The sequence below is a fragment of the Procambarus clarkii genome, chromosome 3, assembly GCF_040958095.1.
Source record: "Procambarus clarkii isolate CNS0578487 chromosome 3, FALCON_Pclarkii_2.0, whole genome shotgun sequence".
Taxonomy (NCBI): Eukaryota; Metazoa; Arthropoda; class Malacostraca; order Decapoda; family Cambaridae; genus Procambarus; species Procambarus clarkii.
Genome location: NC_091152.1, coordinates 36,346,063 through 36,489,858, shown reverse-complemented (window position 1 = coordinate 36,489,858; position 143,796 = coordinate 36,346,063). Strand labels below are relative to the sequence as shown.

General features: G+C 51.7%; 1 protein-coding gene across 1 annotated transcript; it reads right to left on the bottom strand.

Moving 5' to 3' along the window:
* Positions 1-63,832: 63,832 nt before the first annotated feature.
* LOC138368827 (uncharacterized) lies at positions 63,833-64,573 on the bottom strand. The gene has a single exon (XM_069331533.1). It carries the CDS (start codon positions 64,571-64,573, stop codon positions 63,833-63,835), a length of 741 nt encoding a protein of 246 aa, XP_069187634.1.
* Between the last annotated feature and the right edge of the window lie 79,223 nt (positions 64,574-143,796).

Below are 143,796 nucleotides of genomic sequence, written 5' to 3'. Positions count from 1 at the left end.
GAGTGTGTGTGTGTGGTGATGTGAGGGGTATGTGTGTGGTGATGCCAGGGTGTGTGTCGTGATGCGAGGGTGTGTGTGGTGATGCCAGGGTGTGTGTGGTGATGAGAGTGTGTGTGGGGTGATGCCAGGGTGTGTGTGGTGATGCGAGGGTGAGTGTGTGGTGATGCGAGGGTGAGTGTGTGGTGATGCGAGGGTGAGTGTGTGGTGATATCAGGGTGTATGGTGATGCGAGGGTGTGTGTGGTGATGCCAGGGTGTGTATGGTGATGCGAGGGTGTGTGTGTGGTGATGCGAGGGTTTGTGTGGTGATGCGAGGGTGTGTGTGGTGATGCGAGGGTGTGTGTGGTGATGCGAGGGTGAGTGTGTGGTGATGCGAGGGTGAGTGTGTGGTGATGCGAGGGTGTGTGTGTTGTGATGCGAGGGTGTGTGTGTGTGGTGATGCGAGGGTGTGTGTGTGGTGATGCCAGGGTGTGTGTGTGGTGATGCCAGGGTGCGTGTGGTGATGCTAAGTTGTGTGTGGTGATGCGAGGGTGTGTCTGTGGTGATGCCAGGTTGTGTGTGTAGTGATGCGAGTGTGTATGTGTGGTGATGCGAGGGTGTGTGTGGTGATGCGAGGGTGTGTGTGGTGATGCGAGGGTGTGTGTGTCGTGATGCGAATGTGTGTGTGGTGATGCGAGGGTGTGTGTGGTGATGCCAGGGTGTGTGTGGTAATGCAAGGTTGTTTGGTGTTGCCAGGGTGTGTGTGGTGATACCAGAGTGTGTTTGGTGATGCTAGGGTGTGTGTGGTGATGCGAGGATGTGTGTTGTGATGCCAGGATGTGTGTGGTGATGCCACGGTGTGTGTGGTGATGCGAGGGTGTGTGTGTGGTGATGTCATGGAGTGTGGCGATGCGAGGGTGTGTGTGTGGTGATGCGAGGGTGTGTGTGTGGTGATGCGAGGGTGTGTGTAGTGATGCTAGGGTGTGTTTGTGTGGTGACGCGAGGGTGTGTGTGGTGATGTGAGGGTGTGTGTGTGATGTGAGGGTGTGTGTGTGGTGATATGAGAAGGTGTGTGTGGTGATGCGAGGGAGTGTGTGTGGTGATGTGAGGGTGTGTTGGGTGATGCGAGGGTGTGTGGTGATGCGAGGGTGTGTGTGGTGAGCGAGGGTGTGTGTGGTGATGCCAGGGTGTGTGTGGTGATGCCAGGGTGCGTGTGGTGATGCGAGAGTGTGTGGGATGATGCCAGGGTGTGTGTGGTGATGCGAGGGTGTGTGTTTGGTGATGCGAGGGTGTGTGTGGTGATGCGAGGGTGTGTGTAGTGATGCTAGGGTGTGTGTGGTAATGCGTGGGTGTGTGGGGTGATGCGAGGGTGTGTGTTGTGAAGCCAGGGTGTGTGTGGTGATGCCAAGGTGTGTGTGGTGATGCCAGGGTGTGTGTGGTGATACGAGTATGTGTGTGTGGTGATGCGAGGGTGTGTGTGTGTTGATGTGCGAGGGTGTGTGTGTGGTGATGCAAGGGTGTGTGTGGTGATACCAGGGTGTGTGTGGTGATGCCAGGGTGTGTGGTGATGCAAGGGTGTGTGTGGTGATGCCAGGGTTAGTGTGGTGATGCTAGGGTGTGTATGGTGATGAGAGGGTGTGTGTGGTGATGCCAGGGTGTGTGTGGTGATGCCAGGGTGTGTGTGGTGATGCCAATGTGTGTGTGGAGAGGCGAGGGTGTATGTGTGGTGATATCAGGGTGAATGGTGATGCGAGGGTGTGTGTGGTGATGCCAAGGTGTGTGTGGTGATGCGAGGGTGTGTGTGTGGTGATGCGAGGGTGTGTGTGGTGATGCGAGGGTGTGTGCAGTGATGCGAGGGTGAGTGTGTGGTGATGTCATGGAGTGTGGTGATGCGAGGGTGTGTGTGTGGTGATGCCAGGGTGTGTGTGGTGATGCGAGGGTGTGTGTGTGGTGATGCCAAAGTGTGTGTGACGATGCGAGGGTGTGTGATGTGATGCGAGGGTGTGTGTGGTGATGCGAGGGTGAGTATGTGGTGATGCGAGGGTGAGTGTGTGGTGATGCGAGGGTGTGTGTGTGGTGATGCGAGTGTGTGTGTGTGTGGTGATGCGAAGGTGTGAGTGTGGTGATGCAAGGGTGTGTGTGCGGTGATGCCAGGGTGTGTGTGGTGATTTGAGGGTGTGTGTGTGGTGATGCCAAAGTGTGTGTGTCGATGCGAGGGTGTGTGATGTGATGCGAGGGTGTGTGTGGTGATGCGAGGGTGAGTATGTGGTGATGCGAGGGTGAGTGTGTGGTGATGTGAGGGTGTGTGTGTGGTGATGCGAGTGTGTGTGTGTGTGGTGATGCGAGGGTGTGTGTGTGATGATGCGAGGGTGTGTGTTGTGATGCGAGGGTGTCTGTGGGGTGATGCCAGGGTGTGTGAGGTGATGCGGGGGTGTCTGTGGGGTGATGCCAGGGTGTGTGTGGTGATGCGAGGGTGTGTGGTGATGCGAGGGTGTGTGTGTGGTGATGCGAGGGTGTGTGTGTGGTGATGCAAGGGTGTGTGTGGTGATGCGAGGGTGTGTGTGGTGATGCAAGGGTGTGTGGTGATGCGAGGGTGTGTGTGTGTGGTGATGTGAGGGGTGTGTGTGTGTTGATGCGAGGGAGTGTGTGTGGTGATGCAAAGGTGTGTGGCGATGCGAGGGTGTGTGTGGTGATGCCAGGGTGTGTGTCGTGATGCGAGGGTGTGTGTGGTGATGCCAGGGTGTGTGTGGTGATGAGAGGGTGTGTGTGGTGATGCAAGGGTGTGTGGTGATGTGAGTGTGTGTGTGTGGTGATGTGAGGGGTATGTGTGTGGTGATGCGAGGGAGTGTGTATGGTGATGTGAGGGTGTGTGGGGTGATGCAAGGGTGTGTGTGGTGATGCAAAGGTGTGTGGCGATGCGAGGGTGTGTGTGGTGATGCCAGGGTGTGTGTCGTGATGCGAGCGTGTGTGTGGTGATGCCAGGGTGTGTGTGGTGATGAGAGGGTGTGTGGGGTGATGCCAGGGTGTGTGTGGTGATGCGAGGGTGAGTGTGTGTGGTGATGCGAGGGTGAGTGTGTGGTGATATCAGGGTGTATGGTGATGCGAGGGTGTGTGTGGTGAGGCCAGGGTGTGTGTGGTGATGCGAGGGTGTGTGTGTGGTGATGCGAGGGTGTGTGTGGTGATGCGAGGGTGAGTGTGTGGTGATGCGAGGGTGAGTGTGTGGTGATGCGAGGGTGTGTGTGTGGTGATGCGAGGGTGTGTGTGTGTGGTGATGCGAGGGTGTGTGTGTGGTGATGCCAGGGTGTGTGTGTGGTGATGCCAGGGTGCGTGTGGTGATGCTAAGTTGTGTGTGGTGATGCGAGGGTGTGTGTGTGGTGATGCCAGGTTGTGTGTGTAGTGATGCGAGTGTGTATGTGTGGTGATGCGAGGGTGTGTGTGGTGATGCGAGGGTGTGTGTGGTGATGCGAGGGTGTGTGTGTGGTGATGCGAGGGTGTGTGTGGTGATGCGAGGGTGTGTGTGGTGATGCCAGGGTGTGTGTGGTAATGCAAGGTTGTTTGGTGTTGCCAGGGTGTGTGTGGTGATACCAGAGTGTGTTTGGTGATGCTAGGGTGTGTGTGGTGATGCGAGGATGTGTGTGGTGATGCCAGGATGTGTGTGGTGATGCCACGGTGTGTGTGGTGATGCGAGGGTGTGTGTGTGGTGATGTCATGGAGTGTGGCGATGCGAGGGTGTGTGTGTGGTGATGCGAGGGTGTGTGTGTGGTGATGCGAGGGTGTGTGTAGTGATGCTAGGGTGTGTGTGTGTTGTGACGCGAGGGTGTGTGTGGTGATGTGAGGGTGTGTGTGTGATGTGAGGGTGTGTGTGTGGTGATATGAGAAGGAGTGTGTGGTGATGCGAGGGAGTGTGTGTGGTGATGTGAGGGTGTGTTGGGTGATGCGAGGGTGTGTGGTGATGCGAGGGTGTGTGTGGTGAGCGAGGGTGTGTGTGGTGCTGCCAGGGTGTGTGTGGTGATGCCAGGGTGCGTGTGGTGATGCGAGGGTGTGTGGGATGATGCCAGGGTGTGTGTGGTGATGCGAGGGTGTGTGTGTGGTGATGCGAGGGTGTGTGTGGTGATGCGAGGGTGTGTGTAGTGATGCTAGGGTGTGTGTGGTAATGCGTGGGTGTGTGGGGTGATGCGAGGGTGTGTGTTGTGAAGCCAGGGTGTGTGTGGTGATGCCAGGGTGTGTGTGGTGATGCGAGGGTGTGTGTGTGGTGATGCGAGGGTGTGTGTGGTGATGCGAGGGTGTGTGTGGTGATGCCAGGGTGTGTGTGGTGATGCCAGGGTGTGTGTTGATGCCAGGGTGTGTGTGGTGATACCAGAGTCTGTTTGGTGATGCTAGGGTGTGTGTGGTGATGCGAGGATGTGTGTGGTGATGACAGGATGTGTGTGGTGATGCAACGGTGTGTGTGGTGATGCGAGGGTGTGTGTGTGGTGATGTCATGGATTGTGGTGATGCGAGGGTGTGTGTGTGGTGATGCCAGGGTGTGTGTGTGTGTGTGGTGATGCGAAGGTGTGAGTGTGGTGATGCGAGGGTGTGTGTGTGGTGATACCAGGGTGTGTGTGGTGATGCGAGGGTGTGTGTGTGGTGATGCCAAAGTGTGTGTGTCGATGCGAGGGTGTGATGTGATGCGAGGGTGTGTGTGGTGATGCGAGGGTGAGTATGTGGTGATGCGAGGGTGAGTGTGTGGTGATGCGAGGGTGTGTGTGTGGTGATGCGAGTGTGTGTGTGTGTGGTGATGCGAGGGTGTGTGTGTGTTGATGCGAGGGTGTGTGTTGTGATGCGAGGGTGTCTGTGGGGTGATGCCAGGGTGTGTGTGGTGATGCGTTGGTGTCTGTGGGGTGATGCCAGGGTGTGTGTGGTGATGCGAGGGTGTGTGTGTGTGGTGATACGGGGGTGTGTGTGGTGATGCCAGGGTGTGTGTGGTGACGCGAGGGTGTGTGGTGATGTGAGTGTGTGTGTGTGGTGATGTGAGGGTTGTGTGTGTGGTGATGCGAGGGAGTGTGTGTGGTGATGTGAGGGTGTGTGGGGTGATGCAAGGGTGTGTGTGGTGATGCAAAGGTGTGTGGCGATGCGAGGGTGTGTGTGGTGATGCCAGGGTGTGTGTCGTGATGCGAGGGTGTGTGTGGTGATGCCAGGGTGTGTGTGGTGATGAGAGGGTGTGTGGGGTGATGCCAGGGTGTGTGTGGTGATGCGAGGGTGAGTGTGTGGTGATGCGAGGGTGAGTGTGTGTTGATATCAGGGTGTGTGGTGATGCGAGGGTGTGTGTGGTGATGCCAGGGAGTGTGTGGTGATGTGAGGGTGTGTGTGTGGTGATGCGAGGGTGTGTGTGGTGATGCGAGGGTGTGTGTGGTGATGCGAGGGTGTGTGTGGTGATGCGAGGGTGAGTGTGTGGTGATGCGAGGGTGAGTGTGTGGTGATGCGAGGGTGTGTGTGTGGTGATGCGAGGGTGTGTGTGTGTGGTGATACGAGGGTGTGTGTGTGGTGATGCGAGGGTGTGTGTGTGGTGATGCCAGGGTTTGTGTGGTGATGCTAAGTTGTGTGTGGTGATGCGAGGGTGTGTGTATGGTGATGCCAGGTTGTGTGTGTAGTGATGCGAGTGTGTATGTGTGGTGATGCGAGGGTGTGTGTGGTGATGCGAGGGTGTGTGTGGTGATGCGAGGGTGTGTGTGTGGTGATGCGAGGGTGTGTGTGGTGATGCGAGGGTGTGTGTGGTGGTGCCAGGGTGTGTGTGGTGATGCCAGGGTGTTTGGTGATGCTAGGGTGTGTGTGGTGATACCAGAGTGTGTTTGGTGATGCTAGGGTGTGTGTGGTGATGCGAGGATGTGTGTGGTGATGCCAGGATGTGTGTGGTGATGCCACGGTGTATGTGGTGATGCGAGGGTGTGTGTGTGGTGATGTCATGGAGTGTGGCGATGCGAGGGTGTGTGTGTGGTGATGCGAGGGTGTGTGTGTGGTGATGCGAGGGTCTGTGTAGTGATGCTAGGGTGTGTGTGTGTGGTGACGCGAGGGTGTGTGTGGTGATGTGAGGGTGTGTGTGTGATGTGAGGGTGTGTGTGTGGTGATGTGAGAAGGTGTGTGTGGTGATGCGAGGGAGTGTGTGTGGTGATGTGAGGGTGTGTTGGGTGATGCGAGGGTGTGTGGTGATGCTAAGGTGTGTGATGATGCGAGGGTGTGTGTGGTGATGCCAGGGTGTGTGTGGTGATGCGAGGGTGTGTGTGGTGATGCGAGGGTGTGTGTGGTGATGCCAGGGTGTGTGTGGTGATGCCAGGGTGCGTGTGGTGATGCGAGGGTGTGTGGGGTGATGCCAGGGTGTGTGTGGTGATGCGAGGGTGTGTGTGTGGTGATGCGAGGGTGTGTGTGGTGATGCGAGGGTGTGTGTAGTGATGCTAGGGTGTGTGTGGTAATGCGTGGGTGTGTGGGGTGATGCGAGGGTGTGTGTAGTGAAGCCAGGGTGTGTGTGGTGATGCCAGGGTGTGTGTGGTGATGCCAGGGTGTGTGTGGTGATACGAGTATGTGTGTGTGGTGATGCGAGGGTGTGTGTGTGTTGATGTGCGAGGGTGTGTGTGTGGTGATGCGAGGGTGTGTGTGGTGATTCCAGGGTGTGTGTGGTGATGCCAGGGTGTGTGGTGATGCAAGGGTGTGTGTGGTGATACCAGGGTGTGTGTGGTGATGCCAGGGTGTGTGGTGATGCAAGGGTGTGTGTGGTGATGCCAGGGTTAGTGTGGTGATGCTAGGGTGTGTGTGGTGATGAGAGGGTGTGTGTGGTGATGCCTGGGTGTGTGTGGTGATGCCAGGGTGTGTGTGGTGATGCGAGGGTGTATGTGTGGTGATATCAGGGTGAGTGGTGATGCGAGGGTGTGTGTGGTGATGCCAAGGTGTGTGTGGTGATGCGAGGGTGTGTGTGGTGATGCGAGGGTGTGTGTGGTGATGCAAGGGTGTGTGGTGATGCGAGGGTGTGTGTGTGTGGTGATGTGAGGGGTGTGTGTGTGGTGATGCGAGGGAGTGTGTGTGGTGATGTTATGGTGTGTGGGGTGATGCAAGGGTGTGTGTGGTGATGCAAAGGTGTGTGGCGATGCGAGGGTGTGTGTGGTGATGCCAGGGTGTGTGTCGTGATGCGAGGGTGTGTGTGGTGATGCCAGGGTGTGTGTGGTGATGAGAGGGTGTGTGTGGTGATGCAAGGGTGTGTGGTGATGTGAGTGTGTGTGTGTGGTGATGTGAGGGGTATGTGTGTGGTGATGCGAGGGAGTGTGTATGGTGATGTGAGGGTGTGTGGGGTGATGCAAGGGTGTGTGTGGTGATGCAAAGGTGTGTGGCGATGCGAGGGTGTGTGTGGTGATGCCAGGGTGTGTGTCGTGATGCGAGCGTGTGTGTGGTGATGCCAGGGTGTGTGTGGTGATGAGAGGGTGTGTGGGGTGATGCCAGGGTGTGTGTGGTGATGCGAGGGTGAGTGTGTGGTGATGCGAGGGTGAGTGTGTGGTGATATCAGGGTGTATGGTGATGCGAGGGTGTGTGTGGTGAGGCCAGGGTGTGTGTGGTGATGCGAGGGTGTGTGTGTGGTGATGCGAGGGTGTGTGTGGTGATGCGAGGGTGAGTGTGTGGTGATGCGAGGGTGAGTGTGTGGTGATGCGAGGGTGTGTGTGTGGTGATGCGAGGGTGTGTGTGTGTGGTGATGCGAGGGTGTGTGTGTGGTGATGCCAGGGTGTGTGTGTGGTGATGCCAGGGTGCGTGTGGTGATGCTAAGTTGTGTGTGGTGATGCGAGGGTGTGTGTGTGGTGATGCCAGGTTGTGTGTGTAGTGATGCGAGTGTGTATGTGTGGTGATGCGAGGGTGTGTGTGGTGATGCGAGGGTGTGTGTGGTGATGCGAGGGTGTGTGTGTGGTGATGCGAGGGTGTGTGTGGTGATGCGAGGGTGTGTGTGGTGATGCCAGGGTGTGTGTGGTAATGCAAGGTTGTTTGGTGTTGCCAGGGTGTGTGTGGTGATACCAGAGTGTGTTTGGTGATGCTAGGGTGTGTGTGGTGATGCGAGGATGTGTGTGGTGATTCCAGGATGTGTGTGGTGATGCCACGGTGTGTGTGGTGATGCGAGGGTGTGTGTGTGGTGATGTCATGGAGTGTGGCGATGCGAGGGTGTGTGTGTGGTGATGCGAGGGTGTGTGTGTGGTGATGCGAGGGTGTGTGTAGTGATGCTAGGGTGTGTGTGTGTGGTGACGCGAGGGTGTGTGTGGTGATGTGAGGGTGTGTGTGTGATGTGAGGGTGTGTGTGTGGTGATATGAGAAGGAGTGTGTGGTGATGCGAGGGAGTGTGTGTGGTGATGTGAGGGTGTGTTGGGTGATGCGAGGGTGTGTGGTGATGCGAGGGTGTGTGTGGTGAGCGAGGGTGTGTGTGGTGATGCCAGGGTGTGTGTGGTGATGCCAGGGTGCGTGTGGTGATGCGAGGGTGTGTGGGATGATGCCAGGGTGTGTGTGGTGATGCGAGGGTGTGTGTGTGGTGATGCGAGGGTGTGTGTGGTGATGCGAGGGTGTGTGTAGTGATGCTAGGGTGTGTGTGGTAATGCGTGGGTGTGTGGGGTGATGCGAGGGTGTGTGTTGTGAAGCCAGGGTGTGTGTGGTGATGCCAGGGTGTGTGTGGTGATGCGAGGGTGTGTGTGTGGTGATGCGAGGGTGTGTGTGGTGATGCGAGGGTGTGTGTGGTGATGCCAGGGTGTGTGTGGTGATGCCAGGGTGTGTGTTGATGCCAGGGTGTGTGTGGTGATACCAGAGTCTGTTTGGTGATGCTAGGGTGTGTGTGGTGATGCGAGGATGTGTGTGGTGATGACAGGATGTGTGTGGTGATGCCACGGTGTGTGTGGTGATGCGAGGGTGTGTGTGTGGTGATGTCATGGATTGTGGTGATGCGAGGGTGTGTGTGTGGTGATGCCAGGGTGTGTGTGTGTGTGTGGTGATGCGAAGGTGTGAGTGTGGTGATGCGAGGGTGTGTGTGTGGTGATACCAGGGTGTGTGTGGTGATGCGAGGGTGTGTGTGTGGTGATGCCAAAGTGTGTGTGTCGATGCGAGGGTGTGATGTGATGCGAGGGTGTGTGTGGTGATGCGAGGGTGAGTATGTGGTGATGCGAGGGTGAGTGTGTGGTGATGCGAGGGTGTGTGTGTGGTGATGCGAGTGTGTGTGTGTGTGGTGATGCGAGGGTGTGTGTGTGATGATGCGAGGGTGTGTGTTGTGATGCGAGGGTGTCTGTGGGGTGATGCCAGGGTGTGTGTGGTGATGCGTTGGTGTCTGTGGGGTGATGCCAGGGTGTGTGTGGTGATGCGAGGGTGTGTGTGTGTGGTGATACGGGGGTGTGTGTGGTGATGCCAGGGTGTGTGTGGTGACGCGAGGGTGTGTGGTGATGTGAGTGTGTGTGTGTGGTGATGTGAGGGTTGTGTGTGTGGTGATGCGAGGGAGTGTGTGTGGTGATGTGAGGGTGTGTGGGGTGATGCAAGGGTGTGTGTGGTGATGCAAAGGTGTGTGGCGATGCGAGGGTGTGTGTGGTGATGCCAGGGTGTGTGTCGTGATGCGAGGGTGTGTGTGGTGATGCCAGGGTGTGTGTGGTGATGAGAGGGTGTGTGGGGTGATGCCAGGGTGTGTGTGGTGATGCGAGGGTGAGTGTGTGGTGATGCGAGGGTGAGTGTGTGTTGATATCAGGGTGTGTGGTGATGCGAGGGTGTGTGTGGTGATGCCAGGGAGTGTGTGGTGATGCGAGGGTGTGTGTGTGGTGATGCGAGGGTGTGTGTGGTGATGCGAGGGTGTGTGTGGTGATGCGAGGGTGTGTGTGGTGATGCGAGGGTGAGTGTGTGGTGATGCGAGGGTGAGTGTGTGGTGATGCGAGGGTGTGTGTGTGGTGATGCGAGGGTGTGTGTGTGTGGTGATACGAGGGTGTGTGTGTGGTGATGCGAGGGTGTGTGTGTGGTGATGCCAGGGTTTGTGTGGTGATGCTAAGTTGTGTGTGGTGATGCGAGGGTGTGTGTATGGTGATGCCAGGTTGTGTGTGTAGTGATGCGAGTGTGTATGTGTGGTGATGCGAGGGTGTGTGTGGTGATGCGAGGGTGTGTGTGGTGATGCGAGGGTGTGTGTGTGGTGATGCGAGGGTGTGTGTGGTGATGCGAGGGTGTGTGTGGTGGTGCCAGGGTGTGTGTGGTGATGCCAGGGTGTTTGGTGATGCTAGGGTGTGTGTGGTGATACCAGAGTGTGTTTGGTGATGCTAGGGTGTGTGTGGTGATGCGAGGATGTGTGTGGTGATGCCAGGATGTGTGTGGTGATGCCACGGTGTATGTGGTGATGCGAGGGTGTGTGTGTGGTGATGTCATGGAGTGTGGCGATGCGACGGTGTGTGTGTGGTGATGCGAGGGTGTGTGTGTGGTGATGCGAGGGTCTGTGTAGTGATGCTAGGGTGTGTGTGTGTGGTGACGCGAGGGTGTGTGTGGTGATGTGAGGGTGTGTGTGTGATGTGAGGGTGTGTGTGTGGTGATGTGAGAAGGTGTGTGTGGTGATGCGAGGGAGTGTGTGTGGTGATGTGAGGGTGTGTTGGGTGATGCGAGGGTGTGTGGTGATGCTAAGGTGTGTGATGATGCGAGGGTGTGTGTGGTGATGCCAGGGTGTGTGTGGTGATGCGAGGGTGTGTGTGGTGATGCGAGGGTGTGTGTGGTGATGCCAGGGTGTGTGTGGTGATGCCAGGGTGCGTGTGGTGATGCGAGGGTGTGTGGGGTGATGCCAGGGTGTGTGTGGTGATGCGAGGGTGTGTGTGTGGTGATGCGAGGGTGTGTGTGGTGATGCGAGGGTGTGTGTAGTGATGCTAGGGTGTGTGTGGTAATGCGTGGGTGTGTGGGGTGATGCGAGGGTGTGTGTAGTGAAGCCAGGGTGTGTGTGGTGATGCCAGGGTGTGTGTGGTGATGCCAGGGTGTGTGTGGTGATACGAGTATGTGTGTGTGGTGATGCGAGGGTGTGTGTGTGTTGATGTGCGAGGGTGTGTGTGTGGTGATGCGAGGGTGTGTGTGGTGATTCCAGGGTGTGTGTGGTGATGCCAGGGTGTGTGGTGATGCAAGGGTGTGTGTGGTGATACCAGGGTGTGTGTGGTGATGCCAGGGTGTGTGGTGATGCAAGGGTGTGTGTGGTGATGCCAGGGTTAGTGTGGTGATGCTAGGGTGTGTGTGGTGATGAGAGGGTGTGTGTGGTGATGCCAGGGTGTGTGTGGTGATGCCAGGGTGTATGTGTGGTGATATCAGGGTGAGTGGTGATGCGAGGGTGTGTGTGGTGATGCCAAGGTGTGTGTGGTGATGCGAGGGTGTGTGTGGTGATGCGAGGGTGTGTGTGGTGATGCAAGGGTGTGTGGTGATGCGAGGGTGTGTGTGTGTGGTGATGTGAGGGGTGTGTGTGTGGTGATGCGAGGGAGTGTGTGTGGTGATGTTATGGTGTGTGGGGTGATGCAAGGGTGTGTGTGGTGATGCAAAGGTGTGTGGCGATGCGAGGGTGTGTGTGGTGATGCCAGGGTGTGTGTCGTGATGCGAGGGTGTGTGTGGTGATGCCAGGGTGTGTGTGGTGATGAGAGGGTGTGTGTGGTGATGCAAGGGTGTGTGGTGATGTGAGTGTGTGTGTGTGGTGATGTGAGGGGTATGTGTGTGGTGATGCGAGGGAGTGTGTATGGTGATGTGAGGGTGTGTGGGGTGATGCAAGGGTGTGTGTGGTGATGCAAAGGTGTGTGGCGATGCGAGGGTGTGTGTGGTGATGCCAGGGTGTGTGTCGTGATGCGAGCGTGTGTGTGGTGATGCCAGGGTGTGTGTGGTGATGAGAGGGTGTGTGGGGTGATGCCAGGGTGTGTGTGGTGATGCGAGGGTGAGTGTGTGGTGATGCGAGGGTGAGTGTGTGGTGATATCAGGGTGTATGGTGATGCGAGGGTGTGTGTGGTGAGGCCAGGGTGTGTGTGGTGATGCGAGGGTGTGTGTGTGGTGATGCGAGGGTGTGTGTGGTGATGCGAGGGTGAGTGTGTGGTGATGCGAGGGTGAGTGTGTGGTGATGCGAGGGTGTGTGTGTGGTGATGCGAGGGTGTGTGTGTGTGGTGATGCGAGGGTGTGTGTGTGGTGATGCCAGGGTGTGTGTGTGGTGATGCCAGGGTGCGTGTGGTGATGCTAAGTTGTGTGTGGTGATGCGAGGGTGTGTGTGTGGTGATGCCAGGTTGTGTGTGTAGTGATGCGAGTGTGTATGTGTGGTGATGCGAGGGTGTGTGTGGTGATGCGAGGGTGTGTGTGGTGATGCGAGGGTGTGTGTGTGGTGATGCGAGGGTGTGTGTGGTGATGCGAGGGTGTGTGTGGTGATGCCAGGGTGTGTGTGGTAATGCAAGGTTGTTTGGTGTTGCCAGGGTGTGTGTGGTGATACCAGAGTGTGTTTGGTGATGCTAGGGTGTGTGTGGTGATGCGAGGATGTGTGTGGTGATTCCAGGATGTGTGTGGTGATGCCACGGTGTGTGTGGTGATGCGAGGGTGTGTGTGTGGTGATGTCATGGAGTGTGGCGATGCGAGGGTGTGTGTGTGGTGATGCGAGGGTGTGTGTGTGGTGATGCGAGGGTGTGTGTAGTGATGCTAGGGTGTGTGTGTGTGGTGACGCGAGGGTGTGTGTGGTGATGTGAGGGTGTGTGTGTGATGTGAGGGTGTGTGTGTGGTGATGCGAGGGAGTGTGTGTGGTGATGTGAGGGTGTGTTGGGTGATGCGAGGGTGTGTGGTGATGCGAGGGTGTGTGTGGTGAGCGAGGGTGTGTGTGGTGATGCCAGGGTGTGTGTGGTGATGCCAGGGTGCGTGTGGTGATGCGAGGGTGTGTGGGATGATGCCAGGGTGTGTGTGGTGATGCGAGGGTGTGTGTGTGGTGATGCGAGGGTGTGTGTGGTGATGCGAGGGTGTGTGTAGTGATGCTAGGGTGTGTGTGGTAATGCGTGGGTGTGTGGGGTGATGCGAGGGTGTGTGTTGTGAAGCCAGGGTGTGTGTGGTGATGCCAGGGTGTGTGTGGTGATGCGAGGGTGTGTGTGTGGTGATGCGAGGGTGTGTGTGGTGATGCGAGGGTGTGTGTGGTGATGCCAGGGTGTGTGTGGTGATGCCAGGGTGTGTGGTGATGCCAGGGTGTGTGTGGTGATACCAGAGTCTGTTTGGTGATGCTAGGGTGTGTGTGGTGATGCGAGGATGTGTGTGGTGATGACAGGATGTGTGTGGTGATGCCACGGTGTGTGTGGTGATGCCACGGTGTGTGTGGTGATGCCACGGTGTGTGTGGTGATGCGAGGGTGTGTGTGTGGTGATGTCATGGAGTGTGGTGATGCGAGGGTGTGTGTGTGGTGATGCCAGGGTGTGTGTGTGTGTGTGGTGATGCGAAGGTGTGAGTGTGGTGATGCGAGGGTGTGTGTGTGGTGATGCCAGGGTGTGTGTGGTGATGCGAGGGTGTGTGTGTGGTGATGCCAAAGTGTGTGTGTCGATGCGAGGGTGTGATGTGATGCGAGGGTGTGTGTGGTGATGCGAGGGTGAGTATGTGGTGATGCGAGGGTGAGTGTGTGGTGATGCGAGGGTGTGTGTGTGGTGATGCGAGTGTGTGTGTGTGTGGTGATGCGAGGGTGTGTGTGTGATGATGCGAGGGTGTGTGTTGTGATGCGAGGGTGTCTGTGGGGTGATGCCAGGGTGTGTGTGGTGATGCGTTGGTGTCTGTGGGGTGATGCCAGGGTGTGTGTGGTGATGCGAGGGTGTGTGTGTGTGGTGATACGGGGGTGTGTGTGGTGATGCCAGGGTGTGTGTGGTGACGCGAGGGTGTGTGGTGATGTGAGTGTGTGTGTGTGGTGATGTGAGGGTTGTGTGTGTGGTGATGCGAGGGAGTGTGTGTGGTGATGTGAGGGTGTGTGGGGTGATGCAAGGGTGTGTGTGGTGATGCAAAGGTGTGTGGCGATGCGAGGGTGTGTGTGGTGATGCCAGGGTGTGTGTCGTGATGCGAGGGTGTGTGTGGTGATGCCAGGGTGTGTGTGGTGATGAGAGGGTGTGTGGGGTGATGCCAGGGTGTGTGTGGTGATGCGAGGGTGAGTGTGTGGTGATGCGAGGGTGAGTGTGTGTTGATATCAGGGTGTGTGGTGATGCGAGGGTGTGTGTGGTGATGCCAGGGTGTGTGTGGTGATGCGAGGGTGTGTGTGTGGTGATGCGAGGGTGTGTGTGGTGATGCGAGGGTGTGTGTGGTGATGCGAGGGTGTGTGTGGTGATGCGAGGGTGAGTGTGTGGTGATGCGAGGGTGAGTGTGTGGTGATGCGAGGGTGTGTGTGTGGTGATGCGAGGGTGTGTGTGTGTGGTGATACGAGGGTGTGTGTGTGGTGATGCGAGGGTGTGTGTGTGGTGATGCCAGGGTTTGTGTGGTGATGCTAAGTTGTGTGTGGTGATGCGAGGGTGTGTGTATGGTGATGCCAGGTTGTGTGTGTAGTGATGCGAGTGTGTATGTGTGGTGATGCGAGGGTGTGTGTGGTGATGCGAGGGTGTGTGTGGTGATGCGAGGGTGTGTGTGTGGTGATGCGAGGGTGTGTGTGGTGATGCGAGGGTGTGTGTGGTGGTGCCAGGGTGTGTGTGGTGATGCCAGGGTGTTTGGTGATGCTAGGGTGTGTGTGGTGATACCAGAGTGTGTTTGGTGATGCTAGGGTGTGTGTGGTGATGCGAGGATGTGTGTGGTGATGCCAGGATGTGTGTGGTGATGCCACGGTGTATGTGGTGATGCGAGGGTGTGTGTGTGGTGATGTCATGGAGTGTGGCGATGCGAGGGTGTGTGTGTGGTGATGCGAGGGTGTGTGTGTGGTGATGCGAGGGTCTGTGTAGTGATGCTAGGGTGTGTGTGTGTGGTGACGTGAGGGTGTGTGTGGTGATGTGAGGGTGTGTGTGTGATGTGAGGGTGTGTGTGTGGTGATGTGAGAAGGTGTGTGTGGTGATGCGAGGGAGTGTGTGTGGTGATGTGAGGGTGTGTTGGGTGATGCGAGGGTGTGTGGTGATGCTAAGGTGTGTGATGATGCGAGGGTGTGTGTGGTGATGCCAGGGTGTGTGTGGTGATGCGAGGGTGTGTGTGGTGATGCGAGGGTGTGTGTGGTGATGCCAGGGTGTGTGTGGTGATGCCAGGGTGCGTGTGGTGATGCGAGGGTGTGTGGGGTGATGCCAGGGTGTGTGTGGTGATGCGAGGGTGTGTGTGTGGTGATGCGAGGGTGTGTGTGGTGATGCGAGGGTGTGTGTAGTGATGCTAGGGTGTGTGTGGTAATGCGTGGGTGTGTGGGGTGATGCGAGGGTGTGTGTAGTGAAGCCAGGGTGTGTGTGGTGATGCCAGGGTGTGTGTGGTGATGCCAGGGTGTGTGTGGTGATACGAGTATGTGTGTGTGGTGATGCGAGGGTGTGTGTGTGTTGATGTGCGAGGGTGTGTGTGTGGTGATGCGAGGGTGTGTGTGGTGATTCCAGGGTGTGTGTGGTGATGCCAGGGTGTGTGGTGATGCAAGGGTGTGTGTGGTGATACCAGGGTGTGTGTGGTGATGCCAGGGTGTGTGGTGATGCAAGGGTGTGTGTGGTGATGCCAGGGTTAGTGTGGTGATGCTAGGGTGTGTGTGGTGATGAGAGGGTGTGTGTGGTGATGCCAGGGTGTGTGTGGTGATGCCAGGGTGTGTGTGGTGATGCGAGGGTGTATGTGTGGTGATATCAGGGTGAGTGGTGATGCGAGGGTGTGTGTGGTGATGCCAAGGTGTGTGTGGTGATGCGAGGGTGTGTGTGGTGATGCGAGGGTGTGTGTGGTGATGCGAGGGTGTGTGCAGTGATGCGAGGGTGTGTGTGTGGTGATGCGAGGGTGAGTGTGTGGTGATGCGAGGGTGTGTGTGTGGTGATGCGAGGGTGTGTGTGTGTGGTGATGGGAGGGGGTGTGTGTGGTGATGCGAGGGTGTGTGTGTGGTGATGCCAGGGTGTGTGTGGTGATGCGAGGGTGTGTGTAGTGATGCTAGGGTGTGTGTGGTAATGCGTGGGTGTGTGGGGTGATGCGAGGGTGTGTGTACTCACCTAGTTGTGTTTGCGGGGGTTGAGCTCTGGCTCTTTGGTCCCGAAGTGTAGGTGTGTAGTGAAGCCAGGGTGTGTGTGGTGATGCCAGGGTGTGTGTGGTGATGCCAGGGTGTGTGTGGTGATACGAGTATGTGTGTGTGGTGATGCGAGGGTGTGTGTGTGGTGATGTGCGAGGGTGTGTGTGTGGTGATGCCAGGGTGTGTGTGGTGATACCAGGGTGTGTGTGGTGATGCCAGGGTGTGTGTGGTGATGCCAGGGTGTGTGGTGGTGATGCAAGGGTGTGTGTGGTGATACCAGGGTGTGTGTGGTGATGCCAGGGTGTGTGGTGATGCAAGGGTGTGTGTGGTGATGCCAGGGTTAGTGTGGTGATGCTAGGGTGTGTGTGGTGATGAGAGGGTGTGTGTGGTGATGCTAGGGTGTGTGTGGTGATGCGAGGGTGTGTGTGGTGATGCGAGGGTGTATGTGTGGTGATATCAGGGTGAGTGGTGATGCGAGGGAGTGTGTGGTGATGCCAGGGTGTGTGTGGTGATGCGAGGGTGTGTGTGGTGATGCGAGGGTGAGTGTGTGGTGATGCGAGGGTGAGTGTGTGGTTATGCGAGGGTGTGTGTGTGGTGATTCGAGGGTGTGTGTGTGTGGTGATGCGAGGGTGTGTGTGTGGTGATGCGAGGGTGTGTGTGTGGTGATGCCAGGGTGTGTGTGGTGATGCCAAGTTGTGTGTGGTGATGCGAGGGTGTGTGTGTGGTGATGCGAGGTTGTGTGTGTAGTGATGCGAGTGCGTATGTGTGGTGATGCGAGGGTGTGTGTTGTGATGCGAGGGTGTGTATGGTGATGCGAGGGTGTGTGTGTGGTGATGCGAGGGTGTGTGTGGTGATGCCAGGGTGTGTATGGTGATGCCAGGGTGTGTGGTGATGCCAGGGTGTGTGTGATGATACCAGAGTGTGTTTGGTGATGCTAGGGTGTGTGTGGTGATGCTAGGGTGTGTGTGTGGTGATGCACGGTGGTGTGTGGTGATGCCAGAATGTGTGTGGTGATGCGAGGGTGTGAGTGGTGATGCCAGGGTGTGTACTCACCTAGTTGTACTCACCTAGTTGTGCTTCCGGAGGTTGAGCTCTGGCTCTTTGGTCCCGCCTCTCAACTGACAATCAACACTTGTACAGGTTCCTGAGCCTATTGGGCTCTATCATATCTACACTTGAAACTGTGTATGGAGCCAGCCTCCACCACTGGAGTCAGCCTCCACCACTGCGGCTGTGTGGTGATGCCAGGGTGTGTGTGGTGATGCCAGGGTGTGTGGTGATGCCAGGGTGTGTGGTGATGCGAGGGTGTGTGTGTGGTGATGCGAGTGTGTGTGTGGTGATGCCAGGGTGTGTGTGGTGATGCGAGGGTGTGTGTGTGGTGATGCGAGGGTGTGTGTGGTGATGTGAGGGTGTGTGTGGTGATGCGAGGGTGTGTGTTTACTAGTTGTGTTTTTACGGGGGTTGAGCTTTGCTCTTTCGGCCCGCCTCTCAACTGTCAATCAACTGTTTACTAACTACAGTTTTTTTTTTTTTTTTTTTTTTTTTTTTTTTTTTTTTTTTTTTCTCCACACCACACACACACCCCCAGGAAGCAGCCCGTGACAGCTGACTAACTCCCAGGTGCCTATTTACTGCTAGGTAACAGGGGCATTTAGGGTGAAAGAAACTTTGCCCATTTGTTTCTGCCTCGTGCGGGAATCGAACCCGCGCAACAGAATTACGAGTCCTGCGCGCTATCGACCAGGCTACGAGGCCCCTCACCCCCTGTGTGGTGATGCGAAGGTGTGTGTGGTGACGCCAGGGTGTGTGTGGTGATGACAGGGTGTGTGTGGTGATGCGAGGGTGTGTGTGGTGATGCGAGGGTGTGTGTGGTGATGCCAGGGTGTGTGTGGTGATGCCAGGGTGTGTGTGGTGATGCGAGGGTGTGTGGGGTGATGCCAGGGTGTGTGTTGTGATGCTAGGGTGTGTGTGGTGATGCTAGGGTGTGTGGGGTGATGCGAGGGTGTGTGCGGTGATGCCAGGGTGTGTGGGGTGATGCCAGGGTGTGTGGTGATGCCAGGGTGTGTGTGGTGATGCTAGGGTGTGTGTGGTGATGCCAGGGTGTGTGTGGTTATGCCAGGGTGTGTGGTGATGCGAGGGTGTGTGTGTGGTGATGCGAGGGTGTGTGTAGTGATGCTAGGGTGTGTGTGTGGTGACGCGAGGGTGTGTGTGGTGATGTGAGGGTGTGTGTGTGTGATGTGAGGGTGTGTGTGTGGTGATGTGAGGGTGTGTGTGTGGTGATGCGAGGGAGTGTGTGTGGTGATGTGAGGGTGTGTTGGGTGATGCGAGGGTGTGTGTGGTGATGCTAAGGGGTGTGATGATGCGAGGGTGTGTGTGGTGATGCCAGGGTGTGTGTGGTGATGCCAGGGTGTGTGTGGTGATGCGAGGGTGTGTGTGGTGATGCGATGGTGTGTGTGGTGATGTCAGGGTGTGTGTGGTGATGCCAGGGTGTATGTGGTGATGCGAGGGTGTGTGGGGTGATGCCAGGGTGTGTGTGGTGATGCGAGGGTGCGTGTGGTGATGCGAGGGTGTGTGTAGTGATGCTAGGGTGTGTGTGGTAATGCGTGGGTGTGTGGGGTGATGCGAGGGTGTGTGTAGTGAAGCCAGGGTGTGTGTGATGATGCCAGGGTGTGTGTGGTGATGCCAGGGTGTGTGTGGTGATGCCAGGGTGTGTGTGGTGATACGAGTATGTGTGTGTGGTGATGCGAGGGTGTGTGTGTGGTGATGTGCGAGGGTGTGTGTGTGGTGATGCGAGGGTGTGTGTGGTGATACCAGGGTGTGTGTGGTGATGCCAGTGTGTGGTGTGATGCCAAGGTGTGTGTGGTGATACCAGGGTGAGTGTGGTGATGCTAGGCTGTGTGTGGTGATGCGAGGGTGTGTGTGGTGATGCCAGGGTGTGTGTGGTGATGCCAGGGTGTGTGTGGTGATGCGAGGGTGTGTGTGGTGATATCAGGGTGTGTGGTGATGCGAGGGTGTGTGTGGTGATGCCAGGGTGTGTGTGGTGATGCGAGGGTGTGTGTGTGGTGATCCGAGGGTGTGTGTGGTGATGCGAGGGTGTGTGTGGTGATGCGAGGGTGTGTGGTGATGCGAGGGTGAGTGTGTGGTGATGCGAGGGTGAGTGTGTGGTGATGCGAGGGTGTGTGTGTGGTGATGCGAGGGTGTGTGTGTGTGGTGATGCGAGGGTGTGTGTGTGGTGATGCGAGGGTGTGTGTGGTGATGCTAAGTTGTGTGTGGTGATGCGAGGGTGTGTGTGTGGTGATGCCAGGTTGTATGTGTAGTGATGCGAGTGTGTATGTGTGGTGATGCGAGGGTGTATGTGTGGTGATGCGAGGGTGTGTGTGGTGATGCGAGGGTGTGTGTGGTGATGCGAGGGTGTGTGTGGTGATGCGAGGGTGTGTGTGGTGATGCGAGGGTGTGTGTGGTGATGCCAGGGTGCGTGTGGTGATGCCAGGGTGTTTGGTGATGCCAGGGTGTGTGTGGTGATACCAGAGTATGTTTGGTGATGCTAGGGTGTGTGTGGTGATGCGAGGATGTGTGTGGTGATGCCAGGATGTGTGTGGTGATGCCACGGTGTGTGTGGTGAAGCGAGGGTGTGTGTGTGGTGATGTCATGGAGTGTGGCGATGCGAGGGTGTGTGTGTGGTGATGCGAGAATGTGTGTGTGGTGATGCGAGGGTGTGTGTAGTGATGCTAGGGTGTGTGTGTGTGGTGACGCGAGGGTGTGTGTGGTGATGTGAGGGTGTGTGTGTGATGTGAGGGTGTGTGTGTGGTGATGTGAGAAGGTGTGTGTGGTGATGCGAGGGAGTGTGTGTGGTGATGTGAGGGTGTGTTGGGTGATGCGAGGGTGTGTGGTGATGCTAAGGTGTGTGATGATGCGAGGGTGTGTGTGGTGATGCCAGGGTGTGTGTGGTGATGCGAGGGTGTGTGTGGTGATGCGAGGGTGTGTGTGGTGATGCGAGGGTGTGTGTGGTGATGCCAGGGTGTGTGTGGTGATGCCAGGGTGCGTGTGGTGATGCGAGGGCGTGTGGGGTGATGCCAGGGTGTGTGTGGTGATGCGAGGGTGTGTGTGGTGATGCGAGGGTGTGTGTGGTGATGCCAGGGTGTGTGTGGTGATACGAGTATGTGTGTGTGGTGATGCGAGGGTATGTGTGTGTTGATGTGCGAGGGTGTGTGTGTTGTGATGCGAGGGTGTGTGTGGTGATACCAGGGTGTGTGTAGTGATGCCAGGGTGTGTGGTGATGCAAGGGTGTGTGTGGTGATACCAGGGTGTGTGTGGTGATGCCAGGGTGTGTGGTGATGCAAGGGTGTGTGTGGTGATGTGTGGTGTGGTGATGTGGTGATGCCAGGGTGTGTGGTGATGCAAGGGTGTGTGTGGTGATGCCAGGGTTAGGGTGGTGATGCTTGGGTGTGTGTGGTAATGAGAGGGCGTGTGTTGTGATGCCAGGGTGTGTGTGGTGATGCCAGGGTGTGTGTGGTGATGCGAGGGTGTATGTGTGGTGATACCAGAGTGTGTGCAGTGATGCGAGGGTGTGTGTGTGGTGATGCGAGGGTAAGTGTGTGGTGATGCGAGGGTGTGTGTGTGGTGATGCGAGGGTGTGTCTGTGTGGTGATGGGAGGGTGTGTGTGTGGTGATGCGAGGGTGTGTGTGTGGTGATGCCAGGGTGTGTGTGGTGATGCCAAGTTGTGTGTGGTGATACGAGGGTGTGTGTGTGGTGATGTCAGGTTGTGTGTGTAGTGATGCGAGTGTGTATGTGTGGTGATGCGAGGGTGTGTGTGGTGATGCGAGGGTGTGTATGGTGATGCGAGGGTGTGTGTGTGGTGATGCGAGGGTGTGTGTGGTGATGCGAGGGTGTGTGTGGTGATGCCAGGGTGTGTGTGGTGATGCCAGGGTGTGTGGTGATGCCAGGGTGTGTGTGGTGATACCAGAGTGTGTTTGGTGATGCTAGGGTGTGTGTGGTGATGCGAGGATGTGTGTGGTGTTGCGAGGATGTGTGTGGTGATGACAGGATGTGTGTGGTGATGCCACGGTGTGTGTGGTGATGCGAGGGTGTGTGTGTGGTGATGTCATGGAGTGTGGTGATGCGAGGGTGTGTGTGTGGTGATGCCAGGGTGTGTGTGGTGATGCGAGGGTGTGTGTGTGGTGATGCCAAAGTGTGTGTGACGATGCGAGGGTGTGTGATGTGATGCGAGGGTGTGTGTGGTGATGCGAGGGTGAGTATGTGGTGATGCGAGGGTGAGTGTGTGGTGATGCGAGGGTGTGTGTGTGGTGATGCGAGTGTGTGTGTGTGTGGTGATGAGAAGGTGTGAGTGTGGTGATGCGAGGGTGTGTGTGCGGTGATGCCAGGGTGTGTGTGGTGATGCGAGGGTGTGTGTGTGGTGATGCCAAAGTGTGTGTGTCGATGCGAGGGTGTGTGATGTGATGCGAGGGTGTGTGTGGTGATGCGAGGGTGAGTATGTGGTGATGCGAGGGTGAGTGTGTGGTGATGCGAGGGTGTGTGTGGTGATGCGAGTGTGTGTGTGTGGTGATGCGAGGGTGTGTGTGTGATGATGCGAGGGTGTGTGTTGTGATGCGAGGGTGTCTGTGGGGTGATGCCAGGGTGTGTGTGGTGATGCGGGGGTGTCTGTGGGGTGATGCCAGGGTGTGTGTGGTGATGCGAGGGTGTGTGGTGATGCGAGGGTGTGTGTGTGGTGATGCGAGGGTGTGTGTGTGGTGATGCAAGGGTGTGTGTGGTGATGCGAGGGTGTGTGTGGTGATGCAAGGGTGTGTGGTGATGCGAGGGTGTGTGTGTGTGGTGATGTGAGGGGGGTGTGTGTGTGGTGATGCGAGGGAGTGTGTGTGGTGATGTGAGGGTGTGTGGGTTGATGCAAGGGTGTGTGTGGTGATACCAGGGTGTGTGGTGATGCGAGGGTGTGTGTGGTGATGCCAGGGTGTGTATGGTGATGCGAGGGTGTGTGTGTGGTAATGCGAGGGTTTGTGTGGTGATGCGAGGGTGTGTGCGGTGATGCGAGGGTGTGTGTGGTGATGCGAGGGTGTGTGTGGTGATGTGAAAGTGTGTGTGGTGATGCGAGGGTGTGTGTGTGGTGATGCGAGGGTGTGTGTGGTGATGCGAGGGTGTGTGTGGTGATGCCAGGGTGTGTGTGGTGATGCCAGGGTGTTTGGTGATGTCAGGGTGTGTGTGGTGATACCAGAGTGTGTTTGGTGATGCTAGGGTGTGTGTGGTGATTCGAGGATGTGTGTGGTGATGCCAGGATGTGTGTGGTGATGCCACGGTGTGTGTGGTGATGCGAGGGTGTGTGTGTGGTGATGTCATGGAGTGTGGCGATGCGAGGGTGTGTGTGTGGTGATTCGAGGGTGTGTGTGTGTGGTGATGCGAGGGTGTGTGTAGTGATGCTAGGGTGTGTGTGTGTGGTGACGCGAGGGTGTGTGTGGTGATGTGAGGGTGTGTGTGTGATGTGAGGGTGTGTGTGTGGTGATGTGAGAAGGTGTGTGGGGTGATGCGAGGGAGTGTGTGTGGTGATGTGAGGGTGTGTTGAGTGATGCGAGGGTGTGTGGTGATGCTAAGGTGTGTGATGATGCGAGGGTGTGTGTGGTGATGCCAGGGTGTGTGTGGTGATGCGAGGGTGTGTGTGGTGATGCGAGGGTGTGCGTGGTGATGCCAGGGTGTGTGTGGTGATGCCAGGGTGCGTGTGGTGATGCGAGGGCGTGTGGGGTGATGCCAGGGTGTGTGTGGTGATGCGAGGGTGTGTGTGGTAATGCGAGGGTGTGTGTAGTGATGCTAGGGTGTGTGTGGTAATGCGTGGGTGTGTGGGGTGATGCGAGGGTGTGTGTAGTGAAGCCAGGGTGTGTGTGGTGATGCTAGGATGTGTGTGGTGATGCCAGGGTGTGTGTGGTGATACGAGTATGTGTGTGTGGTGATGCGAGAGTGTGTGTTTGTTGATGTGCGAGGGTGTGTGTGTGGTGATGCGAGGGTGTGTGTGGTGATACCAGGGTGTGTGTAGTGATGCCAGGGTGTGTGGTGATGCAAGGGTGTGTGTGGTGATACCAGGGTGTGTGTGGTGATGCCAGGTGTGTGGTGATGCAAGGGTGTGTGTGGTGATGCCAGGGTTAGGGTGGTGATATTAGGGTGTGTGTGGTGATGAGAGGGTGTGTGTGGTGATGCCAGGGTGTGTGTGATGATGCCAGGGTGTGTGTGGTGATGCGAGGGTGTATGTGTGGTGATATCAGGGTGAGTGGTGATGCGAGGGTGTGTGTGGTGATGCCAAGGTGTGTGTGGTGATGCGAGGGTGTGTGTGTGTGGTGATGCGAGGGTGTGTGTGGTGATGCGAGGGTGTGTGCAGTGATGCGAGGGTGTGTGTGTGGTGATGCGAGGGTGAGTGTGTGGTGATGCGAGGGTGTGTGTGTGGTGATGCCAGGGTGTGTGTGGTAATGCCAAGTTGTGTGTGGTGATGCGAGGGTGTGTGTGTGGTGATGTCAGGTTGTGTGTGTAGTGATGCGAGTGTGTATGTGTGGTGATGCGAGGGTGTGTGTGGTGATGCGAGGGTGTGTATGGTGATGCGAGGGTGTGTGTGTGGTGTTGCGAGGGTGTGTGTGGTGATGCGAGGGTGTGTGTGGTGATGCCAGGGTGTGTGTGGTGATGCCAGGGTGTGTGGTGATGCCAGGGTGTGTGTGGTGATACCAGAGTGTGTTTGGTGATGCTAGGGTGTGTGTGGTGATGCGAGGATGTGTGTGGTGATGCGAGGATGTGTGTGGTGATGACAGGATGTGTGTGGTGATGCCACGGTGTGTGTGGTGATGCGAGGGTGTGTGTGTGGTGATGTCATGGAGTGTGGTGATGCGAGGGTGTGTGTGTGGTGATGCCAGGGTGTGTGTGGTGATGCGAGGGTGTGTGTGTGGTGATGCCAAAGTGTGTGTGACGATGCGAGGGTGTGTTATGTGATGCGAGGGTGTGTGTGGTGATGCGAGGGTGAGTATGTGGTGATGCGAGGGTGAGTGTGTGGTGATGCGACGGTGTGTGTGTGGTGATGCGAGTGTGTGTGTGTGTGGTGATGCGAAGGTGTGAGTGTGGTGATGCGAAGGTGTGTGTGCGGTGATGCCAGGGTATGTGTGGTGATGCGAGGGTGTGTGTGTGGTGATGCCAAAGTGTGTGTGTCGATGCGAGGGTGTGTGATGTGATGCGAGGGTGTGTGTGGTGATGCGAGGGTGAGTATGTGGTGATGCGAGGGTGAGTGTGTGGTGATGCGAGGGTGTGTGTGTGGTGATGCGAGTGTGTGTGTGTGTGGTGATGCGAGGGTGTGTGGGTGATGATTCGAGGGTGTGTGTTGTGATGCGAGGGTGTCTGTGGGGTGATGCCAGGGTGTGTGTGGTGATGCGAGGGTGTGTGGTGATGCGAGGGTGTGTGTGTGGTGATGCGAGGGTGTGTGTGGTGATGCAAGGGTGTGTGTGGTGATGCGAGGGTGTGTGTGGTGATGCAAGGGTGTGTGGTGATGCGAGGGTGTGTGTGTGTGGTGATGTGAGGGGTGTGTGTGTGGTGATGCGAGGGAGTGTGTGTGGTGATGTGAGGGTGTGTGGGGTGATGCAAGGGTGTGTGTGGTGATGCAAAGGTGTGTGGCGATGCGAGGGTGTGTGTGGTGAGGCCAGGGTGTGTGTCGTGATGCGAGGGTGTGTGTGGTGATGCCAGGGTGTGTGTGGTGATGAGAGGGTGTGTGTGGTGATGCAAGGGTGTGTGGTGATGTGAGTGTGTGTGTGTGGTGATGTGAGGGGTATGTGTGTGGTGATGCGAGGGAGTGTGTGTGGTGATGTGAGGGTGTGTGGGGTGATGCAAGGGTGTGTGTGGTGATGCAAAGGTGTGTGGCGATGCGAGGGTGTGTGTGGTGATGCCAGGGTGTGTGTCGTGATGCGAGGGTGTGTGTGGTGATGCCAGGGTGTGTGTGGTGATGAGAGGGTGTGTGTGTGGTGATGCGAGGGTGAGTGTGTGGTGATATCAGGGTGTGTGGTGATGCGAGGGTGTGTGTGGTGATGCCAGGGTGTGTGTGGTGATGCGAGGGTGTGTGTGTGGTGATGCGAGGGTTTGTGTGGTGATGCGAGGGTGTGTTTGGTGATGCGAGGGTGTGTGTGGTGATGCGAGGGTGAGTGTGTGGTGATGCGAGGGTGAGTGTGTGGTGATGCGAGGGTGTGTGTGTGTGGTGATGCGAGGGTGTGTGTGTGTGTGGTGATGCGAGGGTGTGTGTGTGGTGATGCCAGGGTGTGTGTGTGGTGATGCCAGGGTGTGTGTGGTGATGCTAAGTTGTGTGTGGTGATGCGAGGGTGTGTGTGTGGTGATGGCAGGTTGTGTGTGTAGTGATGCGAGTGTGTATGTGTGGTGATGCGAGGGTGTGTGTGGTGATGCGAAAGTGTGTGTGGTGATGCGAGGGTGTGGGTGTGTGGTGATGCGAGGGTGTGTGTGGTGATGCGAGGGTGTGTGTGGTGATGCCAGGGCGTGTGTGGTGATGCCAGGGTGTTTGGTGATGCCAGGGTGTGTGTGGTGATACCAGAGTGTGTTTGGTGATGCTAGGGTGTGTGTGGTCATGCGAGGATGTGTGTGTTGATGCCAGGATGTGTGGTGATGCCACGGTGTGTGTGGTGATGCGAGGGTGTGTGTGTGGTGATGTCATGGAGTGTGGCGATGCGAGGGTGTGTGTGTGGTGATGCGAGGGTGTGTGTGTGGTGATGCGAGGGTGTGTGTAGTGATGCTAGGGTGTGTGTGTGTGGTGACGCGAGGGTGTGTGTGGTGATGTGAGGGTGTGTGTGTGATATGAGGGTGTGTGTGTGGTGTTGTGAGAAGGTGTGTGTGGTGATGCGAGGGAGTGTGTGTGGTGATGTGAGGGTGTGTTGGGTGATGCGAGGGTGTGTGGTGATTCTAAGGTGTGTGATGATGCGAGGGTGTGTGTGGTGATGCCAGGGTGTGTGTGGTGATGCGAGGGTGTGTGTGGTGATGCGAGGGTGTGTGTGGTGATGCCAGGGTGTGTGTGGTGATGCCAGGGTGCGTGTTGTGATGCGAGGGTGTGTGGGGTGATGCCAGGGTGTGTGTGGTGATGCGAGGGTGTGTGTGTGGTGATGCGAGGGTGTGTGTGGTGATGCGAGGGTGTGTGTAGTGATGCTAGGGTGTGTGTGGTAATGCGTGGGTGTGTGGGGTGATGCGAGGGTGTGTGTTGTGAAGCCAGGGTGTGTGTGGTGATGCCAGGGTGTGTGTGGTGATGCCAGGGTGTGTGTGGTGATACGAGAATGTGTGTGTGGTGATACCAGGGTGTGTGTGGTGATGCCAGGGTGTGTAGTGATGCAAGGGTGTGTGTGGTGATGCCAGGGTTAGTGTGGTGATGCTAGGGTGTGTATGGTGATGAGAGGGTGTGTGTGGTGATGCCATTGTGTGTGTGGTGATGCCAGGGTGTGTGTGGTGAGGCGAGGGTGTATGTGTGGTGATATCAGGGTGAGTGGTGATGCGAGGGTGTGTGTGGTGATGCCAAGGTGTGTGTGGTGATGCGAGGGTGTGTGTGGTGATACCAGGGTGTGTGTTGTGAAGCCAGGGTGTGTGTGGTGATGCAAGGGTGTGTGTGGTGATACCAGGGTGTGTGTGGTGATGCCAGGGTGTGTGGTGATGCAAGGGTGTGTGTGGTGATGCCAGGGTTAGTGTGGTGATGCTAGGGTGTGTATGGTGATGAGAGGGTGTGTGTGGTGATGCCAGGGTGTGTGTGGTGATGCCAGGGTGTGTGTGGTGAGTCGAGGGTGTATGTGTGGTGATATCAGGGTGAGTGGTGATGCGAGGGTGAGTGTGGTGATGCCAAGGTGTGTGTGGTGATGCGAGGGTGTGTGTGTGGTGATGTCAGGTTGTGTGTGTAGTGATGCGAGTGTGTATGTGTGGTGATGCGAGGGTGTGTGTGGTGATGCGAGGGTGTGTATGGTGATGCGAGGGTGTGTGTGTGGTGATGCGAGGGTGTGTGTGGTGATGCGAGGGTGTGTGTGGTGATGCCAGGGTGTGTGTGGTGATGCCAGGGTGTGTGGTGATGCCAGGGTGTGTGTGGTGATACCAGAGTGTGTTTGGTGATGCTAGGGTGTGTGTGGTGATGCGAGGATGTGTGTGGTGATGCGAGGATGTGTGTGGTGATGACAGGATGTGTGTGGTGATGCCACGGTGTGTGTGGTGATGCGAGGGTGTGTGTGTGGTGATGTCATGGAGTGTGGTGATGCGAGGGTGTGTGTGTGGTGATGCCAGGGTGTGTGTGGTGATGCGAGGGTGTGTGTTTTGATGCCAAAGTGTGTGTGACGATGCGAGGGTGTGTTATGTGATGCGAGGGTGTGTGTGGTGATGCGAGGGTGAGTATGTGGTGATGCGAGGGTGAGTGTGTGGTGATGCGACGGTGTGTGTGTGGTGATGCGAGTGTGTGTGGTGATGCGAAGGTGTGAGTGTGGTGATGCGAAGGTGTGTGTGCGGTGATGCCAGGGTATGTGTGGTGATGCGAGGGTGTGTGTGTGGTGATGCCAAAGTGTGTGTGTCGATGCGAGGGTGTGTGATGTGATGCGAGGGTGTGTGTGGTGATCCGAGGGTGAGTATGTGGTGATGCGAGGGTGAGTGTGTGGTGATGCGAGGGTGTGTGTGTGGTGATGCGAGTGTGTGTGTGTGTGGTGATGCGAGGGTGTGTGTGTGATGATGCGAGGGTGTGTGTTGTGATGCGAGGGTGTCTGTGGGGTGATGCCAGGGTGTGTTTGGTGATGCGGGGGTGTCTGTGGGGTGATGCCAGGGTGTGTGTGGTGATGCGAGGGTGTGTGGTGATGCGAGGGTGTGTGTGTGGTGATGCGAGGGTGTGTGTGGTGATGCAAGGGTGTGTGTGGTGATGCGAGGGTGTGTGTGGTGATGCAAGGGTGTGTGGTGATGCGAGGGTGTGTGTGTGTGGTGATGTGAGGGGTGTGTGTGTGGTGATGCGAGGGAGTGTGTGTGGTGATGTGAGGGTGTGTGGGGTGATGCAAGGGTGTGTGTGGTGATGCAAAGGTGTGTGGCGATGCGAGGGTGTGTGTGGTGAGGCCAGGGTGTGTGTCGTGATGCGAGGGTGTGTGTGGTGATGCCAGGGTGTGTGTGGTGATGAGAGGGTGTGTGTGGTGATGTGAGTGTGTGTGTGTGGTGATGTGAGTGTGTGTGTGTGGTGATGTGAGGGGTATGTGTGTGGTGATGCGAGGGAGTGTGTGTGGTGATGTGAGGGTGTGTGGGGTGATGCAAGGGTGTGTGTGGTGATGCAAAGGTGTGTGGCGATGCGAGGGTGTGTGTGGTGATGCCAGGGTGTGTGTCGTGATGCGAGGGTGTGTGTGGTGATGCCAGGGTGTGTGTGGTGATGAGAGGGTGTGTGTGTGGTGATGCGAGGGTGAGTGTGTGGTGATATCAGGGTGTGTGGTGATGCGAGGGTGTGTGTGGTGATGCCAGGGTGTGTGTGGTGATGCGAGGGTGTGTGTGTGGTGATGCGAGGGTTTGTGTGGTGATGCGAGGGTGTGTGTGGTGATGCGAGGGTGTGTGTGGTGATGCGAGGGTGAGTGTGTGGTGATGCGAGGGTGAGTGAGTGGTGATGCGAGGGTGTGTGTGTGGTGATGCGAGGGTGTGTGTGTGTGTGTGTGGTGATGCGAGGGTGAGTGTGTGGTGATGCGAGGGTGTGTGTGTGGTGATGCGAGGGTGTGTGTGTGTGTGTGTGGTGATGCGAGGGTGTGTGTGTGGTGATGCCAGGTTGTGTGTGTAGTGATGCGAGTGTGTATGTGTGGTGATGCGAGGGTGTGTGTAGTGATGCGAAAGTGTGTGTGGTGATGCGAGGGTGTGGGTGTGTGGTGATGCGAGGGTGTGTGTGGTGATGCCAGGGTGTGTGTGGTGATGCCAGGGTGTGTGTGGTGATGCCAGGGTGTTTGGTGATGCCAGGGTGTGTGTGGTGATACCAGAGTGTGTTTGGTGATGCTAGGGTGTGTGTGGTCATGCGAGGATGTGTGTGTTGATGCCAGGATGTGTGGTGATGCCACGGTGTGTGTGGTGATGCGAGGGTGTGTGTGTGGTGATGTCATGGAGTGTGGCGATGCGAGGGTGTGTGTGTGGTGATGCGAGGGTGTGTGTGTGGTGATGCGAGGGTGTGTGTAGTGATGCTAGGGTGTGTGTGTGTGGTGACGCGAGGGTGTGTGTGGTGATGTGAGGGTGTGTGTGTGATATGAGGGTGTGTGTGTGGTGTTGTGAGAAGGTGTGTGTGGTGATGCGAGGGAGTGTGTGTGGTGATGTGAGGGTGTGTTGGGTGATGCGAGGGTGTGTGGTGATTCTAAGGTGTGTGATGATGCGAGGGTGTGTGTGGTGATGCCAGGGTGTGTGTGGTGATGCGAGGGTGTGTGTGGTGATGCGAGGGTGTGTGTGGTGATGCCAGGGTGTGTGTGGTGATGCCAGGGTGCGTGTTGTGATGCGAGGGTGTGTGGGGTGATGCCAGGGTGTGTGTGGTGATGCGAGGGTGTGTGTGTGGTGATGCGAGGGTGTGTGTGGTGATGCGAGGGTGTGTGTAGTGATGCTAGGGTGTGTGTGGTAATGCGTGGGTGTGTGGGGTGATGCGAGGGTGTGTGTTGTGAAGCCAGGGTGTGTGTGGTGATGCCAGGGTGTGTGTGGTGATACGAGTATGTGTGTGTGGTGATACCAGGGTGTGTGTGGTGATGCCAGGGTGTGTAGTGATGCAAGGGTGTGTGTGGTGATGACAGGGTTAGTGTGGTGATGCTAGGGTGTGTATGGTGATGAGAGGGTGTGTGTGGTGATGCCAGGGTGTGTGTGGTGATGCCAGGGTGTGTGTGGTGAGGCGAGGGTGTATGTGTGGTGATATCAGGGTGAGTGGTGATGCGAGGGTGTGTGTGGTGATGCCAAGGTGTGTGTGGTGATGCGAGGGTGTGTGTGGTGATACCAGGGTGTGTGTTGTGAAGCCAGTGTGTGTGTGGTGATGCAAAGGTGTGTGTGGTGATACCAGGGTGTGTGTGGTGATGCCAGGGTGTGTGGTGATGCAAGGGTGTGTGTGGTGATGCCAGGGTTAGTGTGGTGATGCTAGGGTGTGTATGGTGATGAGAGGGTGTGTGTGGTGATGCCAGGGTGTGTGTGGTGATGCCAGGGTGTGTGTGGTGAGTCGAGGGTGTATGTGTGGTGATATCAGGGTGAGTGGTGATGCGAGGGTGAGTGTGGTGATGCCAAGGTGTGTGTGGTGATGCGAGGGTGTGTGTGTGGTGATGTCAGGTTGTGTGTGTAGTGATGCGAGTGTGTATGTGTGGTGATGCGAGGGTGTGTGTGGTGATGCGAGGGTGTGTATGGTGATGCGAGGGTGTGTGTGTGGTGATGCGAGGGTGTGTGTGGTGATGCGAGGGTGTGTGTGGTGATGCCAGGGTGTGTGTGGTGATGCCAGGGTGTGTGGTGATGCCAGGGTGTGTGTGGTGATACCAGAGTGTGTTTGGTGATGCTAGGGTGTGTGTGGTGATGCGAGGATGTGTGTGGTGGTGCGAGGATGTGTGTGGTGATGACAGGATGTGTGTGGTGATGCCACGGTGTGTGTGGTGATGCGAGGGTGTGTGTGTGGTGATGTCATGGAGTGTGGTGATGCGAGGGTGTGTGTGTGGTGATGCCAGGGTGTGTGTGGTGATGCGAGGGTGTGTGTGGTGATGCCAAAGTGTGTGTGACGATGCGAGGGTGTGTTATGTGATGCGAGGTAATGTGTGTGGTGATGCGAGGGTGAGTATGTGGTGATGCGAGGGTGAGTGTGTGGTGATGCGACGGTGTGTGTGTGGTGATGCGAGTGTGTGTGTGTGTGGTGATGCGAAGGTGTGAGTGTGGTGATGCGAAGGTGTGTGTGCGGTGATGCCAGGGTATGTGTGGTGATGCGAGGGTGTGTGTGTGGTGATGCCAAAGTGTGTGTGTCGATGCGAGGGTGTGTGATGTGATGCGAGGGTGTGTGTGGTGATGCGAGGGTGAGTATGTGGTGATGCGAGGGTGAGTGTGTGGTGATGCGAGGGTGTGTGTGTGGTGATGCGAGTGTGTGTGTGTGTGGTGATGCGAGGGTGTGTGTGTGATGATGCGAGGGTGTGTGTTGTGATGCGAGGGTGTCTGTGGGGTGATGCCAGGGTGTGTGTGGTGATGCGGGGGTGTCTGTGGGGTGATGCCAGGGTGTGTGTGGTGATGCGAGGGTGTGTGGTGATGCGAGGGTGTGTGTGTGGTGATGCGAGGGTGTGTGTGGTGATGCAAGGGTGTGTGTGGTGATGCGAGGGTGTGTGTGGTGATGCAAGGGTGTGTGGTGATGCGAGGGTGTGTGTGTGTGGTGATGTGAGGGGTGTGTTTGTGGTGATGCGAGGGAGTGTGTGTGGTGATGTGAGGGTGTGTGGGGTGATGCAAGGGTGTGTGTGGTGATGCAAAGGTGTGTGGCGATGCGAGGGTGTTTGTGGTGATGCCAGGGTGTGTGTCGTGATGCGAGGGTGTGTGTGGTGATGCCAGGGTGTGTGTGGTGATGAGAGGGTGTGTGTGGTGATGCAAGGGTGTGTGGTGATGTGAGTGTGTGTGTGTGGTGATGTGAGGGGTATGTGTGTGGTGATGCGAGGGAGTGTGTGTGGTGATGTGAGGGTGTGTGGGGTGATGCAAGGGTGTGTGTGGTGATGCAAAGGTGTGTGGCGAAGCGAGGGTGTGTGTGGTGATGCCAGGGTGTGTGTCGTGATGCGAGGGTGTGTGTGGTGATGCCAGGGTGTGTGTGGTGATGAGAGGGTGTGTGTGTGGTGATGCGAGGGTGAGTGTGTGGTGATATCAAGGTGTGTGGTGATGCGAGAGTGTTTGTGTGGTGATGCCAGGGTGTGTGTGGTGATGCGAGGGTGTGTGTGTGGTGATGCGAGGGTTTGTGTGGTGATGCGAGGGTGTGTGTGGTGATGCGAGGGTGTGTGTGGTGATGCGAGGGTGAGTGTGTGGTGATGCGAGGGTGAGTGTGTGGTGATGCGAGGGTGTGTGTGTGGTGATGCGAGGGTGTGTGTGTGTGTGGTGATGCGAGGGTGTGTGTGTGGTGATGCCAGGGTGTGTGTGTGGTGATGCCAGGGTGTGTGTGGTGATGCTAAGTTGTGTGTGGTGATGCGAGGGTGTGTGTGTGGTGATGCCAGGTTGTGTGTGTAGTGATGCGAGTGTGTATGTGTGGTGATGCGAGGGTGTGTGTGGTGATGCGAAAGTGTGTGTGGTGATGCGAGGGTGTGTGTGTGTGGTGATGCGAGGGTGTGTGTGGTGATGCGAGGGTGTGTGTGGTGATGCCAGGGTGTGTGTGGTGATGCCAGGGTGTTTGGTGATGCCAGGGTGTGTGTGGTGATACCAGAGTGTGTTTGGTGATGCTAGGGTGTGTGTGGTCATGCGAGGATGTGTGTGGTGATGCCAGGATGTGTGTGGTGATGCCACGGTGTGTGTGGTGATGCGAGGGTGTGTGTGTGGTGATGCCAGGGTGTGTGTGTGGTGATGCCAGGGTGTGTGTGGTGATGCTAAGTTGTGTGTGGTGATGCGAGGGTGTGTGTGTGGTGATGCCAGGTTGTGTGTGTAGTGATGCGAGTTTGTATGTGTGGTGATGCGAGGGTGTGTGTGGTGATGCGAAAGTGTGTGTGGTGATGCGAGGGTGTGTGTGTGTGGTGATGCGAGGGTGTGTGTGGTGATGCGAGGGTGTGTGTGGTGATGCCAGGGTGTGTGTGGTGATGCCAGGGTGTTTGGTGATGCCAGGGTGTGTGTGGTGATACCAGAGTGTGTTTGGTGATGCTAGGGTGTGTGTGGTCATGCGAGGATGTGTGTGGTGATGCCAGGATGTGTGTGGTGATGCCACGGTGTGTGTGGTGATGCGAGGGTGTGTGTGTGGTGATGTCATGGAGTGTGGCGATGCGAGGGTGTGTGTGTGGTGATGCGAGGGTGTGTGTGTGGTGATGCGAGGGTGTGTGTAGTGATGCTAGGGTGTGTGTGTGCGGTGACGCGAGGGTGTGTGTGGTGATGTGAGGGTGTGTGTGTGATATGAGGGTGTGTGTGTGATGTTGTGAGAAGGTGTGTGTGGTGATGCGAGGGAGAGTGTGTGGTGATGTGAGGGTGTGTTGGGTGATGCGAGGGTGTGTGGTGATGCTAAGGTGTGTGATGATGCGAGGGTGTGTGTGGTGATGCCAGGGTGTGTGTGGTGATGCGAGGGTGTGTGTGGTGATGCTAGGGTGTGTGTGGTGATGCCAGGGTGTGTGTGGTGATGCCAGGGTGCGTGTTGTGATGCGAGGGTGTGTGGGGTGATGCCAGGGTGTGTGTGGTGATGCGAGGGTGTGTGTGTGGTGATGCGAGGGTGTGTGTGGTGATGCGAGGGTGTGTGTAGTGATGCTAGGGTGTGTGTGGTAATGCGTGGGTGTGTGGGGTGATGCGAGGGTGTGTGTTGTGAAGCCAGGGTGTGTGTGGTGATGCCAGGGTGTGTGTGGTGATGCCAGGGTGTGTGTGGTGATACGAGTATGTGTGTGTGGTGATACCAGGGTGTGTGTGGTGATGCCAGGGTGTGTAGTGATGCAAGGGTGTGTGTGGTGATGCCAGGGTTAGTGTGGTGATGCTAGGGTGTGTATGGTGATGAGAGGGTGTGTGTGGTGATGCCAGGGTGTGTGTGGTGATGCCAGGGTGTGTGTGGTGAGGCGAGGGTGTATGTGTGGTGATATCAGGGTGAGTGGTGATGCGAGGGTGTGTGTGGTGATGCCAAGGTGTGTGTGGTGATGCGAGGGTGTGTGTGGTGATACCAGGGTGTGTGTTGTTAAGCCAGGGTGTGTGTGGTGATGCAAGGGTGTGTGTGGTGATACCAGGGTGTGTGTGGTGATGCCAGGGTGTGTGGTGATGCAAGGGTGTGTGTGGTGATGCCAGGGTTAGTGTGGTGATGCTAGGGTGTGTATGGTGATGAGAGGGTGTGTGTGGTGATGCCAGGATGTGTGTGGTGATGCCAGGGTGTGTGTGGTGAGTCGAGGGTGTATGTGTGGTGATATCAGGGTGAGTGGTGATGCGAGGGTGAGTGTGGTGATGCCAAGGTGTGTGAGGTGATGCGAGGGTGTGTGTGTGGTGATGCGAGGGTGTGTGTGGTGATGCGAGGGTGTGTGCAGTGATGCGAGGGTGTGTGTGTGGTGATGCGAGGGTGAGTGTGTGGTGATGCGAGGGTGTGTGTGTGGTGATGCGAGGGTGTGTGTGTGTGGTGATGGGAGGGTGTTTGTGTGGTGATGCGAGGGTGTGTGTGTGGTGATGCCAGGGTGTGTGTGGTGATGCCAAGTTGTGTGTGGTGATGCGAGGGTGTGTGTGTGGTGATGCCAGGTTGTGTGTGTAGTGATGCGAGTGTGTATGTGTGGTGATGCGAGGGTGTGTGTGGTGATGCGAGGGTGTGTATGGTGATGCGAGGGTGTGTGTGTGGTGATGCGAGGGTGTGTGTAGTGATGCGAGGGTGTGTGTGGTGACGCGAGGGTGTGTGTGGTGATGTGAGGGTGTGTGTGTGATGTGAGGGTGTGTGTGTGGTGATGTGAGAAGGTGTGTGTGGTGATGCGAGGGAGTGTGTGTGGTGATGTGAGGGTGTGTTGGGTGATGCGAGGGTGTGTGGTGATGCTAAGGTGTGTGATGATGCGAGGGTGTGTGTGGTGATGCCAGGGTGTGTGTGGTGATGCCAGGGTGTTTGGTGATGCCAGGGTGTGTGTGGTGATACCAGAGTGTGTTTGGTGATGCTAGGGTGTGTGTGGTGATGCGAGGATGTGTGTGGTGATGCCAGGATGTGTGTGGTGATGCCACGGTGTGTGTGGTGATGCGAGGGTGTGTGTGTGGTGATGTCATGGAGTGTGGCGATGCGAGGGTGTGTGTGTGGTGATGCGAGGGTGTGTGTGTGGTGATGCGAGGGTGTGTGTAGTGATGCTAGGGTGTGTGTGTGTGGTGACGCGAGGGTGTGTGTGGTGATGTGAGGGTGTGTGTGTGATATGAGGGTGTGTGTGTGGTGTTGTGAGAAGGTGTGTGTGGTGATGCGAGGGAGTGTGTGTGGTGATGTGAGGGTGTGTTGGGTGATGCGAGGGTGTGTGGTGATGCTAAGGTGTGTGATGATGCGAGGGTGTGTGTGGTGATGCCAGGGTGTGTGTGGTGATGCGAGGGTGTGTGTGGTGATGCGAGGGTGTGTGTGGTGATGCCAGGGTGTGTGTGGTGATGCCAGGGTGCGTGTTGTGATGCGAGGGTGTGTGGGGTGATGCCAGGGTGTGTGTGGTGATGCGAGGGTGTGTGTGTGGTGATGCGAGGGTGTGTGTGGTGATGCGAGGGTGTGTGTAGTGATGCTAGGGTGTGTGTGGTAATGCGTGGGTGTGTGGGGTGATGCGAGGGTGTGTGTTGTGAAGCCAGGGTGTGTGTGGTGATGCCAGGGTGTGTGTGGTGATGCCAGGGTGTGTGTGGTGATACGAGTATGTGTGTGTGGTGATACCAGGGTGTGTGTGGTGATGCCAGGGTGTGTAGTGATGCAAGGGTGTGTGTGGTGATGCCAGGGTTAGTGTGGTGATGCTAGGGTGTGTATGGTGATGAGAGGGTGTGTGTGGTGATGCCAGGGTGTGTGTGGTGATGCCAGGGTGTGTGTGGTGAGGCGAGGGTGTATGTGTGGTGATATCAGGGTGAGTAGTGATGCGAGGGTGTGTGTGGTGATGCCAAGGTGTGTGTGGTGATGCGAGGGTGTGTGTGGTGATACCAGGGTGTGTTTTGTGAAGCCAGGGTGTGTGTGGTGATGCAAGGGTGTGTGTGGTGATACCAGGGTGTGTGTGGTGATGCCAGGGTGTGTGGTGATGCAAGGGTGTGTGTGGTGATGCCAGGGTTAGTGTGGTGATGCTAGGGTGTGTATGGTGATGAGAGGGTGTGTGTGGTGATGCCAGGGTGTGTGTGGTGATGCCAGGGTGTGTGTGGTGAGTCGAGGGTGTATGTGTGGTGATATCAGGGTGAGTGGTGATGCGAGGGTGAGTGTGGTGATGCCAAGGTGTGTGTGGTGATGCGAGGGTGTGTGTGTGGTGAGGCGAGGGTGTGTGTGGTGATGCGAGGGTGTGTGCAGTGATGCGAGGGTGTGTGTGTGGTGATGCGAGGGTGAGTGTGTGGTGATGCGAGGGTGTGTGTGTGGTGATGCGAGGGTGTGTGTGTGTGGTGATGGGAGGGTGTGTGTGTGGTGATGCGAGGGTGTGTGTGTGGTGATGCCAGGGTGTGTGTGGTGATGCCAAGTTGTGTGTGGTGATGCGAGGGTGTGTGTGTGGTGATGCCAGGTTGTGTGTGTAGTGATGCGAGTGTGTATGTGTGGTGATGCGAGGGTGTGTGTGGTGATGCGAGGGTGTGTATGGTGATGCGAGGGTGTGTGTGTGGTGATGCGAGGGTGTGTGTGGTGACGAGAGGGTGTGTGTGGTGATGTGAGGGTGTGTGTGTGATGTGAGGGTGTGTGTGTGGTGATGTGAGAAGGTGTGTGTGGTGATGCGAGGGAGTGTGTGTGGTGATGTGAGGGTGTGTTGGGTGATGCGAGGGTGTGTGGTGATGCTAAGGTGTGTGATGATGCGAGGGTGTGTGTGGTGATGCCAGGGTGTGTGTGGTGATGCGAGGGTGTGTGTGGTGATGCGAGGGTGTGTGTGGTGATGCCAGGGTGAGTGTGGTGATGCCAGGGTGCGTGTTGTGATGCGAGGGTGTGTGGGGTGATGCCAGGGTGTGTGTGGTGATGCGAGGGTGTGTGTGTGGTGATGCGAGGGTGTGTGTGGTGATGTGAGGGTGTGTGTAGTGATGCTAGGGTGTGTGTGGTAATGCGTGGGTGTGTGGGGTGATGCGAGGGTGTGTGTTGTGAAGCCAGGGTGTGTGTGGTGATGCCAGGGTGTGTGTGGTGATGCCAGGGTGTGTGTGGTGATACGAGTATGTGTGTTTGGTGATACCAGGGTGTGTGTGGTGATGCCAGGGTGTGTGGTGATGCAAGGGTGTGTGTGGTGATGCCAGGGTTAGTGTGGTGATGCTAGGGTGTGTATGGTGATGAGAGGGTGTGTGTGGTGATGCCAGGGTGTGTGTGGTGATGCCAGGGTGTGTGTGGTGAGGCGAGGGTGTATGTGTGGTGATATCAGGGTGAGTGGTGATGCGAGGGTGTGTGTGGTGATGCCAAGGTGTGTGTGGTGATGCAAGGGTGTGTGTGGTGATACCAGGGTGTGTGTGGTGATGCCAGGGTGTGTGGTGATGCAAAGGTGTGTGTGGTGATGCCAGGGTTAGCGTGGTGATGCTAGGGTGTGTATGGTGATGAGAGGGTGTGTGTGGTGATGCCAGGGTGTGTGTGGTGATGCCAGGGTGTGTGTGGTGAGGCGAGGGTGTATGTGTGGTGATATCAGGGTGAGTGGTGATGCGAGGGTGAGTGTGGTGATGCCAAGGTGTGTGTGGTGATGCGAGGGTGTGTGTGTGGTGATGCGAGGGTGTGTGTGGTGATGCGAGGGTGTGTGCAGTGATGCGAGGGTGTGTGTGTGGTGATGCAAGGGTGAGTGTGTGGTGATGCGAGGGTGTGTGTGTGGTGATGCGAGGGTGTGTGTGTGTGGTGATGGGAGGGTGTGTGTGTGGTGATGCGAGGGTGTGTGTGTGGTGATGCCAGGGTGTGTGTGGTGATGCCAAGTTGTGTGTGGTGATGCGAGGGTGTGTGTGTGGTGATGCCAGGTTGTGTGTGTAGTGATGCGAGTGTGTATGTGTGGTGATGCGAGGGTGTGTGTGGTGATGCGAGGGTGTGTATGGTGATGCGCGGGTGTGTGTGTGGTGATGCGAGGGTGTGTGTGGTGACGCGAGGGTGTGTGTGGTGATGTGAGGGTGTGTGTGTGATGTGAGGGTGTGTGTGTGGTGATGTGAGAAGGTGTGTGTGGTTATGCGAGGGAGTGTGTGTGGTGATTTGAGGGTGTGTTGGGTGATGCGAGGGTGTGTGGTGATGCTAAGGTGTGTGATGATGCGAGGGTGTGTGTGGTGATGCCAGGGTGTGTGTGGTGATGCGAGGGTGTGTGTGGTGATGCGAGGGTGTGTGTGGTGATGCCAGGGTGTGTGTGGTGATGCCAGGGTGCGTGTTGTGATGCGAGGGTGTGTGGGGTGATGCCAGGGTGTGTGTGGTGATGCGAGGGTGTGTGTGTGGTGATGCGAGGGTGTGTGTGGTGATGTGAGGGTGTGTGTAGTGATGCTAGGGTGTGTGTGGTAATGCGTGGGTGTGTGGGGTGATGCGAGGGTGTGTGTTGTGAAGCCAGGGTGTGTGTGGTGATGCCAGGGTGTGTGTGGTGATGCCAGGGTGTGTGTGGTGATACGAGTATGTGTGTGTGGTGATACCAGGGTGTGTGTGGTGATGCCAGGGTGTGTGGTGATGCAAGGGTGTGTGTGGTGATGCCAGGGTTAGTGTGGTGATGCTAGGGTGTGTATGGTGATGAGAGGGTGTGTGTGGTGATGCCAGGGTGTGTGTGGTGATGCCAGGGTTTGTGTGGTGAGGCGAGGGTGTATGTGTGGTGATATCAGGGTGAGTGGTGATGCGAGGGTGTGTGTGGTGATGCCAAGGTGTGTGTGGTGATGCGAGGGTGTGTGTGGTGATACCAGGGTGTGTGTTGTGAAGCCAGGGTGTGTGTGGTGATGCAAGGGTATGTGTGGTGATACCAGGGTGTGTGTGGTGATGCCAGGGTGTGTGGTGATGCAAGGGTGTGTGTGGTGATGCCAGGGTTAGTGTGGTGATGTTAGGGTGTGTATGGTGATGAGAGGGTGTGTGTGGTGATGCCAGGGTGTGTGTGGTGATGCCAGGGTGTGTGTGGTGAGGCGAGGGTGTATGTGTGGTGATATCAGGGTGAGTGGTGATGCGAGGGTGAGTGTGGTGATGCCAAGGTGTGTGTGGTGATGCGAGGGTGTGTGTGTGGTGATGCGAGGGTGTGTGTGGTGATGCGAGGGTGTGTGCAGTGATGCGAGGGTGTGTGTGTGGTGATGCAAGGGTGAGTGTGTGGTGATGCGAGGGTGTGTGTGTGGTGATGCGAGGGAGTGTGTGTGTGGTGATGGGAGGGTGTGTGTGTGGTGATGCGAGGGTGTGTGTGTGGTGATGCCAGGGTGTGTGTGGTGATGCCAAGTTGTGTGTGGTGATGCGAGGGTGTGTGTGTGGTGATGCCAGGTTGTGTGTGTAGTGATGCGAGTGTGTATGTGTGGTGATGCGAGGGTGTGTGTGGTGATGCGAGGGTGTGTATGGTGATGCGAGGGTGTGTGTGTGGTGATGCGAGGGTGTGTGTGGTGATGCCAGGGTGTGTGTGGTGATGCCAGGGTGTGTGTGGTGATGCCAGGGTGTGTGGTGATGCCAGGGTGTGTGTGGTGATACCAGAGTGTGTTTGGTGATGCTAGGGTGTGTGTGGTGATGCGAGGATGTGTGTGGTGATGACAGGATGTGTGTGGTGATGCCACGGTGTGTGTGGTGATGCGAGGGTGTGTGTGTGGTGATGTCATGGAGTGTGGTGATGCGAGTGTGTGTGTGTGGTGATGCCAGGGTGTGTGTGGTGATGCGAGGGTGTGTGTGTGACGATGCGAGGGTGTGTGATGTGATGCGAGGGTGTGTGTGGTGATGCGAGGGTGTGTGTGTGGTGATGCGAGTGTGTGTGTGTGTGGTGATGCGAAGGTGTGAGTGTGGTGATGCGAGTGTGTGTGTGTGTGGTGATGCGAAGGTGTGAGTGTGGTGATGCGAGGGTGTGTGTGTGGTGATGCCAGGGTGTGTGTGGTGATGCGAGGGTGTGTGTGTGGTGATGCCAAAGTGTGTGTGGTGATGCCAAAGTGTGTGTGTCGATGCGAGGGTGTGTGATGTGATGCGAGGGTGTGTGTGGTGATGCGAGGGTGAGTATGTGGTGATGCGAGGGTGAGTGTGTGGTGATGCGAGGGTGTGTGTGTGGTGATGCGAGTGTGTGTGTGTGTGTGGTGATGCGAGGGTGTGTGTGTGATGATGCGAGGGTGTGTGTTGTGATGCGAGGATGTCTGTGGGGTGATGCCAGGGTGTGTGTGGTGATGCGAGGGTGTCTGTGGGGTGATGCCAGGGTGTGTGTGGTGATGCGAGGGTGTGTGGTGTTGCGAGGGTGTGTGTGTGGTGATGCGAGGGTGTGTGTGTGGTGATGCAAGGGTGTGTGTGGTGATGCGAGGGTGTGTGTGGTGATGCAAGGGTGTGTGGTGATGCGAGGGTGTGTGTGTGTGGTGATACCGGGGTGTGTGTGGTGATGCCAGGGTGTGTGTGTGGTGACTCGAGGGTGTGTGGTGATGTGAGTGTGTGTGTGTGGTGATGTGAGGGGTGTGTGTGTGGTGATGCGAGGGAGTGTGTGTGGTGATGTGAGGGTGTGTGGGGTGATGCAAGGGTGTGTGTGGTGATGCAAAGGTGTGTGGCGATGCGAGGGTGTGTGTGTGGTGATGCCAGGGTGTGTGTCGTGATGCGAGGGTGTGTGTGGTGATGCCAGGGTGTGTGTGGTGATGAGAGGGTGTGTGGGGTGATGCCAGGGTGTGTGTGGTGATGCTAGGGTGTGTGTGGTGATGCGAGGGTGTGTGTGGTGATCCGAGGGTGTGTGTGGTGATGCTAGGGTGTGTGTGGTAATGCGAGGGTGTGTGGGTGATGCGAGGGTGTGTGTAGTGATGCCAGGGTGTGTGTGGTGTTGCTAGGGTGTGTGTGGTGATGCCAGGGTGTGTGTGGTGATGCCAGGTTGTGTGGTGAGGCGAGGGTGTGTGTGTGGTGATGCGAGTGTGTGTGTGTGGTGATGCCAGGGTGTGTGTGGTGATTCCTGGGTGTGTGTGGTGATGCTAGGGTGTGTGTGGTGAGGCGAGGGTGTGTGTGGTGATGAGAGGGTGTGTGTGGTGATGCGAGGGTGTGTGTGGTGATGCGAGGGTATGTGTGTGGTGATGCCAGGGTGTGTGTAGTTATGCCAATGTGTGTGTGGTGATGCCAGGGTGTTTGTGGTAATGCCAGGGTGTGTGTGGTGATGCCAGGGTGTGTGTGGTAATGCGAGGGTGTGTGTGGTGTTGCGAGGGTGTGTGTGGTGATGCCAGGGTGTGTGTGGTAATGCCAGGGTGTGTGTGGTGATGCCAGGGTGTGTGTGTTAATGCCAGGGTGTGTGTGATGATGCCAGGGTGTGTGTGGTGATGCGATGGTGTGTGGTAATGTGAGGGTGAGTGTGTGGTGATGCGAGGGTGTGTGTGTGGTGATGCTAGGATGTGTGTGTGAGTAGTAGGGATGACACGCCACAGACGATATTTTTTTTCAGGCCAAATATCGTCTGTGCGGGCCAGGGTTTTCAGGTAAATTTAGAAAATCACCTGTGCGGGCCAGGGTTTTCAGGTCCAAAATCCCGTGTGTGAGCCACGGTTTTCAGGTAAATTTTTTCAGTCATAGATTTTAGAAGTTGTTAAAGTTCTTATGGTGAAAATAATTTCCGAGACTTAGAAGTTTGTTAAAGGTCTTATGGGAGAAATTCAAATTCGAGTTTATGAGCCAGGGTTTTCAGGTAAATTTTGTCAGTCACATATTTTAGAAGTTGTTAAAGTTCTTATAATTAAAAATAATGTCATACGAGTTTGTTAAAGATCTTATGATGAAAAATAATTTCCGAGACTTAGAAGTTTTTTAAAGTTCTTATCATGAAATAATGTCATACGAGTTTTGTTAAAAGTTCTTATTTGTTTCTTACTTAGAAACTAGTATATTACTATATATCTAATTCATTTCCCTGCCATCCCCCCCCTCACACCCCCTCTGTTACGGCCCTCTCGGGACGCAACGGGGTCCTTACTCTGATGTTGTTAGAGGAAATTGTATCCGACCCCAAGCCAGTAGTGGCTTTCAAGGGATGTGATCCGTGACGCAAGTAACTTAAAGGGGGTAGGGAAAGAAAGTTAAGAACTTAAGATTATAATTGATACCATCACCAAATAAATAATATATAAAAGAGTGCACAGGGGAGGGGTATAAACACTTAATTACAGGGGAAATACACTGTAGTCTTCTGCTGAAGACTCGGGACACAGACTCTCGGTGCTAAATCTTCGGTGCATCTTCGTGGCCTCACAACGAATTCTCTGAGAAGTTGAGCCTACCCTGGCCACAGGTCAGCCAAAACACAGGTCCACTGGGGGCACCGCCGTAGAGGCCGTCAACCACACGTCCAGCAGGTCTGCTAGCAGGTTCCGGGTCAGCAAGGCTGGTCAGGCCACGCCATGAACGACATAAGGGTAACGCCCTAGACAGGAGCCTCGTGTGATAACCCCAATCACTCTCCTGTCCTCAGTACCCCAGTGGATAAACGTCTCCAGCAGTCGGACCCGGGTAATCCTTCTACTGCCTCTCCACTGGCAGGGTAACACCACAGTGTTCTTCCGGGGGACGACGTCACAGCTGCTGCAGCAAAGCACAAGATATGGAGACGGCTGCCTTGGGTAGACTGACTCAACTTCCATCACAGCAGTCCCAGGTCGACTCTGTAAGCAGACACGTCATCAATAACAGGGACACTAAAACACCTCACTTACAGGCTCAGACACAAACGCCCACCTATCCACTCCATAGATGGCGCTGGTGTCTGAGCACCACCTCACCAGAGGTCAGCAGCGGCTGTGTTGAGCGCTGAACCGGACTGGAAACTGGCCCTCGAGGCCAGTACACGTCGTCCTCACCAGGTGTCGTCGTCCGTTTGGAGGGGGTTTCGGGAGCTGACCCACAGATGGCGCGGTCGTCACTGCTCCGGGCTCGGACGCTGGATCCGGGTTCGTAACACCCTCCCTCCCCCCTTACCTCACATTCTCTCGTGTCACCTGTATTTACCTTACGCCGGTCAGCCAGACTCCTCGTGCAGGTCGCCTCTTATCTTATCTTCTCCATAATATCTGGACCGTCCCTCTCTCTCTCTCTCTCTCCTCCTATTTCCTTACAACTATTTTCAGAGTTTCAAATAATCATAGAAGTTTATTTATATGTTTATGACCGAATTTGTAAAAAGACCATTTTCAGAGAATATTGTCTTAGATGTTTTGTTAAGGAAAACAGACAACTTAACCATAACATTTAGTTTAATATCCATTTACGGCTATTTCACCAGTAAAGACCAAAATTGAACAGAGCCCAGTTATAGAGAGAATTTCGTCAGAGACCATTTATACCTAAAAATGAATAGAGTCCACTTTGCTAGCAAAATTAGTCAGAGACAGTTTTTAGCTCATATTTCATCAGAGTCCAATTATCAACAGAAATTCGCCAGAGTCTACTTTGAGAGCAAAATTAGTCAGAGACAGTTTTAAGCTCAAATTTCATCAGAGTCCTGTAATCTGTGAAAATTTGACAGTCCATTTTATACCCAATTTTCGTCAGAGTCCACTTTGCTAGCAAAATTAGTCAGAGACAGTTTTAAGCTCAAATTTCATCAATGTCCTGTAATCTGTGAAAATTCATCAGAGTCCAGTTCTTGATCGAAATTCATCAGAGTCCAGTTTTCTAGCAAAATTCGTCAGAGTCCAGTTTATACCGAAAATTCGCCAGAGTTCACTTTGTGCCAAAATATTCAGAGTCCAGTTCATGATCGAAATTAATCAGAGTCCAATTAAAGACCCAAATTTGACAGAGACCACATTTTCGCTACTAGCAGTCCAATCCCCCTGAAATTTTAAACAGTCATATTTCAGACTTAGTAAATAAGATCAAGTCAGTTACTGTGCTCCAGCTTTTGTCCCCCTGTATTTGCATATTTACTCTATATTCAGCTGTGTTCTTCACATTTTTTCCATGTTTTCTGTGTTCATTCCATGTTCTACAAATGTTCACAGCATGCTCAGTTCAATTCTTTTCACCTGTTTTTCTCATTTTTCTGTTTTCTACCATTTTCCCCGTATGTTCACTATGTTCTTTGTCATGTTTTCATGTACATCATATGTTCTCTGTATAACTTTTATACTCAATATTCATGTTCTCAATGTTCTTAGCTTGTTCTTCACATGTTCAGTGTTCATTCTTTGTATTCCCTATGTTCCTTATCATGTCTTCATATTCTCTATAAGTTCTTATTCCCTGCATGATCACTCTATTCATCAACTTTTTCTTACATGTTTTCTGTGTTCACCGTATGTTCACTGTGTTCATTCCCCTACATAACCTCATTTTTTTTATGTTCTTTGTTTCTTTAAACCAATTTGTTTCTTCCATTCACTAACTAGTTCTTTGTCAAATAATATTATACTGCAATACAGTTCCCTCAACAATTTTAGTCACCCAGTTTTTTATTTGCAAAACTATGTCAAAGTAATTCTCGTAGTCAACTTAATAGTTCTACCAACCCCGTTCTTAAACAAATCTACACTTTATTCAGTTCCAAATTTACAAAGACAAACCTTTCTTGTAACTTCTTAACTAAAAATCTTTCGCCAATCAACTAAAACATAGTCACTTTCGTCATTTTTCAACTAAACTTATTATCCAATCAACTAAAAATAATAACTTTCATCATTTCTTAACTAAAAGTGCTCATCAGTCAACTAAAAATAGTTACTTCATCATGTTTCCCTGTCGTTTCTTAACTGAAATATCACATCTCTCATCTGAAAAATAGTCATGTTTAGCCTCTTTCCAACACTGTTCTTAACTAAAGTAACCTTTCACTTCGCTAAAATAGTCATATTCATCATTGTTCCTAACTAAATTATATGTCGTTAAGTAAGAAAAATAGTCAAAGGTGCTCTCCATGACACCAAAGTTACTCTTCGAGATATCAAAAGACACTCTCAAACACTTAAAAATTTACTCGCATCCTCAAAGTTATTCTCAGAGTCATCAAAAAGTTAATCTCAGTCATCAAAATGCTATTCTCTAAGTAAGCTTTCGTTCATCAGAGAAACTTTCTAAGACATCTTCGTTCATTAAAGTTAATCACAGAGGCATAAAAGTTATTCTCGGAGCTATCAAAAATAATCTCTAAAACAACAAAAGTTAATCTCGGTCATCAAAGTTGATCTGCAGGATATCTTCGAGACATCAAAGTTACTCTTCATTACATCAAAGACGCATTCAAATACTACTCATGTTCTCAAAAGACATTCTCAAAGTCATCAAAGTTATTCAAACAGCTAACAAAAGTTATTCTCAGAGTCACCTTCGTTCTTCAGAGAAACTTTCCAAAACATCTTTGTTCATCAAAGTTATTCTCGGAGTCATCAAAAGGTATTCTCTAACTCACTTTTGGTCATTAAAGTTAATTTCTATGTTATAAAAGTTTGTCTCAGAGACATCTAAAGTTAATCTTAGAGTTATCAAATGTAATCTCTAACTCACTTTTGTTCATCAAAGTTGATCTCAGAGTTAACAAAGGTAATCTCTAACTCACTCTCGTTCATCAAAGTTGTTTCAAAGACATCAAAGTTAATCTCAGAGTTATCCAAAGATATTCTCATGTCCACAAAAGTTATTCCAAGAGACGTCAAAGTTAATCTCAGACATCTTCGTTCATAAAAGTTATTCTCAGAGACATCTAAAGTTATTCTCTAAGACATCAAAGTTATTCTAAGAGCTATCAAAAGTTATTCTCAGTCATGATATGTTATTCTCTAAGTAACCTTCCGTTCATCAAAGACATTCTCTAAGCCCTCAAAGTTATTCTCTAAGACAACAAAGTCATTCCCAGAGTCATCAAAAAGTTATTCTCAGAGTCACCTTCGTTATTCAAAGAAGCCTTCTGAGACATCCTCGTTCAACAAAACTATCCTCAGAGCCATCAAAAAAGTTAAATACAGTCATCAAAGTTATTCTCTAAGTATCTTTTCGTTCATCAGAGAAGCTTTCTAAGACATCTTTGTTCATCAAAGTTGTTCTCTAAGATATCAATGTTGTTTCTCTAAGGCATCAAAGATGTTCTCTAAATCATAAAAGTTAATCTCTAAGTCTCCTTCGTTCATTAGAGAAACTTTCCAATCCATCTTCGTTGATCAAAGTTATTCTCAGAGTCATCAAAGTGATCTCTAATTCACCTTCGTTTCTCCCAAAGTTGTTCTCTAAGACACCTTCGTTCATCAAAGAAACTCTCCTTCTTCCATCATGTTATTCTTTAAGACATCTTCAGTCATAAAATTTCTCTCCAAAATGTAACTAGTTCAGCTTTTCATACCAAACCTGCACTTCTGTTAAAATATATTTTCTTAGTCGCTTTACCCTAAAACTGTTTTCTGGACTACACTGTTCAAACCTACGTAACCTATCCTCTCCACCCAATGTTACTTAGTTAACGTAACGTTCCTAAACCTAACTTTACCTATCCTAACTTAACTTACCTTACCTTTACCTATCTTACCTAACTTAACCTGCATAACCTAACTTTACCTCTCCTAACATAACTTACCTTACCTTACCTATCTTACCTAACTTTACCTATCTTACCTAACTTAACCTGCATAACCTAACTCTACCTATCCTAACATAACTTACCTTACCTTACCTATCTTACCTAACTTTACCTATCCTAACATAACTTACCATACCTAACCTATCATACCTAACTTACCTAACCTTACCTAACTTATCTTGCTTAACCTAACTTACCTACATTTACCTAACTTATCCTGCTTAACCTAACTTACATAACTTAACCTAACCTAACCTGCATAACCTAACTTTACCTGTCCTAACTTAACTTACATTACCTTACCTAACTTACCTGCTAAACCTAACTTTACCTATCCTATCCTAACATGACTTACCTTACATTACCTATCTTACTTAACTTAACCTGCTCAGCCTAACTTTACCTATCCTACCTTACCTTACCAATTTTACCTAACTTTACCTATCTTACCTAACTTACATAACCTAACCTAACTTATCCTGCTTAACCTAACTTACCTAACGTACCTAACTTAACCTGTATAACCTAACCTGCTTAACCTAACTTACATAACTTAACCTAACTTACCTAACTTAACCTAACTTACCTACATTTACCTAACTTAACCTGCTTAACCTAACTTTACCTATCCTAACTTACATAACTTAACCTAACTTACCTAACTTAACCTAACTTACCTACATTTACCTAACTTAACCTGCTTAACCTAACTTTACCTTATCCTAACTTAACTTACCTAACTTACCTAACTTAACCTAACTTACCTACATTTACCTAACTTAACCTGGTTAACCTAACTTTACCTATCCTAACTTAACTTACCTAACTTATCCTGCTTAACCTAACTTACCTACATTACCTAACTTAACCTGCTTAACCTAACTTACATAATTTAACCTAACTTTACATATCTTACCTAACTTAACATTCATAACCTAACTTTACCTATCCTAACATAACTTACCTTACATTACCTATCTTACCTAACTTTACCTAACTTACATAACTTAACCTGCTTAACCTAACTTATTTAACTTATCTTACCTATCCTAACGTAACCTAACTTGCTTTACCTAACTTAATCTTACATTCACAAACTGATGTATCCTAACTTATCTAGTCCAACCAGACATGATCTATCTTACATAAGTATTCCTGCTTGTCTTTTGTGTTTCGTCAATCATTGTCTCATATTCATTTACTCATTTCAAGGGCTAATTTCTCAAATGGTCATTTTTGCATTTCAAGTGTTATTTGTTTAAGATTGGGTGTTTAACCATTTCAAAGGATTTTTGTTATATATGGGAATTTACTCGTTTCAAGGGCAAATTTCTCAAATGGTCATTTTTGCAGATCAAGGGATATTTGTTAAAGTTCATCAAGTTGCCCATAAGTTGTATTTATTATGTTTGTTATCATTTATTCTTATTCCCCATAACCTAACCTAACCTCTTGTAATCTTAGTGTATTTAGTGTATTTAGTAGGTTCTATCATATGTTCTTATTCCCCAACCCTTTAACCTAACCTTTCAGATGTAGTTTATTGTGTTTTTTGACGTATTTGTTGAATATATTATCCTTTTCCTAACCTTTCAGATGTAGTTTTGTTTCTCTTTTTTGTATATTTTTACCCAAACCCACCATCCCACTTAACCTTCTTTCCTTTTTTTACTTTGTTTCTCCTACTCCTTCTATCCCCTTTCTCTTTATCTCCCTCCTTCTATCCCCCCTTGTTCTCTCTATCGTCCTCATTCTCTCCCCCTTCGCTCACTCACTCTCATTCTCTTATTTTTCTTTTTTCTCAAATTCAAGTCTTAGTTCCCCCATGCCCACACTCTCTTTCTCTCATTCTCTCTTCTTTGGTCCCAGTTTCTTCCGTCCCCTCTCTTACTCCTTGCTCCTCTTTCATGCTCTCACTCCCTTGAGCTCTTGTTTCTCAATTTCAAGTCTTAGTAGATCTGATTCTTTACGATTGTAATTTTTATTATTACTATGATAAAGAATGAACTTTTATGTGAAAACAAAGTAAAAGAAGGAAAGAAGGTTAAGTGGGATGGTGGGTTTGGGTAAAAATATACAAAAAGGAGAAACAAAACTTTTGTTTTGTTGAACGAGGATGTCTCAGAAGGCTTCTTTGAATAACGAAGGTGACTCTGAGAATAACTTTTTGATGACTCTGGGAATGACTTTGTTGTCTTAGAGAATAACTTTGAGGGCTTAGAGAATGTCTTTGATGAACGGAAGGTTACTTAGAGAATAACATATCATGACTGAGAATAACTTTTGATAGCTCTTAGAATAACTTTGATGTCTTAGAGAATAACTTTAGATGTCTCTGAGAATAACTTTTATGAACGAAGATGTCTGAGATTAACTTTGACGTCTCTTGGAATAACTTTTGTGGACATGAGAATATCTTTGGATAACTCTGAGATTAACTTTGATGTCTTTGAAACAACTTTGATGAACGAGAGTGAGTTAGAGATTACCTTTGTTAACTCTGAGATCAACTTTGATGAACAAAAGTGAGTTAGAGATTACATTTGATAACTCTAAGATTAACTTTAGATGTCTCTGAGACAAACTTTTATAACATAGAAATTAACTTTAATGACCAAAAGTGAGTTAGAGAATACCTTTTGATGACTCCGAGAATAACTTTGATGAACAAAGATGTTTTGGAAAGTTTCTCTGAAGAACGAAGGTGACTCTGAGAATAACTTTTGTTAGCTGTTTGAATAACTTTGATGACTTTGAGAATGTCTTTTGAGAACATGAGTAGTATTTGAATGCGTCTTTGATGTAATGAAGAGTAAGTTTGATGTCTCGAAGATATCTTGCAGATCAACTTTGATGACCGAGATTAACTTTTGTTGTTTTAGAGATTATTTTTGATAGCTCTGAGAATAACTTTTATGCCTCTGTGATTAACTTTAATGAACGAAGATATCTTAGAAAGTTTCTCTGATAAACGAAAGCTTACTTAGAGAATAACATTTTGATGACTGAGATTAACTTTTTGATGACTCTGAGAATAACTTTGAGGATGCGAGTAAATTTTTAAGTGTTTGAGAGTGTCTTTTGATATCTCGAAGAGTAACTTTGGTGTCATGGAGAGCACCTTTGACTATTTTTCTTACTTAACGACATATAATTTAGTTAGGAACAATGATGAATATGACTATTTTAGCGAAGTGAAAGGTTACTTTAGTTAAGAACAGTGTTGGAAAGAGGCTAAACATTACTATTTTTCAGATGAGAGATGTGATATTTCAGTTAAGAAACGACAGGGAAACATGATGAAGTAACTATTTTTAGTTGACTGATGAGCACTTTTAGTTAAGAAATGATGAAAGTTATTATTTTTAGTTGATTGGATAATAAGTTTAGTTGAAAAATGACGAAAGTGACTATGTTTTAGTTGATTGGTGAAAGATTTTTAGTTAAGAAGTTACAAGAAAGGTTTGTCTTTGTAAATTTGGAACTGAATAAAGTGTAGATTTGTTTAAGAACGGGGTTGGTAGAACTATTAAGTTGACTACGAGAATTACTTTGACATAGTTTTGCAAATAAAAAACTGGGTGACTAAAATTGTTGAGGGAACTGTATTGCAGTATAATATTATTTGACAAAGAACTATTTAGTGAATGGAAGAAACAAATTGGTTTATAGAAACAAAGAACGTAAAAAAATTGAGGTTATGTAGGGGAATGAACACAGTGAACATACGGTGAACACAGAAAACATGTAAGAAAAAGTTGATGAATAGAGTGATCATGCAGGGAATAAGAACTTATAGAGAATATGATGACATGATAAGGAACATAGGGAATACAAAGAATGAACACTGAACATGTGAAGAACAAGCTAAGAACATTGAGAACATGAATATTGAGTATAAAAGTTATACAGAGAACATATGATGTACATGAAAACATGACAAAGAACATAGTGAACATACGGGGAAAATGGTAGAAAACAGAAAAATGAGAAAAACAAGTGAAAAGAATTGAACTGAGCATGCTGTGAACATTTGTAGAACATGGAATGAACACAGAAAACATGGAAAAAATGTGAAGAACACAGCTGAATATAGAGTAAATATGCAAATACAGGGGGACAAAAGCTGGAGCTCAGTAACTGACTTGATCTTATTTACTACGTCTGAAATATGACTGTTTAAAATTTCAGGGAGATTGGACTGCTAGTAGCGAAAATGTGGTCTCTGTCAAATTTGGGTCTTTAATTGGACTCTGATTAATTTCGATCATGAACTGGACTGTGAATATTTTGGCACAAAGTGAACTCTGGCGAATTTTCGGTATAAACTGGACTCTGACGAATTTTGCTAGAAAACTGGACTCTGATGAATTTCGATCAAGAACTGGACTCTGATGAATTTTCACAGATTACAGGACACTGATGAAATTTGAGCTTAAAACTGTCTCTGACTAATTTTGCTCTCAAAGTAGACTCTGAAAATTTCTGTTGATAATTGGACTCTGATGAAATTTGAGCTTAAAACTGTCTCTGACTAATTTTGCTCTCAAAGTAGACTCTGGCGAATTTCTGTTGATAATTGGTCTCTGATGAAATTTGAGCTTAAAACTGTCTCTGACTAATTTTGCTAGCAAAGTGGACTCTGACGAAAATTGGGTATAAAATGGACTCTGTCAAATTTTCGCAGATTACAGGACTCTGATGAAATTTGAGCTTAAAACTGTCTCTGACTAATTTTGCTCTCAAAGTAGACTCTGGCGAATTTCTGTTGATAATTGGACTCTGATGAAATATGAGCTAAAAACTGTCTCTGACTAATTTTGCTAGCAAAGTGGACTCTATTCATTTTTAGGTATAAATGGTCTCTGACGAAATTCTCTCTATAACTGGGCTCTGTTCAATTTTGGTCTTTACAGGTGAAATAGCCGTAAATGGATATAAAACTAAATGTTATGGCTAAGTTGTCTGTTTTCCTTAACAAAACATCTAAGACAATATTCTCTGAAAATGGTCCTTTTACAAATTCAGTCATAAACATATAAATAAACTTCTATGATTATTTGAAACTCTGAAAATAGCTGTAAGGAAATAGGAGGAGAGAGAGAGAGGGACGGTCCAGATATTATGGAGAAGATAACGGGATATTGGACCTCAAAACCTTGACTCACGCAGACGATATTGGAACCTGAAAACCATGGCTCACACAGACGAATTTTGTAAGTTGAAAACAGGCAAAATATGTCCGTAGAGTTCACCTGGAAATGCTGTGACACAAACACGATTTTTTCTAATTTTTTTTTTAAGATTTTCCTACTTATTTTCATCATAAGAACTTTTTAACAAACTTCTAAGATCTCAGAAATTACTTGCTCATAAGAAATCCTTAATCTCAAATCTGTGACTCCTCAAATTCGCCTGAAAACCCTGGCTCCACACAGAGGATTTTCTAAATTCACCTGAAAACCCTGGCCCTCACAGGGGAATTTCTAAATTTACCTGAAAACCCTGGCTCATAAACACGAATTTGAATTTCTCCTATAAGACCTTTAACAAACTTCTAAGTCTCGGAAATTATTTTCATTATAAGAACTTTAACAACTTCTAAAATCTGTGACACAAAATTTACCTGAAAACCCTGGCCCGCACAGAACATTTTGGACCTGAAAACCCTGGCCCGCACAGAACATTTTGGACCTGAAAACCCTGGCCCGCACAGGTGATTTTTCTAAATTTACCTGAAAACCCTGGCCCGCACAGGTGATTTTTTCCCACCCCCCAAAAAATGTTCTGTGTGGAGCCATCCCTACTACTTGTGTGTGGTGATGCGAGGGTGTGTGTGTGGTGATGCGAGGGTGTGTGTGTGGTGATGCCAGGGTGTGTGTGGTGATGCGAGGGTGTGTGTGTGGTGATGCGAGGGTGTGTGTGTGGTGATGCCAGGGTGTGTGTGGTGATGCCAAGTTGTGTGTGGTGATGCGAGGGTGTGTGTGGTGATGCGAGGGTGTGTGTGTGGTGATGCCAGGGTGTGTGTGGTGATGCCAAGTTGTGTGTGGTGATGCGAGGGTGTGTGTGTGGTGATGCCAGGTTGTGTGTGTAGTGATGCGAGTGTGTATGTGTGGTGATGCGAGGGTGTGTGTGGTGATGCGAGGGTGTGTGTGGTGATGCGAGGGTGTGTGTGTGGTGATGCGAGGGTGTGTGTGGTGATGCGAGGATGTGTGTGGTGATGCCAGGATGTGTGTGGTGATGCCACGGTGTGTGTGGTGATGCGAGGGTGTGTGTGTGGTGATGTCATGGAGTGTGGTGATGCGAGGGTGTGTGTGGTGATGCCAGGGTGTGTGTGGTGATGCGAGGGTGTGTGTGTGGTGATGCCAAAGTGTGTGTGACGATGCGAGGGTGTGTGATGTGATGCGAGGGTGTGTGTGGTGATGCGAGGGTGAGTATGTGGTGATGCGAGGGTGAGAGTGTGGTGATGCGAGGGTGTGTGTGTGGTGATGCTAGTGTGTGTGTGTGTGGTGATGCGAGGGTGTGAGTGTGGTGATGCCAGGGTGTGTGTGGTGATGCCAGGGTGTGTGTGGTGATGCGAGGGTGTGTGTGTGGTGATGCGAGGGTGTGTGTGGTGATGCCAGGGTGTGTGTGGTGATGCCAAGTTGTATGTGGTGATGAGAGGGTGTGTGTGTGGTGATGCCAGGTTGTGTGTGTAGTGATGCGAGTGTGTATGTGTGGTGATGCGAGGGTGTGTGTGGTGATGCGAGGGTGTGTGTGGTGATGCCAGGGTGTGTGTGGTGATGCGAGGGTGTGTGTGTGGTGATGCCAGGGTGTGTGTGTGGTGATGCGAGGGTGTATGTGTGGTGATGCCAGGGTGTGTGTGGTGATGCGAGGGTGTGTGTGTGGTGATGCGAGGGTGTGTGTGTGGTGATGCCAGGGTGTGTGTGGTGATGCCAAGGTGTGTGTGGTGATGCGAGGGTGTGTGTGGTGATGCGAGGGTGTGTGTGTGGTGATGCCAGGGTGTGTGTGGTGATGCCAAGTTGTGTGTGGTGATGCGAGGGTGTGTGTGTGGTGATGCCAGGTTGTGTGTGTAGTGATGCGAGTGTGTATGTGTGGTGATGCGAGGGTGTGTGTGGTGATGCGAGGGTGTGTGTGGTGATGCGAGGGTGTGTGTGTGGTGATGCGAGGGTGTGTGTGGTGATGCGAGGATGTGTGTGGTGATGCCAGGATGTGTGTGGTGATGCCACGGTGTGTGTGGTGATGCGAGGGTGTGTGTGTGGTGATGTCATGGAGTGTGGTGATGCGAGGGTGTGTGTGGTGATGCCAGGGTGTGTGTGGTGATGCGAGGGTGTGTGTGTGGTGATGCCAAAGTGTGTGTGACGATGCGAGGGTGTGTGATGTGATGCGAGGGTGTGTGTGGTGATGCGAGGGTGAGTATGTGGTGATGCGAGGGTGAGAGTGTGGTGATGCGAGGGTGTGTGTGTGGTGATGCTAGTGTGTGTGTGTGTGGTGATGCGAGGGTGTGAGTGTGGTGATGCCAGGGTGTGTGTGGTGATGCCAGGGTGTGTGTGGTGATGCGAGGGTGTGTGTTTGGTGATGCGAGGGTGTGTGTGGTGATGCCAGGGTGTGTGTGGTGATGCCAAGTTGTATGTGGTGATGAGAGGGTGTGTGTGTGGTGATGCCAGGTTGTGTGTGTAGTGATGCGAGTGTGTATGTGTGGTGATGCGAGGGTGTGTGTGGTGATGCGAGGGTGTGTGTGGTGATGCCAGGGTGTGTGTGGTGATGCGAGGGTGTGTGTGTGGTGATGCCAGGGTGTGTGTGTCGTGATGCCAGGGTGTATGTGTGGTGATGCCAGGGTGTGTGTGGTGATGCGAGGGTGTGTGTGGTGATGCGAGGGTACTCACCTAGTTGTGTTTGCGGGGGTTGAGCTCTGGCTCTTTGGTCCCGCCTCTCAACCGTCAATCAACAGGTGTACAGATTCATGAGCCTATCGGGCTCTGTCATATCTACACTTGAAACTGTGTATGGAGTCAGCCTCCACCACATCACTTCCTAATGCATTCCATTTGTCAACCACTCTGACACTAAAAAAGTTCTTTCTAATATCTCTGTGGCTCATTTGGGCACTCAGTTTCCACCTGTGTCCCCTTGTGCGTGTTCCCCTTGTGTTAAATAGACTGTCTTTATCTACCCTATCAATCCCCTTCAGAATCTTGAATGTGGTGATCATGTCCCCCCTAACTCTTCTGTCTTCCAGCAAAGTGAGGTTTAATTCCCGTAGTCTCTCCTCGTAGCTCATACCTCTCAGCTCGGGTACTAGTCTGGTGGCAAACCTTTGAACCTTTTCCAGTTTAGTCTTATCCTTGACTAGATATGGACTCCATGCTGGGGCTGCATACTCCAGGATTGGCCTGACATATGTGGTATACAAAGTTCTGAATGATTCTTTACACAAGTTTCTGAATGCCGTTCGTATGTTGGCCAGCCTGGCATATGCCGCTGATGTTATCCGCTTGATATGTGCTGCAGGAGACAGGTCTGGCGTGATATCAACCCCCAAGTCTTTTTCCTTCTCTGACTCCTGAAGAATTTCCTCTCCCAGATGATACCTTGTATCTGGCCTCCTGCTCCCTACACCTATCTTCATTACATTACATTTGGTTGGGTTAAACTCTAACAACCATTTGTTCGACCATTCCTTCAGCTTGTCTAGGTCTTCTTGAAGCCTCAAACAGTCCTCTTCTGTTTTAATCCTTCTCATAATTTTAGCATCGTCCGCAAACATTGAGAGAAATGAATCGATACCCTCCGGGAGATCATTTACATATATCAGAAACAAGATAGGACCGAGTACAGAGCCCTGTGGGACTCCCCTGGTGACTTCACGCCAATCGGAGGTCTCACCCCTCACCGTAACTCTCTGCTTCCTATTGCTTAGATACTCCCTTATCCACTGGAGCACCTTACCAGCTACACCTGCCTGTCTCTCCAGCTTATGTACCAGCCTCTTATGCGGTACTGTGTCAAAGGCTTTCCGACAATCCAAGAAAATGCAGTCCGCCCAGCCCTCTCTTTCTTGCTTAATCTGTGTCACCTGATCGTAGAATTCTATCAAGCCTGTAAGGCAAGATTTACCCTCCCTGAATCCATGTTGGCGATTTGTCACGAAGTCCCTTCTCTCCAGATGTGTTACTAGGTTTTTTCTCACGATCTTCTCCATCACCTTGCATGGTATACAAGTCAAGGACACTGGCCTGTAGTTCAGTGCCTCTTGTCTGTCGCCCTTTTTGTATATTGGGACCACATTCGCCGTCTTCCACATTTCTGGTAGGTCTCCCGTCTCTAGTGACTTACTATACACTATGGAGAGTGGCAGGCAAAGTGCCTCTGCACACTCTTTCAGTACCCATGGTGAGATCCCATCTGGACCAACAGCCTTTCTAACATCCAGATCCAGCAGGTGTCTCTTGACCTCCTCTCTCGTAATTTCGAACTCCTCCAAGGCCGCCTGGTTTACCTCCCTTTCTCCTAGCACAGTGACCTCACCCTGTTCTATTGTGAAGACCTCCTGGAACCTCTTGTTAAGTTCCTCACACACCTCTCTGTCATTCTCTGTATACCTGTCCTCGCCTGTTCTAAGTTTCAATACCTGTTCTTTCACTGTTGTTTTCCTTCTGATGTGACTGTGGAGTAGCTTTGGTTCGGTCTTGGCTTTGTTTGCTATATCATTTTCAAAATTTTTCTCTGCTTCTCTTCTCACCCTGACGTACTCATTCCTGGTTCTCTGGTATCTCTCTCTGCTTTCTGGTGTTCTGTTATTCCGGAAGTTCCTCCACGCCTTTTTGTTCAGTTTCTTCGCTTCCATACATGCCCTATTATACCATGGATTCTTCTGTTGCTTCTCGGATTTTTCCCTTTGGGCCGGGATGAACCTGTTTACTGCCTCCTGACACTTTTGGGTAACATTGTCCATCATACCCTGTACAGACTTATCTCTGAGGTCTGTGTCCCAAGGTATTTCACTTAGGAAACTTCTCATCTGTTCATAATTCCTCTTTCGGTATGCCAGCCTTTTGATTCCTAGTTCTTTTTGGGGGGAGATAAGTCCTAGCTCTACCTGGTACTCAAAGTTCAATACACTGTGATCACTCATTCCCAAGGGCGCTTCCATCTTAACTTCCCTTATATCCCATTCATTTAGGGTAAATATCAAATCAAGCATTGCTGGTTCATCTTCTCCTCTCATTCTTGTTGGTTCTTTGGTGTGCTGGCTTAGAAAGTTTCTTGTTGCCACGTCCAGCAGCTTAGCTCTCCATGTTTCTGGTCCTCCATGCGGGTCTCTGTTCTTCCAATCTATCTTCCCATGGTTGAAGTCTCCCATAATTAGTAGTTCAGATCCATTCCTGCTAGCAACAGAAGCTGCTCTTTCTATTATGTTAATGGTGGCCATGTTGTTTCTATCATATTCCTGTCTAGGTCTTCTGTCATTTGGTGGTGGATTATATATGACTGCGATTATAATTTTTTCCCCTCCATTTGTTACAGTACCTGCTATGTAGTCACTGAAACCTTCGCAGCCCTGAATATCCATCTCCTCAAAATCCCAGCCTTGTCTTACCAGCAGAGCTACACCACCCCCACCTCTTCCTTCCCTCTCTTTCCTCATAACATAATAGTCCTGTGGGAACACTGCATTTGTTATCGTTTTCATGATCTTTGTTTCTGTGAGGGCTATTATGTCTGGGTTTTCCTCTAGTACCAGTTCTCCAAGCTCATTTGCTTTATTTGTAATTCCATCTATGTTTGTGTACATCGCTTTGAGGCTCACTTTCTTCTGTCCCTTCTCAAATCGCCTCCTTGGTGAGTGTTCTGCTGGTGGGGGAGGCTGTTCCATGGGTGTGAGGACCTGTGAGGTGGATAACAGGGTCTCAGAGGATACTGGGATGAGGGGCGGGGGAGCCAGTGAAGGGGGAGGGACAGGGAGGGTATGGGGTGAAAGGGGAGGGAGGACGGGAAGGAAAGGGGGGGAGGGAGGACTCGGGAGGAGGGGGGAGGGGGGGGGGTGTGTGTGGTGATGCGAGGGTGTGTGTGGTGATGCGAGGGTGTCTGTGGGGTGATGCCAGGGTGTGTGTGGTGATGCGAGGGTGTGTGGTGATGCGAGGGTGTGTGTGTGGTGATGCGAGGGTGTGTGTGTGGTGATGCAAGGGTGTGTGTGGTGAAGCGAGGGTGTGTGTGGTGATGCCAGGGTGTGTGGTGATGCGAGGGTGTGTGTGTGTGGTGATATGGGGGTGTGTGTGGTGATGCCAGGGTGTGTGTGTGGTGACGCGAGGGTGTGTGTGGTGATGTGAGTGTGTGTGTGTGGTGATGTGAGGGGTGTGTGTGTGGTGATGCGAGGGTGTGTGTGTGGTGATGCGAGGGAGTGTGTGTGGTGATGTGAGGGTGTGTGGGGTGATGCAAGGGTGTGTGTGGTGATGCAAAGGTATGTGGTGATGCGAGGGTGTGTGTGGTGATGCCAGGGTGTGTGTCGTGATGCGAGGGTGTGTGTGGTGATGCCAGGGTGTGTGTACTCACTTAGTTGTACTCACCTAGTTGTGTTTGCGGGGGTTGAGCTCTGGCTCTTTGGTCCCGCCTCTCAACCGTCAATCAACAGGTGTACAGATTCCTGAGCCTATCGGGCTCTGTCATATCTACACTTGAAACTGTGTATGGAGTCAGCCTCCACCACATCACCCCCTAATGCATTACATTTGTCAACCACTCTGACACTAAAAAAGTTCTTTCTAATATCTATGTGGCTCATTTGGGCGCTCAGTTTCCACCTGTGTCCCCTTGTGCGTGTTCCCCTTGTGTTAAATAGACTGTCTTTATCTACCCTATCAATCCCCTTCAGAATCTTGAATGTGGTGATCATGTCCCCCCTAACTCTTCTGTCTTTCAGCGAAGTGAGGTTTAATTCCCGTAGTCTCTCCTCGTAGCTCATACCTCTCAGCTCGGGTACTAGTCTGGTGGCAAACCTTTGAACCTTTTCCAGTTTAGTCTTATCCTTGACTACATATGGACTCCATGCTGGGGCTGCATACACCAGGATTGGCCTGACATATGTGGTATACAAAGTTCTGAATGATTCTTTACACAAGTTTCTGAATGCCGTTCGTATGTTGGCCAGCCTGGCATATGCCGCTGATGTTATCCGCTTGATATGTGCTGCAGGAGACAGGTCTGGCGTGATATCAACCCCCAAGTCTTTTTCCTTCTCTGACTCCTGAAGAATTTCCTCTCCCAGATGATACCTTGTATCTGGCCTCCTGCTCCCTACACCTATCTTCATTACATTACATTTGGTTGGGTTAAACTCTAACAACCATTTGTTCGACCATTCCTTCAGCTTGTCTAGGTCTTCTTGAAGCCTCAAACAGTCCTCTTCTGTTTTAATCCTTCTCATAATTTTAGCATCGTCCGCAAACATTGAGAGAAATGAATCGATACCCTCCGGGAGATCATTTACATATATCAGAAACAAGATAGGACCGAGTACAGTGGGACTCCACTGGTGACTTCACGCCAATCGGAGGTCTCACCCCTCACCGTAAATCTCTGCTTCCTATTGCTTAGATACTCCCTTATCCACTGGAGCACCTTACCAGCTACACCTGCCTGTCTCTCCAGCTTATGTACCAGCCTCTTATGCGGTACTGTGTCAAAGGCTTTCCGACAATCCAAGAAAATGCAGTCCGCCCAGCCCTCTCTTTCTTGCTTAATCTGTGTCACCTGATCGTAGAATTCTATCAAGCCTGTAAGGCAAGATTTACCCTCCCTGAATCCATGTTGGCGATTTGTCACGAAGTCCCTTCTCTCCAGATGTGTTACCAGGTTTTTTCTCACGATCTTCTCCAACACCTTGCATGGTATACAAGTCAAGGACACTGGCCTGTAGTTCAGTGCCTCTTGTCTGTCGCCCTTTTTGTATATTGGGACCACATTCGCCGTCTTCCATATTTCTGGTAGGTCTCCCGTCTCTAGTGACTTAGTATACACTATGGAGAGTGGCAAGCAAAGTGCCTCTGCACACTCTTTCAGTACCCATGGTGAGATCCCATCTGGACCAACAGCCTTTCTAACATCCAGATCCAGCAGGTGTCTCTTGACCTCCTCTCTCGTAATTTCGAACTCCTCCAAGGCCGCCTGGTTTACCTCCCTTTCTCCTAGCACAGTGACCTCACCCTGTTCTATTGTGAAGACCTCTTGGAACCCCTTGTTGAGTTCCTCGCACACCTCTCTGTCATTCTCTGTATACCTGTCCTCGCCTGTTCTAAGTTTCAATACCTGTTCTTTCACTGTTGTTTTCCTTCTGATGTGACTGTGGAGTAGCTTTGGTTCGGTCTTGGCTTTGTTTGCTATATCATTTTCAAAATTTTTCTCTGCTTCTCTTCTCACCCTGACGTACTCATTCCTGGTTCTCTGGTATCTCTCTCTCTGCTTTCTGGTGTTCTGTTATTCCGGAAGTTCCTCCATGCCTTTTTGTTCAGTTTCTTCGCTTCCATACATGCCCTATTATTCCATGGATTCTTCTGTTGCTTCTCGGATTTTTCCCTTTGGGCCGGGATGAACCTGTTTACTGCCTCCTGACACTTTTGGGTAACATAGTCCATCATACCCTGTACAGACTTGTCTCTGAGGTCTGTGTCCCAAGATATTTCACTTAGGAAACTTCTCATCTGTTCATAATTCCCCTTTCGGTATGCCAGCCTTTTGATTCCTAGTTCTTTTTGGGGGGAGATAAGTTCTAGCTCTACCAGGTACTCAAAGTTCAATACACTGTGGTCACTCATTCCCAAGGGCGCTTCCATCTTAACTTCCCTTATATCCCATTCATTTAGGGTAAATATCAAATCAAGCATTGCTGGTTCATCTTCTCCTCTCCTTCTTGTTGGTTCTTTGATGTGCTGGCTTAGAAAGGTTCTTGTTGCCACGTCCAGCAGCTTAGCGCTCCATGTTTCTGGTCCTCCATGCGGGTCTCTGTTCTTCCAATCTATCTTCCCATGGTTGAAGTCTCCCATAATTAGTAGTCCAGATCCGTTCCTGCTAGCAACAGAAGGAATGGGTGGTGATGCGAGGGTGTGTGGGGTGATGCCAGGGTGTGTGTGGTGATGCCAGGGTGTGTGTGGTGATGCGAGGGTGAGTGTGGTGATGCGAGAGTGTGTGTGCTGATGCGATGGTGTGTGTAGTGATGCGAGGGTGTGTTTGGTTATGCCAGGGTTTGTGTAGTGATGCGAGGGTGTGTGTGGTGATGCGAGGGTGTGTGTGATGTTGCGAGGGTGAGTGTGGTGATGCGAGGGTGTGTGTGGTGATGCGAGGGTGTGTGTGGTGATGCGAGGGTGTGTGTGTGGTGATGCGAGGGTGTGTGTCGGAAAATCCGACACCATTTAATATATCATACAGATAATAGCTGTGTTGTATAAACAAGTTACCCATAGAAAACGTACCTTGTAGTGGAATTACCGTCTATAGAAAACGGGATATCATCACATACTATTATAATTCACTAGCTATTCTGCTGGGAATTATTCTTAAATACATTAGTCTTTGGACTTTACCATCATAAAACATCTCATATAAATTAACTTAATTATCAATATTAAAGTAGAGTAAATGTGACCCTTCTATCACTTTCTGACATGTGGACAATGTAAGCCAGGCGTCAGAGTGAGGAAGGAGGGCAGCCATTGTTTATACGAGACCAGAGGCTCACACGGGAGCAAATTCGGCTCCTGTTAATTTTACTTGGACGTAGTGTTATGGAACCCAAAGGTGTACCATTTTCAACATGCTGTCAACAAATTCAAGTTAAGTGTTCTTTCCGAAACCCATTATCTATCATTAGTGGCCATTAATGTCATTGGGTAGGGTTAGCCGGTTAGAACGCGAAATCGCCTCATACTAAAGGTAATTAAGCCAGGTCTTTATTGTTCCATGTACTGTATAGTGTTTTCTCTGATATAGCTTGTCATATATAGGATTCTGGCTTCACAGCTAGCGCACTTTTGACAGGTCAAGACGAGCAAAGACTTTGTGCACCAGTTACTGGGTGATGGAAGCTGCCTCAAAGAGGATAATTTGGTGTCTACACCCTAGTTATACCTGGTGGACTAACCTGCTGTACTATAAGATAAAGAACCTTTTCAATGTATGTAGTCTATTCCTGTAGTTTGATTGGCTGCATATATATAAATTTAATAAACCCCCCCTAATGTGTAGAGGATCGATTTGTGAGATTAAGAGATTATTGCAGAAATACAGTCCACTCATTATCATACAAATTGCTATCGAAGTATATAAATTAACGTAAATATAAATTCATATAAATTAAATAAATATAAATCTCACAGGTCGGTTCCCACAGTGTGTGTGATGTTGCGAGGGTGAGTGTGGTGATGCGAGGGTGTGTGTGGTGATGCGAGGGTGTGTGTGGTGATGCGAGGGAGTGTGTGGTGATGCGAGGGTGTGTGTGTGGTGATGCGAGGGTGTGTGTGGTGATGCGAGGGTGTGTGTGGTGATGCAAGGGTGTGTGTGGTGATGCCAGGGTGTGTGTGGTGATGCGAGGGTGTGTGGTGATGCGAGGGTGTGTGTGTGGTGACGCGAGGGTGTGTGTGGTGATGTGAGGGAGTGTGTGTGGTGATGCGAGGGTGTGTGTGTGGTAGTGCGAGGGTGTGTGTGGTGATGCGAGGATGTGTGTGGTGATGCCAGGGTGTGTGGTGATGCGAGGGTGTGTGTGTTTGTGGTGATGCCAGGGTGTGTGTGTGGTGACGCGAGGGTGTGTGTGGTGATGTGAGGGAGTGTGTGTGGTGATGCGAGGGAGTGTGTGTGGTGATGCGAGGGTGTGTGTGTGGTGATGTGAGGGTGTGTGTGGTGATGCCAGGGTGTGTGTGGTGATGCGAGGGTGTGTGTGTGGTGATGCGAGGGTGTGTGGGGTGATGCCAGGGTGTGTGGGGTGATGCGAGGGTGTGTGGAGTGATGCGAGGGTGTGTGTGGTGATGCGAGGGTGTGTGTGGTGATGTGAGGGTGTGTGTGGTGATGCCAGGGTGTGTGTGGTGATACGAGGGTGTGTGTGTGGTGATGCGAGGGTGTGTGGGGTGATGCCAGGGTGTGTGGGGTGATGCGAGGGTGTGTGGGGTGATGCGAGGGTGTGTGTGGTGATGCGAGGGTGTGTGTGGTGATGCCAGGGTGTGTTTGGTGATGCGAGGGTGTGTGTGGTGATGCCAGGGTGTGTGTGGTGATGCGAGGGTGTGTGTGTGGTGATGCGAGGGTGTATGTGGTGATGCGAGGGTGTGTGTGGTGATGCCAGGGTGTGTGGTGATGCGAGGGTGTGTGTGTGTGTGGTGATGCGAGGGTGTGTGTGGTGATGCCAGGGTGTGTGTGTGGTGACGCGAGGGTGTGTGTGGTGATGTGAGGGAGTGTGGGGTGATGCGAGGGTGTGTGGGGTGATGCGAGGGAGTGTGTGTGGTGATGCGAGGGTGTGTGTGTGGTGATGTGAGGGTGTGTGGGGTGATGCGAGGGTGTGTGGGGTGATGCGAGGGTGTGTTTGGTGATGCGAGGGTGTGTGTGGTGATGCGAGGGTGTGTGTGTGGTGATGCAAGGGTGTGTGTGTGGTGATGCCAGGGTGTGTGTGGTGATGCCAGGGTGTGTGTGTGGTGATGCGAGGGTGTGTGTGTGGTGATGCAAGGGTGTGTGTGTGTGTGGTGATGCCAGGGTGTGTGTGGTGATGCCAGGGTGTGTGTGTGGTGATGCCAGGGTGTGTGTGGTGATGCCAGGGTGTGTGTGTGGTGATGCCAGGGTGTGTGTGGTGATGCGAGGGTGTGTGTGGTGATGCGAGGGTGTGTGTGGTGATGCGAGGGTGTGTGTGTGGTGATGCGAGGGTGTGTGTGTGGTGATGCAAGGGTGTGTGTGGTGATGCGAGGGTGTGTGTGGTGATGCCAGGGTGTGTGGTGATGCGAGGGTATGTGTGTGGAAATGCAAGGGTGTGTGTGGTGATGCGATGTCTCTGGTGATGGTCTGGTTCTGTGAGAGATTATATATTCCTTGATGCAACCCCGTGGCTTGTGCATTGTTAATCCCCTAGAAAGAGACGTTGTTGTCTTGCCTTTGTACTGAAATCTTTGGGGCTGACAGTCCCCAAGTGGGCATAGACGGCGTTGGTCTCTTTTAAGGCGTTCTCTTTAGTGTCTGGAGAGTTTTCCATGAGTAGATTGGCGTTTTTTTTTTTTTGTAGTAAAATCCTAATTGTATCTTGTGATTGGCATCTGTGTGGGATAATGTTCATATTAATATTATCTTTCAGAACTCATTCCTCCGTTTTATAAGCTGCGGAAAAGAAGTTCCTGTAAAACAATATAATAGGCGGTACAAGTGTTGCATTAGTTGACTCTTCAGAGGGTGTATGGCGTGTCAACTTTCTTTTTATGACGTCTTCAACATAAACGTTAGAGAAGTCATTATTGACTAGGACCTGCCTTACTCTACAGAGTTCCTCGTTGATCTGCTTCCAACCATAGCTGTGAGTGAGAGCTCGGTCGACGTAAGCGTTGAAAAAACTCCGCTTGTACCTGTCCGAGCAGTCACTATTGGCATTAAGGCACATTCCTATGTTCGTTTCCTTAGTATAGACTGCGGTGTGGAAGCCACCATTCATTTCCACGACTGTCATATCTAGAAAGGGAAGCTTCCCATCACTCTCCATCTCGTAAGTGTAACTTAACACCGAATTTTGCTGTAATGCCTCCTTCAACTGCTGCAAACGTCTGACATCAGGTACCTGCATTAATATGTCGTCAACATATCTGCAGTATATGGCGGGTTTTAGGTCCATGTCAACTAAAACCCTCTGCTCTATAGTACCCATGTAAAAATTCGCGAACTGGACACGTAGGGGAGAACCCCTGGCGATCCCATCCACTTGTTTATACATGTGCCCATTGGGACTGAAGAAAGGTGTCTCTTTAGTGCAAGCTTCCAGTAACTTCCTCAGTTCCCTCTCTAGTATGTCTAGAGGGGTACAAGCTGGATCACGATACACTCTGTCCATCATCTGAGTGAACACTTGTGCACTCTCTCATATCAACTGCACATGACACTTGCAGTAAGAAGGGACATTGACCAGAGTTACAACTCTGCACTTGGTTAATAGTCAACACATGAATTACACATAACAATCGATGACTAATTCATTCCTACAACATTAAATCTCTGGAGTTACTAGCACAATAATTAATTACACATCACAAAGACATTAATAATCACTGAAAGAGAGTGCACATCATTTATTAATTTATTTATTTATTTACGCATGAAAGTACATTTGTGAGAGTACATAACATTGTTGTTGTTGTTTTACAGTCTAACAAAGCCACATACACGCATAGCGTTTCTGACAGACATATCACTAAGAAATATAACAACAATGAAATAATCATAAGTCACTGAGACAATATCGAATCCTCGCTTATGAGTCATTGAGATTCATTAACCATTGACTCACACCCAGGTCACAAAGACGAAGAATTATATCAATGTTTTATCACGCGTCACTGAAACTCTAATATTCACTGAAATTATCACACGTGACCCAAACAAATATTGACAATCAAATGTCACAGGTCACCGAGACTATACAAGGACTGTACCCTGAGGTACACAGCATTTAACTGTGCTCGGACTCGATTTTATTTGATTGACTGTTACCCTTTGTGTTCTGTTCTACAGGAAATTGAGTACCCAGCGTCCCACTTTACCAGTTATACCCATTGACCTCATCTTGTGTGCTATCACTCCATGGTCACATTTGTCGAAGGCCTTTGCAACGTCAGTGTAAACAACATGTGCATTCTGTTTTTCTTCTAATGCCTCAGTGATTTTGTAGTAGTGGTCAAGTAGCTGTGAATATCAAGTAGATATTGCACTCTTAAGACAATTCCTTTCTCTTTCACTCTCCAAAGTGTATTACATTGTTACGGACCCGAATCCAGCGTCCGAGCCTGGAGCAGTGACGACCACGCCATCTGTGGGTCAGCTACCGAAACCCCCTCCAAATGGCCACTGGAAACTGGCCACAAGGGCCAGTTTCCAGTCCAGTTCAGCTCACAACACAGCCGCTGCTGACCTCTGGTGAGGTGGTGCTCAGACAACAACGCCATCTATGGAGTGGATACGTCGGGCGTTTGTGTCTGAGCCTGTAAGTGAGGTGCTTTTGTGTGTCCCTGTTACTGATGACGTGTCTGATTACAGAGTCGACCTGGGACTGCTGTAATGGGAGTTGAGTCAGTCTACCCAAGGCAGCCGTCTCGACACCAAGTGTTTTGCTGCAGCAGCTGTGAGTCGCCTCCCAGATGAACACTGTGGTGTAACCCTGCCTGTGAAGCGGCAGTTGAAGGATTGTCATACCCGGGACTGACTGGTGGAGACGCTTAACCACTGGGGTATTGTGGAAAGGAGAGTGATCTGTGGTATCACACGAGGCTCCTGACTAGGGCGCTACCCTAGTATCACTCGTGGAGTGGCCTAACCAGCGTTGCTGATTCGGAACCTGCCAGCTATCTGCTGGACTTGTGGTTGATGGCCTCCACGGCGGTGCCCCCAGTGGAACTGTGTTTTGGCTGGCCTGTGGCCGGGGTAGACTCAGCTTCTCGAAGGATTCGTCGTGAGGCCACGAGAGCACCGAGAGCTTGGCACCGAGAAGATCCAGAGTCTTCAGAAGAAGACAACCGTGTATTATAGTGTTCATATTCCCCCCCCCCCCCCCCCCCCCCCGTGTAATCGTTTATGTCTTATTTATAGGTGACGGTAATTATATTATATTAAGTTTTGACTTTATTTCCCTTCCCCTTTAATTTACTTGCGTTACGGATCACACCCCTTGAAAGTCACTACTGGCTTGGGGCCGGATACCCTTCCTCTAACAACATCAGAGTAAGAACCCGGTTGCGTCCCGAGAGGGCTGTAACATACATCTTAAACAGAAGTTTTAAGATATAAGAGATTAAGTTCAATTTTAATATTAAAATCAATTATAAGATAATTCCTTATTACTTGTTGAATATTAAAAGTGGTAATAACGGATATATATATATATATATATATATATATATATATATATATATATATATATATATATATATATATATATATATATATATATATATATATATATAATATATATATATATATATATATATATATATATATATATATATATATATATATATATATATATTACATTCTCGATAAGAGAGAGCTTACCCACTGTGATATAAATAATATTTGAAGAGGGAATGAGGCCATCTCTCAAGGCCATAGTGGTGGTAGAGGCAGGAAGAAGGTGGTATGACATTAGGAACACATTAACCCTTGATCAAAGAAAGGTACGACGATCTTCCTCGCGGCCAAAATTCTCGAAAGATGATTGTGTTGCGGGTAGTGAGGAAGAGCAGAGTACCGTGGCCTCTACTCCAGTGGTGTAGAGCAGAGTACCGTGGCCACTACTCCAGTGGTGTAGAGCAGAGTACCGTGGCCACTACTCCAGTGGTGTAGAGCAGAGTACCGTGGCCACTACTCCAGTGGTGTAGAGCAGAGTACCGTGGCCACTACTCCAGTGGTGTAGAGCAGAGTACCGTGGCCACTACTCCAGTGGTGTAGAGCAGAGTACCGTGGCCACTACTCCAGTGGTGTAGAGCAGAGTACCGTGGCCACTACTCCAGTGGTGTAGAGCAGAGTACCGTGGCCACTACTCCAGTGGTGTAGAGCAGAGTACCGTGGCCACTACTCCAGTGGTGTAGAGCAGAGTACCGTGGCCACTACTCCAGTGGTGTAGAGCAGAGTACCGTGGCCACTACTCCAGTGGTGCAGAGCAGAGTACCGTGGCCACTACTCCAGTGGTGTAGAGCAGAGTACCGTGGCCACTACTCCAGTGGTGCAGAGCAGAGTACCGTGGCCACTACTCCAGTGCTGTAGAGCAGAGTACCGTGGCCACTACTCCAGTGGTGTAGAGCAGAGTACCGTGGCCACTACACCAGTGCTGTAGAGCAGAGTACCGTGGCCACTACTCCAGTGGTGTAGAGCAGAGTACCGTGGCCACTACTCCAGTGCTGTAGAGCAGAGTACCGTGGCCACTACTCCAGTGGTGTAGAGCAGAGTACCGTGGCCACTACTCCAGTGCTGTAGAGCAGAGTACCGTGGCCACTACACCAGTGCTGTAGAGCAGAGTACCGTGGCCACTACTCCAGTGGTGTAGAGCAGAGTACCGTGGCCACTACTCCAGTGGTGTAGAGCAGAGTACCGTGGCCACTACTCCAGTGGTGTAGAGCAGAGTACCGTGGCCACTACTCCAGTGCTGTAGAGCAGAGTACCGTGGCCACTACTCCAGTGGTGTAGAGCAGAGTACCGTGGCCACTACTCCAGTGGTGTAGAGCAGAGTACCGTGACCACTACTCCAGTGGTGTAGAGCAGAGTACCGTGGCCACTACTCCAGTGGTGTAGAGCAGAGTACCGTGGCCACTACTCCAGTGGTGTAGAGCAGAGTACCGTGGCCACTACTCCAGTGGTGTAGAGCAGAGTACCGTGGCCACTACTCCAGTGGTGTAGAGCAGAGTACCGTGGCCACTACTCCAGTGGTGTAGAGCAGAGTACCGTGGCCACTACTCCAGTGGTGTAGAGCAGAGTACCGTGGCCACTACTCCAGTGGTGTAGAGCAGAGTACCGTGGCCACTACTCCAGTGGTGTAGAGCAGAGTACCGTGCCCACTACTCCAGTGGTGTAGAGCAGAGTACCGTGGCCACTACTCCAGTGGTGTAGAGCAGAGTACCGTGGCCACTACTCCAGTGGTGTAGAGCAGAGTACCGTGGCCACTACTCCAGTGGTGTAGAGCAGAGTACCGTGGCCACTACTCCAGTGGTGTAGAGCAGAGTACTGTGGCCACTACACCAGTGCTGTAGAGCAGAGTACCGTGGCCACTACTCCAGTGGTGTAGAGCAGAGTACCGTGGCCACTACTCCAGTGCTGTAGAGCAGAGTACCGTGGCCACTACTCCAGTGGTGTAGAGCAGAGTACCGTGGCCACTACTCCAGTGCTGTAGAGCAGAGTACCGTGGCCACTACACCAGTGCTGTAGAGCAGAGTACCGTGGCCACTACTCCAGTGGTGTAGAGCAGAGTACCGTGGCCACTACTCCAGTGGTGTAGAGCAGAGTACCGTGGCCACTACTCCAGTGGTGTAGAGCAGAGTACCGTGGCCACTACTCCAGTGCTGTAGAGCAGAGTACCGTGGCCACTACTCCAGTGGTGTAGAGCAGAGTACCGTGGCCACTACTCCAGTGGTGTAGAGCAGAGTACCGTGGCCACTACTCCAGTGGTGTAGAGCAGAGTACCGTGGCCACTACTCCAGTGGTGTAGAGCAGAGTACCGTGGCCACTACTCCAGTGGTGTAGAGCAGAGTACCGTGACCACTACTCCAGTGGTGTAGAGCAGAGTACCGTGGCCACTACTCCAGTGGTGTAGAGCAGAGTACCGTGGCCACTACTCCAGTGGTGTAGAGCAGAGTACCGTGGCCACTACTCCAGTGGTGTAGAGCAGAGTACCGTGGCCACTACTCCAGTGGTGTAGAGCAGAGTACCGTGGCCACTACTCCAGTGGTGTAGAGCAGAGTACCGTGGCCACTACTCCAGTGGTGTAGAGCAGAGTACCGTGGCCACTACTCCAGTGGTGTAGAGCAGAGTACCGTGGCCACTACTCCAGTGGTGTAGAGCAGAGTACCGTGGCCACTACTCCAGTGGTGTAGAGCAGAGTACCGTGGCCACTACTCCAGTGGTGTAGAGCAGAGTACCGTGGCCACTACTCCAGTGGTGTAGAGCAGAGTACCGTGGCCACTACTCCAGTGGTGTAGAGCAGAGTACCGTGGCCACTACTCCAGTGGTGTAGAGCAGAGTACCGTGGCCACTACTCCAGTGGTGTAGAGCAGAGTACCGTGGCCACTACTCCAGTGGTGTAGAGCAGAGTACCGTGGCCACTACTCCAGTGGTGTAGAGCAGAGTACCGTGGCCACTACTCCAGTGGTGTAGAGCAGAGTACCGTGGCCACTACTCCAGTGGTGTAGAGCAGAGTACCGTGGCCACTACTCCAGTGGTGTAGAGCAGAGTACCGTGGCCACTACTCCAGTGGTGTAGAGCAGAGTACCGTGGCCACTACTCCAGTGGTGTAGAGCAGAGTACCGTGGCCACTACTCCAGTGGTGTAGAGCAGAGTACCGTGGCCACTACTCCAGTGGTGTAGAGCAGAGTACCGTGGCCACTACTCCAGTGGTGTAGAGCAGAGTACCGTGGCCACTACTCCAGTGGTGTAGAGCAGAGTACCGTGGCCACTACTCCAGTGGTGTAGAGCAGAGTACCGTGGCCACTACTCCAGTGGTGTAGAGCAGAGTACCGTGGCCACCACTCCAGTGGTGTAGAGCAGAGTACCGTGGCCACTACTCCAGTGGTGTAGAGCAGAGTACCGTGGCCACTACTCCAGTGGTGTAGAGCAGAGTACCGTGGCCACTACTCCAGTGGTGTAGAGCAGAGTACCGTGGCCACTACTCCAGTGGTGTAGAGCAGAGTACCGTGGCCACTACTCCAGTGGTGTAGAGCAGAGTACCGTGGCCACTACTCCAGTGGTGTAGAGCAGAGTACCGTGCCCACTACTCCAGTGGTGTAGAGCAGAGTACCGTGGCCACTACACCAGTGCTGTAGAGCAGAGTACCGTGGCCACTACTCCAGTGGTGTAGAGCAGAGTACCGTGGCCACTACTCCAGTGGGGTAGAAGGCTCAAGACTGAGCATTTACAGGTAATATGGGGGACACCTTTAGCCAGCTGTAGGTTTGTGTAGGATGGTGTTATGCACGTTCACGCGCACACGATCACGCGCACACACTTACACACGCACAGAACATCTTTGGTGATGCTGCTGTCAAGATACCTTTGGTGATGTTGCTGATGTCTAGAAACCTTTGGTGATGCTGCTGATGTCCGGATACCTTTGGTGATGCTGCTGATGTCTAGATACCTTTGGTGATGTTGCTGATGTCTAGACACCTTTGGTGATGCTGCTGGTGTCCGGATACCTTTGGTGATGCTGCTGATGTCTAGATACCTTTGGTGATGCTGCTTATGTCTTGACACCTTTGGTGATGCTGCTGATGTCTAGACACCTTTGGTGACGCTGCTGATGTCTAGATACCTTTGGTGATGCTGCTTATGTCTTGACACCTTTGGTGATGCTGCTGATGTCTAGACACCTTTGGTGATTTTGCTGATGTCAAAATAACTCTGCTGTTGTTCAGGACTTCTAGATAACTGTGGAGCTGCTCAAAAAGTCTTGATAACTGTGGAGCTGCTCAAAAAGTCTTGATAACTGTGGAGCTGCTCAAAAAGTCTTGATAACTGTGGAGCTGCTCAAAAAGTCTTGATAACTGTAGAGCTGCTCAAAAAGTCTTGATAACTGTGGAGCTGCTCAAGAAGTCTTGATAACTGTGGAGCTGCTCAAGAAGTCTTGATAACTGTGGTGCTGCTCAAGAAGTTTTGATAACTTACATATTGCTGTTCATGTCAAGATAACTTTAGTGCTGCAGAACACGTAAAGATAACTTTAGTGCTGCAGAACACGTAAAGATAACTTTGGTGTTGTTGAAGACAACATATACGCCAACGCACCAGCATAAAGTACAATAGACCGCCCTTACTAGTCAAACATTGTCGTTTTAATATTTTAACATTGCCTTCCCCCAGTAATCTGCTTCATGCCCCTGCGTCTTGGCAGCCCTCCTCAAGGACCTCCTCCAGGCGCCCTCCTCAAGGACCTCCTCCAGGCGCCCTCCTCCTCCATTGTTACATTTTTCGGCCGGTGAGACAATTTTGGTTAGTGTGTGAGTTCAATCTGCAGGTCCGCCCCAATTTAAGGCTTGAGCCCTCATCGCCACACAAGGGGACGTGAACACAAGCCCCACTGCAACAATGACAAGCATTCACAAGAACACAGCTTTTGTCTGCAGTGGAACAACGACAAGCGTTCACTGGCAGTTTGCTTGCCACTCTCCTTGGTGTGCCGTAATTCACTGGAAACAGGAGACTTGCCAGAAATATGGACGACGGCTAATGTAGTCCCATTATACACAACCGTTGACAGACAAGAGGCACTGAACTACAGGCCAGTGTCCACCACAACTTGAGGCTCACAAAGAGCTGGGAGAGAGTGTGGTCACGCCAGCCACTAAGCTTTCTCAGGCTGGTAGACTGTCTTGAGCAACTGACCCCAGGATCATGAACCTCTTCATCTTACTTATTACAATGAACAGGACGACTGACGTTAATGTTGAATGTCTTTATTGGCATAACAACCAGTCCCAGGCCCACCCAGTGCCAGTACCTTGACCACCCAGTGCCAGTACCTTGACCACCCAGTGCCAGTACCTTGACCACCCAGTGCCAGTACCTTGGCCACCCAGTACCAGTACCTTGGCCACTCAGTACCAGTACCTTGGCCACCCAGTACCAGTACCTTGACCACCCAGTACCAGTACCTTAGCCACCCAGTACCAGTACCTTGACCACCCAGTGCCAGTACCTTGGCCACCCAGTACCAGTACCTTGGCCACCCAGTACCAGTACCTTGGCCACCCAGTACCAGTACCTTGGCCACCCAGTACCAGTACCTTGGCCACCCAGTACCAATACCTTGACCACCCAGTGCCAGTACCTTGGCCACCCAGTGCCAGTACCTTGGCCATCCAGTACCAGTACCTTTGCCACCCAGTACCAGTACCTTGGCCACCCAGTACCAGTACCTTGACCACCCAGTGCCAGTACCTTGGCCACCCAGTACCAGTACCTAGGCCACCCAGTGCCAGTACCTTGGCCACCCAGTACCAGTACCTTGGCCACCCAGTACCAGTACCTTGACCACCCAGTGCCAGTACATTGGCCACCCAGTAACAGTACCTTGGCCACCCAGTGCCAGTGCCTTGGCCACCCAGTACCAGTACCTTGGCCACCCAGTACCAGTACCTTGACCACCCAATGCCAGTACCTTGGCCACCCAGTACCAGTACCTAGGCCACCCAGTGCCAGTACCTTGGCCACCCAGTACCAGTACCTTGGCCACCCAGTACCAGTACCTTGGCCACCCAGTACCAGTACCTTGGCCACCCAGTACCAGTACCTTGGCCACCCAGTGCCAGTCAACCAGGACCTTGGCCACCCAGTGTCAGTCAGCCAGGACCTTGGCCACCCAGTGCCAGTACCTTGGCCACCCAGTACCAGTACCTTGGCCACCCAGTGCCAGTACCTTGGCCACCCAGTGTCAGTACCTTGGCCACCCAGTACCAGTACCTTGACCACCCAGTGCCAGTACCTTGGCCACCCAGTGTCAGTACCTTGGCCACCCAGTACCAGGAACTTGGCCACCCAGTGCCAGTCAACCAGGACCTTGGCCACCCAGTGTCAGTCAGCCAGGACCTTGGCCACCCAGTGTCAGTCAACCAGGACCTTGGCCACCGAGTGCCGGTCAACCAGTACCTTGGCCACCCAGTGTCAGTCAACCAGGACCTTGGCCGCCCAGTGTCAGTCAACCAGGAGCTTGGCCACCCAGTGTCAGTCAACCAGGACCTTGGCCACCCAGTGTCAGTCAACCAAGAGCTTGGCCACCCAGTGTCAGTCAACCAGGACCTTGGCCACCCAGTGTCAGTCAACCAGAACCTTGGCCACCCAGTGCCAGTCAACCAGGACCTTGACCACTCAGTGTCAGTCAACCAGGACCTTGGCCACTAAGTGTCAGTCAACCAGGACCTTGGCCACCCAGTGTCAGTCAACCAGGACCTTGGCCACCCAGTGTCAGTCAACCAGGACCTTGGCCACCCAGTGTCAGTCAACCAGGACCTTGGCTACCCAATGTCAGTCAACCAGGACCTTGGCCACCCAGTGTCAGTCAACCAGGACCTTGGCCACCCAGTGTCAGTCAACCAGGAGCTTGGCCACCCAGTGTCAGTCAACCAGGACCTTGGCCACCCAGTGTCAGTCAACCAGGACCTTGGCCACCCAGTGTCAGTCAACCAGGACTTTGGCCACCCATTGTCAGTCAAACAGGACCTTGGTCACCCAGTGTCAGTCAACCAGGACCTTGGCCACCCAGTGTCAGTCAACCAGGACCTTGGCCACCCAGTGTCAGTCAACCAGGACCTTGGCCACCCAGTGCCAGTCAACCAGGACCTTGGCCACCCAGTACCAGTCCAAGACCGTGGTGCCTCCTTGCCGTGGTGAGGGGCTCACGTACACCTCCCTGGGACAGGTGTGGGTTGCCTGTGCCCCCACTCCTGCCCCCTCTTTGGGTGGTGTACGTGCTGAAGGGTACCATGTAGGGGCCTTGTGAGCCATCGGACCGCCCGCTGGAGGGGTCGCCTGTGAGAGGCCGCCATGAGTGGATGGTTGGGTGTCCAGGCTGGGGGAAATAGGGGGACTGGGGTCTTAGCACCAGTGTGGGAGAATGAACGAAGTAGTAGGACTCCCCTGTTGAAAAGGGGGAACACCGCTGGGGACGACACACCCTTCCTGCACTGGCCTGTGCTCTGCCTCCCTGGCTGCCCTGGTAGGTGGTATCCCTTGGTTCCAGGTCCCATCTCTTTTGTTTGGTTTGCTGTATGGATAACGACTTGCCTTCTATTACCCAGGCTCATGGGGTGGGCGACCAGGCCTCTGAGTCGGACCGTCCTGGAAGACCGGGATCTGTAGCCCCCGCTACGGGACCCGGTTTAGGCCCAGACCAGACTCTTCCTCCTTCCTCCCCTCCCTCCTCTGTGGTTGGGTCGAGCCCCAAGCCTGCTGTGGTGACTGTCTCGTCCCCTTGCACGGCTCCATCTCTTCTTGTGACTATTGCACCTTTCGACCCGTCTCTCTCTAAGGGTTCTCATCGCCGTCCCCGCCATGGCCGCTCTCGTATGCTCCCTTCCCATCCTACTTCGTTCCATGCTTTGTTTGGTCCTGATACGTGGACTAAGTACTTTGACCTCCTACCTTTGGATTCAACTCCTCTTGATGATTTTTCCCTTCATAGGCATCTTGTCGATTCCGTGGATGCCTCTGTCACCTTCAACCCCACTCATCTTGGTACCCGTGTCATTGCTGCTCTTTCTCAGGATGTGGCCACCCGCTTGGCCGCCTTATCCTGCCTTGGCGAGACCCCTGTTCGGGTCTCGAAGAACGCCCGATTGAATGCCAGTGTTGGCACTGTTCTCCTCCCGCACCATGTTGCGACCGTTGTTAGGGATCTCAAGGACTGCCACGAGGATATCAAGCATATCTTCGAGGCCCAGGGTCATTCTGTACTCCAGGTGGGTACATTTGCTCGTCCCCCTCGTGGTCATCGCCTTCTGCCCTTTAGGGTTGTGAAGGTTACCTTTGATGGTAGGTCCCTTCCGCCCTCTGTCATTCTTGCTGGTGTCAGATGCTCCGTTCAGGAATGTATTCCCTCTCCGAGGCTCTGCGGTAAGTGCTGGAGGTTTGGGCATGGTACCCTCAAATGCTCTAGTCCTGTCTCTCTCTGTCCCCTGTGTGGAAGCGAGGGTCACTCTAAGTTAGAGTGCACTTCTTCCCAGGCCCGCTGCCTCAATTGCGGTGAGGCCCACCCTACTTTCTCCCGTGCGTGTATTCGTTACAAACTTGAGGCGGCTGTCCTCAACTTGAAGCATCGAGACCGTTTGTCTTTTCCTGAGGCTCGGCGCCAAGTTCATCGTCTCCCCTTTATCGCTGGTGTCTCCTATTCTCGCGTGGTGCGCTCTTCCTCTCCTCGTCCTTCCTACCTTTCTCAGTCTCACAACCGTTTCCGAGCCTTAGACCTGGACACACCCACCACCACCTCCCCTGTTACCCTCCGTTCTGTTCCGAAGGGTCCCCCTCCTGGTTCTCTGTCTAGAGCTCCCCTTCTTTCTACCCAGACTGTCACGTCTCCTGTGTCTTCTTTTTCCTCTCCTTCTAGTCCTCCTTCCCGTCGTTCCCCTCCGTCTCTTGGCTCTCCACGCCGCCTGACTGTGCGGGCCGACGTCCATCGCTCTCCTGATGGTTGTGTTGTTCGCTCTCGCTCTTCTTCTCATATCGAGACGCTGGAGTCTGTTGCCCAGTACATTGCTGCTGGGACGCCCGTATCTTTGAGTCAGAAGTGGAAACCTGGCTCCTCTCCTTCCTCCTTCCCTGTCGGTAAGAAAGCTTCGCTTTCTTCTTCACCCACTATCTCTGATTCTATCATTCCTTCCCCTCCCGCTTCGGTGGTGGAGCCCCCTGTTCCTACTGTGGAGGTTTCTTTAGCCCCTGGTTCCGTCTTGGTTACTGCCCTTGCTGAGGTACGCTCCCCTCTTTCTGCCCCTCGTCCTCCCCTTCCTCCTCCTCTAGACCCTGCTCGTCCACCTCTGGTCTGTCCTCCCGCTTCTTTCCCTCCTTCTTTACTCAGTTTACCCATGCCCCCTAACCCTGACCTCGCTGACCCTGCTCCTGACTCTGCGCTTTTTTAGCGTGCTGTGTTCCTTCCTCACCTTTGTTTCTTCTTCGCTCTCTGTTACTCTCCTCTCTCTCTTTGCTGATGTCTTTTCTTCAATGGAACCTCCGTGGATTTTACGCCAATTTCCTTGACCTCCAACTGCTCATTTTACAGTTTTCGCCCCTTTGTGTCTCTCTCCAGGAGCCGATGCTTGGTGCTCGTCCTGGTCGCTTCAGTGGCTATTCTTTTCTCCCCCCCCCCCCCAGCAACAGCTGGAGTCCATAATTCTTCTGCTCTCTTGATTCGTTCCGATGTTCCCTTTGTCCCCTTACTTTTTTCCTCGCCTCTCCACTGTTCTGCCGCCCGTGTCTTTGTGCATAGGTGGTACACGGTTTGTTCCATTTATCTCCCCCCACTGTCCCACTTTCTCTTCCCGATCTTAAACATCTCCTAGACTCCTTGCCGGAGCCTGTGCTCCTGCTGGGTGATTTCAATTGTCGTCATGCCCTTTGGGGTGATGTGCTGACGAACACCCGGGGTTGCCTCCTTGAACCTTTCATCCTCTCTTCTTCCCTGTCCCTTCTTAATTCTGGTGAGCCCACTCATTTGGACTCTTGGACTCGCTCCCTTTCTTGTCTCGATCTTTCTCTGTGCTCGTCATCCCTTTCCTTAGATTTCGGGTGGCGGGTCCTTGATGACCTCCATGGCAGTGACCATTTTCCTATCCTTGTTTCTTTTTTCTCTTTTCGCCCTCCTCTCTCCTTCCCTAGTTAGCGGTTTGCTGAGGCTGACTGGTGCCTCTTTACTCTCCGTGCTACTATTTCCGACCTCTCCGATCTGCCTCTCCCTCGCGCCCTCCTTCTTTTTCATAACACTGTCTTTGACGCTGCCCTCCTCTCTATTCCTCGCTCTTCCTCTCGGGGAACGCGGAAGTGCGTTCCCTGGTGGAATATGGACTGTGCTGTTCGCTGTAAGCGTGCAGCCTGGAAGAGACATCGCCGCCGGCAGACGGTTGAGTCTTTTCTTTTGTTTCGGAAGGCGAGTGCGGTGGCCTGTAGGACCATCCGTGCAGCTAAAGTGCTTGCTGGGCGTCTTATGTCTCCACCGTTACGTCCGAAACTCCTCTCCCACTGGTCTGGAAGTGTATCCGCAAGATTGCGGGTAAGTTCGTTCCCGATGTCTCACCGGTCCTTCACCTCCACAGTGCTCTTGTGGCGGACCCGTTGCAGGTTGCGACCGAATTGGGTTCCCATTTCTCTTCTGTTAGTTCTGGTTCTCATCTCCCCCAATCCTTCCTTCTTCGTAAGCCTCTTCTTGAATCTCGTCCTTTAAATTTCTGTACTTATCTTCACCTTCCCTATAATGATCCCTTCTCTCTCTCTCTGAGCTTCAGTCTGCCCTAGCCCTTTGCGGTTCTACGGCAGCGGGCTCCGATGGCGTTCATTATGAAATGCTTTGCCATCTCCCTCTGTGTACGTCTCAGTATTTACTGAGTCTGTACAATCGGGTCTGGGAGTCGTCATCGGTCCCTGAAGACTGGCTCGATGCTGTTGTCCTCCCTGTTCGGAAACCGGGATCTCTCGGGTCATCCCCCAAGGACTTCTGCCCTATTGCCCTCACGAGTTGTGTCTGCAAGCTTTTTGAACGTATGGTTAACGTTCGTTTGATGTGGTTCTTAGAACACTATAACCACCTCTCTCCTTCTCAATTTGGTTTTCGCAAGTGCCGCAGCACAACGGATGTCCTGGTGAACTTGGAGGTCTATATTCGTACTGCTTTTGCTGCGAAGACCTCCGTTGTTGCCGTCCTTTTTGACCTGGAAAAGGCTTACGACACTGCCTGGCGGTATCGTATTCTGTCTCAACTTCATTCTTTTGGCCTTCGTGGAAACCTCCCTCTCTTCCTCCAGAGCTTCCTCTCTTGTTGTTCCTTTCGTGTGCGGCTTGGTACTGCTCTCTCTGCCCCGTTTCGGCAGTATGAGGGTGTACCCCAGGGTAGTGTTCTGGGCACTACTCTTTTTCTAGTTGCCCTCAACGGTCTTCTTTCTTCTCTTCCTTCTGGCGTCTTCTCTGCTCTCTATGTTGATGATCTTACCCTTTGCTGTCGGGGTGATGATTCACCTCTCCTTCAACGGCGGCTTCAACTTGCGATTGATGCCGTGTCGTCTACGGCCACCGATCATGGCTTCAAGTTCTCTGCGTCTAAGACTTGTGCTATGACTTTTACTCGGAAGCATGTCGTTCTTCGTCCCTGTTTGTCGCTTTATGGTCATCCCATTGTGTACAGGGATTCCGCAAAGCTCTTGGGCTTAGTCTTTGACAATCGTTTGTCTTGGTCAGCCCATATCTCTTACCTCCGAGTTGAGTGCTCTAAGGCCCTTAACCTTCTTAAGGTTTTGTCCCATACTTCTTGGGGAGCGGATAGACGCACGCTCCTATATTTGCACTCCTCTCTCGTCCTGTCTAAACTCGATTATGGTTGCCCTGCTTATTTTTCTGCTTCTCCTTCTACTCTTCGCCGTCTTGATGCTTTGCACCATACTGGGTTGCGTCTCAGCTCTGGTGCCTTTCGTTCGACTCCCGCCCTCAGTTTGTATGTTGACACTGGCTTTCTCTCTCTTCAGGACCGCCGTGATCGCTACTGTCTTCGCTATCTTGCGCGGTCCTTACAGCATCCTTCCTCTCGCCTCTGTCGTGCTTTGACTTTTCCTCCTCCTGTAGCGCCTGTTCCTCTTCATCGTCTCCCACTTTCTGTCCGGTTATCTCGCTTGCAGGATTCTCTTTCTGTTCATATTTCTAATGTTTCTCCTCATATTGTTCCTTCCTTGCCTCCGTGGAGAGTCCCCCTTCCCAAGTTTTGTACGTCCTTGACTTGTATTACTAAAGCCTGTATCCCTCCTACAATTCTGAAAAGCCTCTTCCTTGAGCACTTTTCTTCGCACTCCCACTCTTTTTTTTTTTTTTTTTTTTTTTTGAGATATATACAAGAGTTGTTACATTCTTGTACAGCCACTAGTACGCGTAGCGTTTCGGGCAAGTCCTTAATCCTATGGTCCCTGGAATACGATCCCCTGCCGCGAAGAATCGTTTTTTCATCCAAGTACACATTTTACTGTTGCGTTAAACAGAGGCTACAGTTAAGGAATTGCGCCCAGTAAATCCTCCCCGGCCAGGATACGAACCCATGACATAGCGCTCGCGGAACGCCAGGCGAGTGTCTTACCACTACACCACGGAGGCTGCACCACTCTATTTCCATCTTTACCGATGGGTCTAAGTCTGCGGACAGTGTGGGCTACTCTGTTGTTTTTCCTGACCATACTTATATGTGTCGCCTCCCTTCGGAGGCTAGTGTTTTTACGGAGGAACTTTATGCTATTCTTTATGCTCTCCGTCTCTTGCTTTCTCACTCTCATTCCTTCTTTGTGGTTGTAGTTGACTCTCGTAGTGCCCTCATGGCTCTTGGGTCCTTTAATCCTGTCCACCCAGTGGTCATCGAGATTCAGCAATGGCTGTTTCTTATTTCTAGTAAATTTAAATTGGTAGAGTTTTGCTGGGTTCCCAGCCATATTGATGTTTCTTTCAATGAGCATGCGGATGCTGCCGCTAAGGACGCTATCCGTACTTGTCCTGTCTCCCGTAAAGGTCTTCCTTATTCCGACTTTTATCCTGTTATTCATTCCTCCATCCTTGCCCGTTGGCAGTGATGTTGGTCCTCTGTGGTTAGTAACAAGCTGCGTACTCTCAAACGTAGTGTGTCCCCGTGGCCTTCCTCCTACCACCGTAACCGGCGGTGGGAAACTGCTTTGGCACGGCTGCGGGTTGGCCATACTCGCTTAACCCATGGTCACTTAATGGAGCGCCGCCCTGCTCCTTATTGTCCGAATTGCGTTGTCTCTCTTACAGTTGTGCATATCCTTGTTGAATGTCCTGACTTCCAGGACGAGCGTGTGTCTTGCTTTCCAACCGTCCCCTCGCGGTCACTTGTTCCTCGATAGAATTCTAGGTGAATCGGATACTTTTGATATCGTTCGCCTTATGCGTTTTTGTTCTCGTATTGGCTTTCTTGGTGTTATTTAGCGCCCTCTGATTATTTTGCACTCTAATGGTGCTACATAGCCTTCCCGGTTTGGTGCCTTCTTTTGATAATTACCTTACCTTACCAGTACCAGTCAACCAAGACCTTGGCCACCCAGTGCCAGTACCAGTCAACCGGGACCTTGGACACCCAGTAACCGGGCCAGATCTGAATTAACTTCTCTTCTCTTCTCTTGTTTAGCTAAAACAGGTCGTTATGTACTCTGATGTATGATGATCACCAGAGTTCCGGCTTGCTGTAACCTTCAGTCCAACTCCTCGGACCTGAAGTGTTTGATCTCCTACCTGTCACGACACGAGAACCTTGTACCTCAATACCTGCCAATTCACTAGAGACTTTAAAAAAGAACGCCGCCACCACCTGACTTAATTCCTTTACTGATAAATTCCCCTAACTGACGGTGAAGCAGGAAACTGTCAATTAGTCCTAGATTCCTAAATGTGGATCACCAATTATCCGAAAGGAGAGATGAGATTTAGATTAAATGTGTGGATTAACTCGACAAAAGGGCTTATAGTGAATAGAATAGGGATGCTTATACAGTTCACAGGAGTCTATTCGATAAACACAGGGGCGGGAATAAACCTTACCGAAATAAACGAATATAACATGTACACTGGGGAACATTCCAGTAAACACCATAAATTCTTAACAAGATTTAATACAACATAAATTATTATCATGGAACAAATGAACACTCCCAACTGAATTTATTCGTAATGAAATTCTTCCTAAAGTTAAGGCACTGATTAATGAATTTAAAAGGAACTGAACCCACTCGTAATCACTTTATGCCATACCAGATGTTCAGCCAGGCCCTCTGGAGGGTAGATGCTGACCTCAGACGCGCGCTCCTCACACTGATCTAACACTCTGACCTCTGTGAAGCTGACCTGGGCTTGTTGACAAACCTCATTAACAAGCCTAGTTATCAAGGGTAACTCATTGTACTAGTCACTTATGATAATAAGATTCCTATTTCAAAACTGATGACAAACTACATTGGTACTTGAGTCAGGTTGATTATTAGTTATAATATTGAATGATACTCTAAACTTATAATTTCCATGAAGTAACAGACAAGATGATCAGTACATATTTTCCACCTCGTAGATGTTCTCATCCTAAGATTCGTCTGTACTTGACGACAAGTGGATTCTTTACTTTGAATTGTCGTTAAATTAACAAAGTTAACAAGAGACGTTATTCGTCTCTTGTTAACTATTCTATTAGGTTATACCTTACCTAAAAATCACTACAATCAGTAGATTGCATTACAACAAACATTTTAAAAATACAGATCCCAGCATTTGAATCTTGACTGTCAGGTTGACAGTCCAGCAATAACCCAATACATCTAAAACAAAACTTCCTATGCCCTGACTTGGTGTAACTAAATGCAATACCCATAATCTCTCAGCATAATCTAACTAACAAAAATCATTGGCTCTCCTTCAACCAACCACGTGTTGCCCTCTGGCATATGAAACACAACAAATTCAAATACATATAATGAAATTTCAGTCTTTCAGGAGAAGAACACTGAACTCCTCAAAGTGTATCCATATGTTCCACTCAACACCTTTAGTCCTGTAAACAAGCACCTTGGCCACCCAGTACCAGTAAACAAGGACCTTGGCCACCCAGTACCAGTAAACAAGGACCTTGGCCACCCAGTACCAGTAAACAAGGACCTTGGCCACCCAGTACCAGTAAACAAGGACCTTGGCCACCCAGTACCAGTAAACAAGGACCTTGGCCACCCAGTACCAGTAAACAAGGACCTTGGCCACCCAGTACCAGTAAACAAGGACCTTGGCCACCCAGTACCAGTAAACAAGGACCTTGGCCACCCAGTGCCAGTAAACAAGGACCTTGGCCACCCAGTACCAGTAAACAAGGACCTTGGCCACCCAGTGCCAGTAAACAAGGACCTTGGCCACCCAGTGCCAGTAAACAAGGCCCTTGGCCACCCAGTACCAGTAAACAAGGACCTTGGCCACCCAGTGCCAGTAAACAAGAACCTTGGCCACCCAGTACCAGTAAACAATGACCTTGGCCACCCAGTACCAGTAAACAAGGACCTTGGCCACCCAGTGCCAGTAAACAAGGACCTTGGCCACCCAGTACCAGTAAACAAGGACCTTGGCCACCCAGTACCAGTAAACAAGGACCTTGGCCACCCAGTGCCAGTAAACAAGGACCTTGGCCACCCAGTGCCAGTAAACAAGGACCTTGGCCACCCAGTGCCAGTAAACAAGGACCTTGGCCACCCAGTGCCAGTAAACAAGGACCTTGGCCACCCAGTGCCAGTAAACAAGGACCTTGGCCACCCAGTACCAGCAAACAAGGACCTTGGCCACCCAGTACCAGTAAACAAGGACCTTGGCCACCCAGTGCCAGTGAACAAGGACCTTGGCCACCCAGTACCAGTAAACAAGGACCTTGGCCACCCAGTGCCAGTAAACAAGGACCTTGGCCACCCAGTACCAGTAAACCAAGGCTGTGGCCACCAGGGGCGAGTGCCTTGGGAGGGTGGACAAGGGGGGAGGGTGGACGAGGGGGGAGGGTGGACGAGGGGGAGGGGGGACGAGGGGGAGGGGGGACGAGGGGGAGGGGGGACGAGGGGGAGGGTGGACGAGGGGGAGGGTGGACGAGGGGGAGGGTGGACGAGGGGAGGGAGGACGAGGGGAGGGAGGACGAGGGGAGGGTGGACGAGGGGAGGGTGGACGAGGGGAGGGGTGGACGAGGGGGAGGGTGGACGAGGGGAGGGTGGACGAGGGGAGGGTGGACGAGGGGGAGGGTGGACGAGGGGAGGGTGGACGAGGGAAGGGTGGACGAGGGGAGGGTGGCCAGCGCACCAACAATACTCATATTAACGGTTCAGACAACATCACAATAATTCCGACAAAACCTGTCATCACCTTGAGGACCCAACTTGAGGCCGCCTGTCACAGATAACTGTACCTCAGATGTCCTGTCATGTGAGTTGTGGGAGCGTGTCTCCCGGGGTGGTGGCTCCCGCTTAACAACTCTGCCACAATACATGAAGGCCACTATTGTAGCACAATACATGAAGGGCACTATTGTAGCACAATACATGAAGGCCACTATTGTAGCACAATACATGAAGGCCACTATTGTAGCACAATACATGAAGGCCACTATTGTAGCACAATACATGAAGGGCACTATTGTAGCACAATACATGAAGGGCACTATTGTAGCACAATACATGAAGGGCACTATTGTAGCACAATACATGAAGGGCACTATTGTAGCACAATACATGAAGGGCACTATTGTAGCACAATACATGAAGGGCACTATTGTAGCACAATACAAGAAGGGCACTATTGTAGCACAATACATGAAGGGCACTATTGTAGCACAATACATGAAGGCCACTATTGTAGCACAATACATGAAGGCCACTATTGTAGCACAATACATGAAGGCCACTATTGTAGCACAATACATGAAGGGCACTATTGTAGCACAATACATGAAGGCCACTATTGTAGCACAATACATAAAGGGCACTATTGTAGCACAATACATGAAGGCCACTATTGTAGCACAATACATGAAGGGCACTATTGTAGCACAATACATGAAGGGCACTATTGTAGCACAATACATGAAGGGCACTATTGTAGCACAATACATGAAGGGCACTATTGTAGCACAATACATGAAGGGCACTATTGTAGCACAATACATGAAGGGCACTATTGTAGCACAATACATGAAGGGCACTATTGTAGCACAATACATGAAGGGCACTATTGTAGCACAATACATGAAGGGCACTATTGTAGCACAATACATGAAGGCCACTATTGTAGCACAATACATGAAGGCCACTATTGTAGCACAATACATGAAGGGCACTATTGTAGCACAATACATGAAGGGCACTATTGTAGCACAATACATGAAGGGCACTATTGTAGCACAATACATGAAGGGCACTATTGTAGCACAATACATGAAGGGCACTATTGTAGCACAATACATGAAGGGCACTATTGTAGCACAATACATGAAGGCCACTATTGTAGCACAATACATGAAGGGCACTATTGTAGCACAATACATGAAGGGCAGTATTGTAGCACAATACATGAAGGGCAGTATTGTAGCACAATACATGAAGGGCACTATTGTAGCACAATACATGAAGGGCAGTATTGTAGCACAATACATGAAGGCCACTATTGTAGCACAATACATGAAGGCCACTATTGTAGCACAATACATGAAGGGCAGTATTGTAGCACAATACATGAAGGCCACTATTGTAGCACAATACATGAAGGGCAGTATTGTAGCACAATACATGATGGCCACTATTGTAGCACAATACATGAAGGGCACTATTGTAGCACAATACATGAAGGGCACTATTGTAGCACAATACATGAAGGGCAGTATTGTAGCACAATACATGAAGGCCACTATTGTAGCACAATACATGAAGGGCAGTATTGTAGCACAATACATGAAGGCCACTATTGTAGCACAATACATGAAGGGCAGTATTGTAGCACAATACATGATGGCCACTATTGTAGCACAATACATGATGGCCACTATTGTAGCACAATACATGATGGCCACTATTGTAGCACAATACATGAAGGGCACTATTGTAGCACAATACATGAAGGGCACTATTGTAGCACAATACATGATGGCCACTATTGTAGCACAATACATGATGGCCACTATTGTAGCACAATACATGAAGGGCACTATTGTAGCACAATACATGAAGGGCACTATTGTAGCACAATACATGAAGGCCACTATTGTAGCACAATACATGAAGGGCAGTATTGTAGCACAATACATGAAGGCCACTATTGTAGCACAATACATGAAGGGCAGTATTGTAGCACAATACATGAAGGGCAGTATTGTAGCACAATACATGATGGCTGTATCACAACACAGGGGGGAGGTATCCTAGATGTATCCTGGATACATGCACTGTAACTCAGTGCCCGGATGGTTGGATGGTTATAAACTCACAGGTAGGGAAGATCCTCTAAACAAAAATGTTGACACTTGTTCTGCGTTGATATGAAGGTAGGACAACGTGGCTGTTGTGGTTGGGTCGGTGCACTGATGTTGACACTTGTTCTGCGTTGATATGAAGGTAAGGCAACGAGGCTGTTGTGGTTGGGTCGGTGCACTGATGTTGCAGACATGAACCGTGATGGTCTGGCAGCGTATGTAAATCCCTGGAGCAATTCTCTGGGGCCAAACATAATTTTCCATTAATATTTATCTCTGGTCAATTACCTTGGCTGGTGAGAGCTTGTCCTGAGAGAGAAACTGCCTTGTAACTTCTGCTTGAAGTTAGTAGTTGACTGTATTGCTGAACCTGTAGCCGACAGTATTGCTCCAGCTGTATTGTAGTGCTGTAATTGCCACATATTCAACAGACCTGAGAGTTCCCTTGCGCCCATCACTTGAAATTGTCGTTGGCTTTCGTCCAAGAAACAAATACAGATAGTAGGTATTTTTTTGAAATATTTTCTATGCCATAATCATGTTTTGTTTGTTGATCCTGGGACCTGCTGCTCACCTCAGAGATCACTGCACTAACTCACTAAGGAACACCTACACCTCTGGACCTGCTGCTCACCTCAGGGATCACTGCACTAACTCACTAAGGAACACCTACACCTCTGGACCTGCTGCTCACCTCAGAGATCACTGCACTAACTCACTAAGGAACACCTACACCTCTGGACCTGCTGCTCACCTCAGAGATCACTGCACTAACTCACTAAGGAACACCTACACCTCTGGACCTGCTGCTCACCTCAGAGATCACTGCACTAACTCACTAAGGAACACCTACACCTCTGGACCTGCTGCTCACCTCAGGGATCACTGCACTAACTCACTAAGGAACACCTACACCTCTTCTCTGTGTAAAGACTTGTATAATGTGTTAGGAATAATGTTTATGTTTCTGGCTCTGATAATATACACTGAGAATAGTACTATAGTTCTGACCCCCAATGTTCAGGACTATAGTGTGCTTGCTGGCTGGTCGGAAATAGGCCTCCCTCGATGATAGGCCTTGAACCCAGCACTATACCAGCCTTCTCACAGTAGTCGTGGGCAAGTACTTCACCGTAGACGGCTGCACCTGTTCACCGTTGTAGTATCTATATGCGGAATCACTAATATTACTGTAATATTGAAGTTTTCTTACGTTAGTTCATCAATAATGAAGACACTTGAGTTGTACGGTAGAACGACGGTCTCGCTTCATGCAGGTCGGCGTTCAATTCCCGACCCTCCAAGTGGTTGAGCACCATTCTATCCAGCCGTCCCATCCCAAATCCAAATCCTGACCCCTTCCAAGTGCTATATTATCGCAATAGCTTGGCGCTTTTCCCTGATAATTACAATACCTTACCTCATCAATGGTGACAAAACGGACTTGTAAAACCCTACACAAATGCACCTTATAATACATATATATCGAAGAGTTATAAGATACAATGATGCTTTGCTTTGATGTCCATAGGGAATGGAAAGGATGGGGGAGGTAGAGGGATGGGGAGATGAAATTCAGGAAGAAGATGTGGGTGTAGAGAGAGAGGAGGTTTGAAAGTTCGGTGGCCTGTCCACCATGGGTTGACATTTTTGTATGTGTTGTTTGTTTGCGTGTGTGTTATGTTGGGTTGTCAGTACATTGGCTGGGGGGGCTAGTGTTTGTGACCTTGTTGGTGTCCTAAAGCACTAGAGCCGATGGAGTTGGCTGAAGGAGGCTAATCTTAGAAACATCAGGGTAGTTACACTTCTGACGCCACCACAAATGGTTTTTTGGTTTTATATTTTTTTTGTAGGTGTTTTATTTATATATATATATATATTTTTTTTTTTTTTTTTTTTTTTTTTTTTTTTTTTTTATTTATTTATTTTTTTTTTTTTTTTATTATTTATTTATTTTTTTTCCTTTCTTTCTTTATTCTTTATTTGGTGTAGATTGGGTCCGGGATGGGCCACTCATCTGGATCGTCTGGCAGACCGCTTAGTATCTGAGGGCTTGGGAAGGCCTCATCATGGATATGTCTGATACAATGATGAGCATTGTTGACAAAAATATATTTATGAACAAAAATGTAATATAATAAAAAAAAGTGAATAAATGAATAAATAAATAAAAAATGGAAAATATATAATCAGAATAAATTATAATCAGGAATGGTTAACACCTGAAGGTCACTGAACCTCTGAACGTTGACTTTAAGCTGACTCACTATTTATTTGTCTGAGATAATAACCGTTCAGAGAGTCCCACTGGAGAGTCCCACTGGAGAGTCCCACTGGAGGGTCCCACTGGAGAGTCCCACTGGAGAGTCCCACTGGAGGGTCCCACTGGAGAGTCCCACTGGAGAGTCCCACTGGAGGGTCCCGCTGGAGGGTCAATTCTTTTCTCCTTTATACACAAAGTTTACCGTTCAGTACCTTTTCTTAATCCTTATAGACCACAGGTGCTCTATAAGGCCTGGAGCACCTGTGTTCTATAAGGCCTGGAGCACCTGTGTTCTATAAGGCCTGGAGCACCTGTGTTCTATAAGGCCTGGAGCACCTGTGTTCTATAAGGCCTGGAGCACCTGTGTTCTATAAGGCCTGGAGCACCTGTGTTCTATAAGGCCTGGAGCACCTGTGTTCTATAAGGCCTGGAGCACCAGTGTTCTATAAAGCCTGGAGCACCTGTGCTCTATAAGACCTGGAGCACCTGTGCTCTATAAGGCCTGGAGCACCTGTGGTCTATAAGGCCTGGAGCACCTGTGTTCTATAAGCCCTGGAGCACCTGTGCTCTATAAGGCCTGGAGCACCTGTGTTCTATAAGACCTGGAGCACCTGTGTTCTATAAAGCCTGGAGCACCTTTGTTCTATAAGACCTGGAGCACCTGTGCTCTATAAGGCCTGGAGCACCTGTGGTCTATAAGGCCTGGAGCACCTGTGTTCTATAAGGACTGGAGCACCTGTGCTCTATAAGGCCTGGAGCACCTGTGTTCTATAAGGCCTGGAGAACCTGTGCTCTATAAGGCCTGGAGCACCTGTGTTCTATAAGACCTGGAGCACCTGTGTTCTATAAAGCCTGGAGCACCTTTGTTCTATTAGGCCTGGAGCACCTGTGCTCTATAAGGCCTGGAGCACCTGTGGTCTATAAGGCCTGGAGCACCTGTGTTCTATAAGGACTGGAGCACCTGTGCTCTATAAGGCCTGGAGCACCTGTGTTCTATAAGGCCTGGAGAACCTGTGCTCTATAAGGCCTGGAGCACCTGTGTTCTATAAGACCTGGAGCACCTGTGTTCTATAAAGCCTGGAGCACCTTTGTTCTATTAGGCCTGGGGCACCTGTGTTCTATAAGGCCTGGAGCACCTGTGCTCTATAAGGCCTGGAGCACCTGTGTTCTATAAGACCTGGAGCACCTGTGTTCTATAAGACCTGGACCACCTTTGTTCTATAAGACCTGGAGCACCTGTGTTCTATAAGGCCTGGAGCACCTGTGTTCTATAAGACCTGGAGCACCTGTGTTCTATAAAGCCTGGAGCACCTTTGTTCTATAAGACCTGGAGCACCTGTGTTCTATAAGGCCTGGAGCACCCGTGTTCTGTAAGGCCTGGAGCACCCGTGTTCTATAAGGCCTGGAGCACCCGTGTTCTATGAGGCCTGGAGCACCCGTGCTCTGTAAGGCCTGGAGCACCCGTGCTCTATAAGGCCTGGAGCACCCGTGCTCTATAAGGCCTGGAGCACCCGTGCTCTATAAGGCCTGGAGCACCCGTGCTCTATAAGGCCTGGATCACCCGGGCTCTATAAGGCCTGGGGGCACCCGGGCTTTATAAAGCCTGGTGGCACCCGGGCTCTATAAGGCCTGAGGGCACCCGGGCTCTATAAGGCCTGGGGCACCCGGGCTCCATAAGGCCTGGGGCACCCGGGCTCCATAAGGCCTGGGGGGCACCCGGGCTCCATAAGGCCTGGGGGGCACCCGGGCTCCATAAGGCCTGGGGGGCACCCGGGCTCCATAAGGCCTGGGGGGCACCGAGGCTCCATAAGGCCTGGGGGGCACCCGGGCTCCATAAGGCCTGGGGGGCACCCGGGCTCCAAAAGGCCTGGGGGCACCCGGGCTCCATAAGGCCTGGGGCACCCGGGCTCCATAAGGCCTGGGGGGCACCCGGGCTCCATAAGGCCTTGGGGGCACCCGGGCTCCATAAGGCCTGGGGGGCACCCGGGCTCCATAAGGCCTGGGGGGCACCCGGGCTCCAAAAGGCCTGGGGGCACCCGGGCTCCATAAGGCCTGGGGCACCCGGGCTCCATAAGGCCTGGGGGGCACCCGGGCTCCATAAGGCCTGGGGGACACCCGGGCTCCATAAGGCGTGGGGTCACCCGGGCTCTTGGCCTCCAGAGTTGGTCGAGGCCTCGGGTGAGTGAGCTTCAACATCACAGAGGCAGAAGAATCATGGGCAGATAAGAAGCGGAGGTCAGGTGACGAATACGCTTTTGCTGGGGCTGGAGAAGTTTGCACGAGTCAGTTGAGACGTCATGTTGAGGAGGCATAGGAGCGTCTGGAGTGGCAGCGTGCAGAAGTGGTGCATGAGCTGTAGCAGGGGAGGTGGTGCATGAGCTGTAGCAGGGGAGGTGGTGCATGAGCTGTAGCAGGGGAGGTGGTGCAGGAGCTGTAGCAGGGGAGGTGGTGCAGGGGGTGTAGCAGGGGAGGTGGTGCAGGAGCTGTAGCAGGGGAGGTGGTGCAGGAGCTGTAGCAGGGGAGGTGGTGCAGGAGCTGTAGCAGGGGAGGTGGTGCAGGAGCTGTAGCAGGGGAGGTGGTGCAGGGGGTGTAGCAGGGGAGGTGGTGCAGGAGCTGTAGCAGGGGAGGTGGTGCAGGAGCTGTAGCAGGGGAGGTGGTGCAGGAGCTGTAGCAGGGGAGGTGGTGCAGGAGCTGTAGCAGGGGAGGTGGTGCAGGGGGTGTAGCAGGGGAGGTGGTGCAGGAGCTGTAGCAGGGGAGGTGGTGCAGGAGCTGTAGCAGGGGAGGTGGTGCAGGAGCTGTAGCAGGGGAGGTGGTGCAGGGGGTGTAGCAGGGGAGGTGGTGCATGAGCTGTAGCAGGGGGCTGAGGATGGGCGTCAGCAGGGAGGAGATCTGCCTGTGTATCTAGAGAGATGGTGATGTCAGCGGCTAAAGCAGTATTAGTGGCTGAAGTCGTAGCGGTGGCAGTGGTTGAGGCTGTAGTCGTGAGGAGTTCCTCAGGAACATTAAACGTCGGTAGACCATTAGCAGCGTAGAGTATATATAGAAGTCGTACGAATACCATTTAGTTCGTGCCTGCATAATTTCTGTAAGGCGTGTAAGTTCAAAGACGGTACTATGAACGGTGTTGGGGCCAGCTACTGGTGTGGTGAAGGCTGGCTCGATGATTGGCCAGAGGGAGGTTGTGGAGGTTGTGGCTGAGTCGATGATTGGTTGGCGGACTGGGAGGTAGGCCCCCATTGGCTGACTGGCTGCATGGTAGCTCCTGCACCACCCAGAAGCTCCGGGAAGTGGGCGGCTTGCACGTTGACAGTTGTTGGTGCACTGCGAGTGGTGTTGACCCGCCTGGCGTCGGACATGTTGATTTCTGCAAGTCTTCGGGAGCACTCAGCGGAGACGGCAGTGTGTTCACCTTGACAGTGATGGCTGTGGAGAAGTGGTTGGTGCAGTCTGCGAAGTGGTGGTTCCCGGCACACTTGCCGCACCGTTGGTCCATTCCAATGGACCAACGCTCTTTAAGTGCTGGTCCGTTGGAATGCACTTAAGGAGCAGGATGTGGTAGCAAACTTTATTCATAATTTAAAAACTAATCATGGTAGGGAAATGGGACCGGAGTCATTACTGTGAACAACCGATGGTTGGAAAGGCGGGATCCAGGAGTCAATGCTCGATCCTGCAGGCACAAATAGGCGAGTACAAATTGGTGAGTACACACACACACGCACACACACACACACACACACACACACACACACACACACACACACACACACACACACACACACACACACACACACACACACACACACACACACAGGAGGTTAATTAAGCCTCTTGAGCAACAAGACTTCCCCACTATTACCCCCCAACAGCCACCTGTGTGTCCTGGGGTAATTAGCCTCGCGCCTCTAAGTCATCGCTGACTTTCACCTGTAATTCACCGATTATATTTGTAAATATTTTGAACAATATCACTAAATACAAATCTGGAGGCACCTTAAGTGTATCGTATGTGCTTCAGTGTATCGTGTGTGCTTCAGTGTATCGTGTGTGCTTCAGTGTATCGTGTGTGCTTCAGTGTATCATATGTGCTTCAGTGTATCGTATGTGCTTCAGTGTATCGTGTGTGCTTCAGTGTATCGTGTGTGCTTCAGTGTATCGTATGTGCTTCAGTGTATCATATGTGCTTCAGTGTATCGTATGTGCTTCAGTGTATCGTGTGTGCTTCAGTGTATCGTGTGTGCTTCAGTGTATCGTGTGTGCTTCAGTGTATCGTGTGTGCTTCAGTGTATCGTGTGTGCTTCAGTGTATCGTGTGTGCTTCAGTGTATCGTGTGTGCTTCAGTGTATCGTGTGTGCTTCAGTGTATCGTATGTGCTTCAGTGTATCGTATGTGCTTCAGTGTATCGTGTGTGTTTAAAGAGCATAAACCTCACTTTGAAACCAATCTATTAATCGCATTATATTACATCATCAAAGTCAACCTTGAGAGGTTTCGCCAGAATAATACCCAGGCAGAGCTTAGAACAGTATGGCTGCTTACAAGCTGATTCTTCTTCTTCTTCTTCTTCTTCTTATTATTATTATTATTATTTTCTACCACAGATGTGGCCACATATTTACAATGCTAACCAGCATATATACATTTTCTTCTGTCCTCCATGGACAGGGTTAGAGATCTGTTAAATATATAGTTCAGTGATTTATTGAACAATCAACCACAGAAGGTGATTGTAGAGCTTTTAAAATGCTAATCTTGTCTACATACATAAATATATTGATTTACGTCTCTCCTGCATAAACAGCGTTTGAGGTATGTCTTTTTACAATATAATGTGATTAATGTATGTTTACACAGATGTAGTTCTGACCAGTTTACACAAACTGTATGTGCACATGCATACATATGTGCGTAACGCTTGCATGGTCCGCCTATCTAACATACATCCGAAATCTCTTGACCCCTGAAGGACTCGAACCCGGCCAGCCAGGGTCCCCATGTCCTCCAGCAGTCCAGTGCTGTAACCACTCAGCCACTGAGGACTGTAACCACTTCCCAAAAGTATTGAGAAGTGGTGAGACCTTCATGCACCGAACACCCGGCAACACTCGTGGCATTACTTCCTAATACTTTTAGTCAGTCGTTGGCTCAGTGGTTACAGCCCTGGACTGGCGGGGGCATGGAGACCCTGGCTAACCCGGGTTCGAGTCCTTAACTGATGAAGAGTTTTCGGATGTGTGTGTATACACACATATATATATATATATATATATATATATATATATATATATATATATATATATATATATATATATATATATATATATATATATATATATATCTTATTAAATATGACCGAAAAAGTAAGATTAATAATTCTAACACGAATTTTCTCAATCTTTCGTACATTACGCTTCACTGTTGGAGGTAAATCAAAAATCACTTCTCCAAAATTCATTTTTATTTCTAGTCTGACGCGACACGGGCGCGTTTCGTAAAACTTATTACATTTTCAAAGACTTCACAAATACACAACTGATTAGAACTTACGTCTCTCTGATATTATATCTACATTTGAGTGAGGTGGGAAGGGTGATGTGGCATTAACACAAGACAGAACAGGAGGGGATATTAATAGGGTATTAAAAGTATCAACACAAGACAGAACAGAAACAATGGGTATTGAATAGAAGTGTTTGTAGAAAGCCTATTGGTCCATATTTCTTGATGCTTCTATATTGGAGCGGAGTCTTGAGGTGGGTAGAATATAGTTGTGCAATAATTGGCTGTTGATTGCTGGTGTTGACTTCTTGATGTGAAGTGCCTCGCAAACGTCAAGCCGCCTGCTATCGCTGTATCTATCGATGATTTCTGTGTTGTTTACTAGGATTTCTCTGGCGATGGTTTGGTTATGGGAAGAGATTATATGTTCCTTAATGGAGCCCTGTTGCTTATGCATCGTTAAACGCCTAGAAAGAGATGTTGTTGTCTTGCCTATATACTGGGTTTTTTGGAGCTTACAGTCCCCAAGTGGGCATTTGAAGGCATAGACGACGTTAGTCTCTTTTAAAGCGTTCTGTTTTGTGTCTGGAGAGTTTCTCATGAGTAGGCTGGCCGTTTTTCTGGTTTTATAGTAAATCGTCAGTTGTATCCTCTGTTTTTTGTCTGTAGGGATAACGTTTCTATTAACAATATCTTTCAGGACCCTTTCCTCCGTTTTATGAGCTGTGGAAAAGAAGTTCCTGTAAAATAGTCTAATAGGGGGTATAGGTGTTGTGTTAGTTGTCTCTTCAGAGGTTGCATGGCTTTTCACTTTCCTTCTTATGATGTCTTCGATGAAACCATTGGAGAAGCCGTTATTGACTAGGACCTGCCTTACCCTACAGAGGAAGAACTCTGTAGGGTAAGGCAGGTCCTTGTCAATAACGGCTTCTCCAATGGTTTCATCGAAGACATCATAAGAAGGAAAGTGAAAAGCCATGCAGCCTCTGAAGAGACAACTAACACAACACCTATACCCCCTATTAGACTATTTTACAGGAACTTCTTTTCCACAGCTCATAAAACGGAGGAAAGGGTCCTGAAAGATATTGTTAATAGAAACGTTATCCCTACAGACAAAAATCAGGGGATACAACTGACGATTTACTATAAAACCAGAAAAACGGCCAGACTACTCATGAGAAACTCTCCAGACACAAAACAGAACGCTTTAAAAGAGACTAACGTCGTCTATGCCTTCAAATGCCCACTTGGGGACTGTAAGCTCCAAAAAACCCAGTATATAGGCAAGACAACAACATCTCTTTCTAGGCGTTTAACGATGCATAAGCAACAGGGCTCCATTAAGGAACATATAATCTCTTCCCATAACCAAACCATCGCCAGAGAAATCCTAGTAAACAACACAGAAATCATCGATAGATACAGCGATAGCAGGCGGCTTGACGTTTGCGAGGCACTACACATCAAGAAGTCAACACCAGCAATCAACAGCCAATTATTGCACAACTATATTCTACCCACCTCAAGACTCCGCTCCAATATAGAAGCATCAAGAAATATGGACCAATAGGCTTTCTACAAACACTTCTATTCAATACCCATTGTTTCTGTTCTGTCTTGTGTTGATACTTTTAATACCCTATTAATATCCCCTCCTGTTCTGTCTTGTGTTAATGCCACATCACCCTTCCCACCTCACTCAAATGTAGATATAATATCAGAGAGACGTAAGTTCTAATCAGTTGTGTATTTGTGAAGTCTTTGAAAATGTAATAAGTTTTACGAAACGCGCCCGTGTCGCGTCAGACTAGAAATAAAAATGAATTTTGGAGAAGTGATTTTTGATTTACCTCCAACAGTGAAGCGTAATGTACGAAAGATTGAGAAAATTCGTGTTAGAATTATTAATCTTACTTTTTCGGTCATATTTAATAAGATATGTCTACAGGAAAGACTGCTACCAAAATATACTAATATATATATATATATATATATATATATATATATATATATATATATATATATATATATATATATATATATATATATATATATATATATATATATATATATTATATTATATTATATATATAACATATAATATATATAATGAACACATTTGTCTCTCCTACTTTGACAGGGTAAGATAGCTGCTATAGAAACTAGGGTATTATTAAGCACTTTACCACAAAGGGTGATTAAGATACCTTTACAAGATCAGGTTATAGTTACATCACATATAATAAATAACTGATCCATTATATAGACAATTTTGGGTACAAAACCTTGCGAGACATGATGCAACGCATCTACCCTAGCCTAGCCTCACCTGTAGCCTAGCCTCACTACTAGCCTACTCTAGCATCACCACTAGCCTAGCCTCACCACTAGCCTAGCCTCACCACTAGCCTAGCCTCACCCCTAGCCTCACCACTAGCCTAGCCTCACCCCTAGCCTAGCCTCACCACTAGCCTAGCCTCACCACTAGCCTAGCCTCACCACTAGCCTAGCCTCACCACTAGCCCAGCCTCACCAATAGCCCAGCCTCACCACTACTCTAGCCTCACCACTACCCTAGCCTCACCACTAGCCTAGCCTCACCACTAGCCTAGCCTCACCACTAGCCTTGCCTCACCACTAGCCTAGCCTCACCACTAGCCCAGCCTCACCAATAGCCCAGCCTCACCACTACTCTAGCCTCACCACTACCCTAGCCTCACCACTAGCCTAGCCTCACCACTAGCCTAGCCTCACCACTAGCCTTGCCTCACCACTAGCCTAGCCTCACCACTAGCCTAGCCTCACCCCTAGCCTAGCCTCACCACTAGCCAAGCCTCACCACTAGCCTAGCCTCACCCCTAGCCTAGCCTCACCACTAGCCTAGCCTCACCACTAGCCCAGCCTCACCACTAGCCTACTCTCACCACTAGCCTAGCCTCACCACTAGCCCAGCCTCACCACTAGCCCAGCCTCACCACTACCCTAGCCTCACCACTACTCTAGCCTCACCACTAGCCTAGCCTCACCACTAGCCTAGCCTCACCACTAGCCTAGCCTCACCACTAGCCTAGCCTCACCACTAGCCCAGCCTCACCACTAGCCTAGCCTCACCACTACTCTAGCCTCACCACTAGCCTAGCCTCACCACTAGCCTAGCCTCACCACTAGCCTAGCCTCACCACTAGCCTAGCCTCACCACTAGCCTAGCCTCACCACTAGCCTAGCCTCACCACTAGCCTAGCCTCACCACTACTCTAGCCTCACCACTACCCTAGCCTCACCACTAGCCTAGCCTCACCACTAGCCTAGCCTCACCTCTAGCCTAGCCTCACCTCTAGCCTAGCATCACTACTAGCCTAGCCTCACCTCTAGCCCAGCCTCACCACTAACCCAGCCTCACCACTAGCCTACTCTAACCACTAGCCTAGCCTCACCACTAGCCCAGCCTCACCACTAGCCCAGCCTCACCACTAGCCTAGCCTCACCACTAGCCTAGCCTCACCACTAGCCTAGCCTCACCTCTAGCCTAGCCTCACCACTAGCCTAGCCTCACCTCTAGCCTAGCCTCACTACTAGCCTAGCCTCACCCCTAGCCTCACCCCTAGTCTCACCACTAGCCTAGCCTCACCACTAGCCTAGCCTCACCACTAGCCTAGCCTCACCACTAGCCTAGCCTAACCACTAGCCTAGTTTCACCACTAGCCTCGCCTCACCTCTAGCCTAGCCTCACCACTAGCCTAGCCTCACCTCTAGCCTAGCCTCACCTCTAGCCTAGCCTCACTACTAGCCTAGCCTCACCCCTAGCCTAGCCTCACCACTAGCCTAGCCTCACCTAGCTCTAGCCTAGCCTCACTACTAGCCTAGCCTCACCCCTAGCCTCACCACTAGCCTAGCCTCACCACTAGCGTCACCACTAGCCTAGCCTCACCACTAGCCTAGCCTCACCCCTACCCTCACCACTAGCCTAGCCTCACCACTAGCCTAGCCTCACCCATAGCCTCACCACTAGCCTAACCTCACCACTAGCCTAGCCTCACCACTAGCCTCACCACTAGCCCAGCCTCACCACTAGCCTCACCACTAGCCTAAACTCACCACTAGCCTAGCCTCACCTTTAGCCTAGCCTCACCACTAGCCTCACCACTAGCCTAACCTCACCACAAGCCCAGCCTCACCACTACCCTCACCACTATCCTTGCCTCACCACTAGCCTCACCACTAGCCTAGCCTCACCACTAGCCTAGCTTCACCACTAGCCTAGCCTCACCACTAGCCCAGCCTCGGCTCTAGCCTAGCCTCACCAATAGCCTAGCCTCACCACTAGCCCAGCCTCGGCTCTAGCCTAGCCTCACCAATAGCCTAGCCTCACCACTAGCCTAGCCTCACCCCTAGCCTCACCACTAGCCCAGCCTCACCACTACCCTAGCCTCACCACCAGCCAAGCCTCACCACTAGCCTAGCCTCACCACTAGCCTAGCCTCACCACTAGCCTAGCCTCACCTCTAGCCTAGCCTCACCACTAGCCTAGCCTCACCACTAGCCTAGCCTCACCACTAGCCTAGCCTCACCACTAGCCTAGCCTCGCCTCTAGCCTAGCCTCACCACTAGCCTAGCCTCACCACTAGCCTAGCCTCGCCTCTAGCCTAGCCTCACCTCTAGCCTAGCCTCACCACTAGCCCAGCCTCACCACTAGCCTAGCCTCACCACTAGCCTAGCCTCACCACTAGCCTAGCCTCACCACTAGCCTAGCCTCACCACTACCCTAGCCTCACCACTAGCCCAGCCTCACTGCTAGCCTAGCCTCACCACTAGCCTAGCCTCACCACTAGCCTAGCCTCACCACTAGCCCAGCCTCACCACTAGCCTAGCCTCACCACTAGCCTAGCCTCACCTCTAGCCTAGCCTCACCACTAACCTAGCCTCACCACTAACCTAGCCTCACCACTAGCCTAGCCTCACCACTAGCCTAGCCTCACCACTAGCCTAGCCTCACCTCTAGCCTAGCCTCACCACTAATCTAGCCTCACCACTAGCCTAGCCTCACCACTAGCCTAGCCTCACCACTAGCCTAGCCTCACCACTAGCCTAGCCTCACCACTAGCCTAGCCTCACCACTAGCCTAGCCTCACCACTAGCCTAGCCTCGCCTCTAGCCTAGCCTCACCACTAGCCTAGCCTCACCACTAGCCTAGCCTCGCCTCTAGCCTAGCCTCACCTCTAGCCTAGCCTCACCACTAGCCCAGCCTCACCACTAGCCTAGCCTCACCACTAGCCTAGCCTCACCACTAGCCTAGCCTCACCACTAGCCTAGCCTCACCACTAGCCTAGCCTCACCACTAGCCTAGCCTCACCACTAGCCTAGCCTCACCTCTAGCCTAGCCTCACCACTAACCTAGCCTCACCACTAGCCTAGCCTCACCACTAGCCTAGCCTCACCACTAGCCTAGCCTCACCACTAGCCCAGCCTCACTGCTAGCCCAGCCTCACTGCTAGCCTAGCCTCACCACTAGCCTAGCCTCACCACTAGCCTAGCCTCACCACTAGCCCAGCCTCACCACTAGCCTAGCCTCACCACTAGCCTAGCCTCACCTCTAGCCTAGCCTCACCACTAACCTAGCCTCACCACTAGCCTAGCCTCACCACTAGCCTAGCCTCACCACTAGCCTAGCCTCACCTCTAGCCTAGCCTCACCACTAACCTAGCCTCACCACTAGCCTAGCCTCACCTCTAGCCTAGCCTCACCACTAGCCCAGCCTCACCACTAGCCTAGCCTCACCACTAGCCTAGCCTCACCACTAGCCTAGCCTCACCACTAGCCTAGCCTCACCTCTAGCCTAGCCACACCACTAGCCTAGCCTCACCTCTAGCCCAGCCTCACTACTAGACTAGCCTTACCCCTAACCTCACCACTAGCCTAGCCTCACCACTAGACTAGCCTCACCACTAGCATCACCACTAGCCTAGCCTCACCCCTAGCCTCACCACTAGCCTAGCCTCACCACTAGCCTAGCCTCACCACTACCGTAGCCTCACCCCTAGCCTCACCACTAGCCTAGCCTCACCACTAGCCTAGCCTCACCACTAGCCTAGCCTCGCCACTAGCCTAGCCTCACCACTAGCCTAGCCTCACCACTAGCCCAGCCTCACCACTAGCCTAGCCTCACCACTAGCCTAGCCTCACCACTAGCCTAGCCTCACCACTAGCCTAGCCTCACCACTAGCCCAGCCTCATCACTAGCCAGCCTCACCACTAGCCTAGCCTCACCACTAGCCTAGCCTCACCACTAGCCCAGCCTCACCACTTGCCTAGCCTCACCACTAGCCTAGCCTCACCTCTAGCCTAGCCTCACCATTAGCCCAGCCTCACCACTAGTTCAGCCTCGCTACTAGCCCAGCCTCACCACTACACTAGCCCAGCCTCACCACTAGCCTAGCCTCACCACTACCCTAGCCTCACCACTAGCCTAGCCTCACCACTGTTACGTACTCCTAGCAGAATACGTATATAAATTTAAAATAACTTTTTTTTGTCTATTATATCATTGCCTGTATATGTACACACATTGTGTTTTGTAAATTGTCGTATGGTGTGGCAGCGTTAGTGGAGACAGGAGCGCGGTTGCGTTGCACACGTCTAGTACCTGTCAGATACGGGAAAGCTGGACCTGTTCAGTTTGGAAGTTCCAGATGTCACTTTTATTTAGTTTAGGTAATTGTTTATTTTCTGTAATTAAACAGGTGGCATTATACTTATATATTTTGTAAGTAACTATTATATGTAATTTGCAGTCTTATGTGTTTTGAGAACAAGTGGTTGTTCAATTAGTTTAAAATATTAAAAAGTCCTTAGTTTCCATCCCTCATCCTGGGATGAGGCAGACGGGAGGTGAGAATGTGGGTGGCGACAGAGCGAGAGTTCAGTAGCTGATATGGGACCAGGAGAGTAACACGTGGGAGATAAGTCTGTACATTCTTGTTGTGCCATATTTTATTTTGTTATATTAAGTGATATGACAATACTTTCATTTGTTGTATAGTTAACTTGACCATCTGTGTTTTTATATTATACTGTCTTGAATATATATCTATATAATATTTTGTATCTATTCTTCAGTCCTAAAGGATGATTGTTATTTATGTGTTCATTACTTATCAAGGGGTTATACTGGTGACCCGCTTTAGAGAGCAGCAGCGATATCCCTAGACGTAATTAAAGCTTGGCTGCTGTAGGGTCACGAGCCGTAACGAACGATAGGTAACAAAGAGTTATGGGGGCCTGTCCGGGATATATTGTTCCCACTTAACCTTAATTATGCTAATCTAACCTTGCCTTCCTAGGTACCATTGTGTAAAGTGTCTGTGTGTTTCTTAAGAATATTCCATGTGCCAAGCAAGCTTTCCTGTGTGTCAAGTAACAACGTTTCACGATTTTGAGGTAAGTCATCCTATATATTTTGTTTGTGCAGTGAGGCCAAGCGTATTTTCAGTGTGGTGACAATTTTACAGTGAAGTGTAGTGCAGTGCCATTGTTTTTAATTATTGTTGTGAATCAAGTGCCAAGTGTTAGTAACGATGGAGGAGAAAGTTGCAGCGTTGGTGGCTCACCCAGACTTTGAAGGGATTAAGAGCCTTAAAAAGACTGAGTTAATACAAATGGCAAATCATTTGGATTTGACCGCCAACAATAGAATGGTTAAAGCCCAAATATTGAAAGTCATTGTGACAAATTTTGTTGAGAATGGAGAGTTAGATGAAGAAGTTCTGGAGGAGTTAAGAGAGGAGTCGAGTGAGCAGATGACGTTAAAGCGTCTTGAGTTAGAAGCTCGCCAATTAGAGCTTGAAGCTCAAAAAGAACAGAGAATATTAGAGGCTGAAGCTCGTCAAAGAGAGCTTGAAGCTCAAAAAGAACAGACAATATTAGAGGCGGAAGCTCAGCAGAGGGAGCTTGAGACTAGACGTTTAGAAATTGAGGCACAGTTGCAAATAGAAGCCACAAAAAAGCAACAATTAGAGATTCAACAACAAATGGCTGACACTAACTTCAGGCTTGAATCACAGCGTATGGCAGCTGGGCATGGAAATACTAGTAATGTTTCAATAAATAGTGATAATAATCCCATAAGGATGCATAAGTATATAGAGTTGCCCAAGTTCAATGAGGAGGATCCTGAGGTTTTCTTTGCACATTTTTATAAAATTGCCATCAGTATGAACTGGCCAAGGGATCAGTGGGTAGCCATTATGCAGTCTCAATTTAAGGGGCGTAGTCAGGAGGTTTTTACATCCCTACCTGACGCTCATAGCTTTGATTACGAATTTGTAAAGAAAAGCATCTTAAATGCATACCAATTAAATCCAGAGGCACACAGGCAAAAGTTTAGGAATCTAAGGAGGATAAGTGATCAGACAATAGTAGATTTTACTCGTCAGAAGACGAATTTTTGCAACAGATGGTTAAAGTCACTTTCAGTCACTGACTTTGATGCTTTAAAGAATCTTCTTATAATGGAAGAAGTATTGTCATGTCTCCCAGACCAGTTGTCTACTTTTATGGCAGAACAAAAGAATGTAACAGACATTTATGAGCTGTCAAAGCTCGCGGATGAGCATGAGTTGTTGACTAAGGCCCAGTTTACGGCCACTTCACCTAAGTCTAGTCGTAGAGTAAATTATAATGCTCCCCGAACTCCTTATCAGAATCCATCCCGTCCTAGTGCTCCAGTTACTCCCATGAGCTCTTCTCTTACAAAACCTAGCCCTGCTACTTCCTTGTCAGGAATGTCAAATAATAATAAGGTTATTTCTAAACCTACAGTTGGTTCTACCAGTGTGTCCACTGTAAGGTTCTGTTCCCATTGTAAGAGAAAAGGCCATGGAATTAATTCATGTTTTATATTGCACCCTGAGTTACGACCAACTGGTCTCATTTATTGCAGAGGTGTGCAAAATAAACTTACTAATAAACATGTAACTGTAAACCCCAATTGGGTGAAACAGTATTCACCATATATGTCTTCAGGTGAAGTTTTGTGTATTAATGGGAAGTGGAAGCCAGTGGTTATTCTTCGTGATACAGGTGCTTCCCAAACCATAATTTCATCCAGTATTCTTTCTGATGTTGAAAAGAGAGATACTGGAAAGTTTGTTGTTCTTCAGAGTGTTGCAGGATGTAAAACTGTACCTCTAATAGACATTAATTTCAGATCCACCATTACACCACGTTTATGCACTGTGGGTGTTAGTACACAGTTGCCCATCCCAGGTGTGGATGTTATATTGGGTAATGATGTGGCCATAAATCATGTTGTGGGTGAGAATGATCCCCGTTTGTGTAAACAGCCAGTTGCAGACCATGTTTATTCTGCCTGTGCTGAAGTTAGTTCTATGAATGAACCTGTTGTAGAAGATGGTTTTGTCCATTCTACCTGTGCTGATGTCAGTACTAATATAAATCCAGTTGTCAGTTCTGATGTTGTTACTCAAGCATTTGTTCCAGTAACCAGTACCCCTTCAGTGGAGAAGTGGGATGTGGTTGTTCCAGATTCCTGTGTGGCCGATTTAGTTGTTGAGAGTAAGCCTGATACTATGACTCTGCTTTATTCCAATAAATTGGGAAAGGATGTCCATGTACCATTGTCTTGCCCGCTCACTACGAACGTTGTGCCAGGAGTTGAGAGAAACTTAAAAGCCACGACTCTGTATTCCAGCCAAGTGAATGGTTTAGGACAAGATGTCGGGTTAGCAGAAGTATTCCCGCTCACTCCAAGTTTAGAATCAGTTGTCGAGAGTAAGTCTGTTGTAGAGGCCCCGCCTCACCCTAGTCAAGGTGATATAATAGGGGAGGAGGTCAAACTACCTGTTACTTGCCCGCTCGTTTCAGATTCCCTTCATTTAAGTGCTTTGAGTAGAACTGACCCTAAGATTTCAGAGAGAAGCAAGGAGACAGTCTGTACTGTAGATCCAGTTTTGGAGAGTGTGGGAAAGCAGCCAGAGGATCAGCTTCTGTTGAGTAGATGGAGACCCATTGAGCCTCCCTCTTCAGTTGTCTGTGAGGATGTGACCCAGCTTGGTAGTGATATCATTGATTGTGAGCAGACAGTACTCCAAGCAGCTCCAGAAGTCATGGGAGGAAATTTTGGTAAAATCATTAAGAGTGGTAAAGTAGCGTTTGGATCTAAGTTGCGGAGTTGTGATTCTTATTCTATGTGGAGTAAGTATTTCTCATTGTGTACATTGAGTCAGAGTGTGTGTAGGATGTTGAAATCTACTTTTATTCTGCAGGAGCCATTTTCTTGTGAAGTAATGGACTGTGGGACATCTTTGTCAAGCCTTGTGGTTGAGCAGAGAGAGTTTACTCAAGTAGGTTGTGCATCCAGTTCTGAGGAAGTGGTGAGTCATGCTAGAGCAGTGTCTCTATATTCAGATCCAGGTAATTTTATTGCACGAGTGATAAAAGTGTATGTTCCACTCAAGTGTGGTGTTGACTTTCAGAGTCCTATTGTGGGTGAAGGATTAAATCATACTGGGGAGCAGATGTTTGAGGCTCCAGGTGTGCAATTCAAGTTGGGGGATAAGGTTATCCTACCTAGAGTTAATCATTGTGAAGGGTTACAGATTATCCTTGGGTGTTTCCCAGGTAATCTGCTGTTCATCTTCAAGATGTTAAGACCCTTAAACCTCTTGGTTGATTGGTTGTCATCAGATGTAAATCACTTGGGAAGTGATGGTGAGGGTTGTAAAGTTTTCGGCATGTTTTATTTAGTCTCTTGGAAGACTAGACGGCTGATGAACGTGTGTGTTGTGTTCAAGTTCACCATCAGGGGGTGTGAACTTGTCTTCGGAGTTATGATTGAGATATGGTGCCTAGGCATATGCCTGTTTTCTTTCACTGATCGTTATGACAGAGTTATGAGGCAATTGATTTCTGTGTTCCTTATGGATCATCTGAGTCAGTTCGATCAGGTAGTCTTTGCACTTATCTTGGGTTGTATTTCTTGGTTTGAAGGTCAAAGGTTTGCTAAGTCGGTGTCTTGTGTTTCGGAAGGTTCTATGAATGGGAAAGTCTTATGCATAATTGTGAGGTTTAATGCTAATTTCTCTAATTTTAGTATCCATTGGGCGAGAGTATGTGTTCCACAGAGGATCAAGAGTGATGAAGAGCAGATGTCTGTGTCAGAGCATACCCAGGAGAAGTCCCAAATCTACTCAACATCCAGTCAGCTTCAATTAAGCAGTTCAGCTCCAGAAAAAGGGAGTAATGGAAAATGGAGTCTGTTTTGGAAAAATTCACCATGTGGAAAAGGAATCACATGGAAATACGGGACTGATCTTAGAGAAGTAGTAGAAACAAATGAAAAGCTAAATTGCCATGATAACTGTGTGAAAGCAGCTACCTTTATTGACAATTCTATTCATGCTACTAATGATACTGTTGTAGATAGGAGTGTGAAATATGATCTGAAACAAAGTGAAATAAATGAGATAGTACCTTGGAGAGATAAATTTGCATACTCCAGTGACACATATGTAGAACATAGTCATAAGACCGAAATTTCTGAGTTTCCTGTAAGACTATATTTGGAGTGTTTTCATTTTTGTCCAGAAATGTGTTCTAATTACTTTTACATGTTTGGTGTAATTAATACCATAAATCTCAAGTGTCATACATTTTACTTTGAAAAAATGCCATTGATCTTCAATCTATTGCATTTTTTTTCTTGGAGGTGGAAGTGTTACGTACTCCTAGCAGAATACGTATATAAATTTAAAATAACTTTTTTTTGTCTATTATATCATTGCCTGTATATGTACACACATTGTGTTTTGTAAATTGTCGTATGGTGTGGCAGCGTTAGTGGAGACAGGAGCGCGGTTGCGTTGCACACGTCTAGTACCTGTCAGATACGGGAAAGCTGGACCTGTTCAGTTTGGAAGTTCCAGATGTCACTTTTATTTAGTTTAGGTAATTGTTTATTTTCTGTAATTAAACAGGTGGCATTATACTTATATATTTTGTAAGTAACTATTATATGTAATTTGCAGTCTTATGTGTTTTGAGAACAAGTGGTTGTTCAATTAGTTTAAAATATTAAAAAGTCCTTAGTTTCCATCCCTCATCCTGGGATGAGGCAGACGGGAGGTGAGAATGTGGGTGGCGACAGAGCGAGAGTTCAGTAGCTGATACGGGACCAGGAGAGTAACATGTGGGAGATAAGTCTGTACATTCTTGTTGTGCCATATTTTATTTTGTTATATTAAGTGATATGACAATACTTTCATTTGTTGTATAGTTAACTTGACCATCTGTGTTTTTATATTATACTGTCTTGAATATATATCTATATAATATTTTGTATCTATTCTTCAGTCCTAAAGGATGATTGTTATTTATGTGCTCATCACTTATCAAGGGGTTATACTGGTGACCCGCTTTAGAGAGCAGCAGTGATATCCCTAGACGTAATTAAAGCTTGGCTGCTGTAGGGTCACGAGCCGTAACGAACGATAGGTAACAACCACTAGCATAGCCTCACCACTAGCCCAGCCTCACCACTAGCCTAGCCTCACCATTAGCCTAGCCTCACCACTAGCCTAGTCTCACCACTAGCCTAGCCGCACCACTACCCTAGCCTCACCACTACCCTAGCCTCACCACTAGCCTCACTACTAGCCTAGCCTCACCCCTAGCCTCACCACTAGCCTAGCCGCACCACTAGCCTAGCCTCACCACTAGCCTAGCCTCACCTCTAGCCTAGCTTCACCACTAGCCCAGCCTCACCACTAGCCTAGCCTCACCACTAGCCTAGCCTCACCACTACCCTAGCCTCACCCCTAGCCTCACCACTAGCCTAGCCTCACCACTAGCCTAGCCTCACCACTAGCCTAGCCTCACCACTAGCCTAGCCTCACCCCTAGCCTCACCACTAGCCCAGCCTCACCACTAGCCTAGCCTAACCATTAGCCTAGCCTCACCTTTAGCCTCACCACTAGCCCAGCCTCACCACTAGCCTAGCCTCACTACTAGCCTAGCCTCACCCCTACCCTAGCCTCACCACTAGCCTAGCCTCACCCCTAGCCTCACCACTAGAATAGCCTCACCACTAGCCTAGCCTCACCACTAGCCTAGCCTCTACTTGCCCAGCCTCACCACTAGCCCAGCCTCACCACTAGCCTAGCCTCACCACTAGCCTAGCCTCACCACTAGCCTAGCCTCACCACTAGCCTAGCCTCACCACTAGCCTAGCCTCACCACTAGCCCAGCCTCACCACTAGCCCAGCCTCACCACTAGCCCAGCCTCACCACTAGCATAGCATCACCACTAGCCTAGCCTCACCTCTAGCCTAGCCTCACCACTAGCCCAGCCTCACCACTAACCTCACCACTAGCCTAGCCTCACTACTAGCCTTACCACTAGCCTAGCCTCACCACTAGCCCAGCCTCGCCTCTAGTCTAGCCTCACCACTAGCCTAGCCTCACCCCTAGCCTCACCACTAGCCCAGCCTCGCCTCTAGCCTAGCCTCACCACTAGCCTAGCCTCACCTCTAGCCTAGCGTCACTACTAGCCTAGCCTCACCACTAGCCTAGCCTCACCTCTAGCCTAGCCTCACCCCTAACCTCACCACTAGCCTAGCCTCACCACTAGCCTAGCCTCACCCCTATCTTCACCACTAGCCCAGCCTCGCCTCTAGCCTAGCCTCACCACTAGCCTAGCCTCATCTCTAGCCTAGCATCACCTCTAGCCTAGCCTTACCACTAGCCCAGCCTCGCCACTAGCCAAGCCTCACCACTAACCTAGCCTCACTACTACCCTAGCCTCACCCTCTAGCCTCACCACTAGCCTAGCCTCACTACTAGCCTAGCCTCACCACTAGCCTAGCCTCACCACTAGCCCAGCCTCACCACTAGCCTAGCCTCACCACTACCCTAGCCTCACCACTAGCCCAGCCTCACCACTAGCCAAGCCTCACCACTAGCCTAGCCTCACCACTACCCTAGCCTCACCACTAGCCTAGCCATACCACTAGCCCAGCCTCACCACTAGCCCAGCCTCACCACTAGCCTAGCCTCACCACTAGCCTAGCCTCACCACTAGCCCAGCCTCACCACTAGCCTAGCCTCACCACTAGCCCAGTCTCACCTCTAGCTCAGCCTCACCATTAGCCCAGCCTCACCACTAGTCCAGCCTCGCTACTAGCCCAGCCTCACCACTACACTAGCCCAGCCTCACCACTACACTAGCCCAGCCTTTACCACTAGCCTAGCCTCACCACTAGCATAGCCTCACCCCTTGCCTCACCACTAGCCCAGCCTCACCACTAGCCTAGCCTCACTATTATCCTAGCCTCACCACTACCCTAGCCTCACCACTACCCTAGCCTCACCACTAGCCTCACCACTAGCCAAGCCTCACCTCTAGCCTAGCCTCACCACTAGCCCAGCTTCACCACTAGCCTAGCCTCACCACTAGCCTAGCCTCACCACTAGCCTAGCCCCACTTCTAGCCTAGCCTCACCACTAGCCTAGCCTCACCTGTAACCTAGCCTAACCACTAGCCCAGCCTCACCACTAGCCTAGCCTCACTACTAGCCTAGCCTCACCTCTAGCCTAACCTCACCTCTAGCCTAGCCTCACCTCTAGCCTAGCCTCACCACTAGCCTAGCCTCACCACTAGCCTAGCCTCACCACTAGCCCAGCCTCACCACTAGCCAGCCTCACCACTAGCCTAGCCTCACCACTAGCCTAGCCTCACCACTAGCCCAGCCTCACCACTTGCCTAGCCTCACCACTAGCGTAGCCTCACCTCTAGCCTAGCCTCACCATTAGCCCAGCCTCACCACTAGTCCAGCCTCGCTACTAGCCCAGCCTCACCACTACACTAGCCCAGCCTCACCACTAGCCTAGCCTCACCACTAGCCTAGCCTCACCACTAGCCTAGCCTCACCACTAGCATAGCCTCACCCCTAGCCTCACCACTAGCCCAGCCTCACCACTAGCCTAGCCTCACAATTAGCCTAGCCTCACCACTAGTATAGTCTCACCACTAGCCTAGCCGCACCACTACCCTAGCCTCACCACTAGCCTACCCTCACCACTAGCCTAGCCTCACCTCTAGCCTAGCCTCACCACTAGCCTAGCCTCACCTCTAGCCTAGCCTCACTACTAGCCTAGCCTCACCCGTAACCTCACCACTAGCCAAGCCTCACTACTAGCCTAGCCTCACCCCTAACCTCACCACTAGCCTAGCCTCACCACTAGCCTCACCACTACCCTAGCCTCACCACTAGCCTCACCACTAGCCCAGCCTCACCACTAGCCTAGCCTCACCGCTAGCCTCACCATTAGCCTAGCCTCCCTACTAGCCTAGCCTCACCACTAGCCTAGTCTTACCCCTAGCCTCACCACTAGCCCAGCCTCACCACTAGCCTAGCCTCACCACTACCCTAGCCTCACGACTACTCTAGCCTAACCACTAGCCTCACCACTAGCCTAGCCTCACCCCTAGCCTCACCACTAGCCTAGCCTCACCACTAGCCTAGCCTCACCACTAGCCTAGATTCACCACTAGCCTAGCCTCACCACTAGCCTAGCCTCACCACTAGCCCAGCCTCACCACTAGCTTAGCCTCACCACTAGCTTAGCCTCACCACTATCCTAGCCTCACCACTATTCTAGCCTCACCACTAGCCTAACCTTACCACTAGAATAGCCTCAAAACTAGCCTAGCGTCACCACTAGCCCAGCCTCACCACTAGCTTAGCCTCCCCACTAGCCTAGCCTCACCACTAGCCTAGCCTCACCACTAGCCTAGCCTCACCACTTGCCTAGCCTCACCACTAGCCTAGCCTCTCCATTAGACTAGCCTCACCACTAGCCTAGCCTCACCACTAGCCCAGCCTCACCATTAGCCTAGCCTCACCTCTTGCCTAGCCTCACCACTAGCCCAACCTCACCACTAGCCTAGCCTCACCACTAGCCTAGACACACCACTAGCCTAGTCTCACCACTAGCCTAGCCGTAGCACTAGCCTAGCCTCACCACTACCCTAGCCTCACCACTAGCCCAGCCTCATCACTAGCCTAGCCTCACCACTAGCCTAGCCTCACCACTAGCCCAGCCTCACTACTAGCCTAGCCTCACCACTAGCCTAGCCTCACCTCTAGCCTAGCCTCACCACTAGCCTTGCCTCACCTCTAGCCTAGCCTCACCACTAGCCCAGCCTCGCCACTATCCTAGCCTCACCACTAGCCTAGCCTCACCACTAGCCTTGCCTCACCTCTAGCCTAGCCTCACCACTAGCCTAGCCTCACTACTAGCCTAGCCTCACCTCTAGCCTAGCCTCACCACTAGCCTAGCCTCACCCCTAACCTCACCACTAGCCTAACCTCACCACTAGCCTCACCACTAGCCTAGCCTCACCCCTAGCCTCATCCATAGCCTCACCACTAGCCTAGCCTCACCCCTAGCCTCACCACTAGCCTAGCCTCACCACAAGCCTAGCCTCCCCACTACCCTAGCCTCAATACTAGCCTAGCCTCACCACAAGCCTAGCCTCACCACTACCCTAGCCTCACCACTAGCCCAGCCTCACCACTAGCCTAGCCTCACCCCTAGCCTCACCACTAGCCTAGCCTCACCACTAGCCTATCCTCACCACAACCCTACCCTCACCACTAGCCTAGCCTCACCACTAGCCTAGCCTCACCACTAGCCTAGCCTCATCACTAGCCCAACCTCACCACTAGCTTAGCCCCACCACTAGCCTAGCCTCACCTGTAACCTAGCCTAACCACTAGCCCAGCCTCACCACTAGCCTAGCCTCACTAATAGCCTAGCCTCACCACAAGCCTAACCTCACCTCTAGCCTAGCCTCACCTCTAGCCTAGCCTCACCAGTAGCCTAGCCTCACCACTAGCCTAGCCTCACCATTAGCCTAGCCTCACCACTAGCCTAGCCTCACCACTAGCCCAGCCTCACCACTAGCCAGCCTCACCACTAGCCTAGCCTCACCACTAGCCTAGCCTCACCACTAGCCCAGCCTCACCACTTGCCTAGCCTCACCACTAGCCCAGCCTCACCACTTGCCTAGCCTCACCACTAGCGTAGCCTCACCTCTAGCCTAGCCTCACCATTAGCCCAGCCTCACCACTAGTCCAGCCTCGCTACTAGCCCAGCCTCACCACTACACTAGCCCAGCCTCACCACTAGCATAGCCTCACCACTAGCCTAGCCTCACCACTAGCCTAGCCTCACCACTAGCATAGCCTCACCCCTAGCCTCACCACTAGCCCAGCCTCACCACTAGCCTAGCCTCACAATTAGCCTAGCCTCACCACTAGTATAGTCTCACCACTAGCCTAGCCGCACCACTAGCCTAGCCTCACCTCTAGCCTAGCCTCACCACTAGCCTAGCCTCACCTCTAGCCTAGCCTCACTACTAGCCTAGCCTCACCCCTAACCTCACCACTAGCCAAGCCTCACTACTAGCCTAGCCTCACCCCTAACCTCACCACTAGCCTAGCCTCACCACTAGCCTCACCACTACCCTAGCCTCACCACTAGCCTCACCACTAGCCCAGCCTCATCACTAGCCTAGCCTCACCCCTAGCCTCACCATTAGCCTAGCCTCCCTACTAGCCTAGCCTCACCACTAGCCTAGTCTTACCCCTAGCCTCACCACGAGCCCAGCCTCACCACTAGCCTAGCCTCACCAGTACCCTAGCCTCACGACTACTCTAGCCTCACCATTAGCCTAGCCTCACCCCTAGCCTCACCACTAGCCTACCCTCACCACTAGCCTAGCCTCACCACTAGCCTAGCCTCACCACTAGCCTAGCCTCACCACTAGCCCAGCCTCACCACTAGCTTAGCCTCACCACTAGCTTAGCCTCATCACTATCCTAGCCTCACCACTATTCTAGCCTCACCACTAGCCTAGCCTTACCACTAGAATAACCTCAAAACTAGCCTAGCGTCACCACTAGCCCAGCCTCACCACTAGCTTAGCCTCCCCACTAGCCTAGCCTCACCACTAGCCTAGCCTCACCACTAGCCTAGCCTCACCACTTGCCTAGCCTCACCACTAGCCTAGCCTCACCATTAGACTAGCCTCACCACTAGCCTAGCCTCACCACTAGCCCAGCCTCACCATTAGCCTAGCCTCACCTCTTGCCTAGCCTCACCACTAGCCCAACCTCACCACTAGCCTAGCCTCACCACTAGCCTAGCCACACCACTAGCCTAGTCTCACCACTAGCCTAGCCGTAGCACTAGCCTAGCCTCACCACTACCCTAGCCTCACCACTAGCCCAGCCTCATCACTAGCCTAGCCTCACCACTAGCCTAGCCTCACCACTAGCCCAGCCTCACCACTAGCCTAGCCTCACCACTAGCCTAGCCTCACCTCTAGCCTAGCCTCACCACTAGCCTTGCCTCACCTCTAGCCTAGCCTCACCACTAGCCCAGCCTCGCCACTATCCTAGCCTCACCACTAGCCTAGCCTCACCACTAGCCTTGCCTCACCTCTAGCCTAGCCTCACCACTAGACTAGCCTCACTACTAGCCTAGCCTCACCTCTAGCCTAGCCTCACCACTAGCCTAGCCTCACCCCTAACCTCACCACTAGCCTAACCTCACCACTAGCCTCACCACTAGCCTAGCCTCACCCCTAGCCTCATCCATAGCCTCACCACTAGCCTAGCCTCACCCCTAGCCTCACCACTAGCCTAGCCTCACCACACGCCTAGCCTCCCCACTACCCTAGCCTCACCACTAGCCTAGCCTCACCACAAGCCTAGCCTCACCACTACCCTAGCCTCACCACTAGCCCAGCCTCACCACTAGCCTAGCCTCACCCCCAGCCTCACCACTAGCCTAGCCTCACCACTAGCCTATCCTCACCACAACCCTACCCTCACCACTAGCCTAGCCTCACCACTAGCCTAGCCTCACCACTAGCCTAGCCTCACCACTAGCCCAACCTCACCACTAGCTTAGCCTCACCACTAGCCTAGCCTCACCACTAGCCTAGCCTCACCACTAGCCCAACCTCACCACTAGCCTAGCCTCACCTGTAACCTAGCCTAACCACTAGCCCAGCCTCACCACTAGCCTAGCCTCACTAATAGCCTAGCCTCACCTCTAGCCTAAACTCACCTCTAGCCTAGCCTCACCTCTAGCCTAGCCTCACCACTAGCCTAGCCTCACCACTAGCCTAGCCTCACCACTAGCCCAGCCTCACCACTAGCCAGCCTCACCACTAGCCTAGCCTCACGACTAGCCTAGCCTCACCACTAGCCCAGCCTCACCACTTGCCTAGCCTCACCACTAGCGTAGCCTCACCTCTAGCCTAGCCTCACCATTAGCCCAGCCTCACCACTAGTCCAGCCTCGCTACTAGCCCAGCCTCACCACTACACTAGCCCAGCCTCACCACTAGCCTAGCCTCACCACTAGCCTAGCCTCACCACAAGCCTAGCCTCACCACTAGCATAGCCTCACCCCTAGCCTCACCACTAGCCCAGCCTCACCACTAGCCTAGCCTCACAATTAGCCTAGCCTCACCACTAGTATAGTCTCACCACTAGCCTAGCCGCACCACTACCCTAGCCTCACCACTAGCCTAGCCTCACCACTAGCCTAGCCTCACCTCTAGCCTAGCCTCACCAATAGCCTAGCCTCACCTCTAGCCTAGCGTCACTACTAGCCTAGCCTCACCCCTAACCTCACCACTAGCCAAGCCTCACTACTAGCCTAGCCTCACCCCTAACCTCACCACTAGCCTAGCCTCACCACTAGCCTCACCACTACCCTAGCCTCACCACTAGCCTCACCACTAGCCCAGCCTCACCACTAGCCTAGCCTCACCCCTAGCCTCACCATTAGCCTAGCCTCCCTACTAGCCTAGCCTCACCACTAGCCTAGTCTTACCCCTAGCCTCACCACTAGCCCAGCCTCACCACTAGCCTAGCCTCACCACTACCCTAGCCTCACGACTACTCTAGCCTCACCACTAGCCTAGCCTCACCACTACCCTAGCCTCACGACTACTCTAGCCTCACCACTAGCCTCACCACTAGCCTAGCCTCACCCCTAGCCTCACCACTAGCCTAGCCTCACCACTAGCCTAGCCTCACCACTAGCCTAGCCTCACCACTAGCCTAGCCTCACCACTAGCCTAGCCTCACCACTAGCCCAGCCTCACCACTAGCTTAGCCTCACCACTAGCTTAGCCTCACCACTATCCTAGCCTCACCACTATTCTAGCCTCACCACTAGCCTAGCCTTACCACTAGAATAGCCTCAAAACTAGCCTAGCGTCACCACTAGCCCAGCCTCACCACTAGCTTAGCCTCCCCACTAGCCTAGCCTCACCACTAGCCTAGCCTCGCCACTAGCCTAGCCTCACCACTTGCCTAGCCTCACTACTAGCCTAGCCTCACCATTAGACTAGCCTCACCACTAGCCTAGCCTCACCACTAGCCCAGCCTCACCATTAGCCTAGCCTCACCTCTTGCCTAGCCTCACCACTAGCCCAACCTCACCACTAGCCTAGCCTCACCACTAGCCTAGCCACACCACTAGCCTAGTCTCACCACTAGCCTAGCCGTAGCACTAGCCTAGCCTCACCACTACCCTAGCCTCACCACTAGCCCAGCCTCATCACTAGCCTAGCCTCACCACTAGCCTAGCCTCACCACTAGCCCAGCCTTACCACTAGCCTAGCCTCACCACTAGCCTAGCCTCACATCTAGCCTAGCCTCACCACTAGCCTTGCCTCACCTCCAGCCTAGCCTCACCACTAGCCCAGCCTCGCCACTATCCTAGCCTCACCACTAGCCTAGCCTCACCACTAGCCTTGCCTCACCTCTAGCCTAGCCTCACCACTAGCCTAGCCTCACTACTAGCCTAGCCTCACCTCTAGCCTAGCCTCACCACTAGCCTAGCCTCACCCCTAACCTCACCACTAGCCTAACCTCACCACTAGCCTCACCACTAGCCTAGCCTCACCCCTAGCCTCATCCATAGCCTCACCACTAGCCTAGCCTCACCCCTAGCCTCACCACTAGCCTAGCCTCACCACAAGCCTAGCCTCCCCACTACCCTAGCCTCACCACTAGCCTAGCCTCACCACAAGCCTAGCCTCACCACTACCCTAGCCTCACCACTAGCCCAGCCTCACCACTAGCCTAGCCTCACCCCTAGCCTCACCACTAGCCTAGCCTCACCACTAGCCTATCCTCACCACAACCCTACCCTCACCACTAGCCTAGCCTCACCACTAGCCTAGCCTCACCACTAGCCTAGCCTCACCACTAGCCCAACCTCACCACTAGCTTAGCCTCACCACTAGCCTAGCCTCACCACTAGCCTAGCCTCACCACTAGCCCAACCTCACCACTAGCTTAGCCTCACCACTAGCCTAGCCTCACCACTAGCTTAGCCTCACCACTAGCCTAGCCTCACCACTAGTCTAGCCTCACCACTAGCCTAGCCTTACCACTAGCCTAGCCTCACCCCTAGCCTCACCACTAGCCTAGTCTCACCACTAGCCTAGCCTCACCACTAGCCTAGCCTCACCACTAGCCCAACCTCACCACTAGCTTAGCCTCACCACTAGCCTAGCCTCACCACTAGCCTAGCCTCACTACTAGTCTAGCCTCACCACTAGCCTAGCCTTACCACTAGCCTAGCCTCAAAACTATCCTAGCCTCACCACTAGCTCAGCCTCACCACTAGCACAGCCTCACCACTAGCCTAGCCTCACCACTAACCTAGCCTCACCACTAGCCTAGCCTCACCACTAGCCCAGCCTCACCACTAGCCTAGCCTCACCACTAGCCTAGCCTCACCTCTAGCCTAGCCTCACCGCTAGCCCAGCTTCACCACTAGCCTAGCCTCACCACTAGCCTAGCCTCACCACTAGCCTAGCCCCACTTCTAGCCTAGCCTCACCACTAGCCTAGCCTCACCTGTAACCTAGCCTAACCACTTGCCCAGCCTCACCACTAGCCTAGCCTCACTACTAGCCTAGCCTCACCTCTAGCCTAACCTCACCTCTAGCCTAGCCTCACCTCTAGCCTAGCCTCACCACTAGCCTAGCCTCACCACTAGCCTAGCCTCACCACTAGCCCAGCCTCACCACTAGCCAGCCTCACCACTAGCCTAGCCTCACCACTAGCCTAGCCTCACCACTAGCCCAGCCTCACCACTTGCCTAGCCTCACCACTAGCGTAGCCTCACCTCTAGCCTAGCCTCACCATTAGCCCAGCCTCACCACTAGTCCAGCCTCGCTACTAGCCCAGCCTCACCACTACACTAGCCCAGCCTCACCACTAGCCTAGCCTCACCACTAGCCTAGCCTCACCACTAGCCTAGCCTCACCACTAGCATAGCCTCACCCCTAGCCTCACCACTAGCCCAGCCTCACCACTAGCCTAGCCTCACAATTAGCCTAGCCTCACCACTAGTATAGTCTCACCACTAGCCTAGCCGCACCACTACCCTAGCCTCACCACTACCCTCGCCTCACCACTAGCCTCACTACTAGCCTAGCCTCACCCCTAGCCTCACCACTAGCCTAGCCTCACCACTAGCCTAGCCTCACCACTAGCCTAACCTCACCACTAGCCTAGCCTCACCACTAGCCTAGCCTCACCTCTAGCCTAGCTTCACCACTAGCCCAGCCTCACCACTAGCCTAGCCTCACCACTAGTCTAGCCTCACCACTACCATAGCCTCACCCCTAGCCTCACCACTAGCCTAGCCTCACCACTAGCCTAGCCTAACCATTAGCCTAGCCTCACCTTTAGCCTCACCACTAGCCCAGCCTCACCACTAGCCTAGCCTCACCACTAGCCTCACCACTAGCCTCACCACTAGCCTAGCCTCACCCCTTGCCTCACCACTAGCCTAGCCTCACCACTAGCCTACCCTCACCACTAGCCTAGCCTCTACTTGCCCAGCCTCACCACTAGCCCAGCCTCACCACTAGCGTAGCCTCACTACTAGCCTAGCCTCACCACTAGCCTAGCCTCACCACTAGCCTAGCCTCACTACTAGCCTAGCCTCACCACAAGCCCAGCCTCACCACTAGCCCAGCCTCACCACTAGCCCAGCCTCACCACTAGCATAGCCTCACCACTAGCCTAGCCTCACCACTAGCCCAGCCTCACCACTAGCCAGCCTCACCACTAGCCTAGCCTCACCACTAGCCTAGCCTCACCACTAGCCCAGCCTCACCACTTGCCTAGCCTCACCACTAGCGTAGCCTCACCTCTAGCCTAGCCTCACCATTAGCCCAGCCTCACCACTAGTCCAGCCTCGCTACTAGCCCAGGCTCACCACTACACTAGCCCAGCCTCACCACTAGCCTAGCCTCACCACTAGCCTAGCCTCACCACTAGCCTAGCCTCACCACTAGCATAGCCTCACCCCTAGCCTCACCACTAGCCCAGCCTCACCACTAGCCTAGCCTCACAATTAGCCTAGCCTCACCACTAGTATAGTCTCACCACTAGCCTAGCCGCACCACTACCCTAGCCTCACCACTACCCTAGCCTCACCACTAGCCTCACTACTAGCCTAGCCTCACCCCTAGCCTCACCACTAGCCTAGCCTCACCACTAGCCTAGCCTCACCACTAGCCTAACCTCACCACTAGCCTAGCCTCACCACTAGCCTAGCCTCACCTCTAGCCTAGCTTCACCACTTGCCCAGCCTCACCACTAGCCTAGCCTCACCACTAGCCTAGCCTCACCACTACCATAGCCTTACCCCTAGCCTCACCACTAGCCTAGCCTCACCACTAGCCTAGCGTAACCATTAGCCTAGCCTCACCTTTAGCCTCACCACTAGCCCAGCCTCACCACTAGCCTAGCCTCACTACTAGCCTTGCCTCACCACTAGCCTCACCACTAGCTTCACCACTAGCCTCACCACTAGCCTAGCCTCACCCCTTGCCTCACCACTAGCCTAGCCTCACCACTAGCCTAGCCTCACCACTAGCCTAGCCTCACCACTAGCCTACCCTCACCACTAGCCTAGCCTCTACTTGCCCAGCCTCACCACTAGCCCAGCCTCACCACTAGCGTAGCCTCACCACTAGCCTAGCCTCACCACTAGCCTAGCCTCACCACTAGCCTAGCCTCACCACTAGCCTAGCCTCACTACTAGCCTAGCCTCACCACAAGCCCAGCCTCACCACTAGCCCAGCCTCACCACTAGCCCAGCCTCACCACTAGCATAGCCTCACCACTAGCCTAGCCTCACAACTAGCCTTACCACTAGCCAAGCCTCACTACTAGCCTAGCCTCACCACTAGCCCAGCCTCGCCTCTAGTCTAGCCTCACAACTAGCCTAGCCTCACCACTAGCCTAGCCTTACCCCTAGCCTCACCACTAGCCCAGCCTCGCCTCTAGCCTAGCCTCACCACTAGCCTAGCCTCACCACTAGCCTAGCCTCACTACTAGCCTAGCCTCACCACTAGCCTAGCCTCACCTCTAGCCTAGCGTCACCCCTAACCTCACCACTAGCCTATCCTCACCACTAGCCTAGCCTCACCCCTAGCTTCACCACTAGCCCAGCCTCGCCTCTAGCCTAGCCTCACCACTAGCCTAGCCTCATCTCTAGCCTAGCATCACTTCTAGCCCTGCCTTACCACTAGCCCAGCCTCTCCACTAGCCAAGCCTCACCACTAGCCTAGCCTCACCCCTAGCCTCACCAATACCCTAGCATCACCACTAGCCTCACCACTAGCCTAGCCTCACCACTTGCCTAGCCTAACCATTAGCCTAGCCTCACCTTTAGCCTCACCACTAGCCCAGCCTCACCACTAGCCTAGCCTCACTACTAGCCTAGCCTCACCCCTACCCTAGCCTCACCACTAGCCTCACCACTAGCCTCACCACTTGCCTAGCCTCACCCCTAGCCTCACCACTAGCCTAGCCTCACCACTAGCCTAGCCTCACCACTAGCCTACCCTCACCACTAGCCTAGCCTCTACTTGCCCAGCCTCACCACTAGCCCAGCCTCACCACTAGCGTAGCCTCACCACTAGGCTAGCCTCACCACTAGCCTAGCCTGACCACTAGCCTAGCCTCACCACTAGCCTAGCCTCACCACTAGCCTAGCCTCACCACTAGCCCAGCCTCACCACTAGCCCAGCCTCACCACTAGCCCAGCCTCACCACTAGCATAGCCTCACCACTAGCCTAGCCTCACCTCTAGCCTAGCCTCACCACTTGCCCAGCCTCACCACTAATCTCACCACTAGCCTAGACTCACTACTAGCCTTACCACTAGCCAAGCCTCACTACTAGCCTAGCCTCAACACTAGCCCAGCCTCGCCTCTAGTCTAGCCTCACCACTAGCCTAGCCTCACCACTAGCCTAGCCTCACCCCTAGCCTCACCACTAGCCCAGCCTCGCCTCTAGCCTAGCCTCACCACTAGCCTAGCCTCACCACTAGCCTAGCCTCACTACTAGCCTAGCCTCACCACTAGCCTAGCCTCACCTCTAGCCTAGCCTCACCCCTAACCTCACCACTAGCCTAGCCTCACCACTAGCCTAGCCTCACCCCTAGCTTCACCACTAGCCCAGCCTCGCCTCTAGCCTAGCCTCACCACTAGCCTAGCCTCATCTCTAGCCTAGCATCACCTCTAGCCTAGCCTTACCACTAGCACAGCCTCGCCACTAGCCAAGCCTCACCACTAACCTAGCCTCACCACTACCCTAGCCTCACCCCTAGCCTCACCACTAGCCTAGCCTCACTACTAGCCTAGCCTCACCACTAGCCTAGCCTCACCCCTAGCCTCACCACTAGCCCAGCCTCACCACTAGCCTAGCCTCACCACTACCCTAGCCACACCACTAGTTCAGCATGAACACTAGCCAAGCCTCACCACTAGCCTAGCCTCACCACTACCCTAGCCTCACCACTAGCCTAGCCTCACCACTAGCCCAGCCTCACCACTAGCCCAGCCTCACCACTAGCTTAGCCTCACCACTATCCTAGCCTCACCACTAGCCTAGCCTCACCACTAGCCCAGCCTCACCTCTAGCTCAGCCTCACCATTAGCCCAGCCTCACCACTAGTCCAGCCTCGCTACTAGCCCAGCCTCACCACTACACTAGCCCAGCCTCACCACTAGCCTACCCTCACCACTAGCCTTACCACTACCCTAGCATCACCACTAGCCTAGCCTCACCACTAGCATAGCCTCACCCCTTGCCTCACCACTAGCCCAGCCTCACCACTAGCCTTGCCTCACTATTATCCTAGCCTCACCACTACCCTAGCCTCACCACTAGCCTCACCACTACCCTAGCCTCACCACTAGCCTCACCACTAGCCTAGCCTCACCCCTAGCCTCACCACTAGCCTAGCCTCACCCCTAGCCTAGCCTCACCACTAGCCTAGGCTCACCACTAGCCTAGCCTCACCTCTAGCCTAGCTTCACCACTAGCCCAGCCTCACTACTAGCCTAGCCTCACCACTAGCCTAGCCTCACCACTACCCTAGCCTTACCACTAGCCTCACCACTAGCCCAGCCTCACCACTAGCCTAGCCTCACCCCTAGCCTCACTACTAGCCTAGCCTCACCACTAGCCTACCCTCACCCTTAGTCTCACCACTAGCCTAGCCTCACCACTAGCCTAGCCTCACCACTAGCCTACCCTCACCACTAGCCTAGCCTCACCACTTGCCCAGCCTCACCACTAGCCCAGGCTCTCCACTAGTCTAGCCTCACCCCTAGCCTAGCCTCACCCCTAGCCTAGCCTCACCACTAGCCTAGCCTCACCACTTGCCCAGCCTCAGCACTAGCCCAGCCTCACCACTAGCCTAGCTTCACCACTAGCCTAACCTCACCACTAGCCCAGCCTCACCACTAGCCCAGCCTCACCACTAGCCCAGCCTCACCACTAGCATAGCCTCACCACTAGCCTAGCCTCACCTCTAGCCTAGCCTCACCACTATCCCAGCCTCACCACTAACCTCACCACTAGCCAAGCCACACCACTAGCTTAGCCTCACCACTAGCCTAGCCTCACCACTAGCCTAGCCTCACCACTAGCCTAGCCTCACCACTAGCCTAGACTCACCACTAGCCCAGCCTCGCCTATAGCCTAGCCTCACCACTAGCCTTACCTCACCACTAGCCTAGCCTCACCCCTAGGCTCACCACTAGCCCAGCCTCGCCTCTAGCCTAGCCTCACCACTAGCCTAGCCTCACCACTAGCCTAGCCTCACTACTAGCCTAGCCTCACCACTAGCCTAGCCTCACCTCTAGCCTAGCCTCACCACTAGCCTAGCCTCACCACTAGCCTAGCCTCACCTCTAGCCTAGCCTCACCACTACCCCAGCCTCATCACTAATTTCACCACTAGCCCAGCCTCACCACTAGCCTCAACACTAGCCTAGCCTCACCACTAGCCTAGCCTCACCACTAGCCTAGCCTCACCACTAGCCTAGCCTCACCTCTAGCCTAGCCTCACCACTAGCCTAGCCTCACCACTAGCCTAGCCTCACCTCTAGCCTAGCCTCACCACTACCCCAGCCTCATCACTAATTTCACCACTAGACAAGCCTCACCACTAGCCCAGCCTCGCCTCTAGCCTAGCCTCACCACTAGCCTAGCCTCATCTCTAGCCTAGCATCACCTCTAGCCTAGCCTCACCACTAGCCTAGCCTCACCACTAGCCTAGCCTCACCACTAGCCTAGCCTCACCACTAGCCTAGCCTCTCCACTAGCCTAGCCTCACCCCTTGCCCAGCCTCACCACTAGCCCAGCCTCACCACTACCCTAGCCTCACCACTAGCCTAGCCTCACCACTAGCCTAGCCTCACCTCTAGCCTAGCCTCACCTCTAGCCTAGCCTCACCACTAACCTAGCCTCACCACTAGCCTAGCCTCACCACTAGCCTAGCCTCACCACTAGCCTAGCCTCAACTCTAGCCTAGCCTCACCACTAGCCCAGCCTCACCACTAGCCTAGCCTCACCACTAGCCTAGCCTCACCACTAGCCTAGTCACCACTACCCTAGCCGCACTACTACCCAAGCCTCACCACTAACCCAGCCTTACCACTAGCCTATCCTCACCACTAGCCTAGCCTCACCACTAGCCCAGCCTCACCACTAGCCCAGCCTCACCTCTAGCCTAGCCTCACCACTAGCCTAGCCTCACGTCTAGCCTAGCCTCACCTCTAGCCTAGCCTCACCACTAGCCTAGCCTCACCACTAGCCCAGCCTCACCTCTAGCCTAGCCTCACCACTAGCCTAGCCTCACCTCTAGCCTAGCCTCACTACTAGCGTAGCCTCACCCCTAACCTCACCACTAGCCTAGCCTCACTACTAGCCTAGCCTCACCCCTAACCTCACCACTAGCCTAGCCTCACCACTAGCCTCACCACTAGCCTCACCACTAGCCCAGCCTCACCACTAGCCTAGCCTCACCCCTAGCCTCACCATTAGCCTAGCCTCCCTACTAGCCTAGCCTCACCACTAGCCTAGCCTCACCCCTAGCCTCACCACTAGCCCAGCCTCACCACTAGCCTAGCCTCACCACTACCCTAGCCTCACCACTACCCTAGCCTCACCACTAGCCTCACCCCTAGCCTCACCACTAGCCTAGCCTCACCACTAGCCTAGCCTCACCACTAGCCTAGCCTCACCACTAGCCTAGCCTCACCACTAGCCCAGCCTCACCACTAGCTTAGCCTCACCACTATCCTAGCCTCACCACTAGTCTAGCCTCAGAACTAGCCTAGCCTTACCACTAGCCTAGCCTCAAAACTAGCCTAAACGTCACCACTAGCCCATCCTCACCACTAGCTTAGCCTCCCCACTAGCCTAGCCTCACCATTAGCCTGGCCTCACCACTAGCCTAGCCTCACCACTAGCCTAGCCTCACCACTAGCCCAGCTTCACCATTAGCCAAGCCTCACCACTTGCCTAGCCTCACCACTAGCCCAACCTCACCACTAGCCTAGCCTCACCACTAGCCTAGCCACACCACTAGCCTAGTCTCACCACTAGCCTAGCCGCAGCACTAGCCTAGCCTCACCACTACCCTAGCCTCACCACTAGCCCAGCCTCATCACTAGCCCAGCCTCACCACTAGCTTAGCCTCACAACTAGCCTAGCCTCACCTCTAGCCTAGCCTCACCACTAGCCTTGCCTCACCTCTAGCCTAGCCTCACCACTAGCCCAGCCTCACCACTATCCTAGCCTCACCACTAGCCTAGCCTCACCACTAGCCTAGCCTAACCTCTAGCCTAGCCTCACCACTAGCCTAGCCTCACCACTAGCCTAGCCTCACCTCTAGCCTAGCCTCACCCTAGCCTAGCCTCACCCCTAACCTCACCACTAGCCTAACCTCACCACTAGCCTCACCACTAGCCTAGCCTCACCCCTAGCCTCATCCATAGCCTCACCACTAGCCTAGCCTCATCCTTACCCTCACCACTAGCCTAGCCTCACCACAAGCCTAGCCTCACCACTACCCTTGCCTCACCACTAGCCTAGCCTCACCACAAGCCTAGCCTCACCACTACCCTAGCCTCACCACTAGCCCAGCCTCACCACTAGCCTAGCCTCACCCCTAGCCTCACCACTAGCCTAGCCTCACCCCTAGCCTCACCACTAGCCTAGCCTCACCACTAGCCTAGCCTCACCACTAGCCTATCCTCACCACAACCCTAGCCTCACCACTAGCCTAGCCTCACCACTAGCCTAGCCTCACCACTAGCCTAGCCTCACCACTAGCCTAGCCTCACTACTAGCCCAACCTCACCACTAGCTTAGCCTCACCACTAGCCGAGCCTCACCACTAGCCTAGCCTCACCACTAGCCCAACCTCGCCACTAGCTTAGCCTCACCACTAGCCTAGCCTCACCACTAGCCTAGCCTCACCACTAGCCTAGCCTCACCACTAGCCTAGTCTCACCACTAGCCTAGCCGCACCACTACCCAAGCCTCACCACTAACCCAGCCTTACCACTAGCCTATCCTCACCACTAGCCTAGCCTCACCACTAGCCCAGCCTCACCACTTGCCCAGCCTCACCTCTTGCCTAGCCTCACCACTAGCCTAGCCTCACCTCTAGCCTAGCCTCACCACTAGCCTAGCCTCACTACTAGCCCAGCCTCACCACTAGCCTAGCCTCACCACTAGCCTAGCCGCACCACTAGCCTAGCCTCACCACTAGCCTAGCCTCACCTCTAGCCTAGCCTCACCACTAGCCTAGCCTCACCTCTAGCCTAGCCTCACTACTAGCGTAGCCTCACCCCTAACCTCACCACTAGCCTAGCCTCACTACTAGCCTAGCCTCACCCCTAACCTCACCACTAGCCTAGCCTCACCACTAGCCTCACCACTAGCCTCACCACTAGCCTTACCTCACCACTAGCCTAGCCTCACCCCTAGCCTCACCACTAGCCCAGCCTCGCCTCTAGCCTAGCCTCACCACTAGCCTAGCCTCACCACTAGCCTAGCCTCACTTCTAGCCTAGCCTCACCACTAGCCTAGCCTCACCTCTAGCCTAGCCTCACCACTAGCCTAGCCTCATCACTAGCCTAGCCTCACCTCTAGCCTAGCCTCACCACTACCCCAGCCTCATCACTAATTTCACCACTAGCCCAGCCTCACCACTAGCCTCAACACTAGCCTAGCCTCACCACTAGCCTAGCCTCACCACTAGCCTAGCCTCACCACTAGCCTAGCCTCACCTCTAGCCTAGCCTCACCACTAGCCTAGCCTCACCACTAGCCTAGCCTCACCTCTAGCCTAGCCTCACCACTACCCCAGCCTCATCACTAATTTCACCACTAGCCAAACCTCACCACTAGCCCAGCCTCGCCTCTAGCCTAGCCTCACCACTAGCCTAGCCTCATCTCTAGCCTAGCATCACCTCTAGCCTAGCCTCACCACTAGCCTAGCCTCACCACTAGCCTAGCCTCACCACTAGCCTAGCCTCACCACTAGCCTAGCCTCACCACTAGCCTAGCCTCACCACTTGCCCAGCCTCACCACTAGCCCAGCCTCACCACTAGCCTAGCCTCACCACTAGCTTAGCCTCACCACTAGCCTAGCCTCACCTCTAGTCTAGCCTCACCTCTAGCCTAGCCTCACCACTAACCTAGCCTCACCACTAGCCTAGCCTCACCACTAGCCTAGCCTCACCACTAGCCTAGCCTAAACTCTAGCCTAGCCTCACCACTAGCCCAGCCTCACCACTAGCCTAGCCTCACCACTAGCCTAGCCTCACCACTAGCCTAGTCACCACTACCCTAGCAGCACCACTACCCAAGCCTCACCACTAACCCAGCCTTACCACTAGCCTATCCTCACCACTAGCCTAGCCTCACCACTAGCCCAGCCTCACCACTTGCCCAGCCTCACCTCTAGCCTAGCCTCACCACTAGCCTAGCCTCACCTCTAGCCTAGCCTCACCACTAGCCTAGCCTCACTACTAGCCCAGCCTCACCACTAGCCTAGCCTCACCACTAGCCTAGCCTCACCATTAGCCTAGCCTCACCACTAGCCTAGCCTCACCTCTAGCTTAGCCTCACCACTAGTCTAACCTCACCTCTAGCCTAGCCTCACTACTAGCGTAGCCTCACCCCTAACCTCACCACTAGCCTAGCCTCACTACTAGCCTAGCCTCACCCCTAACCTCACCACTAGCCTAGCCTCACCACTAGCCTCACCACTAGCCTCACCACTAGCCCAGCCTCACCACTAGCCTAGCCTCACCATTAGCCTAGCCTCCCTACTAGCCTAGCCTCACCACTAGCCTAGCCTCACCCCTAGCCTCACCACTAGCCCAGCCTCACCACTAGCCTAGCCTCACCACTACCCTAGCCTCACCACTACCCTAGCCTCACCACTAGCCTCACCCCTAGCCTCACCACTAGCCTAGCCTCACCACTAGCCTAGCCTCACCACTAGCCTAGCCTCACCACTAGCCTACCCTCACCACTAGCCTAGCCTCACCACTAGCCCAGCCTCACCACTAGCTTAGCCTCACCACTATCCTAGCCTCACCACTAGTCTAGCCTCAGAACTAGCCTAGCCTCACCACTAGCCTAGCCTCACCACTAGCCTAGCCTCACCACTAGCCCAGCCTCACCACTAGCTTAGCCTCACCACTATCCTAGCCTCACCACTAGTCTAGCCTCAGAACTAGCCTAGCCTCACCACTAGCCTAGCCTCACCACTAGCCTAGCCTCACCCCTAGCCTCACCACTAGCCCAGCCTCACCACTAGCCTAGCCTCACCACTACCCTAGCCTCACCACTACCCTAGCCTCACCACTAGCCTCACCCCTAGCCTCACCACTAGCCTAGCCTCACCACTAGCCTAGCCTCACCACTATCCTAGCCTTACCACTAGCCTAGCCTCACCATTAGCCTGGCCTCACCACTAGCCTAAACGTCACCACTAGCCCATCCTCACCACTAGCTTAGCCTCCCCACTAGCCTAGCCTCACCATTAGCCTGGCCTCACCACTAGCCAAGCCTCACCACTAGCCTAGCCTCACCACTAGCCCCGCCTCACCATTAGCCAAGCCTCACCACTTGCCTAGCCTCACTACTAGCCCAACCTCACCACTACCCTAGCCTCACCACTAGCCTAGCCACACCACTAGCCTAGTCTCACCACTAGCCTAGCCGCAGCACTAGCCTAGCCTCACCACTACCCTAGCCTCACCACTAGCCTAGCCACACCACTAGCCTAGTCTCACCACTAGCCTAGCCGCAGCACTAGCCTAGCCTCACCACTACCCTAGCCTCACCACTAGCCCAGCCTCATCACTAGCCCAGCCTCACCACTAGCTTAGCCTCACAACTAGCCTAGCCTCACCTCTAGCCTAGCCTCACCACTAGCCTTGCCTCACCTCTAGCCTAGCCTCACCACTAGCCCAGCCTCACCACTATCCTAGCCTCACCACTAGCCTAGCCTCACCACTAGCCTAGCCTAACCTCTAGCCTAGCCTCACCACTAGCCTAGCCTCACCACTAGCCTAGCCTCACCTCTAGCCTAGCCTCACCCTAGCCTAGCCTCACCCCTAACCTCACCACTAGCCTAACCTCACCACTAGCCTCACCACTAGCCTAGCCTCACCCCTAGCCTCATCCATAGCCTCACCACTAGCCTAGCCTCATCCTTACCCTCACCACTAGCCTAGCCTCACCACAAGCCTAGCCTCACCACTACCCTTGCCTCACCACTAGCCTAGCCTCACCACAAGCCTAGCCTCACCACTACCCTAGCCTCACCACTAGCCCAGCCTCACCACTAGCCTAGCCTCACCCCTAGCCTCACCACTAGCCTAGCCTCACCCCTAGCCTCACCACTAGCCTAGCCTCACCACTAGCCTAGCCTCACCACTAGCCTATCCTCACCACAACCCTAGCCTCACCACTAGCCTAGCCTCACCACTAGCCTAGCCTCACCACTAGCCTAGCCTCACCACTAGCCTAGCCTCACTACTAGCCCAACCTCACCACTAGCTTAGCCTCACCACTAGCCGAGCCTCACCACTAGCCTAGCCTCACCACTAGCCCAACCTCGCCACTAGCTTAGCCTCACCACTAGCCTAGCCTCACCACTAGCCTAGCCTCACCACTAGCCTAGCCTCACCACTAGCCTAGTCTCACCACTAGCCTAGCCGCACCACTACCCAAGCCTCACCACTAACCCAGCCTTACCACTAGCCTATCCTCACCACTAGCCTAGCCTCACCACTAGCCCAGCCTCACCACTTGCCCAGCCTCACCTCTTGCCTAGCCTCACCACTAGCCTAGCCTCACCTCTAGCCTAGCCTCACCACTAGCCTAGCCTCACTACTAGCCCAGCCTCACCACTAGCCTAGCCTCACCACTAGCCTAGCCGCACCACTAGCCTAGCCTCACCACTAGCCTAGCCTCACCTCTAGCCTAGCCTCACCACTAGCCTAGCCTCACCTCTAGCCTAGCCTCACTACTAGCGTAGCCTCACCCCTAACCTCACCACTAGCCTAGCCTCACTACTAGCCTAGCCTCACCCCTAACCTCACCACTAGCCTAGCCTCACCACTAGCCTCACCACTAGCCTCACCACTAGCCTTACCTCACCACTAGCCTAGCCTCACCCCTAGCCTCACCACTAGCCCAGCCTCGCCTCTAGCCTAGCCTCACCACTAGCCTAGCCTCACCACTAGCCTAGCCTCACTTCTAGCCTAGCCTCACCACTAGCCTAGCCTCACCTCTAGCCTAGCCTCACCACTAGCCTAGCCTCATCACTAGCCTAGCCTCACCTCTAGCCTAGCCTCACCACTACCCCAGCCTCATCACTAATTTCACCACTAGCCCAGCCTCACCACTAGCCTCAACACTAGCCTAGCCTCACCACTAGCCTAGCCTCACCACTAGCCTAGCCTCACCACTAGCCTAGCCTCACCTCTAGCCTAGCCTCACCACTAGCCTAGCCTCACCACTAGCCTAGCCTCACCTCTAGCCTAGCCTCACCACTACCCCAGCCTCATCACTAATTTCACCACTAGCAAAACCTCACCACTAGCCCAGCCTCGCCTCTAGCCTAGCCTCACCACTAGCCTAGCCTCATCTCTAGCCTAGCATCACCTCTAGCCTAGCCTCACCACTAGCCTAGCCTCACCACTAGCCTAGCCTCACCACTAGCCTAGCCTCACCACTAGCCTAGCCTCACCACTAGCCTAGCCTCACCACTTGCCCAGCCTCACCACTAGCCCAGCCTCACCACTAGCCTAGCCTCACCACTAGCTTAGCCTCACCACTAGCCTAGCCTCACCTCTAGTCTAGCCTCACCTCTAGCCTAGCCTCACCACTAACCTAGCCTCACCACTAGCCTAGCCTCACCACTAGCCTAGCCTCACCACTAGCCTAGCCTCAACTCTAGCCTAGCCTCACCACTAGCCCAGCCTCACCACTAGCCTAGCCTCACCACTAGCCTAGCCTCACCACTAGCCTAGTCACCACTACCCTAGCAGCACCACTACCCAAGCCTCACCACTAACCCAGCCTTACCACTAGCCTATCCTCACCACTAGCCTAGCCTCACCACTAGCCCAGCCTCACCACTTGCCCAGCCTCACCTCTAGCCTAGCCTCACCACTAGCCTAGCCTCACCTCTAGCCTAGCCTCACCACTAGCCTAGCCTCACTACTAGCCCAGCCTCACCACTAGCCTAGCCTCACCACTAGCCTAGCCTCACCATTAGCCTAGCCTCACCACTAGCCTAGCCTCACCTCTAGCTTAGCCTCACCACTAGCCTAGCCTCACCTCTAGCCTAGCCTCACCACTAACCTAGCCTCCCTACTAGCCTAGCCTCACCACTAGCCTAGCCTCACCCCTAGCCTCACCACTAGCCCAGCCTCACCACTAGCCTAGCCTCACCACTACCCTAGCCTCACCACTACCCTAGCCTCACCACTAGCCTCACCCCTAGCCTCACCACTAGCCTAGCCTCACCACTAGCCTAGCCTCACCACTAGCCTAGCCTCACCACTAGCCTACCCTCACCACTAGCCTAGCCTCACCACTAGCCCAGCCTCACCACTAGCTTAGCCTCACCACTATCCTAGCCTCACCACTAGTCTAGCCTCAGAACTAGCCTAGCCTCACCACTAGCCTAGCCTCACCACTAGCCTAGCCTCACCACTAGCCCAGCCTCACCACTAGCTTAGCCTCACCACTATCCTAGCCTCACCACTAGTCTAGCCTCAGAACTAGCCTAGCCTCACCACTAGCCTAGCCTCACCACTAGCCTAGCCTCACCCCTAGCCTCACCACTAGCCCAGCCTCACCACTAGCCTAGCCTCACCACTACCCTAGCCTCACCACTACCCTAGCCTCACCACTAGCCTCACCCCTAGCCTCACCACTAGCCTAGCCTCACCACTAGCCTAGCCTCACCACTATCCTAGCCTTACCACTAGCCTAGCCTCACCATTAGCCTGGCCTCACCACTAGCCTAAACGTCACCACTAGCCCATCCTCACCACTAGCTTAGCCTCCCCACTAGCCTAGCCTCACCATTAGCCTGGCCTCACCACTAGCCAAGCCTCACCACTAGCCTAGCCTCACCACTAGCCCCGCCTCACCATTAGCCAAGCCTCACCACTTGCCTAGCCTCACTACTAGCCCAACCTCACCACTAGCCTAGCCTCACCACTAGCCTAGCCACACCACTAGCCTAGTCTCACCACTAGCCTAGCCGCAGCACTAGCCTAGCCTCACCACTACCCTAGCCTCACCACTAGCCTAGCCACACCACTAGCCTAGTCTCACCACTAGCCTAGCCGCAGCACTAGCCTAGCCTCACCACTACCCTAGCCTCACCACTAGCCCAGCCTCATCACTAGCCCAGCCTCACCACTAGCTTAGCCTCACAACTAGCCTAGCCTCACCTCTAGCCTAGCCTCACCACTAGCCTTGCCTCACCTCTAGCCTAGCCTCACCACTAGCCCAGCCTCACCACTATCCTAGCCTCACCACTAGCCTAGCCTCACCACTAGCCTAGCCTAACCTCTAGCCTAGCCTCACCACTAGCCTAGCCTCACCACTAGCCTAGCCTCACCTCTAGCCTAGCCTCACCCTAGCCTAGCCTCACCCCTAACCTCACCACTAGCCTAACCTCACCACTAGCCTCACCACTAGCCTAGCCTCACCCCTAGCCTCATCCATAGCCTCACCACTAGCCTAGCCTCATCCTTACCCTCACCACTAGCCTAGCCTCACCACAAGCCTAGCCTCACCACTACCCTTGCCTCACCACTAGCCTAGCCTCACCACAAGCCTAGCCTCACCACTACCCTAGCCTCACCACTAGCCCAGCCTCACCACTAGCCTAGCCTCACCCCTAGCCTCACCACTAGCCTAGCCTCACCCCTAGCCTCACCACTAGCCTAGCCTCACCACTAGCCTAGCCTCACCACTAGCCTATCCTCACCACAACCCTAGCCTCACCACTAGCCTAGCCTCACCACTAGCCTAGCCTCACCACTAGCCTAGCCTCACCACTAGCCTAGCCTCACTACTAGCCCAACCTCACCACTAGCTTAGCCTCACCACTAGCCGAGCCTCACCACTAGCCTAGCCTCACCACTAGCCCAACCTCGCCACTAGCTTAGCCTCACCACTAGCCTAGCCTCACCACTAGCCTAGCCTCACCACTAGCCTAGCCTCACCACTAGCCTAGTCTCACCACTAGCCTAGCCGCACCACTACCCAAGCCTCACCACTAACCCAGCCTTACCACTAGCCTATCCTCACCACTAGCCTAGCCTCACCACTAGCCCAGCCTCACCACTTGCCCAGCCTCACCTCTTGCCTAGCCTCACCACTAGCCTAGCCTCACCTCTAGCCTAGCCTCACCACTAGCCTAGCCTCACTACTAGCCCAGCCTCACCACTAGCCTAGCCTCACCACTAGCCTAGCCTCACCATTAGCCTAGCCTCACCACTAGCCTAGCCTCACCTCTAGCTTAGCCTCACCACTAGCCTAGCCTCACCTCTAGCCTAGCCTCACTACTAGCGTAGCCTCACCCCTAACCTCACCACTAGCCTAGCCTCACTACTAGCCTAGCCTCACCCCTAACCTCACCACTAGCCTAGCCTCACCACTAGCCTCACCACTAGCCTCACCACTAGCCCAGCCTCACCACTAGCCTAGCCTCACCATTAGCCTAGCCTCCCTACTAGCCTAGCCTCACCACTAGCCTAGCCTCACCCCTAGCCTCACCACTAGCCCAGCCTCACCACTAGCCTAGCCTCACCACTACCCTAGCCTCACCACTACCCTAGCCTCACCACTAGCCTCACCCCTAGCCTCACCACTAGCCTAGCCTCACCACTAGCCTAGCCTCACTACTAGCCTAGCCTCACCACTAGCCTACCCTCACCACTAGCCTAGCCTCACCACTAGCCCAGCCTCACCACTAGCTTAGCCTCACCACTATCCTAGCCTCACCACTAGTCTAGCCTCAGAACTAGCCTAGCCTCACCACTAGCCTAGCCTCACCACTAGCCTAGCCTCACCACTAGCCCAGCCTCACCACTAGCTTAGCCTCACCACTATCCTAGCCTCACCACTAGTCTAGCCTCAGAACTAGCCTAGCCTCACCACTAGCCTAGCCTCACCACTAGCCTAGCCTCACCCCTAGCCTCACCACTAGCCCAGCCTCACCACTAGCCTAGCCTCACCACTACCCTAGCCTCACCACTACCCTAGCCTCACCACTAGCCTCACCCCTAGCCTCACCACTAGCCTAGCCTCACCACTAGCCTAGCCTCACCACTATCCTAGCCTTACCACTAGCCTAGCCTCACCATTAGCCTGGCCTCACCACTAGCCTAAACGTCACCACTAGCCCATCCTCACCACTAGCTTAGCCTCCCCACTAGCCTAGCCTCACCATTAGCCTGGCCTCACCACTAGCCAAGCCTCACCACTAGCCTAGCCTCACCACTAGCCCCGCCTCACCATTAGCCAAGCCTCACCACTTGCCTAGCCTCACTACTAGCCCAACCTCACCACTAGCCTAGCCTCACCACTAGCCTAGCCACACCACTAGCCTAGTCTCACCACTAGCCTAGCCGCAGCACTAGCCTAGCCTCACCACTACCCTAGCCTCACCACTAGCCTAGCCACACCACTAGCCTAGTCTCACCACTAGCCTAGCCGCAGCACTAGCCTAGCCTCACCACTACCCTAGCCTCACCACTAGCCCAGCCTCATCACTAGCCCAGCCTCACCACTAGCTTAGCCTCACAACTAGCCTAGCCTCACCTCTAGCCTAGCCTCACCACTAGCCTTGCCTCACCTCTAGCCTAGCCTCACCACTAGCCCAGCCTCACCACTATCCTAGCCTCACCACTAGCCTAGCCTCACCACTAGCCTAGCCTAACCTCTAGCCTAGCCTCACCACTAGCCTAGCCTCACCACTAGCCTAGCCTCACCTCTAGCCTAGCCTCACCCTAGCCTAGCCTCACCCCTAACCTCACCACTAGCCTAACCTCACCACTAGCCTCACCACTAGCCTAGCCTCACCCCTAGCCTCATCCATAGCCTCACCACTAGCCTAGCCTCATCCTTACCCTCACCACTAGCCTAGCCTCACCACAAGCCTAGCCTCACCACTACCCTTGCCTCACCACTAGCCTAGCCTCACCACAAGCCTAGCCTCACCACTACCCTAGCCTCACCACTAGCCCAGCCTCACCACTAGCCTAGCCTCACCCCTAGCCTCACCACTAGCCTAGCCTCACCCCTAGCCTCACCACTAGCCTAGCCTCACCACTAGCCTAGCCTCACCACTAGCCTATCCTCACCACAACCCTAGCCTCACCACTAGCCTAGCCTCACCACTAGCCTAGCCTCACCACTAGCCTAGCCTCACCACTAGCCTAGCCTCACTACTAGCCCAACCTCACCACTAGCTTAGCCTCACCACTAGCCGAGCCTCACCACTAGCCTAGCCTCACCACTAGCCCAACCTCGCCACTAGCTTAGCCTCACCACTAGCCTAGCCTCACCACTAGCCTAGCCTCACCACTAGCCTAGCCTCACCACTAGCCTAGTCTCACCACTAGCCTAGCCGCACCACTACCCAAGCCTCACCACTAACCCAGCCTTACCACTAGCCTATCCTCACCACTAGCCTAGCCTCACCACTAGCCCAGCCTCACCACTTGCCCAGCCTCACCTCTTGCCTAGCCTCACCACTAGCCTAGCCTCACCTCTAGCCTAGCCTCACCACTAGCCTAGCCTCACTACTAGCCCAGCCTCACCACTAGCCTAGCCTCACCACTAGCCTAGCCGCACCACTAGCCTAGCCTCACCACTAGCCTAGCCTCACCTCTAGCCTAGCCTCACCACTAGCCTAGCCTCACCTCTAGCCTAGCCTCACTACTAGCGTAGCCTCACCCCTAACCTCACCACTAGCCTAGCCTCACTACTAGCCTAGCCTCACCCCTAACCTCACCACTAGCCTAGCCTCACCACTAGCCTCACCACTAGCCTCACCACTAGCCTTACCTCACCACTAGCCTAGCCTCACCCCTAGCCTCACCACTAGCCCAGCCTCGCCTCTAGCCTAGCCTCACCACTAGCCTAGCCTCACCACTAGCCTAGCCTCACTTCTAGCCTAGCCTCACCACTAGCCTAGCCTCACCTCTAGCCTAGCCTCACCACTAGCCTAGCCTCATCACTAGCCTAGCCTCACCTCTAGCCTAGCCTCACCACTACCCCAGCCTCATCACTAATTTCACCACTAGCCCAGCCTCACCACTAGCCTCAACACTAGCCTAGCCTCACCACTAGCCTAGCCTCACCACTAGCCTAGCCTCACCACTAGCCTAGCCTCACCTCTAGCCTAGCCTCACCACTAGCCTAGCCTCACCACTAGCCTAGCCTCACCTCTAGCCTAGCCTCACCACTACCCCAGCCTCATCACTAATTTCACCACTAGCCAAACCTCACCACTAGCCCAGCCTCGCCTCTAGCCTAGCCTCACCACTAGCCTAGCCTCATCTCTAGCCTAGCATCACCTCTAGCCTAGCCTCACCACTAGCCTAGCCTCACCACTAGCCTAGCCTCACCACTAGCCTAGCCTCACCACTAGCCTAGCCTCACCACTAGCCTAGCCTCACCACTTGCCCAGCCTCACCACTAGCCCAGCCTCACCACTAGCCTAGCCTCACCACTAGCTTAGCCTCACCACTAGCCTAGCCTCACCTCTAGTCTAGCCTCACCTCTAGCCTAGCCTCACCACTAACCTAGCCTCACCACTAGCCTAGCCTCACCACTAGCCTAGCCTCACCACTAGCCTAGCCTCAACTCTAGCCTAGCCTCACCACTAGCCCAGCCTCACCACTAGCCTAGCCTCACCACTAGCCTAGCCTCACCACTAGCCTAGTCACCACTACCCTAGCAGCACCACTACCCAAGCCTCACCACTAACCCAGCCTTACCACTAGCCTATCCTCACCACTAGCCTAGCCTCACCACTAGCCCAGCCTCACCACTTGCCCAGCCTCACCTCTAGCCTAGCCTCACCACTAGCCTAGCCTCACCTCTAGCCTAGCCTCACCACTAGCCTAGCCTCACTACTAGCCCAGCCTCACCACTAGCCTAGCCTCACCACTAGCCTAGCCTCACCATTAGCCTAGCCTCACCACTAGCCTAGCCTCACCTCTAGCTTAGCCTCACCACTAGCCTAGCCTCACCTCTAGCCTAGCCTCACTACTAGCGTAGCCTCACCCCTAACCTCACCACTAGCCTAGCCTCACTACTAGCCTAGCCTCACCCCTAACCTCACCACTAGCCTAGCCTCACCACTAGCCTCACCACTAGCCTCACCACTAGCCCAGCCTCACCACTAGCCTAGCCTCACCATTAGCCTAGCCTCCCTACTAGCCTAGCCTCACCACTAGCCTAGCCTCACCCCTAGCCTCACCACTAGCCCAGCCTCACCACTAGCCTAGCCTCACCACTACCCTAGCCTCACCACTACCCTAGCCTCACCACTAGCCTCACCCCTAGCCTCACCACTAGCCTAGCCTCACCACTAGCCTAGCCTCACCACTAGCCTAGCCTCACCACTAGCCTACCCTCACCACTAGCCTAGCCTCACCACTAGCCCAGCCTCACCACTAGCTTAGCCTCACCACTATCCTAGCCTCACCACTAGTCTAGCCTCAGAACTAGCCTAGCCTCACCACTAGCCTAGCCTCACCACTAGCCTAGCCTCACCACTAGCCCAGCCTCACCACTAGCTTAGCCTCACCACTATCCTAGCCTCACCACTAGTCTAGCCTCAGAACTAGCCTAGCCTCACCACTAGCCTAGCCTCACCACTAGCCTAGCCTCACCCCTAGCCTCACCACTAGCCCAGCCTCACCACTAGCCTAGCCTCACCACTACCCTAGCCTCACCACTACCCTAGCCTCACCACTAGCCTCACCCCTAGCCTCACCACTAGCCTAGCCTCACCACTAGCCTAGCCTCACCACTATCCTAGCCTTACCACTAGCCTAGCCTCACCATTAGCCTGGCCTCACCACTAGCCTAAACGTCACCACTAGCCCATCCTCACCACTAGCTTAGCCTCCCCACTAGCCTAGCCTCACCATTAGCCTGGCCTCACCACTAGCCAAGCCTCACCACTAGCCTAGCCTCACCACTAGCCCCGCCTCACCATTAGCCAAGCCTCACCACTTGCCTAGCCTCACTACTAGCCCAACCTCACCACTAGCCTAGCCTCACCACTAGCCTAGCCACACCACTAGCCTAGTCTCACCACTAGCCTAGCCGCAGCACTAGCCTAGCCTCACCACTACCCTAGCCTCACCACTAGCCCAGCCTCATCACTAGCCTAGCCTCACCACTAGCCTAGCCTCACCACTAGCCCAGCCTCACCACTAGCCTAGCTTCACCACTAGCCTAGCCTCACCTCTAGCCTAGCCTCACCACTAGCCTTGCCTCACCTCTAGCCTAGCCTCACCACTAGCCCAGCCTCACCACTATCCTAGCCTCACCACTAGCCTAGCCTCACCACTAGCCTAGCCTTACCTCTAGCCTAGCCTCACCACTAGCCTAGCCTCACCACTAGCCTAGCCTCACCTCTAGCCTAGCCTCACCCTAGCCTAGCCTCACCCCTAACCTCACCACTAGCCTAACCTCACCACTAGCCTCACCACTAGCCTAGCCTCACCCCTAGCCTCATCCATAGCCTCACCACTAGCCTAGCCTCATCCCTACCCTCACCACTAGCCTAGCCTCACCACAAGCCTAGCCTCACCACTACCCTAGCCTCACCACTAGCCTAGCCTCACCACAAGCCTAGCCTCACCACTACCCTAGCCTCACCACTAGCCCAGCCTCACCACTAGCCTAGCCTCACCCCTAGCCTCACCACTAGCCTAGCCTCACCACTAGCCTATCCTCACCACAACCCTAGCCTCACCACTAGCCTAGCCTCACCACTAGCCTAGCCTCACCACTAGCCTAGCCTCACCACTAGCCTAGCCTCACCACTAGCCCAACCTCACCACTAGCTTAGCCTCACCACTAGCCTAGCCTCACCACTAGCCTAGTCTCACCACTAGCCCAACCTCACCACTAGCATAGCCTCACCACTAGCCTAGCCTCACCACTAGCCTAGCCTCACCACTAGCCTAGCCTCACCACTAGTCTAGCCTCACCACTAGCCTAGCCTTACCACTAGCCTAGCCTCACCCCTAGCCTCACCACTAGCCTAGTCTCACCACTAGCCTAGCCTCACCACTAGCCTAGCCTCACCACTAGCCCAACCTCACCACTAGCTTAGCCTCACCACTAGCCTAGCCTCACCACTAGCCTAGCCTCACCACTAGTCTAGCCTCACAACTAGCCTAGCCTTACCACTAGCCTAGCCTCAAAACTATCCTAGCCTCACCACTAGCCCAGCCTCACCACTAGCTTAGCCTCACCACTAGCCTAGCCTCACCACTAGCCTAGCCTCACCACTAGCCTAGCCTCACCACTAGCACAGCCTCACCACTAGCCTAGCCTCACCACTAGCCTAGCCTCACCACTAGCCTAGCCTCACCACTAGCCCAGCCTCACCACTAGCCTAGCCTCACCACTAGCCCAGCTTCACCACTAGCCTAGCCTCACCACTAGCCTAGCCTCACCACTAGCCTAGCCCCACTTCTAGCCTTGCCTCACCACTAGCCTAGCCTCACCTGTAGCCTAACCTAACCACTAGCCCAGCCTCACCACTAGCCTAGCCTCACTACTAGCCTAGCCTCACCTCTAGCCTAACCTCACCTCTAGCCTAGCCTCACCACTAGCCTAGCCTCACCTGTAGCCTAGCCTCACCACTAGCCCAGCCTCACCACTAGCCTTGCCTCACTACTAGCCTAGCTAACCTCTAGCCTAGCCTCACCTCTAGCCTAGCCTCCGTCCCGCTCTATCCAATCCGTCCTCCTAACAGAAGGTCGCATGTTGCTGTACCTAAGGCCAACAATCTACTGTTCCAATTATAGTCGTCTCCCTGACAGAGACCTGTAGCATGATGCTCCACAAAGCATTCCCAGCACTGGAACAGATCAACCCTCCGTCAAGGACGTAAATGTTAAGAGGTTAAAAACAATCTACTGAACTTATTTCCTTCACACTTCAACAAGCCCAACATGATGAAGTCTTCCAAGTCGAAGAAGGTGACGAAACTGATTTCTTTCAGTACACAATGGCAGTCAAGAAGGCACAGGCTGTCGGTGAAATTAGCACATTAGAGACCACTATGGACTCACTGGATTCAACAGAATAATGTACAATACGACAGTCTCAAGATTATATGATGGATCATTCAAAGATTCAAAAACAAAGCACAAACACTTAGAGCAGAGCTTCTCAGGGCCAACGTGATATAGTTTTACTTCAAGAAACATTTACTGGTATAAGTATCAATATTCCAGGATATCAAGGTTACCACTGCCCAATTGCACAAGGTGGCACCAGAGGCATTTCAATACTGGTAAGAAATCATATAAATGCCACGGCAATCACAGACCAGCTTGACTATGGTGAGGACGTCGAAGTTTAGAGTTAATCTCACTATTAGGAACTCAATGTTGTCCATCTTCAATGTATACAGGAGCCCTAAGGAACACGATATGGATCTCTCTGCAATCTTTGAAATAGTATTCACCACACCTATTGTCATCTCGGGTGACCCCAACGTTCATAGTGAATTACTACTTGATTCACCAAGAACCTCCGCCAACGGAAGACATATTGAACACCTTTCGGATGAAGTGCCTGAAGTCAGTCCGCTTAACTCGACGGAACCAACCCACACTGGTGGAGTGGGGGGGGGGAGCTGGACCTCACGTGTGGGAACCGACCTGTGAGATTTATATTTAATTTATATGAATTTATATAGAATTTATATTTACGTTAATTTATATATTTCGATAGCAATTGTTTGATGTTAAGTGGACTGTATTTCTGCAATAATCTCACAAATCGATCCTTACACATTAGGGGGGTTTATATTAAATTTATATATATGCAGCCAATCAAACTACAGTATTAACTACATATATTAGTATACATTGAGATGGTTCCTTATCTTATTGTACAGCAGGCTTAGTCCACCAGATATAACTAGGATGTAGACACCAAATTATCCTCGTTTGAGGCTAGCTTCCATCACTCAGTAACTGATGTATCAAGTCTTGCTTCCTCTTCTTGTTCCTGTCAAAGGGCGCTAGCTGTAAAGCCGGATTCCTAATATATGACAGCTATATCAGAGAAAACACTGTATATTAAATAATAAGGACAAAGGCTTAATTACCTTTATTTATGAGGCGGGTTCGCATTCTAACTGGTTCGCCCTTATCTACCTAACATTTAACTGGCCAGAAATGATTAGATAAACGGGTTTCGGTAGGACACTTTCCTTGATTATGTTGACAGTGTGTTGATGATGGTAGAACACTATTCTGATCTCCATAACACTTCGTCCAAGAGAAATTATAGGAGCCGAATTTGCTCCCGTGCGCCTCTGGTCTTAACAACAATGGTGACCTCTCCTCACTCACCACTGACGCCTTGGCACTTTGTCCAGATATCAGTAACTGATAGAAGGGTCACATTTACTTTATTTTGATACTGATAATTAAGTTAATTCAAATAAGATGTTTTTATGATAGTAAAGGTCCAAAGACTAATGTATTTAAGAATAATCCCTAATAGTGAATTGGTGGTGAATTTATAATAGTATGTGGCAATGATATCCCGTTTTCTATTGACAGAAAATTCCACTACAAGCTACATTTTCTATGGGTTAACTTGTGTTTACAACAGCAGCAATATTATCTGCAATTGCATGTAATATTATTAAATGGTGTCGGATTTTCCGACATCACGTTTGTTTCCACCAGTATTTAAGAGTTGTCATTGGTCAGTGGACTATGTACTGACCAGTGACCACTTTGCTACAAGAACAGTTATTAATATAGCACTACCGCCCAGACCTCCAGCTCCCGAGCCCAGATGGGATTTTATTAAACCAGATTGGACGACGTTTCAGGACTCTCTCGAGACTTGGCACCAAAACTACACTCCTGACAACACTGAAGATATGGAAAAAGATTTAGTATATACAATACATAGAGCAACAAATCACTCCATCCCTAAGAAGAAAACAGTTACCCATCAACAAAACGACCATTGATATTACTGTGGTAGGATTAAAGAACTACGTAACAGACTAAATTGTGCACTAAATAGTTTCAGAAGAGATAGAACCGAAGCTCGTCTAGGTCTTCTTAGAGCTGTCCAAGATCATGTGCATGAAGAAACAGCAAAAAATCAGAGAATAGAAATGACTCGAGTGGTGTGTCAAGCTAAATCAACACACATCCTTGGGCGACATCTGGAGGCAGATCAACAAGGCCAAAGGAAAATTGCCTCCTGCTCTGCCACTTTATGTTCATCCAGAGCAAGAAGCAGAAAGGCTAGCAAATCTATTTGCTTCAAGAACCAGTTCCACTCAACTTCCTCAAACAACTCCGACTCACCAACAAATACTTCAAGCAGCAAGATGGTAAAAAACAGACGATACTTTAGCCTGCCCAGACGAACTACACCAACCTTTCAATCTGAAATAATTCAGAAGAGCTACAAAGAAAACTAAAATCATAGCTCCAGGTGAGGACAAAATCACTTACAACATGCTAGCCAAGCTAGGAGAAAAGGGTGAAGAAGCCTTCTTGAATCTCATCAACAGAGTATGGGTGACAAGAACTACACCACTTTCTTGGAATAGTGCAATTATAATTCCCATTCCAAAGTACAAAGACCCAGGAAATCCAAGTGTCGGAAAATCCGACACCATTTAATAATATTACATGCAATTGCAGATAATATTGCTGCTGCGTTGTTTACACAAGTTAACCCTTAGAAAATGTAGCTTGTAGTGGAATTTTCCGTCAATAGAAAACGGGATATCATTGCCACATAGTACAATAAATTCACCAGCTATTCTGCTGGGAATTATTCTTAAATACATTAGTCTTTGGACTTTTACTATCATAAAAAGTCTCATTTGAATTAACTTAATTATCAGTACCAAAATAGAGTAAATGTGACCCTTCTATCAGTTACTGATATCTGGACAAAGTGCCAAGGCGTCAGTGGTGAGGAAGGAGAGGTCACCATTGTTGTTAAGACCAGAGGCGCAGGGGAGCAAATTCAGCTCCTTTAATTTGTCTTGGACGAAGTGTTATGGAGATCAGAATAGTGTTCTACCATCATCAACACACAGTCAACATAATCAAGGGAAGTGTCCTACCGAAACCCGTTTATCTAATAATTTCTGGCCAGTTAAATGTTAGGTAAATAAGGGCGAACCGGTTAGAATGCAAACCAGCCTCTTAAATAAAGGTAATTAAGCCTTGGTCCTTATTATCTATTATACAGTGTTTTCTCTGATATAGCTGTCATATATTAGGATTCTGGCTCTACACCTAGCACCCCTTGACAGAAACAAGAAGAGGAAGCAAGACTTGATACATCAGTTACTGAGTGATGGAAGCTAGCCTCAAACGAGGATAATTTGGTGTCTACATCCTAGTTATATCTGGTGGACTAAGTCTGCTGTACAATAAGATAAGGAACCTCCTCAATGTATACCAATATATGTAGTTTAATACTGTAGTTTGATTGGCTGCATATATATAAATTTAATATAAACCCTCCCTAATGTGTAAGGATTGATTTGTGAGATTATTGCAGAAATACAGTCCACTTAACATCATACAAATTGCAATCGAAAGATATAAATTAACGTAAATATAAATTCTATATAAATTCTTATAAATCTCACAGGTCAGTTACCACACCAAGACCATTTACATTAACATTAATTAAATCATTAACAAGCTGTCTGGACAAAACTGCGGAAAGAATGGGTCTTAATCGAATTGAATGGAAAGCCAATCCACTGCACCAAAATATGTTTGCTTACAGAAAAGGTGTTGGAACCACAGAATGCCTTACCTCCCTCCTGGATCAAATCAATGACAAACCTGGAATCCTTATTTTCCTGGACCATGAAAAAACATTCGAGTTAGCCAATGCTCCAGCTACACTGTGCTGCCTTGTGGATAAGGAAATCAAAGGACACCCTCTTGCCTTTACCAAAGGAAGCCTGCTTACCAGAGAAGCTAAGGTCAAATTCCTAGGAAAAACATCCTCCTCAGAGGCTGGAAAATGGGACTCCACAGGGAGGAATACTAAGCCCCTTCCTCTTCAACTGTCTCATGGAACAATTCCTGAAGCTCAAGTTTCCAAAAGCCAAACTGCTTAACTATGCAAAGCGACTTTGTGGTCCAAGTCGCGCCTTTGCTATTATCAATAGCAAAGGCGATAGGAACCATGCACAAAAATGCAAAGACATCATCAGGAGCGAAACAGAACGCATAGCAGTGAAAATAAACAGCAATAAAACCAAAGCAATGGCAGTTAAAATGAGAACTCAAGACATCAGACTCACTATACAAGGACTCGAAATTGAGTGGGTTACCTCCTTTCAAGGAGGTAACTCACTCCAATACCTTGGAGTCATAAGAGTCATTAGAAAATGACTCAAGAAATTGAATATCTTCGGCAACGTTGCAATGCTAGAAACTCAGCTTTACGCTCCCTGACAAGTCTTAGAGATGGTGCAAATCTACCAGTACTCAAAATGTACTACGTTCAAGTAGTTAGGTCACTCATTGACTATGCTGCTCCTGCTCTTACATCCCTCAGTGATAACCAATGGGAGAAACTGGAAGTGTATCAGAATGATGCTCTCAGAACAATGCTGGGAGCACCTATATGGAAGTAACGAGAGAATCTAAATATGGAAACCAACTTATCAGCCTTAGAAAACAGGATCAAATGAAGGATAGCCATCATAACAGCAAAATTTGATGGAACCACCGCCAGACTGTCAATCAAAGATAGCATACACAGATCGCTTCACAGAAACCTTCAATACTGAACAAGAGCATGGACGGATAATCTGGTCAAGATTCTAGAAAAAGTGGACTTGAAACTGACCATTAGAAACAAAGGAGATAGACCATATCAACACTTTCGGCAGCCTCCTCCATGGGAAGAATCGAGTCTAAAGAAAATCATTGAAGGATTACCAGTTAAAAATTCAGCGTGTGACTCACAGAGGCTCAAAGTAGTTACAGAACAACAAATGGATGCCGTCTCAAGACCTACAATCACTCACATCTTCACAGACGTAGCAGTTGATCAAGAAAGAGGTTCTACTGGGGCAGCAGTTTACAGTAACAACCATGAAGCTTACTGGAGGATGAACAGTGGGTGCTCAACATTGCACACAGAATTATATGCCCTGTAAGAGGTCATAAACTATACAACTGAGAATAATTTACACGATAGCATCATTCATACAAACTCTGAACCTTCGCTCCAGTCTTTGTTATCCAGCCTGCACAGATATAATATACAACTCATCCCATTATTCCTACATACAGGGAAGGAAACATAATCTAGGGCTTTCAGTCACCCTAAATTGTATACCAAGTAACATTGGCATAGATGGTAATGAAAAGGCAGACTCACTAGCAAAACCTGCCATTGCTTTAACTGTTGTACATGTAAAAATACCTCCAGGTTTCTCACAGATTAAGGAGCAAATCAAGAAGCAAATACTACCAACTATCTAACGTCGCCACAGAACCAAAGTAATGGAAGGAAGATCCGCTGCGATGTGGTATGAACAAGCCACTGGTTACAACTTTTTCAAGCCTGGCAAAAAGATATCCAGAGACATTGCAGTAGCCACACACAGACCCAGACTTGGTTATAAGTGGGAGGTAATAAACCTAATACATAAAGAATCTCATATCTGTGGAACAAAACCAGAAATGCCACTATTACATTACTTACTGGAATGTGAAACAATTTAAGCCCTGCGCAAGAAACTCAACATTCATCCAACGACAGCAGCTGTATTAAATGCAAAATCCACAGCGACTACAATGGTCAGAAAAGCAGTTGAAGAATGGGACACAGTAGTGAACACTCTGCATCTATATCCGCCGAAATAATCTTAATAAAACAATAGACTAAAATCAGTGCGTTAAAACAGAAGTGGAAAAGAAAAGGGAGAAAAGGAGGAAAAATTATTTCCATATAAAACTCTGACCTAAATATCACATTAACAACGTTATTGCGAATAACTGAACACAATTACGTGCTCAGTGGTCGTGCTACACGGACATTGTCGTACTAGAAAATGGCAACGGCTCGCGAATTTGACATACTGTCCCGTTTTCTGTTTTGGGTCCTCTGGTAAGTTAGGATAAGGGAACTTTAATACGACAGTTTATTGATGTTGGGAAACCTTAGGAGGACGAGCTGGTTTATCAGTTATCATGATTCAGATTCTGTATAAATATTGGTCATCATCAGTCAATAAAATAACAGAGTAGAGGTGACTCAAACATAATGTATCAATGACATATAATGACAAGAAAACACTTATCATTCAGAAAGTGTAACAGCCTAGACAAAATTAGACACTAGGCGCTCGTGGCCCACTTAACCGCAATGTGCACATGACTACAGTGTACTCGCTCTTGAGTGTCACTAAACCAAATTCTGAGCAGCAACTTGAGACAAAAGTCAGTGAGGCCTAGTAAAATAATTCTGTATGTTAACTGTAACCTCACATTACAAATAATACTTCACACCGATATCTCGAGTCGTAACTAGGCTATGACAATCAACTTTGAATTCCACCAAACTCGAATACTTTCACAGATATATCTTGAGATGATTTCGGGGCTTAGTGTC

Coding starts and splice junctions, on each gene's coding strand:
- LOC138368827 (XM_069331533.1), bottom strand. CDS start 64,573: ATGGACAGAGTGTATCGTGATCCAGCTTGTACCCCTCTAGACATACTA.